The 142,339-nt window shown below is 34.2% G+C and overlaps 5 protein-coding genes and 1 long non-coding RNA gene across 17 annotated transcripts; 4 read left to right on the top strand and 2 right to left on the bottom strand.

Moving 5' to 3' along the window:
• Positions 1 to 15,501: 15,501 nt before the first annotated feature.
• Positions 15,502 to 16,784, top strand: LOC141380921 (uncharacterized). Its single transcript, XR_012400295.1, has 2 exons — positions 15,502 to 15,607; positions 16,585 to 16,784. It is a non-coding gene; the product is annotated as an uncharacterized lncRNA (long non-coding RNA).
• Positions 16,785 to 29,521: 12,737 nt separating this feature from the next.
• septin15 (septin 15) lies at positions 29,522 to 83,679 on the top strand. Of its 8 annotated transcripts, none has more exons than XM_005163084.6 (14): positions 29,522 to 29,796; positions 34,818 to 34,914; positions 56,352 to 56,458; positions 64,437 to 64,537; positions 65,276 to 65,410; positions 69,796 to 69,913; positions 69,997 to 70,089; positions 71,618 to 71,714; positions 72,076 to 72,087; positions 77,298 to 77,349; positions 77,447 to 77,572; positions 78,753 to 78,888; positions 80,113 to 80,258; positions 82,348 to 83,677. In XM_005163084.6, exons 1-14 carry the CDS (start codon positions 29,758 to 29,760, stop codon positions 82,385 to 82,387), a joined length of 1,299 nt encoding a protein of 432 aa, XP_005163141.1. In that variant the 5' UTR covers positions 29,522 to 29,757; the 3' UTR covers positions 82,388 to 83,677.
• A 1,977-nt stretch (positions 83,680 to 85,656) lies between these two features.
• ccl33.2 (chemokine (C-C motif) ligand 33, duplicate 2) lies at positions 85,657 to 87,325 on the bottom strand. Its single transcript, NM_001128278.2, has 3 exons — positions 87,031 to 87,325; positions 85,968 to 86,079; positions 85,657 to 85,793 (listed from the first exon to the last, which is right to left on the bottom strand). The coding sequence occupies exons 1-3, from the start codon at positions 87,224 to 87,226 to the stop codon at positions 85,745 to 85,747; spliced, it is 357 nt and encodes a 118-aa protein (NP_001121750.2). The 5' UTR covers positions 87,227 to 87,325; the 3' UTR covers positions 85,657 to 85,744.
• A 5,462-nt stretch (positions 87,326 to 92,787) lies between these two features.
• ccl33.3 (chemokine (C-C motif) ligand 33, duplicate 3) lies at positions 92,788 to 94,852 on the bottom strand. Its single transcript, NM_001172676.1, has 3 exons — positions 94,722 to 94,852; positions 93,161 to 93,269; positions 92,788 to 93,042 (listed from the first exon to the last, which is right to left on the bottom strand). The coding sequence occupies exons 1-3, from the start codon at positions 94,789 to 94,791 to the stop codon at positions 92,964 to 92,966; spliced, it is 258 nt and encodes an 85-aa protein (NP_001166147.1). The 5' UTR covers positions 94,792 to 94,852; the 3' UTR covers positions 92,788 to 92,963.
• Positions 94,853 to 112,151: 17,299 nt separating this feature from the next.
• On the top strand, positions 112,152 to 125,470 carry uba2 (ubiquitin-like modifier activating enzyme 2). Of its 4 annotated transcripts, none has more exons than XM_068217354.1 (17): positions 112,152 to 112,355; positions 113,579 to 113,662; positions 113,742 to 113,812; positions 113,913 to 113,977; positions 114,058 to 114,158; positions 114,501 to 114,622; positions 116,687 to 116,754; positions 117,329 to 117,450; positions 117,544 to 117,643; positions 117,740 to 117,888; positions 118,049 to 118,142; positions 119,832 to 119,944; positions 120,097 to 120,252; positions 120,355 to 120,451; positions 122,197 to 122,302; positions 122,383 to 122,522; positions 124,772 to 125,470. In XM_068217354.1, the coding sequence occupies exons 1-17, from the start codon at positions 112,215 to 112,217 to the stop codon at positions 124,960 to 124,962; spliced, it is 1,920 nt and encodes a 639-aa protein (XP_068073455.1). In that variant the 5' UTR covers positions 112,152 to 112,214; the 3' UTR covers positions 124,963 to 125,470.
• Positions 125,471 to 127,421: 1,951 nt separating this feature from the next.
• Positions 127,422 to 141,804, top strand: ca5a (carbonic anhydrase Va). 2 transcript variants are annotated; one of them, NM_001111201.1, is given in 7 exon segments: positions 127,422 to 127,974; positions 132,215 to 132,412; positions 132,727 to 132,845; positions 133,462 to 133,557; positions 135,828 to 135,890; positions 136,032 to 136,190; positions 138,138 to 140,191. In NM_001111201.1, coding segments are annotated over 7 exon segments (933 nt in total). In that variant the 5' UTR covers positions 127,422 to 127,829; the 3' UTR covers positions 138,291 to 140,191.
• Positions 141,805 to 142,339: the final 535 nt, after the last annotated feature.

The following is a 142,339-nucleotide window of genomic DNA, read 5'->3' as shown; positions in this document are numbered from 1 at the left end:
ATAACTGTCATACAAATGTTTTTAAATATAATTAAATTAAATAGTTTATTTATAAGTGCTGCTTAAATTACAAGAATTAATAATATTAATATAATAGAAGAGAAGCTGAAATTATTTTATACTTTAAATATACAGTGCTGAGCATAATTGAGTACACCCCATATTGCAAATGTATGTTTTTATCCATTTCTCAGTGAATATAGGCAATTTTGGTTCATTTGAATATATATGAATATGATATTTTTATTAAAATAATATTTTTTTCACCAAACATATTTAGAAATGTAAAGATATATATATATATATATATATATATATATATATATATATATATATATATATATATATATATACATATATATATATATATATATATATATATATATATATATATATATATATATATATATATATATATTTTTTTTTTTTTTTTTTTTTTTTTTTTTTTTTTTTTTTTGCTTCTCTTGAAATTTCCTCTTGTTTAAATTTGAATGTAATAATTTTCTATTACTTATAAATTTGGCTGTACTAGTTTTAGGACCGTTATCGTAAGTTATTTTGTTAGATAATCTCCAGATTTGGCTTCAGCATTGATTAATCTAATGTATATGCAAATATAATAGTGTATAGCTTCCTATTAAAATATGAATTTAAAAAAAGAGATTTATGAGAGGGGTACTTATATATGCTGAGCAATGTATAGCAAATAATATTTCATAACCATTTATAATAATATACCTTCACAGTATAAATTGGGTCTTGGGCCTGTGTGGCATCTAAAAGTTTAAAAGCCCTGTTTGTGTAACAGTGTTCATTACATTTGAGGATCAGTTATAATAATTATTCTGTTAATTGTTAATAAATGATTTTTAAAAAATGATTTATTTGATGAACAGTGTTGTCTGTCACTAGGATAATTTCCTCAAATGCAGCTTTTAGAAATAAATGTTCTTTACATTTTATTCATGAGGTCTATTTTATAAACAGAATCAATCATTTAACATTTCTGTTCTAAAGAAAACCTAATTTCATATTTATTATTATGAAAATGGCACAATATGCTATTCGATTATTCCACTAGATGGCACACGGGCATTGTTATTTGAATCGTCTTAAAATCTGTTCTCCCAATTGAGTAAAGTTTTTAATATATTTCCACCATTTTTTTTCTTTTCTTTTCTTGTTTGATATCACAATGCTGGCATATACTGTTTCTCAGATCTGTTTATGTTGTGTCTAAATTAAATATTAGTTAACAAAACGTCACGTTTAAAGTGACGACGAAACAGTGGATCATCCGGGTAACTTTGGGGAACTCCTAAACTACGATTTGTTTGCACATTTTGGACGCAGCATCGGACATTCTCCTGTGGTTTCTCATAGCTGCAGAATGAAGACTCCATTATTATTGTTAGTGTGTGTGGTGATGTTGTGCTCGCTGCCTGATTCCTCATCTGGTGAGTCTGACTATAGCCCCTTTCACACAGTGATACCGGAAAATATCCGGAAAATTTACGGAACGACTTTACCGGTATGTTCAAAAAAGCGCTGTTCACACAGGCGAGGACGTTACGGAAATTTTCCGGAAAAGAGCATTCACACATCCATTCCAAAATACCGGTAAATTCTGACATCATTCACCACAAATGAGCTTTAAACGGCTGCGCTTGTATTTGTAAACATTTGACTAAATTACAAACTCTTTTGATGATCAATATTGTAAACAACTTTCACAGGATCATATTCGCATGTCGAGATGTTCGTAATATGTGCATGTGCTGCCGCTCACAGGCTGTTTCATGGGCACACGCAAAGCTTGAAGGTAAACAAACAACGGCTTATCATAAGCATCTTATCGATGATTATTTGCACAGTTGGCATTAAGGAGAACATATAAACCTTATCTGACTAACTTCTAGCAGCTAAATGCGTCTGGAAAAATATTCAAAGGCTTTTATTCTCACAAACCGCGCGGACGTAAATGCGTCTGACTGTTGTGATTGGCTAAAGCAGAAGTCTTACGTCAGCACGTTCTAGACGTGCACGCGCTTATTCCGGAAATATTCCTTCTGCGTTCACACAGCGCAGCATTCCGGCAAATTGCCGGTAATGTTACAACTTCTCTTTCCGGAAAATAGCCAGAACGAATTTACCGGTATTTTCAAAAAGGACCTGTTCACACATACAACCTTTCCGGAAAATTGCCGGTAATTTTCCGGAAAGGTCTGTATGTGTGAAAGGGGCTTATATCAAATCTCTTTTATAGGATTAAAAGTTAATGCCAGGGCCCTTGTCTACTGGTAAGATGATTATAAAGTCGAAATCTCGACTGATACACCCCACTGGGTCACCAATGAATAAAAATTACAAACAGCCCTGCTGTTTTCAAATACTAAATTGCTCGCATCAGTTAAGATTGATAATTTGATTGTTTCAAACTGTTTAAAAATATGGCGTCAAATTAAGAAGTGCTGCAAATTACCAGACACTAACTTACTACTTCTGCCCTAATATATCATAATCATGCATTCCCCTCTCTATTTCTGACACGACATTCAATATAGCTCATAGCTGTATGAAATCCAAAAGTTAACTTTCCAAATCACCTGTTTTTAAATGGTCTGTCTTTAAAAGTGAGGGGAATGTTTCCCCCTACGCCCCTGATTCCTGGCAGGCATAAATTATTTCAATTTAAAGAAACGCATAGACTGCACTACTCAAAATCTAAATTACACAGAATTTATTTAACCGTTTCCCCTACATGTGACAGGTTGTAAGTCTGCTGAAGGCTCCCTGACCCACCTCTTTTTTCATGTCACGTGTTCAAAACTTTATGATTTCTGGTGGGACATATTTAAATGGTTTTCTGATATATATGTTTTTACCTTCACACCTGACCCAGAAATTGTTATATTTGGGTACTCTCGTTCTCTGCTGGATTATAATGTGTTCATACAAAATACCATAATTTATAGAACGATTACTGATGAAAGTGTTAAGTTGATTTTACAATACAGTTTAAGTCAGAATTATTAGCCCGCCTGTTTATTTTTTTCCCCAATTTCTGTTTAATGGAGAGAAGATTTTCTTCAACACATTTCTAAACATAATAGTTTTGATAACTGATTTCTAATAACTGATTTATTTCATCCTTGCCATGAAGACAGTAAATAATATTTTACTAGATATTATTCACTTCTATACAGCTTAAAGTTACATTTAAAGGCTTAACAAGGTTAATTAGGTTAACTAGGCAGGCTAGGGTAATTAGACAAGTTATTGTAAATGATGGATTGTTCTGTAGACAGTCAAAAAAAATTAGCTTAAAATTAAAATTGTGTTTAAAAATTAAAAACCACTTTTATTCTTGCCGAAATAAACAAATAAGACTTTCTCTAGAAGAAAAAAATATTATCAGACATTCTGTGAAAATTTCCTGAACCTGTTAAACATCATTTGTTCAAAAAATCAAAAATTTAAAAAAGAAAAATAAATTCTAGCGGGGGCTAATAATTCTGACTTCAACTGTATATGGCAACCATTTCTTGATCATCTGGACCAATACACTGTTAACCCTTACCGTAGATTATGCAGTAAATAACTGTAAAATAGCCAGTTTTTAGCTGTAATGAAAGGAAACAGTATTTTACTGTAAAAGAAGCAGGATTTGTATGAAATTCTGTAGTGCAAAGAATAAATCAAAGTAATTTACTCTATGTACCCATTACAGATATTTACTGTCATAATAAATGGTAAATTACTGATCAACCATTACTGCCCCATCTACTCTGATGCTTTATGTTGCTATTTATATTTATTATATAATTTTATATATTTATATCCATTTACTGTTCAGTTTTGATATGTGAATGGTCAGTATTGAGGGGAGAGTGGGACATTGCATTGATGATAAGCTGAATTCCACTGCAGCCATGTGTTTTCTTTGGTTTCTTTTAAGTTTTAGCATTGAGTATCAGGAGTCAACCAATGCCACAGAGATCATTAAAAGCTAAGCATAAGATATGGATGAAATGCATTTAAAGGCAAAAATATTCACACAGAGCAAAGAAATTGTCATAATAATTCTTATAACTTTGTTTACGTTTCTATAATTAGTCTACTTTGCCTAATTTAACCTATAGTTTAGCTTTTAAATTGCACTTTCAACTGAATATTAGTATTTTGCTAAATGACTAGTAAAAATGTGTTATTTAAAAAAAAATATCTTAAACAGCACGTACATACATGTTTGCAGAGAGAGACTCAATGAATTTGTTTGTAAAACTTCAATTAAAGTAAGCAAAAGTGGCATTAACAGTATAGTATAAAGGCTTACCTAAATAAATGTATAAATCATGTAATTTTTGTGTTTTTTTATTATTACTACAAATTTGGAATGACATGATGATCAGATTATTTATTATCATTTTTTTTTCCTATGGATGAAGTTTGCATATTTTAATTGTTTTTATTAAACAATATGTGCATGATTGTGATAAATGTAGGCAGTTGATTTGAAAATATGCTATGCTCCAGGGGTGTCAAACTACTAGAGGGCCGCAGCCTAGCAGAATTTAGTTCCAGCCCTGCTTCATCACACTACCTTTAGATTTAGTTTGATCAGGTGTGCTTAATTAGGGTTAAAGCTTAACTGCACTCTTACCCTGTAGATTATGCAGTAAATAACTGCAAAATAGTCAGTGTTTTGCTGTAATGAAAGGAAACAGTATTTTACTGTAAAAGGAGTAGAGTTTGTATAAAATTGTGTAATGCAAAGGATAAATTACAGTAATTTACTTTATGTACTGTGACAATAAATGGCAAATTACTGTTCAACCATTACTGTCCCATTTACTCTGATGCTTTGTGGTGCTGTTTATAGAGACGTGCATTTTAAAGGCAGAAAACAATGATTTAGGCCTCACCACACTCCCACAGGCTGTCTTATTCTAAACACAAAGGTATTAGAAAAAGTTTTCAGAAAATGCTGGCTCTTTAAGGGAGTCAGGTGTTTGATTTGTGTACTGCTGAGTGTGCTCTATTCTCTGTCTATCAATTCAGATGTAGAGTCTGATGTTTTAGGCTTTAAATAAGAATCTACAATGAGTAAGTAAAATGTGTTAAAATGTTTTTGAGGGTTTCTAAAATAAGGCTGTGTTTTAAGCTATATTGTTGTTATCTTGAACTGTGTACTTGAAAACTACATTGTTAGCTAGTTAGCCTGTGCTCGCTTTTAAGTATATTCATTTATTGGATATTGCATATTGCAATAATGTACAGATGCTAAAAGTTTATGCACATAAAAACCAATAAATTCCATCACCTCAGTAAGGTAACATGTGCACAGAAATCATCACAGGGAATCACAAAAAATATTATACAAATAATTATCCACACACAAAAGCTCCACTGTCAGGTCCCAGGTTGTGAGTTTGTTGCTAAGTATTTTTCAGAGCTGTGTTTCCACCTATGAATTTATATTAGAAACCATAGAAAAGTTTGTGGTCATGAGATTTTAAAGTAGATAATAATTATAACAATAAAAGATTGGATCCTTTGGATTTTCGGTGTTGCCGACTTAGTTTTTGTTTTTTATAATTATTTTAAACTTTTTATTGAGAATTGACAGTATCTGCCTTTGTTTGACAAACATGTTTCTATATATATATATATATATATATATATATATATATATAGAGAGAGAGAGAGAGAGAGAGAGAGAGAGAGTATGTGTGTGTTCTTTTCATATGCTTATTTTTTAATTATTTGAAACTTCAAAAAATAAAATAATTATTTTTTGTTTTTTGCTGTTTAGTTTTTTTTTTTTTTTTGCATGGTCAGCATTGAAGAGAGAGAATTTTTTTTATTTGATATGTGATTGTGATAAATGTTGGCAGTTGCTTTAAAAATATGCTATATACCATGGGGGTCAAACTCCAAGTTCCTGGAGGACTGCAGCGCAGCAGAGTTTAGTTCACACCCTGCTTCAACATTACCTGTAGATTTCTAACAAGCCTTAATTAGTTTGATCAGGTGTGTTCAATTAGAGTTACAGCTTAAAGTCCCAGTCACACTGCACTTTTCTCCCTTTAGACTTCCATTCAAACGCATGTGAATGCTGCAGACCTGGAATGCTGGCTCATGCGACAAATTTCACTGTTTGCAGCATTGGAAAGTTCAAACTTGGAGATCTCTGACCTGCGAAATCACATCATGTGATTGCTTGAGACCAATCAAAGATCAAAACATGACCTGTCTGAACAAAAATTTAAACTATGGACCAGTCACTTGCTTTTTCAATCTCTAATAATTTTGTTTAATCCCACTTCTTTTCGCAGTGCCGTATGACAGAATTTTGCATGCTCAAACGTTAGTGTGACCGCAGCCTTACTGTGCAGACCTGTAATATGAAAGATGATCAGGTTTTATATCTATATTTATATCTGCTGATTTCTTAATTTTGTTATACATTTTCTGTTGTATATTTGTTTGCTGCCAAAACAATCAAATACATTTGTCTAAATTTTTATGCCTTCTATTTTTAATAACAGGTAAGAATACTAATTAATTTTAGTAAGACTATGACATACTATTAATGTGTATGCAGTATATTGCTGTGAGTTGCAACACTACAGTACAGTAATTAACTGTGCACAGTTTTCAGTTAGTTACCACTACTGCTCTATTACAGTAATTAACTGGCAACACTGTTGCCAGCTACTCACTGTATTGGTACAGTTACAGTAAATAACTGGCAACACTGTTGCCAGCCACTCACTGTAATGGTTCAGTTACAGTAATTAAATGGCAACACTGTTGCCAGTTACTTACTGTAACCAAACTTTTACAGTGAGTAACTGGCAACAGTGTTGCCAGTATTCTACTGTAAAAACGCCCGGTAAGGTCTAACAGTGTATAATGCGAATTCTGAGCAGCAGTGTAATGCTTAATTTACTCACTAACCCTATTGACTGCCTCTTTGTATTTTCATTGAAACGTTTATATGCGCTGCTTATTTTTTAATAATAACTTTATTTTTTCATCTATTTTTCTTTATTTTTATTATTATTATTACCATTGTTTTCTTTGTATTATCATGCTTTTTTTTTTTTTTTTATTGTTGTTGTGTAGTTGCATTGTCTCCTTATAATATTGGTCAGCTGGATAAATAAAATGTGCTGAATTTTACAAGTGAACATTTCACTTTTTAGGTCAGCAATCTATTCGTAAAGGTATCTGCTGCTTTGGTAAAGGCACACTGTTAGACCTTACCAGGGTTTTTTACAGTAGAATACTGGCAACACTGTTGCCAGCTACTCACTGTAAAAGTTTGGTTACAGTAAGTAACTGGCAACAGTGTTGCCAGTTAATTACTGTAACTGAACCATTACAGTGAGTGGCTGGCAACAGCGTTGCCAGTATTCTACTGTAACTAAACCATTACAGTGAGTGGCTGGCAACAGTGTTGCCAGTTATTTACTGTAACTGAACCGATACAGTGAGTAGCTGGCAACAGTGTTGCCAGTTAATTACTGTAATAGAGCAGCAGTGGTAACTAACTGGAAACTGTGCACAGTTAATTACTGTACTGTAGTGTTACAAATCACCGCACTATACTGCATACACATTAATAGTATGTCATATATAGTTATTGTAGTGTTACTAAAATTAATCAGTATTCTTAGCTGTTATTTAAAAATAGAAGGCAGAACATTTTTTCAGACAAATTTATTTTATTGTTTTGGCACCAAACAAATAAATAACAGAAAATGTTTAACAAAATTAAGAAATCAGCAGATATAAATATTGTCTTGCATATTACAGGTCTGTACAGTAAGACTGCGGTCATACTAATGTTTGAGCATGCAAAATTCTGTCATACTGCACTGCGAAGTGGAATTAAACAAAGCGAGGAGTGGAATTAAACAAAATAATTAGAGATTGAAAAAGCAAGCCAGAGAGGTAATGTTTTGATCTTTGATTGGTCTCAAACAATCACATGATGTGATTTCGCATTCAGCGTTCTCCAAGCTTGAACTTTCCAATGCTGCAAATTATGAAATTTGTCGCATGAGCAATCATTCCAGGTCTGCAGTACTCACATGTGTATGAATGGAAGTCTATAGGGAGAAAAGTGCAGTGTGACCGGGACTTTAAGCTGTAACTCTAATTAAACACACCTGATCAAACTAATTAAGGCTTGTTAGAATTCTACAGGTAATGTTGAAGTAGGGTGGGTACTAAACTCTGTTCTGCAGATTTCAGTTGCTACCCATATCAAACACACCTGCCTGTAATTATCACGTGGTGTTCAGGTCCTAATTAATTGGTTCAGGTGTGTTTTATATGGATAGCAACTGAAATCTGCAGGAAGGTAGATCTCCAGGAACAGGATTGAGAACCCCTGGTATTAGCAATACTTTTAAAGCAACTGCCAACATTTATCACAATCACATATCCAATAAACACACACACACACACAAAGTGCTGCAGTGAAATGTGTTACTCTCTCCTCAATGCTGACCATGCAAAAAAAAAAAAAAAAAAAAAAGAACAGCAAAAAACACAAAATAATTATTTTAAATTTTAAAGTTTTAAATAATTAAAAACTGTGTCAACTCTCAAAAAAAGTTTAAAATAATTGTAGAAAACAAAAATAAAGTTGGCAACACTGAAAAACCAAAGGATCCAATCTTTTATTGTTATAATTATCTCATGACAACAAACTTTTTTTTTGTTTTTAATATAAATTCATAGGTGGAAACACTGCTCTGAAAAATACTTAGCAACAAACTCACAACCTGGGACCGGACAGTGGAGCTTTTGTGTGTGGATGGCTATGTGTATCATGTTTTTGTGAATCCCTGTGATGATGTATACATGTTACCTTACAGAGATGATGGAATTTAATTTTGGCTTAGTTGCCAGAAAGATACAAACAACTGTTAGCATCTGTACATTATGGCAGTATGCAATATCCAATAAATACATATACTGTACTTAAACAAAAGTAATGTAAGAAGTTATATGAGGAGAGGCTAACTAGCTAACAGTGTAGCTTTCAAGTACACAGTTCAAGATAACAACAATATAACTTAAAACACAGCCTTATTTTAGAAACCTTCAAAAACATTTGAACACATTTTACTTACTCATTGTAGATTCTTATTTAAAGCCTAAAACATATCAGACTCTACATCTCAATTGATGGACATAGCAGAGAGCACACTCAGCAGTAAACAAATCAAACACCTGGCTCCCTTAAAGGGCCGGCATTTTCTGAAAACTCTTTCTAACACCTTTGTGTTTAGAATTAGACGGACAGCCTGTGGGAGTGTGTGGTGATGCCCAAATCATTGTTTTTTACAGTTATTTACTGCACAATCTACAGAGTAACAGTGCAGTTATACTAATTAAACACACCTGATCAAACTAAATCTATAAAGGTAGTGTGTTGAAGCAGGGCTGGAACTAAATTCTGCTGGGCTGCGGCCCTTCAGGAGTTTGACATCCCTGGTACATAGCATATTTTCAAAGAAACTGCCTACATTTATCACAATCATGCACATATCATTGAATAAAAACAATAAAAATATAAAAACTTCATCCAAAGCAAAAAAATAAATAAATAATAATAATAATAATAAATAATCTGATCCACATGTTGTTCCAAAACTGTAGTAATAAAAATAAATAAATAAATAAAATTACCTGATTAATACATTTATTTAGGAAAGCCTTTATACTATACTGTTAATGCCACTTTTACCTACTTCATTTGAAGTTTTCCAGACAAATTAATTGAGTCTATGCAAAAATGTATGTACGTGCTGTTTAAGATATTTTTTAAATAACACATTTTAACTAGTTATTTAGCAAAATACTAATATTCAGCTTAAAGTGCAATTTAAAAGCTTAACTATAGGCTAAACTAGGCAAATTAGATTAATTATAGAAAAGTAAACAAAGTTATAAAAATGATTGTGATAATTTGGTTGCTCTGTGTGAATATTTTTGCCTTTAAATGCATCTCGTCGATATCTTTACCTTTTAATTAGCTCTGTGACATTGACATTGGTTGACTCCTGATACTCAATGTTAAAACATAAAAGGAACCAAAGAAAACACAAAGATGGCTGCAGAGAAATTTAGCTTATCATTAATGCATTGTCTCACTTTTCTCCTCAATACTGACCATACACATACCAAAACTGAACAGTATATATATATATATATATATATATATATATATATATATATATATATATATATATATATATATATATATATATAGCAACATAAAGCATCAGAGTACATGGGGTAATAATGGTTGAGCAGTAATTTACCATTTATTATCACAGTAACTATCTGTAATGGGTACATAAAGTAAATTACTGTAATTTATTCTTTGCACTACAAAATTTCATACAAATCCTGCTCCTTTTACAGTAAAATACTGTTTCCTTTTATTACAGCAAAACACTGGCTATTTTACAGTTATTTACTGCATAATCTACAGTAAGGGTTAACAGTGCAGTAACAGAAGGCTTTTGGACATATTTAATGCATTATTGCCTGATTTTTATATTTAAGTCAAATGTTATGACCATGTAATTAAACAGTCTTTAATCCTTAATGTAATGTGTTCCTGAATTTGCAATATTTGCTATACCGAGAGAGTCCAGGTATTCATTTATGTTTCCTTATTTAATGGTTTTATTTTAATAACGAACAACAAACAAATTCCATGTTTAAAAACAGGCAGAATGCCATTTTACCTGTGACCCTTTTACATTTTCAGGTCAAGAATCTATTGATGCTGGAAACAGTATCTGCTGCTTTGGTAACAGTAACAGCAGAATTCCTCTGAAACGACTGAAGTATTTTTACTGGACAAGCAGCCACTGCCCCTTCAAACACATTGTGTGAGTATCTCTTCTATATATTACTGCTAACAATATATTCTCACTTCATACTCATGTTTAAAGCTTTATTCGCATCTGCTTTAGGTTTGTTACAATAGCAAAGAGACATATCTGTATGAATCTAGACAATGAATGGGTCCAGAAGGTCATAAGCATGAAATCAGTTTCGGGCTCACCAGTATGAAACTTGGAAGATATTTTCTGCACTTACTTGGATACACACCCCATACATATGACCATTTGTAAAATAAAGCTGCAAAATAGTATCTCAACATTTCAGAGTGTTGTTATTGTAATGTATTGCATGTATTATTATTCTGTATTATTCAAATGTGTTGATCTTGTTTATGTGTCAATAAATGTTCATGATCTCATGCAAATGTTGAGTGTTAATATTATTCCTTATTAAAATATCTCATGTTAGTTGTCAAATACTACTACTGTTTCTTTTTCTGTATAGTTTGGGTCAGCTTTACAAACCGGAGCCTCTGAAATATTTGGAGATTTTTTTTAAATAATTAAAGTATTGCAAAATTATTTAAATAAAATATAATAAAAAATAACAATAAAATCTAAAAATATACCAAAGTTTTTTAAATAGATTCAAATAAATATGCAAACTGTCTATTTTAACAAACAAATAAATACAGGTAAAATAATCAAATAACTATGTTATACAAATGTATTTAAATATAATAAAATTAAATAGTTTATTTATAAGTGCTGCTTCAATTACAATATCTAATAATATTAATATAATAGAAGAAAAGCTGAAATTATTTCATACTTTAAATATACAGTGCTGAGCATAATTGAGTACACCCCATATTGAAAATGTATGTTTTTATCCATTTCTCAGTGAATATAGGCAATTTTGCTTCATTTGAATATATATGAATATGATATTTTTATTAAAATAAAATTTTTGTTACCAAACATATTTAGAAATGTAAAGATATATATATTATTTTTTTTTATTTTTATTTTTTTTTGCTTCTCTTGGAATTTCATCTTGTTTAAATTTGTATGTAATAATTTTCTATTACTTATAAATTTGGCTGTACTAGTTTTAGAACTGTTATCGTAAGTTCTTTTGTTCGATAATCTCCAGATTTGGCTTCAGCACTGATTAATCTAATGTATGTGCAAATATAATAGTGTATAGCTTCCTATTAAAATATGAATTTAAAAAAGAGATTTATGAGAGGGGTACTTATATATGCTGAGCACTGTATAACAAATAATATTTCACAACCATTTATAATAATATACCTTCACAGTATAAATTGGGTCTTGCCATTTACTTTATTGAGATTCCTCACAAAATAATGATCATATTTGGGCCTGTGTGGCATCTAAAAGTTTAAAAGTCGCTTTGGATTAAAGCGTCTGCTAAATGACTAAATGTAAATGTAAAAGCCCTGCTCATGTAACAGTGTTCATTACATTTGAGGATCAGTTATAATAATTATTCTGTTAATTGTTAATAAATGATTTTTAAAAAATGATTCATTTGATGAACAGTGTTGTCTGTCACTATAATTTGCTCAAATGCAGCTTTTAGAAATAAATGTTCTTTACATTTTATTCATGAGGTCTATTTTATAAACAGAATCAATCATTTAACATTTCTGTTCTAAAGAAAACCTAATTTCATATTTATTATTATGAAAATGGCACAATATGCTATTCGATTATTCCACTAGATGCCACACGGGCATTATTATTTGAATCGTCTTAAAATCTGTTCTCCCAAAAGAGTAAAGTTTTAAACATATTTCCACCATTTTTTTCTTTTCTTTTCTTGTTTGATATCACAATGCTGGCATATACTGTTTCTCAGATTTGTTTATGTTGAGTCTAAATTAAATATTAGTTAACACAACGTCACGTTTAAAGTGACGACGAAACAGTGGATCATCCGGGTAACTTTAGGGAACTCCTAAACTACGATTTGTTTGCACATTTTGGACGCAGCATCGGACATTCTCATGTGGTTTCTCATAGCTGCAGAATGAAGACTCCATTATTATTGTTAGTGTGTGTGGTGATGTTGTACTCGCTGCCTGATTCCTCATCTGGTGAGTCTGATTATATCAAATCTCTTTTATAGGATTAAAAGTTAATGCCAGGGCCCTTGTCTACTGGTAAGATGATTATAAAGTCGAAATCTCGACTGATACACCCCACTGGGTCACCATTGAATAAAAATTACAAACAGCCCTGCTGTTTTCAAATACTAAATTGCTCGCATCAGTTAAGATTGATAATTTAATTGTTTCAAACTGTTTAAAAATATGGCGTCAAATTAAGAAGTGCTGCAAATTACCAGACACTAACTTACTACTTCTGCCCTAATATATCATAATCATGCATTCCCCTCTCTATTTCTGACACGACATTCAATATAGCTGTATGAAATCCAAAAGTTAACTTTCCAAATCACCTGTTTTTAAATGGTCTGTCTTTAAAAGTGAGGGGAATGTTTCCCCCTACGCCCCTGATTCCTGGCAGGCATAAATTAATTCAATTTAAAGAAACGCATAGACTGCACTACTCAAAATCTAAATTACACAGAATTTATTTAACCGTTTCCCCTACATGTGACAGGTTGTAAGTCTGCTGAAGGCTCCCTGACCCACCTCTTTTTTTCATGTCACGTGTTCAAAACTTTATGATTTCTGGTGGGACATATTTAAATGGTTTTCTGATATATATGTTTTTACCTTCACACCTGACCCAGAAATTGTTATGTTTGGGTACTCTCGTTCTCTGCTGGATTATAATGTGTTCATACAAAATACCATAATTTATAGAACGATTACTGATGAAAGTGTTAAGTTGATTTTACAATACAGTTTAAGTCAGAATTATTAGCCCGCCTGTTTATTTTTTTCCCCAATTTCTGTTTAATGGAGAGAAGATTTTCTTCAACACATTTCTAAACATAATAGTTTTGATAACTGATTTCTAATAACTGATTTATTTCATCCTTGCCGTGATGACAGTAAATAATATTTTACTAGATTTTATTCACTTCTATACAGCTTAAAGTTACATTTAAAGGCTTAACAAGGTTAATTAGGTTAACTAGGCAGGTTATGCCTAGTTCAGACTGCGTGATTTTAGCCCCGATTTTGGCTCGCCGACAGGTTTTGAGAAATCGCCGACAAATGCCTGAAATCACAGGCAAATCGCTGCTCGTGCAAGTGAGTGACAATCACACAGTATGAACGATCAAAGACGCGATCTGAGAGAATCGCCGATAAGTCGCCGATGCCTGTGAGATATTTGGCGTGCTAAATATCTGGAGCTGTCTGCGATTCAAATCATGCCGTGTGAATTGAGTTTTGACTGAAAATAACATTGGCGATCGCCTACAGCCAATGAGAGAGCAGCATTCACTTGCGTGTGCGTGTGTGTATACCTGCTGCAGGCCAGCGGGAGGCTGGGGGAGAAGTTAAAAGCGCTCTTTTTCGGTTTATTTGGACCCACGAAATGGAGGAAAAACTAGTGGAGGTTTGACAGGACTGAGGACCAACCGTGTCTGTTTGACGTTTCATACAGAAAGAAATTAGTTTATTATCAACGTTGAGGAGAAATGGCTAATTCCCTTTAAAACCAGGTGAGCAAACATGTACACGTTCTACCCCATTAAAGGCTTCTTTCTCAATATGTATTTAATAACAAAAGATATACTACATGTTTTTGGCTGTGAGACGCAGTTTGGACGAAGTTGTCGGCGATTCTCCCTATAGAAAGTCATATAAAGTCCTATAAAGTCATGCAATGTGAATGTCCATGTCGCCGAACCATCTTGCAGTGTAAACAAAGCAGCGACGAAACGCTAGCCCAGATAGTCATGCAGTGTGAAAACATCTGTGACACGACTAGTTGGAAAACCATGCAGTCTGAACTCGGCATTAGGGTAATTAGACAAGTTATTGTATAATGATGGATTGTTCTGTAGACAGTCAAAAAAAATTGCTTAAAGGGGCTAATAATTTTGTCCTTAAAATTGTGTTTAATAAATTAAAAACCGCTTTTATTCTAGCCGAAATAAACAAATAAGACTTTCTCCAGAAGAAAAAAAAAATGATCAGACATTCTGTGAAAATTTCCTGAACCTGTTAAACATCATTTGTTCAAAAAATCAAAAATTTAAAAAAGAAAAAAAAATTCTAGCGGGGGCTAATAATTCTGACTTCAACTGTATATGGCAACCATTTCTTGATCATCTGGACCAATATAATGCGAATTCTGAGCAACAGTGTAATGCTTAATTTACTCACTAACCCTATTGACTGCCTCTTTGTATTTTCATTGAAACGTTTATATGCCCTTATTGTTTTTGTTTAGTTTTTTTTTTACTTTATTTTTTCATCTATTTTTCTTTATTTTAATTATTATTATTACCATTATTTTCTTTGTGTTATCATGCTAATTTATTTATTTATTTATTTTTTATTGTTGTTGTGTAGTTGCATTGTCTCCTTATAATATTGGTCAACTGGATAAATAAAATGTGCTGAATTTTACAAGTGAACATTTCACTTTTCAGGTCAGCAATCTATTCGTAAAGGTATCTGCTGCTTTGGTAAAGGCAGTAACAGAAGAATTAAACTGAATCGACTGAACTCTTACTACTGGACAAGCAACTTCTGCACCCTCAAACGCCTTGTGTGAGTAATCCTCTATATCAGGGGTCGGCAACCCAAAATGTTGAAAGAGCCATATTGGACCAAAAAAACAAAAAACAAATATGTCTGGAGCCGCAAAAAATGTAAAGCCTTATATAACCTTATAATGAAGGAAACGCATGCTGTATGTATCTATATTAGCTATATTAGCCTACTATAAAAATGACTAAGTTGGCTAAAAATACATAATGAGCCTTCATGATTAAATAGCCACTGAAATCAGGTGGTTGGTGTTTATTTACACAGCACAGCCTTTGGTCTTTCAGTGGTATTAATTTGATCATTTCTTCTTGCGGCCCATCGGACATCACATACCTGAGCGTTTAATATCGGTCACATCACAGGCAATTGAGTATGCGGGCACTGAATTAATGTCCTTGGTTTGCTGATCGGTGAGGTTACCTGCCATTTTAATAGCCCTTTCCTTTACTGTCGTAGCGGAGAGAGGTATATCTTTAATTTTTTGTATTATCTTGGTTTTGTTTTTGAAGTCTGCAAATAGGTGTTCTAATATGTTAAATGACTCCTTCATGTAGTCACCATCTGTGAACGGTTTTCCATGCTTTATTATCTCCCGGTTCGTTTACAACAGCCACCTGCCTGGCATCCCACCCTGCTGATAGAAACCTGTGTCGCAGGCTATGACGCAAATCTTCGCTGACAGAAATGTTGAAATTAAATATTAATTCTACACACTTTTACAGCATTTGAAAACGTTAAAATGTTTGTCCTCCTATAGAAATCATATTAAAACAAAAAATATATATTAACCTCCCCCATCTTTTTCCATTTTCAAACATTTTTTAAAAAGCTCCAGGGAGCCACAAGAGCAACGTTAAAGAGCCGCATGCGGCTCTAGAGCCGCGGGTTGCTGACCCCTGCTCTATATAGACATACAGCTATATTATTGCTGACATTGTTATCACTCATCTTTAATGCTTTATCCTCATCTGCTTTAGGTTCGTAACAACAACAAAGAGAAACATCTGTATGAATCCAGAAAATGAGTGGGTTCAGAAGATCATAAAAGAAAAACTCATTTTAGATTTGTCAATATGAAACTTGGAAGATATTTTCTATCTATTCTGCACAAATATATGAATGCATATACTGTATAGGAATAACACTGTAAAATAAAACTATTATCCTGTTTTTTATACTTTGATACTTTTATTTAGACTACTTAGACTTTTATTATTATTTTAAATAATAATAATAGTGTTATTATTAATGTATATTATTAAAATGTGTTGATATCTGTGACTATATTTTACTAATAAACCAATCTCTTAAAAAGTTTCACTAATAAAAATGTTACATAATGTGATACATGAAGACTTTTATTGTCCACCAGTAAAACTTTTTATTTACTAACTTAACAGTAGTTGACGCAGTGGCGCAGTAGTTGGTGTTGTTGCCTCACAGCAAAAAATTTGCTGGTTCGAGCCTCGGCTCAGTTGGCGTTTCTGTGTGGAGTTTGCATGTTCTTCCTGCATTCATGTGGGTTTCCTCCGGGTGCTCCAGTTTCCCCCACAGTCCAAAGACATGTGGGACAGGTGAATTGGGTAGGCTAAATTGTCCGTATAGTGAATGGGTGTGTGTGGATGTTTCCCAGAGATGGGTTGTGGCTGGAAGGGCATCCGCTGCGTAAAAACGTGCTGGATAAGTTGACGGTTCATTCCGCTGTGAAGACCCTGAATTAATAAAGGTACTAAGCCAACAAGAAAACGAATGAATAAACCTAAAAGTAAACATTTTATATTAAATTAAAATATCAAACATTTTTAATAAACAAAAAATGCTAAATCATTAAATAATTTTAACAGGGCATCATAAAATCAAATGTTTTAAGTGATTGCTGCATAAATTAAAATGATTTACAATATTGTAATAGACAAGAATAGAACAATATAGTAATGTTTTATAAACATCAAATAATATTTAACCTCCATTCATAATTTTTGATTACTTTATTGAGGTTCCTGAACTATCATATTTGGGCCTGTGTGGCATAGCAGTTTGCAAGCCCTGTTTATGTAACTGCTTTATAAAATTCCCCCAAGTAGCAGTTATAATAATTATTATATACTACAAATATCTTAATCAATTATTTGCTAATAATTTGCTCTATAAAATGTACAAGTGAACTGTAAAATAATTATTTTAATTGTGTTGTAAAACTGAAGTGCAATTGTACTTGTTAATTACAGTTCTCTTGTAAATTTTACAGTATTAGTGGCAACCAAAATTGCCAATACTGTAAATTTTACAGCAATTTTTAGGGACTAGTTTCTTAAAAACTAAATCATTAATGTTTAACTATAATTAAATATGATATCATCTGCCAATGCCTTGAGTGCTGATGTCACTTAATGCTGTTAAAGTTGTTTCACCTTTGCGAGCAGCATGTTTGACGCCCCTGCTTGCCTATAGATAGATGTATAGGGTATTTCCTAAATGAAAATAGCACTTACATTTTAACACCTAACATCTTCAGGGAGGAGAAAAGCAATAGTGTTCAAGCTAAGGCAGAGTGTTATTTTCTGCACAGAAGAAGGCTGCTACTGGTTTAGAGAATCGGCAAAAAATAGGATTTCTTTTTATCATTTATACTGGCGGTACATAATCATCACATTTTGACCCCTTGAGGTAAATCATACCTGGAGAATAAAAGATTTAATCATTTTTCTCACACTGTGTTGTGCGTACTTCAGCTGACTAGATTAATTAAGACACTTATTTGGTTATACAGTTGAAGTCAGAATTATTAGCCCCCCTGAATTATTAATGCCTTGTTTATTTTTTTCCCCATTTTCTGTTTAATGGAGGGAAGATTGTTTCAGCACATTTCTAAACTTAATAGTTTTAAAACTTACTTTTAACAACTGATTTATTTTATCTTTGCCATGATGACAGTAAATAATATTTGACTTGATATTTTTCAAGACACTTCTATACAGCTTAAAGTGACATTTAAAGGCTTAACTAGGTTAATAAGGTGAACAGGTTAGGGTAATTAGGCAAGTTATTGTAAAGGGATGTTTTGTTCTGTAGATTATTTAAAAAAAAAAAAAAGCTTAAAAGGGCTAATAATTTTGTCCCAAAAATGTTTTTTTTTATTAATAACTGCTTTTTTTTTCTAGCCAAAATAAAACAAATAAGACTTTCTCCAGAAGAAAAAAAAATATTATCAGACTTACTGAAAATTTTCTTGCTCTGTTGAAAATCATTTGGGAAATATTTAAAAAAGAAAATAAAAATCAAAAGGGGGCTAATAATTCTGACTTCAACTGTACATGTTAGTCTACTTGTTTGCAAGACTTTTTCCTTTATTAATACAAATTAAAACTGATTTTTAAATGTATTTCTGAAATTGTTATGCTCTTAAAAATTAAGGTTCCAGGAAGAACAAGCAAGATTTTTTTAACAGTGACGCCACTGTTTTGGTTCCTCAAACAATCTTAAAGTGAAAGATTCTTCAAAGAACCATGATCTAAATAGTCTTTTGTTGAATTAAAAGGTTCCATGAATGTTAAAGTCTCTTGAATCATCAATGCCAATAACAGAACTGCATTTTTAAGAGCGTATTTGAAACTTGGGGAATATACAGCTGAAGTCAGAATTATTAGCAATTCTGTTTAATTATAATGCTTTTATATTTTCCTCAATTTTTGTTAAACAAAAAGGATTTTTCAACGCATTTCTAATCATGAGAGTTTTAACAATTCATTTCTAATAACTCATTTATTTTTATCTTTGTCATGCTGGCCGTATATAATATTTTACTAGATATTTTTTAGCATTCAGATTAAAGAGCAATTTAAAGGCTTAATAGGTTAATTTGGTTAACTAGGCATCAGGGTATCAGGCAAATTAGGGTATCAGGCAAATGTATTGAATAATGATGGTTCTGTAGACTATCGGGGGGAAAATGCTTAAGAAATCTAATAATATTGACATTAAAATGGTTTTAGAAAAATAAAAAAACTGCTTTTATTCTGGCTGAAATAAAACAAATAAAACTTTCTCTAAAAAAAAAAACATTATTGGAAATTCTGTAAAAATGAATGCTCCATTAAATATTACTTATGAAATGTTTGATAAAGAATAAATATTTCACATTTTGCCCTCAACTGTTTGTTTTAAAAATATGATGAAATATATATAAGCACTGTGGCCCAAATGATCCACACAATAAACTGAATATATTGCATGAGATCATGTTACTGAAATGTTTTAAATGTTGAAAGAGGGAAATGTGAATCATTACAAGTATTGGAACTCAAGTTAGTCGGAGTGTATGTTTCACTTTCAGGATGGCGCTCACACTAACTTTAATTAGCTGATGAACGAAGAGAAACAGAGGGCTGGTCAATTTCACAGACAGAGCATCTATATTTAGATAGGTCATTTTTAATTATCTTCCATGATTAGACAGTACTATAGGCTTGGGGTATTTCCTTTGTAGTTTACACTGTGCTGAATAATCTATATTTAGGGACCGAGCACAGAACGGTGCAAGGCCCTATTGGAATTGCTCCGTTTCTTCTTCTTCTTCTTCCGCGGAATGAATCGCGGTTTTGAGGGGTTAAACATGCCCGAATACTCACGCAACTTTGCACACGCCTCAGAAGTGGCGAAAATTTACGGTTGTTATGGGCTTCGGAAGTGGGCGTGGCAAAATGACTCGACAGCGCCACCTAGAAAAATTAAACGGACGAGCCCCCGATATACGAATCACGCACATGCACGAAAATTAGCACACACCTCAAACACACCAAAACATACAAAAAAGTCTCTTGGAGCCGTATCTCAAACCCAACAGGAAGTCGGATATTTTTGACTTCCTGCAGCGAAAAAGTGGCGTTTTTGCCATTTTCAGGCGTTGTATTTTAACGAACTCCTCCTAGGGATTTTATCCGATCGACACCAAAATTGGGTTTTGTCATCTAAAGGCCTTGGCGATGTTAAATTGCCAAGCTTTAGAGTTTTCGTCGATGGGCGTGTCCGTGACGGCCTCGCAAACTTTGATTCGCCACGAAACAGGAAGTCGTTATAACTCAGGCATGCATTATCCGGTCTGCCTCAAAATTCACAGGTTTGATAAGAGCCCTGACCTGACCTGAACATGTTTACATGCCGATATCCAAATACAGTTATAGCGCCACCTGCTGGCCACAGGAAATTACATGTTTTACACTGTAACAAACTCCTCCCACAATTTTTTTCGTATCAGCACCAAAATTGGGTGGTGTCATCTGAAAGCTCTAGAGATGATATATTGTGAAGATTTAGAATTTTCGGAGAGGGGCGGGTCCGTGGCGGCAAGACAAACCTCAACGCTTCGCCATGGAACAGGAAGTCCTTATAACTCAACCACACAATGTCCGATCCGCCTGAAACTTCACATGGTTGATAAAAGTCCTCTCCTGAACACATGCCCATAAAAATATTAAAGTGGGCATGGCAAAATGACTCAACAGCGCCACCTATAAAAATTTAACGGACGAGCCCCTGATCTACGAATCACGCACATGCACAAAAATTGGCACACACCTCAAACATGCCAAAACATAGGAAAAAGTCTATTGGAGCCATATCTCAAACCCAACAGGAAGGAAGATATTTTTAACTTCCTTCGGCGAAAAAGTGGCGTTTTTGCCATTTCCAGGCATTGTATTTTAACAAACTCCTCCTAGGGATTTTATCCGATCAACACCAAAATTGGGTTTTGTCATCTAAAGGCCTTGGCGATGTTAAATTGCGAAGCTTTAGAGTTTTCATTGATGGGAGTGTCCGTGGCGGCCACGCAAACTTTGATGATTCGCCACAAAACAGGAAGTCGTTATAACTCAGGCATGCATTATCCGATCTGCCTCAAAATCCACACGCTTCATAAGAGTCCTGACCTGAACAAGTTTACATGCCAATATCCAGATACAGTTATAGCGCCACCTGCTGGCCACAGGAAATGACATGATTCACAGAGTAACAAACTCCTCCCACAAACTTTATCGTATCAGCACCAAATTTGAGTGGTGTCATCTGAAAGCCCTAGCGATGATATATTGTTAGGGTCTGGAGTTTTTGCAGAGGGGCGTGTCCGTGGCGGCATGACAAATCTCAACGCTTCGCCATGTAACAGGAAGTCCTCATAACTCAACCACACAAAGTCCGATCAGCCTGAAACTTCACATGGTGGATAAAAGTCCTCCCCTGAACACATCCACATAACAATATTGAGTCAGTCATAGCGCCACCTGCTGGCAGAAGGTAGTTTGGCTTATAACTTAGCCACACAATGTCCCATGTGCCTGAAACTTCACATGGTTGATTAAATTCCTCTACTGAAGGCATCTACATGCCAATATTGAGTCACAGTTATAGCGCCACCTGCTGACAGGAGGAAGTTTGGCATAAACCTGTGATTTTCTCAGATTTTTAAAAATATATCGACTGAAATTATTGTTGTTCGCTGTTCTCTGTCATCGTAATGCCACCGGGCGGCGGTGAGCCCGGGTGCGAGGTCCCTATCATCGCTGCTTGCAGCTTTAATTATATATTGAACTTTAAAAATGCAGATGAAAATAGGGGCAGAATTTTTTCCTCAGAAAAGTTTGCATCACCGATCCACAGATTTAGAGCAGGGGAATTCTTTCAGAATTGACATTAACTGATGGTCTCCCTCTATATAATGGAGCTCTGGCAGTTTACCTCATACTCAGACTCTCTTTCTCGAATGGTTCATCAATCATACCTGAAGAATGAAGATCATCATGAAGACCGCTTTACTGTTTGCAGTGCTGTGCTGCGCTCTTCTGCCTCAATCCTCAGATGGTGAGTTAGATTAATTTCTCCTCTCTTGTATGAGACGGAAACAACTTTCAGTTCCAGATTCTCCATTAGAAGGACAGACACGTTAGGCAAAAACAGTTTTTTGTGTAGCCTATCTTTTAATTTTGAGATTTTGGGAATTTGTGGGATTCTTCATTGTGTTTTTTTTTTTTTTGTCTAATAGAAAGAAGACATGCGAAATACACTTTAAAGTATATTATCACATTTTTTTATGTCTATATTTTTTAAATTACAATTTACTGTACATGTTTAATTGTTTTATTAAAAATTAAGAGCTTAGAGATTGCTTCTTTACAGATTCATGTTATTTCACATACATACAGTATACTCTATATATAGCATCAACACAGAGCCACTGGCGTAAAGCATTTCATGCCTCATTTGCATGTTCAAACATGACTACATCAACTTGTAATACAAAAAAAAAAAATTTCAGTTCTTATTTTAATCAATCAACTGGGTTAATAAGGGTGGTAATGTTATACTAGAAATGTTTTTAGTCTTCTCTTTCTGAAAATATCTAACCATAGCCTATTTTTAAAATCCTTGATAATTAAAAACGTGTTCAATTTTACTAGCGAGCATTTTACTTTTCCAGGTCAGCCATATTCTGGTGATGCTTCGACCAGTATCTGCTGCTTTGGTAAAGGCAGTAACAGCAAAATTCCTCCGAATCGCCTAAAGTCTTATTACTGGACAAGCAGCATCTGCCCCTTCAACCACATTGTGTGAGTATCCTCTATATCAGTTTTTCTCAACAACGTTCCTAGAGGACCAGCAACTCTGACTGCACGTTTTGGATGTTTCCCTTGTCTGTCACAAATTACAGATCTATTTAGTCTCTGCTAAAGATGTGATGATCTGAATCAGGTATGTTTGGTTAAGGAGACATGGAAAATGTACAGAGCTGGTGGTTCTCCAGAAGCGTGGTTGAGAAACGCTGCTTTACTTTATATAGACATACAGCTGAAACACTGCTAATAAATTATTTTTGATTCATACACATACTAATGCTTTATTCTCTGGTTTAGGTTTGTAACAGCAAAGAGACATATCTGTATGAATCCAGAAAATAAGTGGGTGCAGAAGACAATGAAAGCCATAGACAAGAAACCAGGTTCAAACTCACCAGTATGAAACTCGGAAGATGTTTACTGCCCCTGCTCAGATACATTCCCCATACATATGAACATTTGTAAAATAAAGTTGCAGAATATTTGTTGTTATTGTAATATATACAATATTTTTTTGTGATAAATTGTCTAAAATGTGTTGTCTCTTTTGTGAAATATCAGAATACTCTTATAACTTGCTTTATACATATATATTTGTTGTTGTACTGTTTTTTTGTGTGAGTTGTTGTACTGTCTCTTTTTTTTTTGTTGTTGGTATGTGTTGTTAAATAATTTATTTTATTGTGAAGTGTATGCTGGCAAATGAGTTCCCTCTCAATGAGATTAATAAAGTTCTTTACTACTATATATCTTATAACTTTATATAGTGAACTGGGTAGGCTAAATTGTCCACAGTGTATGTGTGTGAATGAGTGTGTATGGATGTTTCCCAGTGATGGGTGGCAGCTGGAAGGGCATTCGCTACGTTATAATTTGGCGGTTCATTCCGCTGTGGCGACCCCAGATTAATAAAGGGACTAAGCTGAAAAGAAAATGAATGAATGAATATTATATTATTTAGATGTGTTGATCTAATTTGTATGTGACAATAAATCTTAATGATCTCATGCTGTGAAATTTTTTATTATTGCTTATTAAAACATTGTCATGTCTAATACTTCAAAAAAACTTTTCTTTTATGCATAGGTTGGGTCAGCTTTTCAAACTGAACTTTCTGAAATGTTTAGAGAAAAAATCAAAAAAATAATTATAAAAAGTATTGTATTTGTAAAAGTAGAGAAATAATTGTAAAATGTATTGCGAAAATACGTACGAAAATCTAAAAATAAAATATATAAATATACAGAAAATACTCAAACAGATTAAATAAATAAGCAGTTTATTTTAATAAATTAAATAAAAGTAATCAAAAACTATAGTAAAAAATCTAATTAAATATGATTTTAATAAATAGCTTGTTTAAAATAATCTGTTTTAATTTTTAATAAATGCTGCTTCTAAATATATAACAAATAATATTTTACACCTATTATTCCTTCACATAATATTAATGTTATGAAAAATAGTAAACATTTTTACTACTTTTCTTTTCCTGTTTGATGTCACATTCACAACGTTGGCATAATTTGTTTCTTAGAAATTCAATTTGTGTCTAAGTAGGCTGTTAACTGATTAACGATAAACTAACTAATTGGATTAACTAACCAACTAACACGTTTATAGTGACGACGAAACAGTGGATCATCCGGGTAACTTTGGGAAACTCCTAAACTACGATTTGGGACACAATTACTTTTCGGATAGTGTTTAAAACAGATTGTTTGCAATTTTTGGACGCAGCATCGGGCATTCTCCTGTGGTTTCTCATAGCTGCAGAATGAAGACTCCATAATTATTGTTAGTGTGTGAGGTGATGTCTACGCGCTGCCTGATTCCTCTTCTGGTTGAGTCTGATAACAAATCTCGATTAAAAGCGTTTGCTGCTCCAGATTGTCCAATTTAAACAAACTAAAACACTTTTAATATGTCTCTTCATAAAATTGGCATAGCCTAACTGTATTTTAAAAAGCAGGATAAATAAAACGGGCTGAATTTTACTGGTGAATATTTTACGTTTCAGGTCAGCACGTTGTCTCACACTGCTGCGTTGAAGGCAGTAACAGCAGAATTCCTCTTAATCGACTGGAGTCGTATTATTGGACACACAGCTCCTGCCCCTTTAGATACATTGTGTGAGCTTGTCCTCATGTTAATGTGTATTGTTTTATTCTCATCTGCTTTAGGTTCGTAACAACAACGAAGACACATATCTTTAGGAATCCAGACGATAAGTGGGTCCAGACGGCCATGAACGCCATAGATCAGAAAACAGCTTCAGACTCACCTAAATGAAACTTGGAAGATGTTTTTGTATAAACTCTCCACCTAATATATATATATATACTTTTATAGGGTATCTGTTACTTTTAGACTTCTATTCAGGCTACTTAGACTTTTATAATTTATAGTAATAATAATTAAAATGTGTTGAACTCAATGTCTATATGAAACAATTTCAAAATTTTTCTAAGGAGCTATTACTACTAATAAAAACGTTGCATACAATGTGATCTGTGAAGACTTTCATTGTTTTGATGCCCACCAATAAACATCTTAACAGTTTAGGTCAGGGGCATTTATACAGGAGGTTGAAAAAATAATGACTGATTTTTGAGGAAAAATGTTTTTAAAAAAAATGAAAATACACATAATTAAAAGGGGAAAATAAAGGGTAAACACTGATTTATATTCTAAAATAATGTATTAAAGCAAAATACGATTTATGTTTACAATAAATATAACATTTATTTAAAATGTTTGAATATGATTCAATATGATTCAAGTAAATTCTGTCTAAAATTAGATTTTAATATACAGTTGTAAACTTTTGAAGTAGATCAAAACCTTTCATCAAATTTTTCCTTAAACTACAGAACAACCTTCATTCTTAAAACAATTTTGAAAAATGTTTTTTGATTCACTTTAAATGTTGACTACTACACATCTGAAGTCAGAATTATTTTAGATTTTTATTTTCTTTTAAACATTACCCAAATTATGTTTAACAGAGCAGGGAAATTTTCACAGAATGTCTGATAATATCTTTTCTTCTGGAGAAGGTTTTATCTGTTTTTAATTTTAGCTAAAATAAAATCAGTTTAAAAAAACAAACATTTTAAGGTGAATATTATTAGCCCCTTTAGGCTATATTTCTTTTATAGTCTACAGAACAAACCATCATCATTATACAATAAATTACCTAATTACCCTAACCTGTCTAGTGACCCTAATGAACATATATATTAAGCCTTTAAATGTCACTTTAGCTGTATAGAAGTGTCTTGAAAAATATCTAGTAAAATATTATTTAGTGTCATCATGGCAAAGATAAATCAGTTATTAGAAATGAGCTATTAAAACAATCATGTTTACAAATGTGTCAGTTAAACTAAAATTATAGGGAAAAAATAAACAGGGCTAATAATTCAGGGAGGTTAATAATTCTGACTGCAACTGTAAACAAATTAAATTTATTTATTCATTTTCCTTTGCCTTTGTACCTTTATTCCACAGCGGAATGAACCGCCAACATATCCAGCATATGTTTTATACAGCGATGCCCTTTCAGCTGCAACCCTGTACTGGGAAACACCTATACATTCTTGCATTCACACACCTACACTAATTTAGTTTATTCAATTTACTTATAGCATATGTTTTTAAAGCAACCTTCTTGCTGTAAGGTGATCGTATTACCCACTGTGCCACTGTGAATTAATATTTTAGACCTAATTGTCATTCTTTGAAAGTATAAACAGTGTCTTTATTCAATAATTAGATGCCTTTTAAGTGTTTGGGGTTTCTTGAGCATATTTGGGGGTCTTGTAGTTTCTAAAACTATGAAAGCCCTTTTAGGAAATGTTTTTTTTCACATATAATATAATCAATACTTCAAATAAATTAATACAAATATTCAAAAGAGTATTTGCAGGGCTGTTTTCAAGTAAACCTCCTAAAAAGCATTATGTATAAACATATTTATTAACAAGGTAATTAACTGCTTGCTCTACCAAATGGTTGACCATATTTTAATTGTTTTAAATAGTGATTAGAATATTAATAGAATGTTAAATAGAATGTGAAAGTCATTTTATTTCATAATAGTCAAGAATTACTTTTAAATACTGGTTTGTACTACACAGCGGGTGAGGCAGTGGCACAGTAGGTAGTGCTGTTGCCTCATAGCAAAAAGGTCGCTGGGTCGCTGGTTTGATCCTCAACTCAGTTGGCGTTTCTGTGTGGAGTTTGCATGTTCTCCCTGCCTTCACGTGGGTTTCCTCCGGGTGCTCCGGTTTCCCCCACAGTACAAAGACATGTGGTAGAGGTGAATTGGGTAGGCTAAATTGTCCATAGTGTATGAGTGTGTGTGTGTGTGTGAATGTTTCCCAGAGATGGGTTGCGGCTGGAAGGGCATCCGCTGCGTAAAAACTTGCTTGATAAGTTGGTGATTCATTCCGCTGTGGTGACCCCGGATTAATAAAGGGACTAAGCCGACAAGAAAATTAATGAATGAATGACTACACAGCATTGTTAGTGTACAATAAAATCAAACAAACATAATCCTGTTGCACTACTACACTTAAATTTGGTTTCAAGAAAACACGTTAAATGAGAATCTGAAATATTTTATGGCATAATTTAAAAAATAAAGATGACTTAGTGTTCAAAAATGTTTTATTTTGATTATGTTTTTAAATAAATTAGTCTCACACATCATATATGCAGATTGTCAACAATATATGTGTTTATTCCGGTACTTTTAACATAAACTGACGTATTAACCATTTGGTAGAGGTTGATTTTTAGAGATTATTTGATGTGTTGAAATAAAAATGCATGGATTGTGTTAACTAGTGGCATTAGGAGTTAAGAAACGAATTCCAAAAATAGTTTTCTTGGTGGGGCAGTTAAAAGGGTAATAAACAATTATGTACTCAAAAAAATTGGATAATATTAGGCCTATTATTATTATTATTATAAACAAAATAGCAAAAGTGAAAGATTGGGATAAATTTGGTTTTACATTCACACATTCGTCAGTGACGCTTTGTGACATGCTCCCTATATTGTTTACTATGGTACTTTGAATATGGTACTCTGAAATCCAATGTAAGTATAACTTTAAAACAACATTAGCACTATTTAATTGACTGTAAATATGCATTTTGATATACATTGGCCGATAATGTGATTGCACTTATTAGAATTTGCAAAAAATACTTTTATGAAATAATAATATTGAGGAGAAAGTCACAGTGTGTGAATATAAAACCAACTTTACCTCATCACTGCAAGTGCTATTTGATTATTCCACTTGAGGGCACACGTGGGCTACTTCATAACTGATTAAAGGAATGTGTAATATATCAAATATGTATTAATTCCGGTACTTTTAACTTAAACCGACATATTAACTATTTGGAAGATGTTGATATTTTAGAAATTATGGTATGTGTTAAAACATGTATTGAGTGTGTTTAGCGACATTAGTAGTTAAAATGCAAATATTTGAAATTAAATTAAATGCAAACATTTTTTTTCTTGGTGGTGCAGTTAAAGGGTTAACAAACAATATGTAGTATAATAAAACATAGCCTAATATTATTAGGACTTTGGTATTATTATAAACAAAATAGCAAAAGTTAAAGGTTGGGGTAAAGTTAGTTTTACATTCACACATTTGTTCAGTGACAACTTATAACCAATGATTGTAAAAATGCTTGTGACATTATCCCTATATTGTTTACAATAATACTTTGAATATTCGGCCAGAAATCACATGTAAGAATGACTTCAAAACAACATTAGCAGTGTTTATTTGACTGTGAACATTAGCCTATATTTTGATAGTCGTTGGCTGCTAATATGATGCACTTATTAGAATTTGCAAAGAAAACTTTTATAAAATTATTTCATTAAGGAAAAAGTCTGTGTGAATATTACATTTATTTGTGTGAATATAAATTAACTTTACCTTATCACTGCAAGTAGGCTACTATTTGATTATTCCACTTGAGGGCACATGTAGGCTTATTACAGTTTAAATGATTTATCTTATAATCTGTTATCAAAAATATACTTAAAATATTTTTCTTTTCTATTTTTTTATATCTACATACTGACATGTCTCATTTCTAAAATATTTGTATTATGAGTAGAAATATCTCCATCGCATCCTTTTACTTGTAACTACAAATACCACAATTCATAGTAGTATCCCGTCAGCCAATGAAATGAGTGGGTGGGTGGGATTCCATGACATCACCACAACCATCCATTTGGTGTCCAATAGGAGTAGATCTCTCCCGGAGGAGGACAATCGCCTTTCATGCTCGCAGCGTTGTAACATTTTTCCCCCGGCCGATGCTCGCATGCCTGTTTTCGTCCCCTGCACGTTTACCTTCCCCAAAAAGCCATTAATTTAGTCCAAGCCCGAGTGCGCCGTAAGGGTTCGTCTTCTGCTCTCGACCGCTTTTTATTAGAGTCGACTCATCTTTTTATGCCTGATCTATTGGGATTCAGAGTGGGTGTTGTCACAGGACAATGATCGAGAGACCCGACTCAGCTGTGTCCAGCGTTGCAGTGAGTACAATATTCATTCATTTGTCTAAATCTGGGGAGATAATGCATTTAATACACACCAGGCTTATTGATTCTTGTATTTGCATGGTGGTGGGCGAGATGATTCCAAGTGTGACTGGCCGCTAATCATTCATCTGTTGTGGCAAGCCGCTTTCACATGTACTGCTTAAAAGTATCCAGCTATTATTTATTTACTCTCTTAATTGCGCTGATAGCGATTTATTTGATACATTGAGGTAAAGCTAGTTTTATTTTACCTCATTCAGTATTTTCCCTTGATAATTTCGTTTCAGAAGAGTATTAGAAGAGTTTTTTGCTAATTCTAATATGGGAGATTATATTACCAGCCAGTAACTATCAATGTACAAAATTGTTAACAGACAATTAAAGAGTGCTAATGTTGTTTTGAAATCATAATTGCATTTGATTTTAGACTAAATATTCAAAGTAGCGTGGGAAACACTATGGGGAGCATGTCATGTATTACTGAATGAATGTGCGAATATAAAACCAAATTTACCTCAATATACTTTCCAGTGTTCTGTAGTACTCATATTGAGGTAAAGTTGGTTTTATCATTCAGTGACAACTTGTGACACAGTCCATTTATTGTTTACCAAGCTACTTTGAATATTCGTGACTTAAGTATTAAGAAAAAACTCTGAATGTGTGAATAAAAAAACAACTTTACATATTTCCGTCTCATATTTCCGTTGTTTTTACCTTCAAATTCTGAGTTTGCTGTCCTGATTTTTCCCAATTTATTTGATTTATTTTCTCTAAACCTGGATTTTTTTTTCTCACAGTTATTTTATTGAGAACATAGACATAATTACAATTCTGTCATTTGAAAAGGCAATTTCTTGGAATAGAATATTAGTTGTGAGATGTAAAACTCTGATTTTGGAGATTTAGCCTACACAACTCATGTTACAATACAGCGTGGCATGTTTAACTAAATTAGATACAGTGGTTAAACTCTGGTAAATAGAGCACAAAAGGTTATTATTAAAAATAAAATCATGGTTAATTTTTATAATGCTGTTTTCACACCAAACGCAGAGCACATCGTCACTTGCTCTAGTTTACTCATGGGATGTTTTTCCCCTTCACAGAAGTTTTCACAACTTATTTGAACTCTAAAAAAAAAAGTTGACGCAAATCAAATGCATGTAACCGATCATTCAAAGTACCATGGTAAACAATATAGGGAGAATGTCACAAGTTGTCACTGACTGAATGTGCGAATATAAAAGCAGCTTTACCTTAGTATTTGATAGTAAAGTTAGTTTAATATTCACAAATTTATTCAGTGACAATTTGTAACACGCTCCATACATTGTTTACCATGCAACTTTGAATATTCAGTCTGAAATTACATGTAAAAAATGACTTCAAAACAACATTTGCTTTGTTTAATTGACTGAATAATGTTGTACTTTGTTGGCCATTAATTGCCAATAGGATTTCCACATTTAGGATTTGTAAAGAAAACGTTTCTGTAACTATATTATTAAGGAGAAAGTCTGAATGTGTGACTGTAAAACAGCTTTACATCAATAGTAACAGCTTTACATAATAGATTCTCTTAACTTACCATTTTGTTACTCATAACTCTTTATCTTTTTTTCATTACTATACTAAAAACTGTCCTTTCATTTTTTTGCAATTCAGAGTTTGCATCTCACATTTCCATCTTTTTAGCTTAAAATTCTGTTAGATTTTGTTAGATCTTTCTTCCCACAGTTATTTTAAGGAGAATACAGACACTTAATTGCAATTCTTTAATTTCAGAAGCTTATTTTTTGGAAGAAAACATGAATATTGAAATGTGAAGCACATCAATTTTTTGAGATTTAGGCAACATTACGATACCATGTTACAATATAGCATGGCGGGTTTACCTAATTTAAATACAGTGTTTGAACTATGGTAAGTAGAGTAAGAAAAGATTATTATTAAAATAAAATCATGGTTAATGCTTAGTTCACACCAAATGCAGAGCACTTAATCACTTGCCCTTGTTTACTCATGGGATGTTTTACCCCTCACAGAAATTTTCACAACTTTATTGAATTCGGAAGACAAATATTTGACGCAAATTCCACACGTTCACAGCAAACACACCATGTAATTTGCACTGCACATCAATAATTCGCCTTTAGTCAGGCATTTGCATTGAATTTGTATGAAACTTAGGTCTAGTTTATACTTCTACACCGAGTGATCAGCATGACCCACGGTGCCTGCCTTGGTGTAGTTGTGTGTCTATATTTTTGCACGCTGTTTGTTGATCAGTCTGCAATAACATTACCGAAAGCTGGTTGGCAGTAGGTTTTTATGTTCTTTGTGTCGAGTTTCTTAGTGTGTGTGTTTTTTTTTTCTGAATGCTACAAGTAGCTCAAATTTAATCATTCAGATGCGGGAACCGGCAGACCTGCTACAACTTTAATCATAAGGTAAACACAAAACAAAGTCTCCATCTGAAGCTCCTTGACTCGACACTTGTAAACACTCGCTCCATCGGGCTTATGGCTCTCAGCATCGCCCATGCTCGTCATCACTACCAAGCCGGCCAATCACAGAATTAGCGATATGCGTAGTTGTGACGAGTAGTTACAATATTTGAGTGGTGCGTGTCAGCATTAGCGAGGGCTATGCTATGCTATCAAAAATTCTGTAATTAATAATTCATGGTTGAATTTTAGTGATGTACTAGTCAAATTTAGTCCAATATGAAAACTATTTTCTGAAAATTAGGTAAACGACAGTACCTTTTTAATTAATTTAAATGGTTTTGAATATCATTCAAATATCTATCCATATTGGCCATTTACAAATGTGAATTTTAGCAATGAATGCATTTTAACAATTTATTAAAATGGATATTTTGTGAAAGATTACATATATGCGATGGCCGAGAAAGCTTAACGTGCTGCAATTTAAGAAAACACACGCAATTACAAAAAACGCCATCACATTAAGAAATCTGTTTAACAGGACATGTGCAGAAAAAAATGCATACACATAAAAAACGCACTGCATTTTCCCACAATCCAAACAAATGAATGAAATGCGCAACATTTTCTCACATTGCAAACATTTTACGAAAACACACTGAATTTTTCACGACACAAAAAGAACAGAACACAACGGAAATGTTTCGAGGGGGCCCATAAACGAGACCGATGCCACTGTGTTGTGACTATTGATCAGTGAGGTTGATCATTAAAAGGTGAGTTTTTTTTGTTTATGTATTTTTACATCCGGATTCCATTGGCTTTTATTATTTATTAGTCTAAGTAACCATAGCCTAAATAGCCGAGTGAATCACATTTTTGGGTCTCCTTGAAACGTTTTATGTTGTGTTGTAAGAAAATGCAGTGCATTTTGATAAATTGTTTGCGTTGTGTGAAAATGCAGCGCAATTTTAAAAAATGTGTTGTGAGGATTCGTGAGCTGTCAAACTGATGGAGATCTTTTCTTAATTTGCTGCCGTTTTTTAATTGCACGTTTTCTTAAATTGCAGTAGGTAAAGCTCTCTCGGCCACCGTATATTTAATCATGTTACTAAATTGGTTATTTTGTGGAAAAATGGGTAAAAATGTTAAATGTTTTTAAATATATATATATTTTTAAGTAATTTAAATGTTTATACAACTTTATTGATAATGTCCCAAAAATTATTTTAATGTGTAATTCTTTTAAGAATTTGTTACATTTTAATGTTTGGTATTTAATTTTAATGATTGAATAAAGGTTTTCTGGTTTAATCAGTACAATTTTAGTTTATGTACAAGTTTAAGAAAGCTTAACAATTGGAATAAACAGAAAAAAATGTGTTCAAACCACTCAAAAAATGTGGAAAAAATATTAAAAAGTTAATTCTTTTTAATATTGTTTCCACTTTTTTTTTTTAACTGCCTTAGATGAATTTTTGCTGATGAATCCCTTACCCAAAGAGCACCGACACATTAATTAAGCTACCCCTAAGCCCTTTTTAGTTTGGTTTTGGAGTTTTACAATATGTTTTGATATTTTATGACGCAATGTTATGAAAATGCTGTGAGTTTGTGTTTCCATAATATAATAATTAGCTTGCATTACAAATTACTTAGGTGTACATAAATGTTTTACATTCAGGGTTATACACAGTAAATTCCATTTTTATGACAAGATTTCACAATGTCGTCACATTATCCCAATATGCTACCAATATGGTACCGTTGTAATGGTTTATAATACAAAAACATGATCATGGCCATTCATTCACACACAAAAAGTTATCTAGCCCTCCCCATTCTACATATTCATCTCTCTAAGTGATCAGAATGTCCCCTACTATTTCGTTTTCCATTGGCCCACCATGCATGAGAAGCTCCGCGGAACTAAAGTAAAGCGATCAATTGTGTTTGCCTCGCGTAGCGTGTGCTTCGACTTCCGAGAACATGAGATTACAAGAGACGGAAAACCATGCAGAGAAAGGGATGGAGAAGGACAGCATACAGCTGGACAAAGCACTGACCGTCATCTGGAGCGAAATTCACTGTCTGCATGATGATATAGAGCTCATGATGGAATTGATACAAAATGTAACTGGCTGTTTCTCGCGAAATCCCATGCAATCCTTCCTTTTCCCTATTGACTTTTGGGTTTCCAAAGTCGAGTGCTTTTTCCTCAATTCGGTTTAAGTTTTTGGAAATTATTTTAATCATTTAATTTAATTTTAGTTATTTACTTAGTAGCCAAAATTGGACCTGTAGCAGTTTTCAGTGTGTTGTATGTGCTTTACACTGATCTGCTTGCTTATCCTCAAATTAGTCCAATTGCTTGTTCTCCTTTGTTGTGGAAACCCTGCATGTTAGCTTGACGTTATCCACTGTAATTAATGGTAATATTAGCACAGACCTGCGTCTGAAGTCCTCTTGAGCCCTGTTTTGAGAGGGATAACGGTAATGGGGGTGCTGTTTGTGCTCTTTAATCAGAGGAATGTGGAGTAAGACTGTTTTTTCTTCCAGCAGAGGAATCTGGAGGGTTATGTTGGATTCGCCAACCTCCCCAACCAGGTGTACAGGAAATCTGTGAAGAGGGGCTTCGAGTTCACGCTCATGGTTGTCGGTAAGTTGCTAAATTCTTTTGCTCACCTGCGAGAATGGAATTCTGGGAAATAGACGCTTGTTCCAGGTAGAGAAGATGTCATTGTTGTGGTGGATTTGTGATTTGATGTGCACTCAAACAAATGATTTCGCTGCTCGTTCAAACTACTTATCTAAAATGAGCTGAAGCAGCACGATTCTTGAGGTTTTTTTTGGAGACAGCTTAATTGTTTTATGATTAATCCACTTAAATCTAAGTGAACTTAATTGATTGGTGTTGGGACAACATGAATACATTGAGACGTGGGACCCTGTATTTTTTACAGTGTATTACATTGTAAAAAATGCTGGGTTCTACACATTTTTTTTTCATGTTGTCCCAACACAAATCGATTTAGTTCACTTTATATATATATATATATATATATATATATATATATATATATATATATATATATATATATATATATATATATATATATATATATATATAAAGTGAACTAAATCGATTTGTGTATATATACACATTTTATATATATATATATATATATATATATATATATATATATATATATATACATTATATATATATATATATATATATATATATATATATATATATATAATGTATATATATATATATATATATATATATATATATATATATATATATATATATACATATATATATATATATATATATATATATATATATATACATTATATATATATATATATATATATATATATATATACATTATATATATATATATATATATATATAATGTTTTTTTTTTACTAATTTAGGTGAATTGAAAATGAAATAATTATTGTACCTCCAAAAAACTCAAAAATTGTGTTGTTTCAACTCATTTTAAATGAGTATTTTAAACGAGCAGCAAGGATTTTTTAGTGTAGAGGGAAAAAGATGTTTACATATTTATCAATTGCATTGTGGCCATGATATAGTGCCTTTGTGATACTTATGCACATTTATAGATATTTATTTTATATCAGTGACATTTTTTTCTCAATTGCGTGAGTCCGAAGTCAGAATTGTGAAATAATGAACTGATAAAGTAGATTAAAAGTATATATCTAGTAGAAATGACAATTTTTAGTGAGCTGAAAGAATTTTTTCATAGAAACTATGGATAGAAATTTCTCAAATTATTATTTGCAGAGTCTACAAGTCACATTTTATCAAACATGGAATTTAGTTTTAGTTTTGTTTTCATTCACACTGTAAAAACGTAATTCTGCCTTAATTGTTTTGGTGAATCAAATAAACTTTTTTAGCCGTCTCAACTTACACCATTCAAACTGACTATAAACATAAATGTTTGTTAAAACCTGATTAACTTATTAAAATAAGTTGAAGCAACATAAAAATATTTGTTGTCTTGACTCTTTGTCATTACATTTTTTACAACGTAGCTTCAGTTAGCGAGTATGTGCATTACTTACCCCAAAAAACTGTAGAGATGAACGCGGGAGGTAGAGAAATCGCTTTTATCCATTTTATATAGATCGTTGAAGTGCGCACTTGTATCATCAATAATAATAGAGTTGGTGAAACAGATATAAAATTCACGACAAGGAGAGAGGTATAATTTGCTAAAAAAATAACAACAATATTATTGTGTTAGAGCTTAAATAAACCTTATATAGCAAAAACAACATTATGCACGCATATTATTACAGCTGTTCTGTGTTCAGTTGAAACAGTTCACTCTAAGTCCCCTTTAAGTCATTTCACTTAGCGGTCATCTTTAAAACGCCTTTCGGGCATTCTGTCTGAATGGGGAAACATCAAATTCTCTTAAACTCTTTGCCAAGCTTACGATTACATATTTGGAATCTGCAATAAAATTAAACAACAACTGTCACATAAGTATAATTTCTAAATGTTCAAATCAAACATTTTCAGATTGCCCAAGCTTATGTGCATGTGCACTTGAAAGGAACGACACCAACCTTATTTATGGACGTTCTGCATATTATCATCCTCTAGATAATTTTTGCATTACATATTAAAGTAATTCACAATTTAGTCTTGATGGCGAATCTCCTCCAGAAATGACAGTGACTCTTTAAGTTTGTGGGCGTTTGAGTAGTTGTTGTCATGTGATGTGCGTTTGACAAGACTGACTATACCTCACGGTCGTTTCATACATATTACAATACAAAACCAAAAAGCTTTTTTTCCAAGTTTACTAGTGTTTTATTTAAAAGTAGAGATTTCAAGCTTTATGTGGATATAATTCTTATGTCTGTGAAGAAAGTATTTGCTGAGATTCCAGTGTGTTTGTTGACCACAAAAAGTTGTCGTAAAAGCACACGTCTGGTCCGAGCTTCTGCATCAGTCTATAACGATCGATGATTGGCTCCTGTACTAGTAGGCGGGGCTTCATTCACCATATTGACCAGTACAGTTTTCCCTATTCAAAACTATATGAGGGACAAGTCTTGTGTATTCTATAGTCTTTGGTTGCCTCTTGAAATTCAAAAGGTTAAAAATAACCCACCGAAGCACAAACATTTTTAACTCAACCATTGGGTTAAATGAATAACTTAACTTTTTAGAGTGTAATTATGCCATCAGGAAATACTTGGTTAAAGTTAATCTAACCTAATTAAGCTATCACCTCACATTTTGTAAGTGGTTTCGTTTGAAAGTGTAGAATCCATATTTGCACATATGCACATATGCATCACTTTGGTTTTCATTCTACTGTATAAAAGTTATTTACACTTAAATACACAGTATTTTAGATATCCCAGCTTTTACATTGGCTTATTTTCATATTTTTCATATGACAAATGTACAAGTTATAGCTCAAATAAAAGCTCTTGCCGGTACTATAGCATTCTTTTTACTAAATTATATTCACATATCAAACAGTTGCTGAAAGAATCGAGGTGTTTCCGCAGAAGTGAAAACAATACATTTATGATCAATAAGCAGCCCCAGATAGCACAGACAGCTGTCATCTCTTACCTTATGCTATGTGATTCAGGGCCATTTCACCTCTGTTTTTGAGGTGATGTGCATAAGTATTCCTTTTATATGTCTAACGTGGTCCAAACACAGTGAATTATGTTTGATCAAACCAAAGAATAGTGAAATAAGAAAACAATGATCGGTCCTTGTGGCTTGTATAGCACCTCTCATCAGTTAGAAAACAAAAACTTTCGCATAGATTTATGGTAGAGACATTTTTCTTTTTTCCTATGATTACAGATATGTGCAGGAAACACCAAAATTAATTACAGCACGCTAGACCACACAGAACCTAAAATGTTCTGTTTGGGAAGCTTGTTAAATTTGGGTAGGCAAAATCCAGGCCGAAATCCCAAAATAACAGCAGAGTTAAACTGGTTAAGGTGAAAAACCCCTAAAATTAGTTTTTGAAAAAATGAAAAAATGAAAAAAAAAAAAAGTTTCTATATATATATATATATATATATATATATATATATATATATATATATATATACACACTGAAAAACATCCCACGTGACAAAGGGTTAATTGTGTTAACTTAAATTCTGCATTAAAGGTATGCAAGCGAGAATCTAAAAAAACATCTAAAAAATGCAATTTGCTTCTAGCTTTTACTTCTATTTTTTCATGCAAATGTGCAATTTTGCTGATGTTGTAATGGGAAGCAGAACAAAAACAGGCCTTAAATGCAAATAAAGATGTATATAGAACATGCAAAATAATTAGTCAGTTATATAAATTAATAAAGTCTTATTTTACATAGGCGAGAAACACAAATGATAACCATATTGTAGAAAACACCTAAAATAAGCATGCTGTTTGGCTCCCAGTGAATAATCATGGCTTGGATGGATATTGACATATTTGTTGATGCACGAAGGGGTTTGTTCCCACATTAAAGAGTGTGTTTGAATGATCAATACCATTGTCACCATCACACACAGTCTCTCTGCGGTTCAGATGCTGTGACTAAACTCGAATTGGAAATATAGATTTTGGTGATGTAACCGTCTCGCTATAGTGACGGGTTGTTTCTTTGTTTATTAGCACTTGCGGTTGGGCTGCTTTCTGCTGTGGAATAATCTCTTTATTTTTGTGCTCCTCTGCTCGTCTTCCAAGCTGTATTTTCATCTCTTTCTCGTTCTCGACTTCAGTTTTAAAGGCCAGTTTTCTAGTTTGGGGTTTCCTGTTTGGTAGACCAGCCCGTTGAGATCAATGTGCTGATCTGATGGCAGAACTGTGCAATGCTAGTGTTTTTAGAAAGCTATAGTTGTGGCTGCTTTTGAGGATACAGTTCACCTAAAAAAGACATTTGAGTCATCATTTACTCACATTGGTAGTGTTCTACTTCTGTGTGCCCTTCTTTCTTTTTTAGGATCACAAAGGGAGAGATTCCAAAAAAAAATTGTTCTGCTCAAGGTTGTCCATGTAATGGTAATGACATTGATTGTGTATTTACATACACTCACCGGCCACTTAATTAAGTACACCTCACTAGTGCCTTCAGAACTGCTTTAATCCTTGCTTTATAGAGCAGTTGGACAGTGGGCGGTGATTGTATATTGGAATACTCATTCATTTATTCATTCATTTTCTTTTCGGCTTAGTCCCTGTATTAATCCGGGGTCGCCACAGTGGAATGAGCCGCCAACTTAACCAGCACATTTTTACGCAGAGGATGCCCTTCCAGCCACAACTCATCTCTGGGAAAATATTGAAATACTAAGTAGGGATTTTTGTATTGTGCTTTTGGATACAATTGTAGGATTTTTTGGTGGGGTTAAAGTCTCATCAAGCATTGATTTGATCAAAAAAGCTGAAATATTTGTATGTTTTCAAATAAGTGTTTTCATTCTGTAAAACGTTTTAAATACAATATATTCTTGTCATTGAAAAGCAGAATTTTTGTATGACTTTTCTTATTTTCAGTGTTGTGATCAAGACCACGTTAAATCTTAGAGACTTTGCTAGCAAGCAGTGTTGTGATCACGTGGGCTTTGCACGCTGGCTCTGGATGCTGCTGGATAGAATAGCTGTAATGGAGTTTAGAGAGTATCGGACTGTTTAAATCGGAGATTTTTAACGCAGTCTGATATAGTTTTTTTGGACTGATATCGGACGAATTTCCGATATCAATATCGGATCGGGACATCCCTAGTGATCATTGACAAATCATTACAATATGCTGGTTTAAATGATTGAGTTGATGTAAAGCATTTTTTTTTATTTTGAATTTGAAAAAAGAGTGAAATAGTAATCTTAGGCCACATAACTATATTTTAACAGTCATTGTTTTGATCATATTAATAAGGATTGCATATTCTGTAAATCTTATTGCAATAAACATTGCAATATGAATACAGTTTCCCAAGATAGTTTGAATAGGACTTTTTGACAGTTTTCTGGGCAGTCTAACAGTATTCTGGTTCAGAAATTAAATAATCACAATGCAAAAAATTCTCATCTCATTTCTAATTTAAATATCAAAACATTCTTAGATCAAGTCAAAATATTGTTTTATTTTTAACTTTTGAAGAAAAAAGTCAAAATTAAGAGTCAAAATAGTAAAATGATATACCAGTGGGGTAAGAAAATGTAGTTTTTACTTGAAATGTGGATATTTGGACTAGAAACACGGCAAAAATTGTGAGGAATAAATAAAAATGTATGAGTCATAAATCATAAATAAATTCTATATAAATTACAATACTGTAAATACAATTCTGTGACTCCTGGTCAAGTATAATTCAGAATGAACATTTCTTATCTTGTGCTGTGCACATTGTGATATAGATATCAAAACTATATATTTTGCAGTCCTAAAATGAATACATCCTTGCTTATTTAAAGCATTAATGTTTTACCTCAAGATGACACCTCCACTTAAATTGTCGCCAAACTTTTCCATACATGCTGTGATGACGTCTAGCTATCCCAGTGTACAGTATAATGCATCTAATAGGAGTAAGCTGGGTTTTTATCGGCTTAAAACTGTCCACAAGCATGTCCAGTGGCCATTAAAGGACAGAAGTGAAAACAGTCATCTTGTTCTCTTGTCACTCATCCTGACGGACACCACGCGGCTTTTGGCCATCGACTTCATTTTTCCCTCCAAAATTTCAGGGAGGAAAAAATCTGTTTCCTGTCTTTTCTCTCTGTCTCTCTCTGTCTCCCTTGTGTTTTTTTCCACAAGCATTTCCTTTCTTGAACTTTCCCTCTCAACCCAGCTGGCAAAATGTTTCTAAAGGGAGAGAATGTTAGAAAAAGTTAAGACGTATTTAGACGTTACGAGTTATTTAAGCCGCGATTAAGTCATTAACTCAAGCCACGGTTTCTTTCTAAGAACTTAAAAATGCAGCTTGGAGTGTTCGAAATATGTTTTTTATAGCCATTATTCCAGCCTTTTTTCATTATTCAAGCTGTTGCACCTGTACAAGCAAGCAATAGAAAAAAGGCGGCAAAATTTAATGCGTGCTTTCGCTAATTGCTCTGTTTACATTCCTTTACAATAACAACTGTGCCAGCTGTGTTTGGACAAAATGAGTCATTTCAAGTGATGATTTTTCTAATCGGTAGCTGAAGTCCTCTGACTTGACATATTGCTGAATTCCATGTCATTCGCAGATATTTTCAACAGTAATTTGTCTTGCGTGACTTTGTTAGCATAGCTACCACTTTGCTCGCATGTTAGCCTTGCTGTAGGTTCATTTAAAAGGTCCCAGGCTAAAACATGGACACACACATGGGGAAGAGATTTAATCTCTGGATTATGAAGCCAAAGCTTCCCTTCTCTGGCCTGCCAACAGGTCAACTAACAACTCGGTCATGGAGCTAAGCCTGTCAGACAGTCTTAGACGATACATGCTAATATATCCGCCACACACAACACAAACACTGGAGTAGATCAGGGTTTTCAAAAAAAACTCTCTTTTAAAGTTTCATTTGAGGTGAATGTGGAAATATTTGGCGTTTGTTTGAGTCTTTAACATGTTTTATATATTCTTAACTTTGATTCTGTGACGACTGTGTAAAGTATATATTCAATTTAGCAAATCAATTAGAAGTTTAAATTGAGTTTCTGAAGTAAACAGTGGATTTGGCTTTATTAAGATACATCATATATGAAGGTGGAAATAAAATAGTTGTGATTTTGCAATTGGTTTTATTATGGAAGTCATATTGTTTTTGTCTTTTTTTAAACATATATTCTGATAACTTATTTGATAACAGATGTGATCTTCACTGAAAAAAATGCTGATTTCCACACAATTCCTTCATGTTGTACCAACACAAATTGATTAAGGGTGTTTTCACATCTGTGGTTTGGTTCATTTGGTCTGGAACAAGGGCAAAAAAATGATACATTGTAGCATTTTTCTGCCGTTTGTATTTCCATCCACCTATTTTTATGTGCATTTTGGATGTGCGCATAAAAAATAGTTGATGGAAACCCCAAGATGTGCATTAAATTTGAAAATTTGCATAACTTAATAGGATAAACTTTTTATTCAATAAGAAAAGATGCGCACAAACTACGATGGAAACACTTTTACCACACAAACTCCAGCATGTGCATTAAAAATGTCATGTGATTTTGTTATAATAATCATGTGATGATAAAAATGTGTGTGAATGGACAAACCATCAGGCTAAGCCATTATAAGACATCTGAAATGTTGTTTTGGTCATTCTAAAACGGCGTAACCCTTTCAGTATTAGTATTATTATATTATTAATAACCTACAGAATAGTCAAGAGCGTTTGTGCTCCGCGTCTCATGCCTTCAAACGCCACCACGCGTTCGCTGCGTGTCAGGATTGCCTTCTGAGGTGCAGATCATTAATTAGGTGAAGAAAAGATTGTTACAGCTTCTCCTACTGCAGCAAATTCAGTTTTTACTCCATTGATATTTGGCTCCAGATAATCAGGAAGTGATGATTTTGTTCACTTTGACTCGTTGGATGGAAACGCTGCTAGATTCGCACATCTTTCATGCGACAATCCAGTTTTGCGCATAAAGTTAATTTGCATTTTTGGATGGAAACATAGCTACTGACTGCTTTTGTCCGAACCAGTTGAAAAGAAACTAATTGCAGTTATGTGACAAAATTCACATCAGATGTTATTATGGCCAGATGTTATTGAATGTATCACCTAAACTGCTTTTCGATTGTTCAGAATTAGCCTGCGGGAATATGCCAACGAAACTCCAGCAAGTAAACAAACCGGCAGACACAAAATGTGGCTTTTTACTATGGAGGAACGACCGCGCTGACTGATTGTATCCCTGGTCATAGAATGCTATGTAGTTTTGATACAACACTTTAGAGAAACTATACATTTCAAGAATGAAGCGCAGCTGCAGTTGGAAAACAATGTTTTAATGCATTGCGATGCGCCTTCTCTGTGTGCAAGTCATTTCAGGAGGAGACGTGACCTAATTTAGCTTAACTGTGACATGGTCATCTTATTACCAATGATTCATCAAGTGATGTTTTTCCCTCTCTCTCTCTGTTTAAAATTATTGGTAAAGCTCTATCAGCAAATAATTTTCCTCCACACCCCATAAGATGGGACGGCACATCGTACTATGACAGCGGGATTAGTCTAAAAAGGCAGTTTTCAAAGTAGTTTTCGCAGTTGGGTCTGTTTTAGTGTGGGTCATGTTCTCAGCACAAATGAACCAATCCAGGATTTGTTTAAAAGTGTATTGAGGCCACCTCTTCAAGGAGGTCTAGGTACGCTTTTGGTCTGCTTTTGCTGCGCATTTGAGTGCGATTGCTACATTCTAACCATAGGACGATAACCGTTTTCATATACCGCGGTTTGGAAAAGTCAAGGTTTTAAAACCGTCAAAATTTTCAGCTATACAGTTCCCTAGGTATGTGTACAATTATTATTTTTTTTATTTATTTATTTTTTTAAAGTTTTTTTTTAGGACAACAGCATCTGCAGCAGAAAAAATATCCAAAGATGCCATTTTAAATTCTAAAAAAATCTGTGTTTTTGAAACAAATTAAGATAGCAGAAGTCAATAATTGAGTTTTTTTAGCCTGAGCTGTTTACTGCTTCAAAATATTTTTTTGTATGTTACGCAAAATAAAATGTTGTGTTCAAAAGGGAATAAAGTTGTTGTTTTTTACCCAGACACTTAAAAAGATATATTTTAGAGCAATAATCACTATACCGTGAAACCATGATAATTTTATCCAAGGTTATCATACCATAAGAACCTTATTCCGGCCCATACTACATTCACACCTGCCCAAACGAACCAAGAGGGGAAACGAACTCTAGTGCGATTCTACCGGACTAAATAAGGCAGGTGTGAAAACAAGTTTACTTAATAGTTTTTATAAATTTAAGTGAACATGAAACTATTAAAAGCCTTAAAAGGTCTTAAATTTGACTTGATGAAACCTGCAGATTTAAATTGATTTTTAACCTATAAAGTACGAAGTTTACAAAATAACTTTTTGGAAACCTTATGGTCTGGTGTCACTCAGTCTGACATGACTTAGAGTTTTTATGACAGCTTACGCAATATATTAAAGCCCTGTAATTGATTTTCTGTCTAAATTACAATCGATACACTTCAACTCAATGAGGCTTAACAGTTCTTCTGCACATTAGGAAGTAAAGGGTATAAATAACCGACCACAGGTTTCATATCTATAATCAGAACATATAAATAATGATCATTGAAACTTTTTTTTCCTCTGTTGAAACCTTTAAATCAGTGTTAAAAAATGATTAAACCAATAATAACATGGTAAGTTTACAGTTGAATCAGAACTTTTAGCCCCTTTTTGAATTTTTGTTTTCTCTTTTAAATATTTCCCAATTGATGTTTAACAGAGCAAGGAAATTTTCAAAGTATGTCTGATAATATTTTGTCTTCTGTAGAAAGTCATATTTGTTTTATTTTGGCTAGAGTAAAAGTAGTTTTTAATTTTTTAATAAACATTTTAAGGTCAAAATTATCAACCTTTTAGGCTAATTTTGTTTCTACAGAACAAACCATCATTATACAATAACTTGCCTAATTACACTAACCTGCCTAGTTAACCTTAAATTTGCATAGTTAAGCCTTTAAATGTCACTTTAAGCTGCATAGAAGTGTCTTGAAAATTATCTAGTCAAATATTATTTACTGTCATCATGGCAAAGATAAAATAAATTAGTTATTAAGAATGAGTTGTTAAAGTCATTGTAATATTATTTATTTCCGTTAAACAGAAATTGGGGGAAAAAATAAACAGGGGGGCTAATAATTCTGACTTTAACTTTATTTTACCCTAAGTTCCCTCAGCTGAATTGTTAACCTCAAAGCAGCATTGTTCTAATTTATTTAAAATAAAAATTTAAGATAACTAATACTACAACAGTTGGAAGCATTTGTTACTGCTTCAATACAGCTGTTGTGTATAAGATGACAGATTCAGAACCGAAAACAAGAAATCAATGCACCATGAGAAAACATCGTTCATAGCTTCAGGCAGAAGATGTAATGAGAGCAACCCCAGCTGTTTATGTAAAGGTCTGTCGTTGGGGAATGTTTAACCCACTTTCACAATATCTGTTTATGAGGCTATATGTAAACATTTAGGTCCATTTAATGGCGTTTCAAAACTTTTCATCCGCATGATAGTTCACCCCAAAATGAAAAGCTGTCTTATTAATTTCTCGCCTTCATGTCATTCCAAACCCTTGAGACTTTTGTTCGTCTTCGGAACATGAATTAAGATATTTTGGATGAAATCTGAGAGCTCCCTCAACCTCCACAGGCAGCAATGTTCTTCACACATTCACACAAGTCCAGAAAGGGACCCAAAATGTCATCAAAACAGTGATTCAGTTGGAATATTATCAAGCTACGACAATACTTTTGTTCACACAATAAACAATTATAACAACTTAATTTAACATTTCAATTTTCCCAAGTGTTTCTTTTGAACGTGCGCCCTATACTGACACTGACAATGGAGAAGAAGCCATTGAATGGTTATTTTTGTTTTAGAAAAACGTATTTCGTAGCTTGATAATAGGGGTGTCAAAATTAATTGTTTCTTCGGTGCACCGTGATGCAGACGCGGACAATTCGGTATCAGTTCAGTAATAAACATAACCGGTTATTATGTACTGACGTCATTTATCTCCTATGCGCTCTGTCGCGAGGGAGGTGAGCGCGAGTATTTACAACACTCAGCCAACTAAGGGCCAGCCCGTGGCATAGGCACCGTAGGCAAATGCTAAGGGTGCTGTATTTCCAGAGGGGCGCCAGAAATGAGCGCGGTTCAGTTGGTTTTGTTTTCGATATTCCCGACACATTCAATTATAGACGACAATAACTCAAAAACCTCTTACCCTAAAAAGATCTAAAGTGTGTTTCCTACAAAAAGACAAAGCTGGTTATGTTTCACAGCTGTCTTTCTTTTATTTCGCTCGACATTACAAGCACTGCTCCGTTTGAGCCCTCGCATTATGTGTTTAGCCGGTAGAGCTCGCGCTTAGAGGAGCTCTCAGTAAGGGACTGTCGGAAAAGTGCTTCTTTTTTTTTTTTTTTTTTTTTCTGCTCCGCTCAGCGTGAGCTCTCCCTGTTGCAAGGCCTCAAGTGTGTGTGTGTGTGTTTGTTTATTTTTTTGGTGCTGTCTATGTTTGTGTATGTGTTTGAATGAGAGACAGAGTGGTGCTGTGTGTCTGTGTGTTTATACAGACAGCTTGTTATAGCCTCCCCCCTAAAATATAACCGTGATGCACCTAGATATCGAATTGAACCGAATCGAAGGCATGATAATCGTAACGGAACCGAACCGTGAGACCAGTATAGGTTCACACCTCTACTTGATAGTATTCTGATTGAACCATGGAAGGTATACAGTCTGTTTTGAGGAATTGTTTGTGTGTGTTTTTTTTAGTTTTTTTTTTTTTTTTTTCACTTTTGAACAAGTCGGAAACGAGTTTTCCAGAAGTTCCAAGTTACAATGGGTTGACTCACTTTTTTTTTTTTTTCCCCTATGGTCGAAATAAACTTTGTAAAACACAAAAAGGTTTGAATAGCCCCATAGTACAAGTGTTGTTTTGATTTAATTCCTCATGCATTAATGGAGATGAAATAAAGCCAAATAACAGTTAGGCTTAAGCCTGATTTATACTTCTGCGTCAAGTGACCGGCGTAACCCATGGCGCATGCAACGCGCGTGGCTGTGCATTTATACTTCTGCGCGCTGTCTCTGTTGGTCTGCATTAACACTTCCGAAACGCTAGTTGGCAGTGAGGTGTAAATCTTCCTCTGTGTCGAGTTTCTTCGCTTCTTTTTTGCGTTTCCTGAACACTTCCTGGATGTACAAGTGGCTCAAACTCACTCATTTTGAGGCAGGAACCGGCGGACGTGCAACAACTTTAACTATGAGGTAAACACAAAACAAAACCATCCATTTGGAGCTCCTTAACGGGACTCCACACTTGTAAACAATCACTCGCGCCATTCGCGTGGCTCTCGGTCCCGCCCCGACTCGTCAGCGCTACCAAGCCGACCAATCACAGAGCTTGCACTATGCGTTGTTGCGACGTGTAGTTAAATTTTTTGAGAGGTGCACGCCAGTGACGCCGACGGCCACGGCGAAGGGCTATGCGTCAGCGCCGTAGCATACGCCGGTGTTTGACGCAGAAGTATAAATCAGCCTTTAGAATAGGGTGTACATGTCACCTCGTGTGTGTGTGTGTGTGTGTGTGTGTGTGTGTGTGTGTGTGTGTGTGTGTGTGTGTGTGTGTGTGTGTGTGTGTGTGTGTGTGTGTGTGTGTGTGTGTGTGTGTGTGTGTGTGTGTGTGTGTGTTCTTGGGAGATTTTACAAAGCGTTGCTGATTGTTATCTCAGGCTGTTCGGAGATGAACTCTGACCTTTGTCGCCGAACAATGGATCTTATCACTACAGGAGCCCCTCTCTGCAAGCCAGCTAAACACACACTTACTATCACACTTGCATTCTCACGTCCCTAACGGTCAGCAACTGCAGTAAATACCCCATTCTGAAGCTCTAGTTTGCTCTAACTAGCATAAAGTTCTGTTGTTGGCGCTAGTGTTTATCTGCTAGTTTTAAAGGGCCTCTGTTGCTCTGTCCACTATCTGTGTGTTAAAGGGTTGCGCGACTGTATGGCAGCAATACTAAAGCCCCTTTTATGAGGGGAAAAGAGTGAGCAGAAAAGAAAAAAAGCCAGAGAGGAAGAGAAGGGATAGTTTAGGATTGGACAGGGGGGAGCAGGGCAGTGGAAAAGGGGAGTAGGTGGGGGATTGTCAGGATATCTGAGCCAGTAATGGGCCCTGGGGTGCTTTCTGGCCCATAGCATGATGACAGGAAGAGGTATAAAGATGAAAGTCAAGAAGAATGTGCGGAATCCCCTGGAAAGTTTGTCCATTTGTCCCACTCCTCCCATCTACATGCTGATTCGGAGTAGTGGCAATTAATACAAGTAGAAAATTTGTTTTTAATCAAGTATGTATTGTATTATGAATAATTGAATAATGAATTGTCTGTCATTTTGTAATGCCCATTATAAATGTCGTTATTATTATTATTATTTAATGTATACAACCTAAATACGTAAATACTAAAACCTGAGATTTACTTTTTTATATATAATATAAAAACTTAAAAGAAGATATTGGGATAAATATATAAACAAATATATAAACACTTTAAATATTAAAAATAATAATAATATTAATAATAAAATTGTATGACGTCCTTTCCATTACAGAACATAAAAGATATGAAAAAATATGCCAAGTTTTTCCTAGAGGTTTTGGGTTTTATGCCAAGTAAACCACAGGTTTTTATAGTATGTAGTTGTTTATATGAATAGGGAACAATATGATTAATTGAATAATGGATTGTCTGTCATCTTGTAATGCTCTTTAGAAATATCTTTTTTTTAAATTATTTAATGTATATTAAAATACAAACTTTTAAAAGCCATTTTTTATGCCTAAAAATCCAAACGTTATCATGTGAAATGTGATCAACTTGAAAGAAAATTGGGATAAATATTGAAACCAAAACTTCATTTCTTCATTCATTTTCTTGTCTGCTTAGTCCCTTTATTAATCCGGGGTCGCCACAGCGGAATGAACCGCCAACTTATCCAGCAAGTTTTTACACAGCGGATGCCCTTTCAGCTGCAACCCATCTCTGGGAAAAAAAACAAAACTTGAAAGATTTAAATATTAACAGTGTTTAAGCAAACTAATCTAAAACTTATATTATAAGTTTTATAACATAATAATAATAATAATAATAATAATAATAAAGCAACTGTTCAGGAATTGTATAACATCTTTTACAGAACATAAAATAAGATATTTTGAAAAGTGTCAGTTTTTTTATATTCCTTAAAAACTAGTAGTTGTCCAAAATATCAAGTTTTTTCATATCATTTAAAAAAATATTTTTTTACCTCTAACATTTATGAATTTTTTCAGGTATTTCTGTTGATTAAATAATCTTTATAGAGCCATTCCATGCAAATGTCACCAAAATAATGAAACCTTTTCTGTTTTTTGTGTAGTTTTGTAATTTACAGTACTGTAAAAATACTCAAAAACGCATCTGTCAATGTTTTTAAACAATTATATTTGATGTGCTAAAGTCAAACAAGTGCCAATTTCACATATGTCACATCCACAACGGAGAGAGGTCACATCTATAATGAAGCTTTTTCCTCATAAATGCAAAAATGTCAAATAAAATAAAGTCAGTCATTTTTGTTCTAAAGTGAGCCAACTTTTATTCTTTAGATTAGCAATTTTTCCTGGGGTTGTGCAGTTTAATTCACAGAATTTCTATGAAGTATGTCTTATACTGTAAACTACTGTAAACTTTTTTTGGTCACATCCATAACGCATGTTTATTTTCCTAATTTAAAACCTAAAAGTTGTTTACAGATTGATATTTTTATGATCCTATAGCTCTGTGGTATAGTTTTGAAAAATATAGATTTCAATATTATGTTAACATATAATTTCTCTGTGAATTTATGTTTAGAGTTTTTACTGCAAATATTCACATCATTAGCGCTGGAATTGATCTATAATCATATGCATGAGGGTGTGTAAATGAAAACTTTCCGGGTGAACTATCCTTTTAAATATAGAGCCATTTTCTGGGGCATAACCTATTTGAGGTTTGTCCCAAATTATGCAAATTTTGCACCACTAGCTCTTCCGAACTATCTTATTTAATTATATTTGGGGGTTTTAAATCTGTTATAAAATGGTAAGTATACTAGACATGCTTTATCAACACACTGGCGACACTCTTTTGAATAGCATTTGCCCCACTTTTTTGTTTTAGCCAAATGTTAAACGGGTCAGGAAGTGATGCTAGCATGAGCCTTTTATTCGGAAATGACTGTTCCCCTGGTAGCCTGTCTGGGTCCAGTTCCAGTGGAAATATGGTCTGTTTATCCACACTATGTGGTTGTGCCAGTCTATTAGCACTCCTATAGGCTTTTTCCTGTGTTTGATGGTTTTCCAGTCTCCCTGTTTGTCCCTGCTGGAAAGGCACATGTGCTGTAGCTCTTTTGACTGCAGTAGTGAAAGACAGATGATGAAGGGACCAAAACGAGACTGGGAGGTGAGTTCACTCCATTCATCCATGGGTCTGATAAAGGTCAGCCAACTGTGAACTAGACCTGAATCCTTGCTGTGTGACTGAAGCGTCTCGTTTTCAAAGATCATGCGGACCGATATTTAATTAAAAGAGGGGATGAGGCTAATTGGGTCTGGCTTTTCCCTGAGGGGTGAAAGCTGGGAAGGAGAAGGAAAAAAAAACAGGGCGTTCGAGATAGCTGGAGCTGGAGGAATGAGCAAATTAATTCCCACCAAGTAAAGGGCTTTGTGAACTCATCCTCCTATTTGTGAGTGTACATGTGTTAGTGTGTTTTTTTCTGTACACTGTAAAACCCAAAAAGTAAGGTAAGTCAAACCATTTTAGGAAACCGATTGCAACAAACCATTTAAGTTCAAAGACTAAAACCAATGAGTACTGTGAGCTTAATCCATTTAAGTAAATTAAGCAATTTGAGCACAGTAAAACTCAATAAATAAAGAGAACTCAAGCCAACTGAGTACTGTAAAATCTAATAAGTTACAGCAACCCAAACTGTTTAAGGAAACCGATTGCTGCAAACCATTTGAGTTAAAAATTAATCTATGAGTACTGTGAACTTGCTCCATTTAAGTTGAAGTAATGAGGTATTTAATTAAGTCATTACCTTTAACACTGAGTTCAAAACTCTATTCAAATGAGTGAAATTAACTTTCAGTCAATCTTGAGTTACCTACACTCATTTCATTCGATAAAGTAGTTGGGTTTTATAATGTAGAGTGCAAGCATTTACTCGCCCAAGCTCATCTTTGTGAATGGTTGCAACAGTAGGATTTACACTGATTTTTGAATGTTTTCATAAAAAATTTGTTGATTTATAATAACACTCACTTTATTTATTTAATAAAATAGTGTAGTCAACCAGAGTTGAATAGTTGAAATTTAGAACTTTTTGATTGATTTCAGTGATTTCAGCCGATGGGATACTTTTAGTTTAGCTTAGCATAAAGCATTGAATCAGATTAGACCATTAGCATCTCACAAAAAATTGTTTAGTTTTAAATAAATTTTTTTTTTTTCTTTTAAAGCTTGACTCTTCTGTAGTTACATTGTGTATAAAATATATATTAATATTGAGCTAGGATGTGAGTATAGTTCCTAGCCATATTAGCATAGAAAATAGCAACTTTCATTTGTGTCAGTTGTGAGGCTGGTTTATACTTTTTTGTCAAGTGATCACCGTGACAGATGGCGCTTGCCTTGCGCGTAGTTGTACATTTATACTTCTGTGTGCTGTTTGTGTTCGTCTGCAATAACACATCCGAAACGCTTGCTGGCAGTGAGGTTTTTATGTTCATCTGAACCCTACCTTAATGTACTCGTAGCTAAAACTCGCTCATTCTGAGATGGGAATTGGCGACGTGCAACAACTTAAATCATAAGGTAAACGCAAAACAAAAGTTTCCATCTGGAGCTCCTGTACATGACTCTCCACTTGTAAACACTCGCTCCAGGTTCACAGCACTTAGCTCTCCACCCACACTTATCACAGCTACCAAGCCAACTAATCAATAATACATTACTTGAAATGTGCGCATCAGTGTTGGCGTCAGCCACGGCAAGGGCTGTTCAACCGCGCGAAGGCTGTGTCTGCGCTAAGGCTGCGTCAGACCATAAACGTGCAGTTGGCACAGAACTATTATTTTATAAAATATTTTAAACGAGATGCTAATGGTCTAATCCGATTCAATGATTTATGCTAAGCTAAGGTAAAATTGGTCTTGCCAGACCTAAAAATGGGCTGAACGGTTAAAAAACTCAACTTTTTAACTCAGGGTGACTTGTGAAATGAATTAATTTCCCAAAAATTGTGGAGTGTTCCCCATAGTAGGGCCTGCTGGCCAAAGTTGCCCCATTGTAACCTTTGATTTGGCACATGATCCCATCTTAGAGGAGAAGTGAGTATGATGGATAGGATTGGGGCGAACAGCTTTAACACAGTGATTTTCTAATTTGATGTTATCTTTTTTTGTTTATTTTATTGCCAAGACACAAAAAAGCAAACAGAAATTAAATGTTTTGATTAAGTGTTGTAAATGAATCGTATATTAAAAAAATGTAATGTCACGCGACAGATAGAGGACTATGGCAGACATCGGCAAGCAAAAATCAAGACAAAAACTAGTTAATTCTGTTAGAAATTAGATTGTTTTGTTTTTACTGTAATAAGTTCATTATATTACTGTATTAGTTAATATAAAGCTGTGTTTTCTAGTCATTGTTAAACATTATTAAGTACATTTGAAAATTACCCATGTCAACTATATTTATCTTCGGCTCACTAGCCTCAATCAAGTTTGGTTTTTGGCCCTTCATGAGAATAAGTTTGGGCACCTCTGCTCTAAAGGGACATTTCTCCCAAAAATTCAATAAATACTTTAATTACTCGCTCTTCACTTGTTCCAAACCTAAATGGTTTTCTAACATGTATTGAACAGAAAAGACGATATTTTAAGCAAAGCTGGAAACCTGTAACAATTGACTTCCATAGTTTCTTTCAGCTTTCTTTTCAGCTTTCTTCAGATTGTTTTTTGTTTGACATAAGAAAGAATCTCCTGAAGGTTTGGAACATCTTGAGTTAATAGTGAGTAAATTACCATTAATAAATTATACCTCTAGTAACTAGTAATCTACAACAATTAAAACACTGAAATGTATTCATCCGACATCACCAACTAGGTTAGAGCATGATGTAAACCCTTGCAGGGGAATTTGGTCCTTAAGTGAGGATGCTTTTTTCTCCTCATGGCCTTTATTGTGTGTTGCTACATGGCTTCCATTAAAATGCCAGTGTAAGTGCAGACAGACCAAACAACTCTCTGTCTCTCCGTATCTGTCTCTCCTCCCCCCTTTAATTCTCTTCCACCGGTCGCCTCAGTTTCAGGTTGCTGGCATCCTCCCATCTTCCCCCATCCCACACACATCTCTCTCTCAGAGACACTCGGTGTTGTTTAGGTAAGACCTCATAGCCTGGGGTGAGGAGGAGTAAATTTACTTAGCAGACAGAGGGTGGGTTTGGTGTCTGTGTGTTATCTCTGGCGTAGCATGGAGAATATTTAAGTGTGAGTGCAAATGGTGAACTGCTTTTGGCTCCATAGGTTACACTGGTTAACTCTTATACTTTGAGACATATGGTCAGAGAGATGGTCCAAATAAGATGGTTAGGTCGATATAAAGTGGACACTGGGTAGTCTAACATCTCACAACATCATGTTCTGCTCCATCTCATGCATAGTGATGTCCAAAAGTATACATATCTGCTGAGGAATATGGACATGAGCTTGGTACATGTGCAGTACCAGCTAGTGAACTCTTGAAGTTTGTACATTACTATCCTCATTTTATGTGAATTGCGTTTAAACGAAAATTTGTAATAAGTTCCACAAACAGTTCTGATGACAAAAAGAACCTCAGTAATTTCATGGAGGATAGTATACTGACCATCGTGGACAGTGGATGGCTGTGGTTTACTTATAATATAACAGTCTTAGCTTATTAATTCTATCAAATTTCATACTAAGTAAATTACTTACTACTGAATTTTAGGTATTCTCCAATTGATCAGCTGAAGGTTGGTATTGGCCTATATTCACATTTTATGACTTGCTAAACCTGGCCAATCTTATGAAATGATCACAATGAAACTTTACAAATTTACAAGTAGAGGAAGTCATGTAGGAATCAGGAAATTAGGCTTTATATTAAATTCTCTGCCCGAGCCCAGACATATTCCTGCCACTGTCTTCGGGCCGGGCCGTGATCAAGCTTTTGTGTTTTTTGTTGTTGTTTTTTTTGCTGCGTTTTAAAGCCACGATTCATCAGCGGATTGCTGATTGACGTGACTTTGAAACACTCCAGTGTCGCTATATCTGTGCTTGCACTCAGTAAACAGTCGTGAGTTCAGTGAACTGATGACCTTCACGGCCAATCACAGTCATTTCTGTTGAGCACGTGAACACAACGGCAAATCAACACTGTTTAATAACGTGCTTAGTAGCACTTAAATGTTAGTGGGAAAGGGAGGTTTTTAAAACTTTAGTAACAGTATCTGAAGATTGTCACAGAATTCCAGCATCGTGACGACCCTACTCTAAACTAATTTCTGTAGTTCAAACAACTCAGAATTGTAGTTGAGAACATCTGTTATAACGGCCCTTGTATTAAAAAATAATCTGGTCTAAATCGGGCTCATAATTACAGTTAATGTGTTGGACTGGGTTGGGCTCGGACATAAGGTTGGGTTTAATTTTTTTGGGCTCGATCTAAACTCTACTTTATATGTCAGCAGTGCCTGAACACGTCAGTACATAAATGTTGTCACAGAAGGTAAAAGCTGTCTACAGATGTGGCATGATTTGCAGAGATGGCCTCTTTGTTGCACCTATTGTAGATCCATTGTTTTTAGCTGCTGTGATGTGAGTGGAACAAGCACACCTATTTAGTCTCTCATCCCACCTTATGACCTCTCCTGGCACCTGCGTGTATCTCCTACAGATCCATAGTGGCTCTGCGATGCCCACAAATTAGATAAAATATCCAGGAAATATTTTATTTTAGCCAAGGATTTATGGACTTATAAGATAATATAACTATATTTTAACTTCTTATCCATAAAATATATGCTCCAAAATGTCTTTTTATTGATGCATGTTGAGTTCTTGCACCATTAGTAAGTTTTCTTGCAAATTTCCGTTTCTTAAGCTTCTACTCCACACTATACAATTATAAGGCTGCATCCGAAATCACATACTTTCATACTGTATAGTACGCTAAAAACAGTATGCAAGCAGAGTATTATGACTGAAGTCATAGAATTAGAAAAACAGTACACAAGAATTACCCGAATGACTTACAACTTCCGGCAAGAGATTCTGAAGTGCGCATCCAATGCACGCTATGATATCCCATGATGCACCGCAAGAGAATTCAGGTATGGGAGAAAAGCGACACATCTGATGTGGGTAGGTCCCATGATGATGACAAAATGGTGAATGTAGTACATCCGAGATTCAAATTCCAATGCAGTACCTAATGAGTGGTAGGCAATTTCGGGTGCAACCTACAAGCAGTGTTTCAAATATTGACAGTAGTGTGTTACAGTTTTCGTTTCTCCAGTGCGAGTCCAACTTGTAGTAAATGAATAAATCAAAATTTGGGAGCTCAGAAGCTAAAGACTGTCAGTGGGAAGATTGTTTATTGAGAGAAGGAGATTTCAACACCCCCTCAGGAAGCCTAGGATCAAGCTTGTGTGTGAAACGTGAAGCGAGAACGTGTATTTGAGTGGGTGAGGATGGTTGTACATTGGTGGTCTGTTTTGCCAGATGAACCCAAGCTTTCCCTTCCCCCAACTCAAGAGATGTTCAAAATGATAGAGCCTTGTACTCATCTGATGTGAAGAGAAGTACAGAGTTGGCTAGAGGGAATGGAGCAAGCAATGTTTTATTCTCTAAGAAGAAAAGAGCTTTCTCTCTCTCTCTCACGCTTCTTTTTTTTTGTCCAAAATGTTTTCCCAATATACCCATGAATCTACTGTCGTTCGATTGCTGTCCTCAAGAAGAAACTATTGAAGTTCTGGCAAGGGTCCATTGATTGGCTCAAAAACAACAAACTAATTGTGTGTGCCTGTGTGGGTGGATGGATGGCTGTGAGAAAGCTTGTGAGGATCTGTGGAGAATCTCATATTCATCACCTCCTTTTTTTTAAGCATGGGTGTCTGTGACATTTCGTTCTGGCACTTGTTAAGCATGGCCACTTAACTTTTTATCTTTTGCTTGCTTTCCTGTTTAAGGTGAGTCTGGACTGGGCAAATCAACGCTCATCAATTCCCTCTTCCTGACAGACCTGTATTCCAAAGACTACCCTGGACCATCTCAGAGGATCAAGAAGACTGTTCAGGTATGTCCCCTTTTGCCGACCTCTGACCCCTGATACCGATCCACTGGTCTTGCCTTTTATCTACCATTATCTTTACATTAGTATTGCACTCCCTTTCTTCCCTTACCTTTGACCCTTTATCTCCTGCCACCATTATCCTCCATTGCTCTGCAGCTATAGAGAAGCCATAAGGGAAGTTTTTGTGGTCTGATTCCTTGTCCTTTGGGACAAGATTGCCACTGGCAACCATTTCGTAATATTCAAAGTGGATCTTTTGGGTTGCAAGACTATCTGGATGGCACAGAATACAGATCTTTTTTTTTTCAGGTGTTTCACCATCCAATTTTTGTGTCTGAGAAGATCTTGTTGTCTAAAAATGGGACTTGAACTTGGGTCGTAGCCCTGCCCACAAAACTATTGGCTCTGGGAGTACTTATCTTATACAACTCATTAGACAAGCTGCATCACAATGAGAAAGGATGCCCTGCCTCAAAGCATTAATTGCACTCACACACGGAAGGTTGATTTTTGCTTACCAAGTTCAAGTCATCCAACACACAAGTGCATTAAGACAGCTGGTGTGCAGAGCACCAATTGGGCTCAACCGATCACAAACAGATTTCTGCCTTTTGATAGTTCCAGGCCAGAGCAAATGCTCCCAGATTCACCAGAGGAAAAAGACAGCAGAGTTTTAACCTTATATGGATTTGATAAACAGCACAAGAACAGATGCTGAGGCTGGAACATCAGAAATGGGGGAGGATACACTGCGAGGAGTCTGCTGTATGATGGAGTGACTCAATTGGAGTGTTTTTTAAAGAGAATGGGAGGGGCAATATGAAGGGTCCCAGATTCCTCTGGAGTCTTCTTGGGTTCAGTAGAAGGTCAAGAATTTTCCCACGAAACCCAACACCCGGCAATGACTTTCCCACCACCGTAGATATGGGGCATGTTCTGAGGCGGCCAAGCCCTTTCTGGTATTTTAGTGCAACCACACTTGGTCCTCTTTTATCATGATAAACAAACATTCTCAGTGTCTTTGCTGTACTCAAGACTAGGTTCACGATTGAATCTCAGATCTAAGTTGATTTGGATTTTGTTCAAACTTCAGTGTCGCAAGTTATTTCAGAAACAAATCTGTTCATCAAAATTGAGCAAAGAGCTGAAGCAGAATTCCCATCTTCTTGAATTTGGAAAGATCGCAATATTGACAACTTGTTTACTCTACATAATTTGCAATAGTACATGGATATGGCTCACTAGCCTGCAGAGTTTTGCTTTTTAATTAAACACACCTGAACCTAATTAAGACCTTCAGGATTACTGAAAAAAACTTCCTAGCAAATGTGCTGGACATAACTCTGCAGCACATCAGAACTGGCCTACAGGAGCAGGAGAGGACACCCCTGCTATAAATAGCATGTAAAGTGACATAAATGGTATCATGATTTTTTTTTGTTTCGGTTTAGATTAGGGTGGTTCTGCTTATGCTTGTGTGCCCTACAGCCACCATGTCAAACTTTTTTCCCAGTGACACCTTAAGCTGGGGGGTTTCCAATCCTACTCTTGAGAGCTACTGTCATCCAGATTGTAGCTCCTACCAGCTTAAACACATTTGTAAGGAAGTACTGTATTATGGTGTGTCTAAAATTGCATACTTCCCTAGTATGTGAAAAACAATACATAAACAAAGTAGTATATCAGAATTCACATTATTCAAAAACAGTTGGCGAAAAGTACCCAGTTGACCTACTACCTCTGTCTGGCAAGTGTGCATTCAATAGATGATTTACTATTCCACGAGGCCATGGCGTTGCCACAGGCATTTATGTATAAAAGTGAAGCAATGCAACTGACATGGGTAGGTCCTGTGGTAATGACAAAAGGACGGATATAGTACCTACAAATTCAATTCATACTACCCACAATCATTTGATATAGCACATAGCTTATTTAATGTTTAAGAAGTGTTTTCATAATTCAAATGAAGTACCTACTCTAATAGAATGCTATCACATTTGTCACTATAATCATTTTCAGACCTTGTTTAGCTGATTTGTCTTAAAGACTATAGAACACAAGACATGTCACTTGTATGCTTTAAATGGGGAAAAGTTTAGTGATCAATATGGTGAATGAAGCCCCGCCTACTAGTACAAGAGCCAATTATCAATCACTATAGACTGACGTTTCTCAGGGAAAGAAGCACGGACCAGACGTGTGCTATCACGACAGTTTGGTGGTCAACAAACACACTCGAATCTCAGCAAATACTTGATTCACAGACATAGGAAATATATCCACATAAAGCTTAAAATTTCTTCTTTTCAATTAACCAACTATACCTGAAAACAAAAAGTTTTGGTTTTATAATCTGTATGAAAAGAACACAAGGTACAGTCCGTCTTGTCAAACGCATATCACTTAATAGCATCTACTCAAACGCCTACAAAAATTTCAATTTTGTAATTTCTGGAGGAGATTCGCTTGGCAAACAGTTTTTGGAGAATTTGATGTTTCCCCATTCAGACAGAATACCTAAGCATACTGCCCGAGAGGTGTTTCGAAAATGGCCGCCAAGTGAAATAACTTGCGTTAAAGGGACTTTGGCTTGATTTCAGGTGTTTTTATTTATGGTTGAAACTAAACTCTGCAGGCCAGTGTCTCTCCACCAACCAATCTTCTTTTATTTGCTTTTCTCGGATTTGTGAACATACTGACCAAACACAGCCTTCACATCATCTTGAGGTCTGAATCAAGCAACTGTGGCATCTGTCACCAAACATCTAAACAAATCCATTCACATTTGTAGAGATGATGTAAAACCAAGGGCCACTCATTGCTGGCACCATCTTAGGCAACACCTCTTTGTGTAGTTTGTCCTTTTACTTGATATAAATTTGGCTCGTTTCCAAACGCAAAAACACGCGCAATATAGCCCACAGTCAGCGCAAACCTCTCATCTGTGTCTGTAATCTTCACCAGCACATGTAAGCTCTCTTAGAGAGTAGTTTTGTCATTCCCAGTTCATAATAGTCCAAAAGGCAAAGATAAACATGGCAGTTTGTTCACGATTCAGGTTGTTAAACACTTTTGCTCCTGTGTTTTGCCGGGTTTCTCCTTTTTTCCGCGCTTTACTCTCGCGCTTGTCCTTTTCTTTCTGAATGGATCAGATGACGGAAATGCTTCAACAATCAAGTACACGTTATTATCATCAGCTCAAGAAGTTTGTTAAATCAAATATAGACGTGATCGCACGCTCCCGGAAGAAAGCGAATACCGCTCACACTTTTAGCTGGCCTGTAAAGCAACAACAGGGCACAGCAGATTTTTTTTGTTCTTCTTTGCATTGTGTCTGTTCATCAAGACGACGACATGGTTTGTTTGAGCTCCAGTCATCCATGGCTCTTTATTTTATGCATATAGTATATCCATGTAATCTCTCGGCTGTGTATTAGAACATGGGGGATCCTTTGTTTACATTGTGTCTTACTCTACGAGCTCGTGACATATCTCTGTAACCAATCAGCGTTCGGATACGCGTGCAGCTCCACCTTTTCGTACCCTTTCTCGTTTTTGGTACCCTTTTGAAAGGGTACTGAAAAAGCTGAAAAAGTATTACGGAACGGTTTGGTTCGGTATGCTTATTGACATGAAAACGGCCATAAAAGCGTAGCAAACCGAACCATACCATACCACTCAGTGGAAACAAGCCATTAGACTTCTCTACATATCAACTTGCACTAAACAAATCATCTCTTGTCCAAGCTTCTCCTTGAGACCCCATTTAACCTTCTTGTGCTTTCCTAGGTGGCAGAATGCACAATGCCCTTTGCCCTTAGCTATTCCACTACGAATGCCCTTGATATAAATTTATCAATCTGGCTAAAGGCCTAGTTGTAATGTGCGGCTGTCTAGTCCTCTGTGGTGAATTCAAGCAGGACATGGAGACAGCGGCAGGGGTATTTATATTCCAAAACTATCTGCAGTGTTTGTTATAGTAGCCACACAAGAGCCAATTCGGTTGAAAGTCTTGACATTTTTGTGGCTTTGTGATTCTACGTTTTAATTTATTTCTTTTTCTGTGTCGTTGCAGACTAAAGTGGCCCGATGTGCCTCATAAACATCTCAGAATGTGTGAGAATGGAGGATTTTTTATCTTTCCTCCGTTTCCCTCACACTTTCTTCTCCTTAAGTCTTTCTCGCCCTGTCTTTCCTCTTTTTGAGGAACCAAGAAAGGCTGTGGTTGTTTTTGTTAGCGAGAAAGTTGTGCATGTGTGAGTGAGAGTGCAGTTTTAGAAAAAGAGGGTCAGCCAAAAATAACCAGGCCTGTGAGAATAAGCCGCTCTTTACTGAAAGCAGCTGAAATAACTTGAGGAGATGATGACGGTAAATCATAGTGACATTCCAGATGACTATTTTAATGTCTCATCTCAGCTCGGTGTCTTACTCATGGCCTACCTTAGAATGCATCTAATGCAAATGGATGTTAATGGGTAGGAGATTATGCAGAATCTTGCAAGAACGCTAAATTAGGGAAGTCTTATAATTAGGCATGTGCAAACTTACATTTAAAAAAAATAATTGGGATTACTGAATAACTTGTTTACTAATTGTAAATGTGGCAAACACATCTTTTTCAGTATTAACTCACTTCGTTTTCAAATTGAACTTGTAACTGCCCATTACTCTTAATTTTTATAGGACATGTTTTTGGGCTTTTCTACGCTCTATTGGAAATGATGGTACAGTGATAAGACAGAAAATCTCAGGATGGAGAAAGGGATCAGTGAAGGACCTTGTGCAGGGAATCATACATGGGTCGCTGGGCAGCTATTGCACTATGCATTGGAGTCAGTTCAGAAATTGATGCTTATTTTCTAATGGTATCTTTTGTATTACCAATAAGCAGGGCTAGGGCTGTGCGATTAATCAAAATCGAATCGCAATCGTGATTTGAAACGTTGCGATTAGCTAATCACAAGAGGCTGCAATATGAAATATAATATTATGGAATTATGGAATATATTACTTAATTTCCCCCGCCCAGAGCAAATGCATGACTGCTGTCTGTTTGTGACAGATTTGCTAGCCAATTGAGGGAGCACACTTTCGTTCTGCCCAATCAAAATTGCACAACCAAACGATGTGGAATGCTCACTATAAAACAAACAAACAGGAAAGTGTGAACAAGTAGGATGGTGGCGTCTGTCTCTTCAGAAGCATTAATCGACAAATTAATATCAAAGAAAAACATTACGTCTATATCAATATTTCAGGTGTAACTGGAATTGGTTTTAAAATAATTGAGGAGATTATTGTGATTACGTTTTGCCAGAAAATCTTCACCACCCTTTATGTTTTATTTACGTATATCTAGGATGTTTGGGTTAAACATGTTTAGTTTTTCAGGTGTGATATAAGTACGCATTGATTGGATTATTTTAAACCTAGTATTAATTGACAAGTTCTTGGCTTTAAATATTGAAAAACTTTATCAGAAATAATAGTTCAATAATAGTATTAGGGCTGTGCAATTAATCGAAAATCCGATTTCGATTACGATTATGGCTTCTAACGATTATGAAAAACCATTAATCGAGATAAACGATTATTGCATCATATACCAAAAGCGCGAGAGACAGAATGCTTATGTGTGTGTGCAACACGCGCACACACATAAGCACGTGGTCAACATTCGCTTTAATGGTCAAATAGGTGTCAAAACGCGGTGATTAGTGAATATTCATATTAACCCTCATTTGCGTAATAAACAAACGAGTTGAGAATCAAAAGACACGTGAAAGAGAAACCATTAAAGTGCCAGTGCGAAATGCTGGCGCCTGTTTTATCATTATTCAAACGACGAGAACATCCCTCTCTGCTCTTGACTGAAGGTTTTGTTGCTAAAGTGTTTTTCTTAGGGTGAAGATGCTTAAATCACAGTTTGTTTCATATTTTTATTCTATTGTATTTATTTCTCTTTCCTTTGCAGGGTGGAAAATAACTGTATATATAAAGTTGAAGTCAGAATTATTAGCCCTCCTGAATATTAGCAACCCTTTCCCTCCAATTTAATGGAAAGAAGGTTTTTTTACTTATTTCTGAACATAATAGTTTTGATATATCATGTCTAATTACTGATTTGTTTTATCTTTGCTATGATGACAGTACATAACATTTTACTAGATGCTTTTCAAAATACAAGCATTTAGATTAAAGTGCAATTCAAAGGCTTAATTAGAGTAATTAGACAAGTCATTGTATAACAGTAGTTTCTTCTGCAGACAATCAAAAATATATTGCTTAAGGGGGCTAATAATATTGACCTCAAAATGGGTTTCAAAATAGTATAAAATAGCCCTAAATAGTATATGCAAAATCCATATCACAGAGAAGTGCAGAAAGTGAATTTTTTTTCCTGAAACTCAATGCACATGCAGGCTGATACTGTAGGTTCACCAATTCTGCTTCTGTGTCATTAATTACATGGCACAGGAGATTTTGCTGTCACCATGGCAGCCAATAAGCTTGCACCTCATCAATTTAAATGCTCCCCGTCATTCTACGCTGTTTAAGCTGCGGCGTCTTTTCAGAGATCCTCCTCCACCCCAACTCCACTTGTGTTTAGATCTGCTACGAGGGTTACATATGTATAATGTTTGCAGCAGCAGCGTGTTATGTTCTCAGATGGCATGTCTGTGTATTTACTGGTAGTAGCAGGTCTCTGTACTTGCTCTGCCATAATAATCAAAGCAGCAACAGCAGCGTAGCAGATCTATACCACCAAGACACATCAATATACATCAATATACATCAACATTGCCATATACATATTTGTATCTTACTAAATCCTAAGAGTGTTCATGACAGAAATTTAATTAGTTTTATGTGGCAAGCATTTGTGTGCTGCTTGCATTGGTTGTTTATCCAAATGTGACCAATCAGATTATTGTCATTACCACCTTTCCAGTAGGTAAACCTGAAAATAAATACTACAAAGAATAAATACAAAGAATCAAAAGTGATCAGTTATTATTAGTGGTTTTCAGTTATTCTTTGTGTTTTATTAAGACTAAATGTTTGCAACTTGATCGTATTAAAAAAAAAAATCAATTAGCTCAGAAAAATACCTCTTAATTTATATGATCATAACATAAATATTTTTGTAATTGCTGATAAAATAGCATTTTGCAAGTTAGTTATATCATAAGAAATATTGTTATCGCAACACTCAACAATGATATCGCATGTTACAAATTTTCCCAGTATTGTGCAGCCCTTATAAAAACTATGAAAGTGGAGCAAAGTAGTGATTATATTAATTTTTATTTAGTTTGTTTATATAGTTAAAATGTCTGATCTGTTTTATGCCACTGTTAAAAGAAATGTGGCTGTTTGCTTTCAGAAGTTGTAGTGATGCTTTCTTTTTAATAAAATAATACAAAGCATATCAAGGGTTGCAAAATCTGGTAGCACGAAGTCTTGTGGCTGTTGGTTTTTCAATTAAGCTTCTATCTGCACCATGCCTGGCGCGCTATCTAGATTTTGGTAGCACGACTGAAAAAAAAAATTTCAGGACTTCGGGCTACCAGATTTTGGGAGCCCTGAATATGTTGGTTAAAATGTCTTTTTGCTTTTGTTTTTTCAAAATATTGTATTTAATATAATATTTTTTATTGTTTAGCATGCTAAAACAGTTATAGCTACACAGCTCTAGTTTGTGGTTGGTCAGCATGATCAATCAAAAGGGAAATATCATGCTTATTTGTCAGTAAAGACAGTTCTGTAATCAGTAGTAAATCTCCAGCACGTGCTTTAAGATGAAGCAACATTTACTACAGTAGTTGTAGTAGCATTGTCATTTCATATGTCATATTTAATTGAATCAAAATGATTACATAATAATTGTAACTGAACTTTGATAAACTGCACGCAAGATTGCTTTTTCACTTCTAGTCACATATCCCATGCTGACAATTTGTGTTCCTACTTTCAGGTTGAACAGTCCAAAGTGCTGATAAAGGAGGGGGGCGTCCAGCTCACACTCACCATCGTCGACACACCAGGATTTGGAGATGCGGTGGACAACAGCAACTGGTGAGTTTTTGAGGCACTTCTGATTCATGGATGGAGACATAATGGAGATTATAGGCAGAATTTAAACAGATTTGATGTGTTGGTTTTAAATATTATGGTTATAAATCTATGATGCAATGATTTCCTCAAGGAACACTCCAAATTTTTGGGAAATCTATGCTCATTTTACAAGTAACCTAGAGTTGAACGACTGAGTTTTGTCATTTTTAAATGCATTCAACCAAGGATGGGTCTGGTGGAAGCTCTTTTTGCTTAGCTTAGCATAAATAATTTAATCAGATTAGACCATTAGCATCTCACTCTATTTTTTTTTTAAGATTCAATGTATTTCCTGTTTAAAGCAGTACTAGTTACAGCTGGATATTAAATTATACTATTTTCAGGTGTTGCGCAATATTATTGGCGCTACTTCAGCCATAAATGGCCAGAAAGTTTGGTTATTACTGCACAAGAGTAAAGTTCCTGGCCGTATTAAACTGGAAAATAGCAGATCTAAGCTTATTTAAAGAGTTTTTTGTATGAGATGCTAATGGTCTAATCCAATTCAATGATTTATGCTAAGCTAAACTAAAAATGATCCCACCAGACCCAGAGATCATCTAAATGGCTTCAAAAATGTTAAAACTCTACAGTGGACCTATAAAATGAGCCCATTTCCAAGAAAAAGTAGAATGTTTCTTTAATCTTTGCATGTGACTGGCTTTCATGTCTCCTCATTCTCCTTTTTTTTTTTCTCAGCTGGCAGCCTGTCATCAACTACATCGACAGTAAGTTTGAAGACTTCCTGAATGCTGAATCCCGTGTAAACAGGAGGCAGATGCCTGACAACAGGGTGCACTGCTGCTTGTACTTCATCGCCCCCTCTGGTCACGGGTAGGTACTGCGCCCTTTTACCAGTGAAGCCTGGCATGAATCAACCGGCTTAAAATAGAAACACCACACACACATGTCCTGATTTACACACTTTGCACTTTGTTCAGGAGTGGGTTGATGCTGGAATTCTGTGCAAGAGTACTGTACGACTGTGGTATGATGAAGGCAGCTGGACATGTGATTGTGCATTGATTTAAATGCATTAACGGGTGAAACGGAAAGACAGGGCACAGATGGAGAGGCACACTACCCACACCCAGATCCACAAGCCTTACATAATGCCCGCTAAACTGGGCTTGACGTACGATAGGCAGCGACATGTTTATTTTAGAAAATGATTCACTTATTTGGCTCATTTTAGTAAAGAATGAGCTTGTTTTTTTTTTTTGTAAATGTCATTAGTGAAAATTCTGAAACAGGGTTAGGCATTATATCTTTCTTCATGTAATTGTATTCAATGTCATTATTTTTGTTTTGTTTTTTGGTATATTAGATGTTTATTTAGTGTTGTTTGGTTTGATATTGCTAAAGATAAACTATATATTATATTTTACTTCATTTCTGAAAGTGATTCACCTCTTTGTCTCCTTTGTGCTAAAAAAAGGCTGAGACTATTACAATTTTAAATGTCAAAAATACAATTTTTGACATATGGCGCATTTCATATTTTGCTTCACTTTTTCAGGCTGATATTTATTTTATCGCAAGTTATTTTTTGTATTAGATTTTGTGTCTTTTCAATACATTTGTAATTTTTTTTGTGGTATATTGACTATTTGCTCAATTTTGCTGAATTAGGAACATTTTTAAATGTTAAAAACAATTTAGGATAAAAAATGAAGTGTATAATATTTCTTATTTGACTCCTTTGTGAAAGAGGGCTGAGATTATGAAAACATTTTTGATGGTCAAAACACCTTCGAGTACTTTTTTGAAATGTTAACAGATTTGTGTGTTGAGCATCAGTTGATACTGGATAATTTTGAGCTTTTGTTTGCTAATTTTATCTTCTGAGTTTAAAATATTTTTTGGGGGTGGAATCAAAATCGGTGACGTATCGCGATTCTGCTTGTAGAGTGATGACGCATAGTTTTCTCATTATTATTCATAGCGATCTAGATATTATTTATATAGAGTTTTCTTATCTCATGGGAAGACCCTGCTTCTTAATTATTTATGAGAGCACATGCTTTCCGAAGGCAAGGCAGACCTGCTGAGCTTTAAGACCTATGACTGGTTGAGACCGCGTCCTGCAAGCAGTATTAAGTCGTTCATTAAGGGTCGTTTGTGTTTGTTTCTGTTTCGATGATGTGTTTGCATGTTTTTCCCCTCGATGTTGTCAGGGCTGATATAGCAAAGCTGTGTGTGTGCAGCAAGCATTTTTGTCAGGAAAGCTGTATGAGAATTGGAGAATGGTGTACTTTGTCTTTTATCAGTTGAGTTTGTTACCTTTCAGACACATCTCCATGCTGCTGTGTTCACCTATTTTTAAAATCATCAGGATTACTAGCAGGGTTAATGGTTGAAATAAACAGGGTAAGAGACCTGCTGTGTCATAGACTACCGTGTCAGACCCCGGGATTGAGGAGGAGAGAGTTCCTCATTTATAGTGTTTATATATAACGATTATCTTTATAATGATATAACAAATTGTGGTTACCTGTATATGAAATTACGAAATTAATAAATGTTTTTTTGCATTTTAACTTTGTAAACCATAAAATCATACGTCTCTTCACAGTTTGTGTCTCATTCTGTGAGCCGACGGACAGTTGTTCGCTCCCCTCTTTTTCCCCTGCTGTACCGGCCAGGCCCACTATTTCCTCTGCTCGCAGCGCTCCAGGCCCATCATAAGGAAATTTTTTTTTTTTTTTTTGAAAAAATTCTTAAGTAGACTTGAACCAAAACGAGGGGTTTCATGGCCCTTTTAATGCTGAATGTATTGCATGGTTGTTCTTTTTATTTTTGTTGACGTTTTGGATCCCTAAACTGCAAACTCAAAGTAGTATCACATCCCTGTTCAGTTCATCGTTCACTCCAAGCTCCACCCACCCAATCTCTAGCCAATCAGAACTGCCTCAAAAGCTTTATTAATGGCACCTGTGCCCACAGTATATATTATATACAGAATGTGATGTATTAAATGTATGGCCCAATTTTTTTTCTACAGAAAGATAAAAGATTAGGATTTTTTTTAAATAACAAACATTTAATTAGGGGCGGTACGGTGGCTCAGTGGTTACCATTGTCGCTTTACAGCAAGAAGGTCACTAGTTCGAGTGCCGACTGGGCCATTTAGTATTTCTGTTTGGAGTTTGCATGTTCTCCCCGTATTCATGTGGGTTTTCTCTGGGTGCTCCGATTTGCCCCACAGTCCAAAGATATGCATTTTAAGTGAATTGGGTGAGCTAAATTGTCTGTAGTGTATGTGTGTGTGATTGAGTGTGTATGGGTGTTACCCAGTACTGGGTTGCAGCTGTAGGTCCATCCGCTGCGTAAAACATATGCTGGAATAGTTGGTGGTTCATTCTGCTGTGACGACCTCTGAAATGGAGACTAAGCCGAAGCAAATTGAGTGAATAATAATTTATTTAGTGATAAAATATTTATGATATAATCTTTAAATTCATTTTTTAGATAAATAAAAAGGATAAGATTAAGTAATATTACATCAAAACAAAAATGTATAATTAACTTATGAAGCATTTCATATTTTTCTGGGAGATTTTTTCCTAAAGAAAGATGCAAGATTAGGAACTTTTCTTGCATAATAAAAATAAAATAAGTGATAAAATTTGAATTAAATAACATTTTTTGATCAATTAGCCTCATTTACACACCAAGAAGGATAATATTAATTTAGGGATAAGACAAAACAAACATTTGTGATAAAAAAAATGAAGGTTTTAATATTATTTTTCTGGTAGATGTTTTCTTTTATAACAATGAATGTTTTTATGTAATGTTGCTTTGTTATTTTTTCAGAAAATTGACTGTAACTGCAGTGCTGTACAGTTCATGCATATGCAGTCATTGTTTACTCCTATATTTGCATTCACTATTGTGACCCAGTGTGTTCAGTCTGCCCGGCACATTTCCCAGCATGCCCTTTTTTGAGATGCAACATTCATATCTCTGTGACCTTTGTGTTGCATCTTCAGTCTTGGCATTCCTGAAATGTACAAACAGCCCCTCCGCTGGTCCCCAAACACACTAACACACACACACAATCCCAGCTGAGAGACTGAAGAACAGCCTCTTTGTCTTAAATCCCCAATGAAAGTGATAGGAAGAGAAGCCCTTCACTCTCTCCATGACATCATTTGTGTGGTTTGCGAGGAAACCATGAGAAAGCGCTCTGTTTATTCATACCCGCTTAATGCCTGCTGCTGGATTTGTTTCAGTTTAGTTGCATCACTTCAAAGCATGCATTTGTACTGTATGTGGTTAATGTGTGAGCTTTGAAGACGTGAAGACCACTGATTTATTTAACCTTATGTTAATACTTTTTTATATACAGTTTAAGTCAGGATTATTAGCCCCCTGTTTATTTTTTCCCTAATTTCTGTTTGGGAAATATTTAAAAAAGAAAAAAAAATCTTAGAGGGGTTAATAATTCCGACTTCAACTGTATGTATGTTTTACTGTACACTGTATTTATATCTATTTATTTATCCGTTATTTATTTACTGTATGTATTGTCGCTTTATTTTAACAATTTATTTATTTGGATTTAACCTAGTTAAGTTTTCATTTTTTACATGATTACGCAACAATTAAAAGGAAATAAAAAATAACACTTTAAACTTATTCATTACAAATATTTAATGTATTTTTTTAATTCATCCATTTTTCTACTGCAGTTTTGCGCAGTAATTTATTAATTATAAATAATTTATAGTATATATTAAAATATTTATAATTATAAATGTATTAATTAGTCATATATTATTTTTTTAGATTATTATTTACAACTCACCTTTCCGTAATTGTTTTTTTTTTATTTATTTTATACAATTTTAGGGCAATTTATTTATTTGCTTAATTATTTATTTATTTTTCTGTATATTATTATATTATTATTTATTTTATATTTTTTACAAATGTACTTTTCTTTTATCTAATTATATTTTATCCTAAATTTGTAACTTTTTTTTGCCTAATTTATTTATTTATTTTTTTTAATTATTTGTTTAATCTTAACATATTTTTGTACATTTTTTATTGTTCATAAATTGATTTAATAAATTTTATTATATTTTATTAAATTTTTCTGATTTATTCATTTATTAAATTAGTATTTCATCTCTATAATTACATTTTCGTAACATGAGCAGCTTCACACGAGAGCTTGACATATACTCTGCATTCTTTTTTCTTCCCAGACTGAAGCCTCTTGATATCGAGTTCATGAAGCGTCTGCATGATAAAGTCAATGTGATTCCTCTGATCGCCAAGGCAGATACACTGACGCCAGAAGAGTGTCAGCTCTTCAAGAAACAGGTGTGTGTGTGTGTGAGCTCACACAATGAACTCAACATGAGTAATATTTGACTGTATTTCTTATTTCTTACTCTGCTCATTAGATTATGAAGGAGATCCAGGAACACAAAATCAAGATCTACGAGTTTCCAGACACGGAGGACGACGAGGACAGCAAACTGATCCGCAAGATAAAGGTGAAGAGTCACCTTTAAATATTTCCCAAATGATGTTTAACAGAGCAAGGAAATTTTCACAGTGTGTCTGATAATATGTTTTGTCTTATTTGTTTTATTTTGGCTAGAATAAAAGCAGTTTTTTAATTTTTTAAAAACCATTGTAAGGTCAAAATGGTTAGCACCTTTAAGCTATTTTTCAATAGTCTAAAGAACAAACTATTGTTATACAATAACTTCTCTAAGTACCCTAACCCGCCTAGTTAACCTAATTAACCTAGTTAAGCCTTTAAATGTCACTTTAAGCTGTATAGAAGTGTCTTGAAAAAGATCTAGTCAAATATTATTTACAGTCATCATGGCAATGATAAAATAAATCAGTTATTAGTGATGAGTTATTAAAACTATTATGTTTAGAAATGTGTTGGAAAAATCTGCTCTTGTTTAACAGAAATTAGGGGAAAAAAATAAACAGGGGCAAATAATTCTTTAAAGACTTCAACTGTATACATATATATATATATATATATATATATATATATATATATATATATATATATATATATATATATATATATATATATATATATGTATGTGTGTGTGTTATTATATTATATTGAATCAATCAGATTTTGAGTTAAGCATGTTGTTTTTTCTCATTATATGTTTCCTATAATTATTAAACAATGAGTTATATTATCACACGTTAATAATAAAAAAAATATGTTTTTTTTATCAAATCATAGCAAATAGATCATTTTTATTGCATTAAGAAATGAAAAATAATATTGTTTTCTATATACGTACAAGTTGTTTTTGTATGTAAAGGTGATTTTTGTCTGTATGTGTGCTCGTGAGAGTGAATATGCGCTTGTGAGTGTATGTTCGTGTGTGTGGTTATCATAATTGTAGGCCCTGGAAAAGTTTTAATTTTTTAATCTGTTTAATTTGCTATAGTTAGTATCATTTTAAACGTTCTATTTAATTATTGCTGTAAAAAAAAAAGGGGTTGTACAAGACATTTTTTTTTTAACTTAACCCACTTAAAATGATATTTAGTGAAGTTTTGGCAGAATTTTTATTTTATTATATGTGCAAATCTCATGTACCGTAGTGTATCTTATGTTTGTTTAATTGTTCTTGAATTGTTTTGTTTTCACATTTTTTATATATCTGTTCCATTCTGAATTGTTTCGCAATTAAGATGACATGTCATTTAATAAAACATATGATGCAATACGATACGATCTTAATTGTGTTGACTAAGTTCATAATTAATTATGTTTTAACTAAAATTAGCATTATACCACTGTTGCCTACATTTTATAACCACAACAGTATCCAGTGTTATTTGTTTCTGTTGGTGATTATTGACCGCTAGCTGACAACTAGAAAACTCATTTCCTCGTCTGATCATTCACGCTCAGTGAGATTGTGTGTGTGTGTGTGTGTGTGTGTGTGTGTGTGTGTGTGTGTGTGTGTGTGTGTGTGTGTGTGTGTGTTGGCTCAATACGGGCTGTCAGTAATGTCCCGTCCTCTGTCCTGGCAGGAGAAGATGCCTCTGGCTGTGGTGGGCAGTAATGTGGTGATTGAAGTCAATGGCAGGAAGGTCAGAGGACGTCAGTACCCCTGGGGTGTGGCAGAAGGTATGACCCGAATCAGCAACACCCATTTGATTTATCATGAGGAACGTACCACTTCTGAAGCAGTAGGGGTGTTCCAGTGTGAACAAAACAAATGCATGAAATTTCCCTCTTGGGTCAAACTTCTGGAGAAGTGAGAGCGACGAGGTGTTTTTTTTCCCAGGAAAAATTGTCACCCCCTCTTTTCATTGTGGTTTTACTCCCGCCATATTTCTACTTCCCTCCCTGCGCAAACGTATTCATTTGGTAGTGTTGTTGTTGTGTGGTTTGAGCGAGTGTGTCGTTTTTTTCCTGGGTTGTTTACGTGTCATTCTTTCTTTTCTCTTGTTTTTTCTTTCTGTCTGCTCTTTTCCATGACTGACAGAGGGCATTGTTGGTAAACAAAACCATTTTTTTGTTCATTTTGTTAAGGCCGTTCTCCCCAATCCTCCTCCTCCTCCTCCTCCTCCTCCTCCTCCTCCTCCTCCTCTTTCACCTTGCGCTGCTCTGAATCTGTGCTGTTTGTCAGATTTGTGCTCTGCAATAGTGACGGAGAGACCTGTGAGCTTCAGTCCCTGTAGGAAACTGAGCAGAGCTGCTCTATAACATCTGCATAGGGTCTTCATTTACTTCTGGGTAGGACTGGATGATATATATATATATATATATATATATATATATATATATATATATATATATATATATATATATATATATATATATATATATATATATATATATATATATATATATATATATATGGTAGATCTATATATTATCATTATGGATGATGTATAAAGCTTTTGTTTGAATATCACTACCAATCAAAAGTTTGGGGTCAGTAGAATTTTTAAATGTTTTAGAATAAGCTTCTCCTGCACACCCAGGCTGCATTTATTTAATCAAAAAGACAGTACAAATTGTAAAATTGTGAAATGTTTTCGCACTATAAAAGAACTGTTCAAAAGTAGTTTATAATTAAATTGAATAATTTATTCCAGTGATTTAAAGATGAGTTTTCAGCTTCATTACTCTAGTCTTCAGAGTCACATGATCATTTAAAAAATCACTGTAATATTAATTACTATTTTTATCAATGGTAATAGTAATAAAAGCTGTAATGACTGAAGTAATAATTTTATTTAAAACTACATACAATAAGAAAGCAGTTATTTAAAATGTAAATAAATACTTAAAAAATGTATCTTTTTTTACATTTAATAAATTATATTCTTGATAAACAGAATATGTTTCTTTAAAAAATAAACGAATGAAAAAAAATACTGACCCTAAACTTTTGACTTTTGGGATAAAAAAAAGATAATAATTTATTATAATTTTCTATATTTAAATATGTAAATAATTATTTAAATATTCACAGCACTAGAATTTCATTAGAATAATACAATTTGTAATGTAATTTAATTTTTAATTTAATTTTGTAAAAGTGTTATGAAATATTATCAAATGTAATATTTCAGAATAAAATTAAGCAACGCTTAAAATAAGATATGAAGATATGACCGTTCAAAAACTTTTCGATGTTTTATTATGTTTGTCAAATGATACTAAAAATCACTCACACCCACACACACGCACACAATTTATATTTATTTATTTGTATTATCATTTATTTTATCCTATAAGAATAATACAAATTGTTATATATATATATATATTGAACTGCATTATACCCATATTAAACTACATATTACCACAATGCAAAGCTACAAATTTAGTCACGCCCCATAAAGAGGTAAAAATAAAATTTAATAAATAATAAATAAATTTATTAATATAAACAAATAAATTAATTAATTAATACAATTAGGGGTAAACTTTCACTTAGGCTATAGTAACCCTAAGCATTCAGTGTAGAATAGAAAAGGCTGCCAAACCTCTTAATGTTTTTGTAAAGTCTCGGATGGTGTATTTAGGGTGCTTGATTTCATATATTTTTAAAGCTCATATATTTCATATAAAATAAGACATTTTTACTTTTATTTATTATTATTTATGCATTATTTAGAAATGATACCTTGAAATGACCTGAATATTTATGATATTGTTTACTTTGCTATCATCATAAATATTCTAATGATCACCCAGCCCTACTCTTACGTTTAAACACAACCTTGCATCCAGACATGCATGCCTCCCATTACTGATATCCAACCGCCAATGTGAAATTAAATGCATAGAGGAGGTCAAAGCATTTCTCCACTTTACATTATTATTATTATTTTATTTTAGTACTTTGGCGTTGTCATTTACAAGCTTTTTCGCTTCATTTTTGTCAATCAGAACTCTGATGCAGGATGACTGAGCGCTAATGTTTCCGTGCTAACCTCTGATCAACACTTATCTAACATAAATCCAACATGCCATTTTAAAGGCGCCATTCATACCTGTTGGCATCAGGAGTTTGTCAGTCAGAAGGAACTACAACTCCCATGATTCCTTTAGACATTTGACTCCACCCCTTCTCCCTCCCTAAAGCCTGGTTTATACTTCTGCGTCAAGTGACCGGCGCAACTCACGGCGCAGGCAACGTGCGTGGCTGTGCATTTATACTTCTTCGCGCTGTCTCCGTTGGTCTGCATTAACACTTCCGAAACGCTAGTGGGCAGTGAGGTGTAAATGTTCCTCTGTGTCGAGTTTCTTCGCTTCTGTTTTGCTATTCTGATCACTTCCTGGATGTACAAGTGACTCAAACTCGCTCATTTTGAGGCAGGAACCGGCGGACGTGCAACAACTTTAACCATGAGGTAAACACAAAACAAAACTTTCCATCCGGAGCTCCTTCACGGGACTCCACACTTGTAAACAATCGCTCACGCCATTCGCGCGGCTTTCGGTCCCGCCCAGACTCGTCAGCGCTACCAAGCCGACCAATCACAGAGCTTGCGCTACGCGTTGTTGCGACGTGTAGTTACAATTTTTGAGAGGTGCACGTCAGTGACGGCGATGGCCACGGCGAAGGGCTATGCGTCAGCGCCGTAGCCTACGCCGGTGTTTGACGCAGAAGTATAAATCAGCCTTAAGGCTCCATTTGGCTGCTTGTCATCGCTATGTCATGTAACCCCTCCCACAATGCATTATTTAGAGTCTTAGTAGCCTGTCAGTCACAGGTTGAGTGGGCGTGTCCACAGGAAGGGACTTTAGCCCTGCGCCTACAGCTTCTCGCTCACAGGTAGGTGGTTGTAGCAGATGATTGAAACATAGGCCAGCCAATCAGCATGAGTTCTTCATTTAGGTAAGAAGCATCGTAGGGTTGTGTTATAACGAACTCGCAGAAACCGTTTCATCTTTTAACCATCTGTCAGAAAACTGTCTCTGGTTCCCTTTCCGGATTTTCATGTGACAACAGCGATGTTTGACCATATATAATCTGTGTGTGATCATTGAACTGCTAACGCTTATTTCATTACTGTTTTCAGTTTTTGGCTAATCACTAAATCATGTTTTGTTTGTAATTTACAAACACCTGACCTGTATGTTTTATTTTATTTTATTTTTATTTAAAGTTTTATTTACTTTAATTCAATTTTATTTTATTATCTTTAAACTTGTCCTTTTAAAATTTTTAGTTTCATTTTAAATTAACTGATTTTATTTATATATTAATTTTATTTAATGTATTTTTTTATTACTTTTTAGTTATTTTTTATTAAAATTTATAAATTTATTTTGTTAAATAATTTGTATTCATTTATTTATTCATTAATTTTATTAATTTGTTAATTTGTCTGATGTGTTTTTGTTTTGTTTCTTCAACAACCTCAGTGTCTAATCCTTTGCTTTATTTTATTATTTTTAATATTTTTGATTTTAAATAATATTTTTAGTAATGTTAGTTTTTTTATTTTTATTTAAATGCTTATTTTTATATACATTTTAAATGTTTTTAAATTAAATTATTTATTTGTTTATTTTATTTGTCTGAAGTGTTTTAGTTTTGTTTCAACAACCTTAGTGTCTGATCCTGTGGTTTATTTTTTTATTTTTTATTGTATTTATTTATATTTATTTAATGTCTTTTTATTTGATTTGATTATTTTTTATCATTTTGTTTTTTGAATGTTTAATTATTATTTTTTATTTTTTTAGTTAAATTATTATTTATTTATTTTATTTATTTAATTTGTCTGTTGTGTTTTAGTTTTGTGTTTTGTCAAAAACCTCAGCATCTGGTCCTGGCTTTTAGATGTATGATTTGTCACTATATTATTTTTAAATGGATTTATACAATATTAGCGATGCATTAGTGTTAAAATTGACCGTTAATTATTTCCATTTATGCCAGATTATTGATGAACAAATAATAGTATCCTATTTCTAATGCTTCTATCCTTTTCCTTTTTCAAATGCTTGAGTTTTTTAGGACAATTTTCTATTTTATTATTATGTATATAACTATATAATTACGTGTGTGTGTGTGTGTGTGTGTGTGTGTGTGTGTGTGTGTGTGCGCGTGCGTGCGTGCGTGCGTGCGTGCGTGCGTGCGTGCGTGCGTGCGTGCGTGTGCGTGTGCGTGCGTGTGTGTGCGTGTGTGTGTATATGTGTGTGTGTGCTGATCATTGATCAATAACTAATGGGAGAAATCTATCTATTTCAATATGTTAAGTAAATGAGGATAAAAGTTAATATATTTTATAACTTATATATTAATAATTTTTTTATTAATAAATTGTATTTAAGCATCACAGCATTAATGTGCAGTATTAATTGTAATTTTAAATATAAATTTTAAATAAAAACTAATTAATTTCTTGTTATTTCTTTGACAAACACTTTATACTAAAGTTTCATACTATTTGGTTTGTAAAAAAATCTTTTTCAAGTTATGGACAGCATTATTATGTCCACTGTTTATTCATTTCATTTTAATTTATAAATGTCTAGTAGTAGAATTCTGTAGTATTTAATTTAAATTAAAAAAAGACAAAACCGCTTTAAAAGAATAGCTTTAAGTGAATTTAGGCATCACAAATGTCAAATTATATTTGTATTAATTACTTTCATGGCATAGTAATGCATGACTTTAGTGATACGGTACGATTTAAACAAATAAAAATAAAAATGTCAGTTGTTTAAATGACTACAGGTGAACTTAGTTATTTTAATAAATTAATAATAAGCAATTTATGAAAAAGAAAATAAAATAAAAAATGCAACAAAACAAATATGCTAAAATGTAAGCCTCATACCATTTTGTAGTAAACGTTTTGAGATCTTAAAAGTTAAGGAAGGAAAGTGAATGAGAAATGAGCATACACAATTAATCACCCAATACTGACTTCCAACATGTAAATATATTAGAATATCTATTGTGCATCCCTATTGAAAACAGATTACTACCTTTTATTTAGTTGAATAGAGATCCAGTTTCTTATTAAGTGTCTTATCATAACTGCATACATCATACCAGTTACCAAAATAATGCATTTTCATGTCAAACCCTTATTGATACACTTACCAATTTACTCCTTTGTATGTCATAGTTCTGCACATGTATATGCTTTCTTTCTTATGTGTTAAACATTGCAACATAGTCATTCTGATGATGCTAAATCATACTAAAATCTAAATTTTTTCCTGTTTCAGTGGAGAACGGTGAGCACTGTGACTTCACAGTCCTAAGGAATATGCTCATCAGGTGAGGAAAAAGCAGCATCATTTCCAACATCAACCTGTTAAATGATTAATAATCTTGTGAAAAAACCTGTGGTCTAATTATTGATTTGCTGTTCCAGGACTCACATGCAGGACCTGAAGGACGTGACCAATAATGTTCACTACGAAAACTACCGCAGTAAGAAACTAGCAGCCGTCACCTGCAACGGGGTCGATGCCACCAAGAACAAAGGCCAGCTTACAAAGTACGAAAAAAACAGGTTGACGTCAACGTGTATGTGACTGAGAGCATGGATTTCTGGGGGATCAAACATAAAAGCTTTGTAGTGCATCATAGGACTGTAATATAGCTGTTCAAAATGTTTAAAAAGTACATTTTAATGATTAAAGGGAAAAGACTCTTTTTACAACTCCCCTAGAGTTAAATGGTTGAGTTTTACCATTTTCTGATCAATCAGCTGATCTTTGGGTCTGGCGGGAGCACTTTTAGCTTAGCATAAATCATTGAATCCGATTAGACTGTTAGCATCTTGCTCCAAAAAAAGCTTTGGATAATTCTCCTATGTAAAGGTTGATCTCAGAAGGCACAATTTTATTACGCAGTGCTTTTACCTAGCTGGGGAGTATTTTTAGGTGCTACGTAATACAATTGCTTCAGCTGCAGCCATCATACGACATTAAAGTTTCCTGATTATTACGCCAAAATAAGAGTAAAGTTTCTAGCCATATCCGTTTGTTAAGTCATGACGTATTGGTGACATATGGAATACAGTTTCCGGGTCCAAGCCGCTACTCATTTGAATTGAGAAAATATTAATTTATAGCTCCTTTTTACTTAGTCATATCACACTTTGAAGTGAATCTTATATTTTTTATATTTATCATAGTGTACACATAAGTATTTGCACTTGCTGCATCAACGACACCAAAATTTTAACCATTTATAAAAAAAAAGTCACTTTCTGGCCATCAGATATTAGGTATGCATGTATATATATAAACATATTGCGATCGTGATTTTCAAAAGTATTACATCGTTTTGTAAACGTGTATTATTACCATTTAATGAGTTTCCCCATACAGTTTGATAGAGCACTTGGATCCGGAAGTCACTTTGTGTGACTTCACTCATAACAAGCGGATTGACCTAAAAAATGGCAACTTTTTATTTTCCGTTAGTCTTCATACACAAAGTAACTACAGAATTATTAAGGATCAAGCTTTAAATAGTACAATTAACTAAACTTTTTTTGAGTGAGATGCTAATGGTCTTATACGATTCAATGATTAATGCTAAGCTAAAAGTGCTCCTGCAAGACTGAGATCTTCTGAATGCTTCCAAAATAAAGTAAAATAAGAATTTTTCCAAGAAAGTGAAGTATTTATTTAAAAACATTATATCTTGTAATGTGATGACTCCCGTAGGAGTCCACTGGCCCAGATGGAGGAGGAGAGGAGGGAGCATGTGATGAAGATGAAGAAGATGGAGACTGAGATGGAGCAGGTCTTTGAGATGAAGGTCAAAGAAAAGAAGCAAAAACTGAAGGACTCTGAGGCAGAGGTGTGTATGCGAGGAAGCTGACGTGCCAGTTAGGATTAATACCACAACATTCTGATGATTTTACGGATATTAGCTGTAATGCAATGTGTATTTTAAATGTTCACGTATGCTTAAATGTATGTTTCAAGTTTTCTTTGATGCTCCGGTTGAATCTCAAGCCTTTTTATCATACAGTTGTAAAGTTTTTTTTTTTTTTCGAAAGTAAATACAGTTCAGCATATATAGGTACACCCCTCACAAAACCTCATAATTTTAAAAGGAAGCTATACAATACTATATTTGTGCATATACCGTACATTAGGTTAGTCAGTACTGAAGCCAAATATGTAGATTATTTAACTAAATAACTTACAATAACTAGGACAACCACATTTGTATGTTATAGAAAAAAATATATTTTTTGAATTTATGTAGGTTGTTTTTTTTTTTTGCAATATTTTGCTTGAATTTAATTGTATTATCTTTGAATTTCTAAATGTTTGGTGACTAAAAAATTATTTCAATAACATCTGTTTAATGAATCCCAAAGTCACAGGATGACGTAACTATTTTATGAAATTGGGATTTGTTTTGAAATTGTTTGATTAGTGCTCTATGACAGAGGTAGGGGGAACCTATGGCTCGGAAGCCACATGTGGCTCTTTGACCAAAAATATGTTACATTGTTTACCTGCATAGTATTTGCTAGCTGCCATCTGTTACAAAAAGTGTTTACGAAGAATTATCTTCTGTTCTTAAAAGCACTCCTAAATTAAACTTTGGAGTGGAGGGGATCAATTGAAAACGTACAAAAGAAATTGTACAAACTTATATGAATTATTTACTAATTTGATTAAAAAATAGGTGTTGGAATGTTTAAAGACTGTATACCATCACTCAGCCTTTTCAAACTTCTTTTTTGGCTTCAAACGAAATTGAACTTTGTTTAAGTATACCGGGGCCTTTGAACAAACCTCTGATACAAACTGTAAACAGTTGGCCAATCACAATAGTATGACCAATCAGAGCAGAGTAGGCTTTGAGAAAGGCGGAGTTTAGAATGAATTAATTATTAAACAAACCATTTCAGCCACTGTGAAAAAAAAGAGCTGATCCAGCAATGTTTCTAATGAGGAGAATTAAACCGTTTTTGATCCTAGATGGATGGGAAGTTATTTTAGGAGACCTACAAAAGTCATTTCAGAGCCTGTAAGCTGAGCTCATCCCTGTGCTTGTTTGATGCAGTTGGAACGGCGTCACGAACAGATGAAGAAGAATCTGGAAGCTCAGTATAAAGAGCTCGAGGAAAAGAGACGCCAGTTTGAGGATGAGAAAGCCAACTGGGAGGCGCAGCAGCGCATCCTGGAGCAGCAGAAGCTTGATGCATCAAAGTGAGTCTTTTTTTTTCTCAGTTCTTCTGTCGTTCTTTTTCTCTTTTTAAAGAGTCTTTTATTACTTTCTGTCACTAAATAATGCAGCTATTTTGGGGGGAAAGGACAGCAAAAGGATGACCATCATATTTGTGTCTTTCCATCAAAAAAAGTTTAATGCTGTGAATTTTAATTGATTATTTGGTCATATTTTTATTTTTACATAATTTAACAATAGAATATGCTGTGTTACTATTACATACACTCATCAGCCACTTTATTAGGTACACCTGTCCAACTGCTTGTTAATGCACATTTCTATTCAGCCAATCAAATGGCAGCAACTCAATACATATAGGCATGCAAACATGGTCAAGACGATCTGCTGCAGTTCAAACTGAGCATCAGAATGAAGAAGAAAGTTGATTTAAGTGACTCTGAAAGGGGCAGGGTTGTTGATGTCAGATGAGCTGGTCTGAGTATTTCAGAAACTGCTGATCTTTTGGGATTTTCATGCACATCCATCTCTAGGGTTTACAGAGAATGGTCTAAAAAAAATATCCAGTGAGCGGCAGTTCTGTGAGTGCAAATGCCAGAGGTCAGAGGAGAATGGCTAGACTGGTTCGAACTAATAAAAGGGCAACAGTAACTCAAATAACCACTCATTACAATCGAGGTTTGCAGGAGAGCATCTCTGAACGCACAACACCTCCAACCTTGAGGCAGATGTGCTACAGCAGCAGAAGACCACACCGGGTGCCTCTCCTGTCAGCGAAGAACAGTAAACGGAGGCTACAATTTGCACAGGCTCACCAAAATTGGACAATAGACGATTGAAAAAACATTGTCTGGTCTGATGAGTCTCGATTTTTTGCTGCGACATTCAGATGACAGGGTCAGAATTTGTCGTCAACAACATGAATCCAGCTTGCCTTGTATCAACGGTTTAGGCTGATAGTGGTGGTGTAAAGGTAAAAGGGATCATTTTTTGGCACCCTTTGGGCCCATTAGTACCAATTGAGCTTCGTTTCAACACCACAGCCTACCTGAGTATTGTTGATGACCATGTTCATCCCGTTATGACCACAGTGTACTCATCTTCTTATGGCTACTTCCAGCAGAATAACGCCCTATGTCATGAAGTGCCAATCATTTCAGACTGGTTTCTTGAACATGACAATGAGTTCACTGTAGTCAAATGTACTCCACAGTCACCAGATCTCAATCCAATAGAGCAGCTTTGGAATGTGGTGGAACGGGAGATTCACATCATGGATGTGCAGCCGACAAATCTGCTGCAACTGTGTAAAGCTATCGTGTTAAAATGGACCAGAATCTCTGAGGAATAGTTCCAGTAACTTGATGAATCTTTGCAACGAAGGATTACGGCAGTTCTGAAGGCAAAAGGGGGTCCAACGTAGTACTAGTTAGGTGTACCTAATAAAGTGGCCAGTGAGTGTACATTCTGTCAAACATTACAAAAACATTTTAGAAGTTAGATTTGAGCTCAAATTGCTTTTCTTAATATTCATTTTGAAAGCAGATCTACTCGTTAATAGGTTTTTAAACAGATTTTTTTTTTCAAAAATCTGAGTATTTAATGAATAAAAACATTTAAAAATATTTTTTAAATGTGAAAAATGTCACTTTGTTCAATTTAATGTGACATTGCTGATTATAAGTATTGATTTCTTGTAATATCTAGTGTAATTAAAAAGATGTAATAATTATATCATAATTAATTACTTTTTAAAATCATTATTTATTTATTATTTTTTTAAATCATTGTATATATTATTATTAATAATATACTTAATCATATAATTACTTGCAATCATATTTATTTATTATATTTATAAATAAACATTTGTATGCATTTATAAATATAAAAAAATAAATATGATTTTAAGTAATTATATAATTATATATATATATATATATATATATATATATATATATTCATTTTTTTATTAAATTTCTTAAATTAAAACATTAATTTATTCATAAACTACAACATTAACTACTATAACTAAACATTCATGTCATATTTCCTTAAAATGGTTTCTAATCTCTTCCTAATATTCTTGTTTTTCTCTGTCTTTCTTTTCAGGACAATGGAAAAGAACAAGAAAAAAGGAAAAATCTTTTAAAGTCGTCATAAAGTTCCATTCCTCTTAAAACCACAAACTCCTTGCATCTGTTTTGATGCTCAGATGTTTTATGACCCCAGAAGAAACGCATGCACGAGTGCTACTGTACAGTTTAAATATAATAAAACCTTTACAGTCACAACCACACAACTTCATCGCCCTCTTCTGGTTTACCATAATATTACAGCACATTCCCCGTATGAGCATATTGACCAACACTCCATCAAAACATAGTATTTGTAATAATTTATGACTGTTTCTGGATGTTTGAAGGAGTCACGGTAGGTTTGGATGTGTGTGTGAGGGAGAATAAGAAAGTGAAAGCGAGCATGTACATGGTTAGGCACGTATGCATTGACGAGCAAAGCTACCGAGTGATGTATTTACGGACTGTGTGTGTTTCCTTGGGGTCATAAACATCCGTTTTAACAATATTGCACAGCTAAATTATAACAATAACAGTTTTCCATGTTTTTTAAACCCATTCTCTGGCTGTGTACGTAGATAATTGTGTCCCTACCATAGATGGTGTTCTATAAAAACGGCATGATTTTCAACATTAATAGTGGATTTTTTTTATTTGTATTAATACGGATGAGTATGAAATAATTACGATAATATTTTAGGATGTTGCTCGAACACTCTGCCTTAAATTTGCGGACTGTTTCGGCATTTGTCTGCTCATGTTTTTATTATTACTTTAAAAATTGTGAACCGATGTTCCTCAATCTGTTCCTAAACTGATCCGAGACCAGTTTGTTTCGACTTAATATACGTTTTAGGGCTGGTCCAGGATCAGGACTTCAGTATGTATATGAACAGATGTTAATTTTAGCCATACCCCAACTGGTTTTACTTTGCAGGTGTAAATGAGAAGCGCTCCTTTATTTTTTTTATGGATGGTTTAGATTGAAACTCGTGCACAAAACTCTCAATCTAAAGGGCAATAAACAGCCTTTACGCCTCATGTGATGGTATAATATGATATAATTTGCTGGTGTGTCTTTATGCAAGTTTGAACACTCAGTTCTTCCTGTCGTGGATGGTCAAACCACACAGAGGGATTTTAGATTCTGAATAAAAAGGATTTTTTTGTTAAACCACTCTACTTTTTTTAAATAGCAGACTTGAACATGACTCTAGACATGTTTGTTTTATTGTTATTATTATGCTTTTTTTGTATATGTATACGGTTTTTGAATTCCGAAGTTTCTTTTGTTTCCTTCACGTTATCTTCATCTGTTATTCTTTCTGTCTAACTGTACATTATTAAACATGAAATGCTGATAATGGTTGCGTTGTCTGTTCTTATCAGTGTTTATGAAACCACATTGAGAGATTCGAGACAGACACTAGATTATCTTTGTGCATTTGAATTTATTTTAGCTTTGACTGTGAAATTAGATTTTAACATTTGAGTTGTTTGTGAGAATATAGGGAGAAAAAAAATGTAATAAGAAAATACATTTGTTTAAAGCAGTGACTTTTATATTTGTGCTGCGTTTTCATTTCTGGAGTTTTCTCTCCATTATGGGCCTTATCCAGTCTTTATCTGGTTTCACACAAAATTGAGTTTTAGGGGTTTTAACCTTGAGGGGAACTTTAGGAATGATGTATGCTCAAATTCTTTTATATTGTAGTTCTACCTTTTAAAAGAAGCTTATGACAAGGTCTCAGCATATGTATATCTTTTAGGGGAAATACTCACATGATGCCATTTAAAGCGCAATTTGAACTTTTTTTCACGGCACTCAATATTTTGTTGACTGGGATTTGAAAGTCAAGGAAATTTGAACAGATTTCAGTTTAAAATATTTAAAATATTGTTTTTTTATTGTTTTTTTTCCCACAACTTCTTTTCTTTTAATTTCATTAAATAGTTTGTTATTTGTAGGTTTATATCAATAAACATTTCAAGATCAAACAGTACAGACAATTTTTCAGGTAAAGTAGGCTGACACTAATTTATTATTTAATAATGTGTTATTTGCAGGGTTTATACCCATAAATATTTCAAGATTGAGCAGTACAAATTTACTTTCAGGTAAAGTAGCCCGTCACTAATTTATCATTAAATAATGTGCTATTTACAGGTTTTATACCAATAAACCTTTCACGATCAAGCAGAACAGACAAATTTCTATTTTTTTTTTTTTTGATAGAGTGGAACACTACTATTTATCATTAAGTACGGTGTTATTTGCAGGTACCAATAAACATTTCAAGATTGAGCAGTACAGACAAATTTCTTCATTAAGATAAAGTGGGCCAACACTAATTTATGTTTAAATAATGTGCTATTTGCAGGGTTTATATCAATAAGCATTTAAAGAATAAACACTACAGACACATTTATTTTCAGGTAAAGTAGGCCGTCACTAATTTCTTATTAAATTACGTGGCATTTGCAGGGTTTATACCAATTAACATTTAAAGGCAGAGCACTATGGACATTTCTTTTTGAGGTAAAGTGTCATCACTAATTTATCATTAAATAATGTGCTGTTTTCGGGGTTTATGCCAATAACATTTCAAGATCATGCTCTACAGACAAATTTCTTATCAGGTAAAGTGGGCCACCATTAATTTACCATCAAAGAATGTGTTATTTACTGGATTTATAGCAATAAACATTTCAAGAGGGAGCTCTACAGACTTTTTTTTTTTTTCTTTTCATGTCATGTGGGTCTGTATTTTCCAGAAACACTGTTCACAGCCAAAAGACTCATCATTAAAAAAATGTAATATGGTTGTATAATGTTAATACATGAACATGACATGAACAGTACATTTATTACATTTATTCTTTGTTAATTAATGGAAATAAAGTTGTTCATTGTTAGTTCATGTTAACTTACATTCACACATCGCGATCACAATGCAATTAATGTTAATGAATTTTGTATTTTAATGATGCATTAGTAAATGTTGAACTATGATTAATAATAAATCCTGTACAAGTATCGTTCATGTTAGTAAATACATAAAGCCTTATTCAACTAAAATATCAAAAACAGTCCCCTTTACCTAGAAGCTGCACGTTGAATCTGTCTGATATTACATTTCTTACTCTTATTTCTGCTTTATAAAATAATAAACCACACTGATAAGTCTGATTACTGCACTATACTATATTAATATGAACACATTTAAATGACATAATCTGTACATGTTTTTTTGTTTATTTGCATTAATTGAGCACAAAATCAAAACACTCTGTAAAGTTTAGGAGAATTTGAAAAAATACATTTTGAAGAAATAAGAGGACAGTTGCATTAAGCAGTAACAGTATTATATTGTGCACAGTATTGTGTTGCGGTTTCATTTCTGAAGCTGTTTTTCCATTACAATGTTTATTCATACTTCATTTGGTTTCACACAAAACTGGGTTCTAGGAGTCGTAACCCTGAGGGGGGAAAGTGCAGACTTTGTTCATGAAAATCATACACAAACTATTTTAAAAATTTGCCATTTTAAAGAATAAAATTAAAAGAATGTTTTTTGTTTTTAGGGAAACACTTACACAATGCCATCTTTAAAACAAGTTCTCAACATACATCTTGTTGAGTGAAATACTTACACAATGGCTTTAGTAGCACAGCGGGGACTTGTCCTCAAAGCACTTACAATTTTGTTGTATGGTATTGGAAAGTCAATGAAGGCAAAGCAACAGGTTATAGGAACTGCTGCAGCTGTTGGTGACATAATACAGTGTCATTTATTAATGTGTAATATAGTGTAATAAAATATTTTTTTGCAATAAATTAATTTTTTTGCAATAAATTTGTATATATTTAGATTTGTTTAATATATTATCCATTCATTCCCTCCCATCCATCCATCCATACATCTGTCATGTCCATCTATCCGTCATTTCCATCAATCTAATCCATCATTTTTATCGATCCAACCTTCAATTTCCTCCATTAGTCATTTTTCTCCATCCATCTGTCATTTACATTCATCCATCCATCCATTGTCCATTAATCCAACGCTATCTCACTGCAATTCATAACTTTTTGTTATTTAGTGTCTAAATCGCACAGTCTCATTTGTACATTTTACGCTGTACAGTTTGTCCCACAATGAAGGTAGGGTTCAGGAGTGGGGGTTGTTGTCACACCTTTTTTAAAAATCGTACATTTTTTTTTTATATGACTAAATTTGTAATTAGCCAATAAACTGACAAATTGTAAAATATTTACGTTTCCATGTGAGATCAGGCTGGAATTTTCATCTATGCATCTTGTCCATTCATCCGTCCATCTGTCTTTTTCATCCATCCATCCAACATTTACATCCATCCATCTGTCTTTTTCATCCATCCATCCATTGGTCATTTCCATCCTGTCATTTACATTCATCCATCCCTTATTTATATCCATCCATCCATTGATCATTTAAATTTATCTGTCATTTACATCCTGTCATGTACATCCATCCATCCATCCATCCATCCATCATTTACATCCAGTCATTTACATTCATCTATTCCTTATTTAAATCCATCCATCCATTCATCATTTACATTTATCTGTCATTTACATCCATTCCGCATTTACATCCATCCATCTGTCATTTTCATCCATCTGTGAGATCAGGCTCAATTTTCTTAACTATAATTATATGACAGCAGAACTTACGGCCAGGAATGGAACTTCTGTCAATTTGTCGTTTAGGTTTTGGCAAGGTGGTGGTTTTGGCTCTCGTGGTGATGGCGGTGGTGGCAGGGGCAAGGGTAGTTGTGGTGGACATCCATGGGCAGGGCGGACTGCTCATTTTCTGGCTCACAGATAAGGCTGGTGTGGTTGATGAGGGGAGGGTTGCTGATTCAGTCATGTTATCTCTATTAATGAGCAGGCAGATTAAAAACAAAATTAGTTAGAAAGAAAGATGTAAAATGTGTGCTTCAATTTCATTGACCTTCTACGTTTTGTTGTTTTTCCAAGCCACGTCTGTTTTCACACAAAAAGTGCTCAAAGTTGTTAAACCCCTACAAAAATGTATTTAACATGTTTGTTTAATCACTGTAAAAATGATGTAGTGTAGAATGTGGAAATCTATAATATTAAAACCATACCTTTTTGAGCCCGGAGAAAATTGAGCTGTTGGGGAATGAGGAAAATGGGGATTATCTGAAACAAAACAAAGAAATGTGTGAACTTTTATAAATAAACTATTTAGTACTTTGAACCTTAGAAATAAACACACCGTCCTCAAAGTTTGTCAGTTTTTGCAGAACTCTGTATGAACTGAAGTCACATTTGGCTTTCTGTTTTAACTGTTCTAGCATGAGGTTACACAGAAACTCAGACCTGAGATTTGATAAATACTGATATTCGTTGATGCTCACTAAAAGTTTGCCAGCACATTAAATCCCACACAAATCTTCTGGCTGATTTAGTGCAAAAGTTGCTAATATTTAAGATATGTTTGTTTGTAACTAAGGCTGATTCTAGATCAGGGCTTGGTGGTCGGATTTAAGATAGGGTGACTTCAGGTAAAGTGGGTGACTTTTTAAAAGATGTGTCAGCCTAGATGTATTTCTGTTATTTTGTAAAATTTTAGGTCGAGCTGGAGTATTTCAATTTGAATATAGTTTATATAATGTGTTCTTTTGCAGGGTTTAAACCAACAAACATTTTAAGATTGAGCTCTACAGACAAATTTCTCTTCAGGTAAAGTGGGCCATCACTAAATTATCAAAATAAAATGTGGTATTTGCAGTTTATACCTATAAACATTTTAAGATGGAGCACAACAAACACATTTCTATTCAGGTAAAGAGAGCCATCACTAATTTATCATTAAATAACGTGCTATTTGAATGGTTACCTATAAAGATTTTAAGATCGAGCACCACAGACAAATTTCTCTTCAGGTAAAAAGGGCCACCATTAATTTTTTTTTTTTTTAAAGTGTTATTTGCAGTTTATACCTAAGATTTAGCACAACAGACAAATTTCTATTCAGGTAAAGTGTGCCGTTATTAATTTATCATTATATAAAGTGCTATTTGAATGGTTTATACCTAGAAAAACATTTTACGATCGAGCCCTACAGACAATTTTTTTTTAGGTAAAGTGAGCCATCACTAATTTTTAAATAAATAATGTGTTATTTGTATGGTTTATACCTATAAACATTTAAAGATCGAGCAGTACGGACAAACTTATTTTCAGGTAAAGTAGGCCATCACTTATTTATCCTGTTATAACTTTTTTAAAATTTTAGGTCGAGCTGTAGTATTTCAATTTAAATTTGAAGTCAGATTTATTAGCCCCACTTTGAATTGTTTTCCGTTTTTTTTATTTTTATTTTTTTTTATTTCCCAACTGATGTTTAACAGAGCAATCAAATTTTCACAGTATGTCTGATAATGTTTGTTCTTCTGAAGAAAGTCTTATTTGTTATAATTTAATTAAATTAATAATAAATAATAATTTAAATAATTACAAATCAAGTCATAATCATACTTATTTTGGTAAAATAAGCGTAATCTTGAGGCCTTTGCCTTTCATATTAGAAACTTCTGATACCAAATGATCAACTAGAAGTCAACTTATTATTTGTTGTTCCTAAAACTTGGATAGGCAACAACACTTTTGTCAGGTAGTGTACTTACACTTGGAAATGCCCTGCGTGATTTGTGAATAGGCCACCAAATAATAGTAATAATCAGGAACTTTATTTTTTGTATACGATTATTATTATTATTATTATTATTATTATTATTATTATTATTATTAAAGCATATATACATAGAAAATATTAATTTCTTCAGGCTCCACTTTAAGTCTGAGTTGGATGTAGATCAAAACTGTGCTGTCAAGATCTTGTACAAGTCTCATTATGATCGTGTGAGAGCGCCAGAGTATTTCACTCCAGACCACTAGGTGGTGGAAATTTACCTTTTGGTTTGCCAGTCCACCAAAAAGCACAAGAAGAAGTAACCTCTTTTTTAAAATAACATTTACCTAACATTTACCTACTTTACAGGCAGAGGAGGACAGGCAAGGTTGCTTTTTTGCTATTGTATAAGTATAGAGTTTTAGTATTTTAATGCTTAGGTTTTATATGTAAACTTTTTTATTTGCATGTTTTATTGGTTATTTAAGTAAAAAAGAAAAAAAAACTAGGCAATTACCATTTATTAGGCAAATAACAAACTGGCCAGCACATTCATCTTTCCTCAGTCACAAAGAAGCAACAGTCAAAACAGGATTCCACTTGGTCTTATAGTCCCCAAGAAATCAAACTAATCAAATGATTTTGTTAGCTCACATTGCGGTGAACAAATCATCTGTGTATCTTTAAGAGAAAAATAGTTGGCTCTTCTAATCTTTAATTGAAATCTGAAAATGAACTTCCTGTTTATTTTCAGTTAATTTATCAGATTAAGTGGTTTTGAGGTAATGGGCGTGGCTTACGCTCCTGCAACTGTCAGTTTTGACAACAGGCAGAAATGGTGAGGAGGAGGTGTCTGTATAGGTTATAATAAAGCTGCTGTCACACTGGACTTTTCTCCCTGTTGACTTCCATTTACATGCACTCAAATGCGTCAAACCGGAAACGCGGTCATGCGTCAAGTTTCGCAGGTCGATGCAGTGCAAAGTTCAAGCTTGGTGAACTCTGACCTGCAAAATCGCATAACTTGTCTGCTTGAGCCCAATCGAGGATTTAAACATGACCTCTCTGGACAAAAGTTTAAAACAGAGCAATCGCTTGCTTTTTTTAATGTCTAATTATCTTGTTTAATCCTGCCCCTTTTCGCAGCACCGCATGACAGAATTTTACATTTTCAAACTCTAGTGTGACCGCAGCTTTACTCTTCTAAAACCCATTAACCAATCTTTCTGAATGCCTACTTTACAACATCCAATCAGCCCTCGGTAGAAAAAACAAGCCACGCCCACTGTTTGCTCATTTAAAATGTATTTTCTTTAGGAACGGCATTACATTAGAAAAGAAAAACAGATCTCAGCTTCCAGTTCACGGGGACTTTAAAACCTTTATTAATGGGTTATTTTCACTATCTATGATGGCATAGTGGTCAAAATAGGACAAATGAGCTCATGTATGGGACAAATTCTGGACGCTTGTCAGTGAGCGGTGAGTCTTTCAAACCATCCAAACCCCCTCCCCCACCCTTGTTTTAAGAACCTTAACTAACTGCCTATTATAAAGGTATGAACTAGGCTGTTTTATATACATGTTTAGGCCTGGATTAATCAGAGACACATATTAACATACAAATGATATGTTTAGACGTGCACGAACCGTGCAGAAAAGACATGTGATTCACGGCCAAATGACGTGCAATAAGTCGATTGGATTTTTTTTTGGAACTATTTTTCAACCATAACAGGATGTGAAGGAGGGACTTCTTTACAACAGTAATCAGACATCCAAATGTTTTCTGGGGTTATACATAAACCAGACCAGATTAGCAGCCAAAACACAGATTGAGATATTGCTCTGGGATCGTTAATATGCACACTTCAGGCTGTAATTGACAAGCCACACTGTTTTGAAAAAACAAAGATCATTTTCCTCCCTTATTATTAAAGTTTAAGTTTAACTTGAATATATAGGACTTTTATTTTGAAAACGATAGGCTAAGATCATTTACTATGCAATACTGAGGAATGACTGAGACATGTTCAAACTCGTGTCAGGATGCAAAATGCAGGATTTACAGATTATACATTTTTTCAGCTCCACCGCGAAGAGGAATAAGGTATGTTTAATAGTATCTTTGGTTTTTTATTTATCTTATTTATCAGAAATATGATACATAGTTTATTGCATATTATTCAACAAACATGTGTAGATTGCTGAATTGTGTCAAACCACTCAGCTCAACTGTCATCTGTTTATGCAGAGGTTTATATTAATTCCTGGCTTTGTTTTATTTGACATTGTAGCTAAAAAATACAACGCAAAACGTCTATATTTGTCTCGGTTGTCAAGTTTGATTATAATTTAGCCTTTATCCACAACAGATCTTGTGGGCAAAATAGATTAATGTTACTCTATTGGGCCGATATTAGAGAGCTTACTCACTCCTTGTAGGTAAAAAACCTTTACTTATTAATTTTAAAATATTTAAGTAGGCATCTATTTTGCTTGTAGAATAGTTTAATAATAGCTTGTTATTATAGTACTTACTTTGACCCTCGGAAGTCCAAGCCATGATCAGAAAATAATTATGTTAGCATGATGCTAGCAACTCGATTAGCATGTTGTTGCTCTTGACCAGTACGGGGATGCATTTTAACCCATCGATTTGCCACACAAACCCAATTCACATTTCCTTTAGAAGGTCCTCAAGGTTTGTCAGTTTTTGCAGAACTCTATATGAACTGAAGTCACATTTGGCTTTCTGTTTTAACTGTTCTAGCATGAGGTTACACAGAAACTCAGACTTGAGGTTTGATAAACACCGATATTCATCGACACTCACTAAAAGTTTGCCAGCACATTAAACCCCACACAAATCTTCTGGCTGATTTAGTGCAAAGAAGATATCTCTAAATTAATTTCTAATATTTGATACTTGTTTGTTTGTGGTTGATTTTAGATCAGGGCCTGGTTCAGATTTAACATGGGGTGAATTCAGGAAAAGTGGACACATTTTTGTAAAAATAGGTAATTTAGATACTTATTTCTGTTTGCTACTTTGGTAACTTTTAGGCGTAGCTGTAATATTTGAATATAGTTTACATAATGTGTTACTTGATGGAGCATTACAGACACATTTTTTTTCAGGTAAAGTAGGCCACCACTAATTTATCATTGAATAATGTGTTATTTTCTGGGTTTATGCTAATAAATATTTCAAGATGGAGCACTATGGACAAATTTCTTTTCACATAAAGTGGGCCATGACTAATAATTAAAATGCATCTGTATTTTCCAGAAACATTGTTCACAGCTGAAAGAATCATCAGTAATAATTTTAAATATGCTTGTATTCATGTTAAAACATTTACTAACATGAACAGTAGATTTATTACAGTATTTATTCTTTGTTTAAGTTAATTAATGGAAATAAAGTTGTTCATTGTTAGTTCATGTTAACTCTCATTCACACATCACGATCACAATGCACCTAATGTTAATGACTTTTGATTTTAATGATGCATTAGTAAATGTTTAACTATCATTAATAATAAATCCTGTACAAGTGTTGTTCATGTTAGTTAAGCCATGAAACCTTATTCAACTAAAATATCAAAATCAGTACCCTTGACCTAGAAGCACACGTTGAATATCTCTGATCTTACATTTCTGACTGTACACTTATTTCTGCTTTATAAATTAGTAAGTTACACTGATAAGTCTGATTGATTAAGACTGTACTATTAATATTAATATGCACACATTCAAATGACATCAGGTATAATCTTTTTATTGTTTATTTGCACGTATTGAGCACAAAATGAAAAAAACTCTGTTATATTAAGGAACAAATACTTGAAAAAATAAGATAAGAAAAATGAGAAGAAATAATAAAGGACAGTTGCATTAAGCAGAAACAGTATTATATATGCACATTATTGTGTTGTGGTTTTTATTGCTGTTTTTCCATTATGGGCTTTATCCAGTCTTCATCTGGTTTCACACAAAACTGGGTTCTAGGTGTCGTAACCCTGAGGGGGAAAGTGCAAACTTTGTTCATGAAAAAGCATACACAAAATCATATTTATATATTTATAAACCTTTTTTTTTAAAAGAACAAAAAATTATTATTTTCAGTGAAACACTTACACAATGCCTTTAACAGCACAGCGTGAAACTGTTCTCACGGCACTCACTACTTTGTTGGCTGGGATTGGAAAGTCAATGAAATTGAAGCAACAGGGTTCGGGAATTGCAGCTGTTGGTTAGAAAATATAATACCTTTTAATATTGATTGAATGTAATAATGTTTTATTATATTATATAATGTCTAATTTGAATCAACTGCATAGTTGGTAATAAAAATACACTTTTAAAATGCAATGTGACCAAATTATATATATATACACTTTTTTATATATATTTACAAATATTTCTTCATATTTATTATTTCATCACTTTAATGGTCATAATAAATTTATGTATAAAATATTAGGGTTTTTCAATATATTTTTATGTCAATTTGTTTATATAAGTTTATATTTATACATAAATACATTATTATATTATTAAATAAATGATATGTATTATATTACATAAATACATAATAATATTAAATATTATTATTATTAGAAATATCTGATATATATATATATATATATATATATATATATATACATATATATATATATATATATATATATATATATATATATATATATATATATATATATATAAWTTTTTTTTTTTTTTTTTTTTTTTTACTGGAGAAAGACTTATTTGTTTTTATTTTTTAGCTTTTAATTTTTTAAACACCATTTTAAGGACAAAATTATTAGCCCCTTTAAGAATTTTTTTTTATCAATAGTCTACAAAACAAACCATCGTTATACAATAACTTGCCTAATTACCCTAACCTGCCTAGTTAACCTAATTAACCTAGTTAAACTTTTAAATGTCACTTTAGGCTGCATAGAAGTGTCTTGAAAATATCTAGTCAAATATTATTTACTGTCATCATGACAAAGATAAAATAAATCAGTTTAGACATCAGTTGTAGAAACTATTATGTTTAGAAATGTGCTGAATGTTTTTTCTCTTCGTATTACAGAAATTGGGGCAAAAAATAAACAGGGGGTGTAATAACTCAGGGGGTCTAATAACTCTGACTTCAACTCTACATATGTAATAAGATAAACAAAATGATCAAATTAACAATAATTATATTCTTTTTTTTCATGAACTAATGTCAATTTTATTGTATTTTATCCTTTATGTAATATTAACCGACAGCTAATAAATACAGTTAAACCGGAGGAATTGAACATCCGAAAGTTCAGTACGATTCAGTGAATTTTTTTATGAAGCAAAATGCATATTTTTGCAGACTTTTTTACAAGCACCATTTTAATTTATTCCTAATTTAAGTAACGTGTAAATATTCTGCAAGATTTGACTGTAAAAGTCTTTTGTTTTTAACATTTTTTACACCAAAAATCAGCAACTAAATTTGGTCTGTTTCCATTTTAAAAATATGAACGTTCATCTGCAAAAACAGTAAAAATACTTTCTATTATAACTTATAATTTTTAATGCATCTTAAAAAGTTCACTTGCAAAAAACAAACAAACATGATTTAAAAAAAAAATACTGAGTCATCAGTTTTTTTGCAAATAATAATGCAGATAACAACAGTAATACAGTGACTTACGCTGAGCCTCAGAGGTCCAGGCCATAAGGACCGTCAGTCCAAGCAGCAGAAACACAGATGAAGCCCTCATGATTTGTGATCTCTTGCAGATGTAAAAGTGAGATAACTGTAGATGACTGTTGATGTCTGAGACAGTCGGAGACTGCAAAGCATCTTTAAATGCTTTCAGACGAGATCTGTGGTTTGATAAGGAGTGTATTCTGCAGTCCCCCACCTCTTCATTAGGCCCACACACTCATATTCTACTTTGGGTTTATTTCCTCTTGCAAACTGAGATGGTGAAGTGATAAAATGCAGATGCAGTTTACAGCTCGTACAGTGCAGAGTCATGCTTTTTTACATGTTCAACAGAAATCAATTCAGCATAGCGTCTTCCCACATGGAAAAATATAGTCATTTGCAATATATATTACATACTGTATTGCAAACCTATAAAAATGCTGTAATATATGTTTGTTTCTATTACAGTATTGTGGTGTATTGTAGTATGATTTAGATGATTTAGAAAAATTACCACAGTATTTGGTTATATCATTACTACAATTGTTGCATTACAATGGCAACAACCCCATATTGAAACATGATAAATTGGTGAATATGAAAACACACAGTGGTGTGAAAAAGTGTTACTTCTTGTTTTTTCATGTTTGTCACACTTTAATGTTTCAGACCGTCAAACTAATTTAAATATTAGTCAAAGATAACACAAGTACACACATCATGCAGTTTTGAAATGAAGCTTTTGACTATTAAGGGAAAATAATATACAAAACTTTATAGCCCTGTGTGAAAAAGTGTTTAACCCCTGTATCTAATAACTGTTTGGGCTACACTTAGCAGTAACAACTGCAATCAAGTGTTTTAAACAACTTGCAATTGTAATTCAGTCACATTTAAGGGTTTTCAAAGCAAGAGATCTCAATTGGATTCGGGTCAGGACTTTGACTAGGCCACTCCAAAGTCTTCATTTTGTTTTGTTTTTTCAGCAATTCATAGGTTGCTGCTGTGCTTTGGATAATTGCCATGCTCAGAGATGGGGAGTATTTATGTTACATGTATTTTAAATATTTTTTAAATACAAAACAGTATTTTGCAATTTGTATGTGACAAGGTTGATGAAAATGGCTTAATATTTTGTATCAAAATACTTAAGAGTCTTGTATTTTTGTATTTTTAAAGTACTGTAAAAAACTTTGAAAGTCTATATCAGGGGTTCTCAATCTCGGTCCTAGAGGTCTGGTGTCCTGCAGACTTTAGCTTTAACCCCTGTCAGACGCACATGGGCTAGCTAATCAAGCTCTTATTCTAGAAACATCCTTGCAGGTGTGTTGAGGCAAGTTGGAGCTAAAACCTGCAGGACACCAGACCTCCAGAACCGAGTTTGAGAACCCCTGGTCTGCATGATGCCATAATAAAAAAAGCACCCTCTGATTGGTGCTTTGGATGTTATTAACTCTTCCATTTAAAGAAGAAATGAAAACAAATCATGGAAGAAAGAGTATTCTGTACAAGTTTTAGTAGTTTTGGATGGATTGCTGATGCCAAATATTTGTCACTTAAACAAACTAAGTCCTACATACAGTGCATCCGGAAAGTATTCATAGCACTTCACTTTTTTCCACTTTTATTATGTTACAGCCTTATTACAAAATGGATTAAATTCATTTATTTCCTCAACTTTCTACACAACAATACCCCATAATGACAATGTGGAAATGTTTGAAACTGTTGCAAATGTATTAAAAATAAAAAATCACATGTACATAAGTATTCACAGCCTTTGCTCAATACTTTGCTGATGCTCCTTTGGCAGCAATTACAGCCTCAAGTCTTTTTCAATATGATGCCACAAGCTTGGCTCACCTGTCTTTGAGAATTTCTGCCCATTCATCTTTGCAGTACCTCTCAAGCACTATCAGGTTGGATGGGAAGTGACGGTGTACAGCCATTTTCAGATCTCTCCAGAGATGTTCAATAAGATTTAGTTCTGGGCTCTGGCTGGGCCACTCAAGGTCATTCACAGAGTTATTGTGAAGCCACTCCATTGATATTTTGGTGGGTTTTTGTCCTTCTGGAAGATGAATCGTCGCCCCAGTCTGAGGTCAAGAGCACTCTGAAGCAGGTTTTCATTAAGGATGTCTCTGTACATTGCTGTACATTGCTGCATTCATCTTTCCCTCTATCCTGACTAGTCTTCCAGTTCTTGCTGCTGAAAAACATCCCCACAGTATGATGCTGACACCACCATGCTTCACTGTAGGGATGCTACTAGCCTGGTGATAAATGGTGCTTGGTTTTCTCCAAATTTAACCCCTGGCACTCTAAAGAGTTTAATATTAATTTCATTAGACCAGAGAATTTTGTTTTTTTATGGTCTGAAAGTCCTCCAGATGCCTTTTGGCAAATTCAAGGTGGTGAGTTGCTTCTAACTGGCCACTCTACCACACAGGCCTGATTGGTGGATTCCTGCACAGATGGTTGTCCTTCTGTAAGGTTCTCCTCTCTCCACAGACGAACGCTGGAGCTCAGACAGAGTGACCATCGAGTTATTGAACACCTCCCTCACTATAGGCCTTCTTCTCCGACTACTCAGCTTAGATGACCGGCCAGCTCTAGGAGGAGTCCTGGTGGTTCCAAACATCTTTCACTTACAGATAATAGAGGCCGCTGTGCTCATTGGAACTTTCAGAGCAGCAAAAATGTTTCTGTAACCTTCCCCAGCCTTGTGCCTCGAGACAATCCTGTCTCGGAGGTCTACAGACAATTCCTTTGTCCTCATGCTTGGTTTGTGCTTTGATACGCACTGTCAACCCTGGTACCTTATATAGACAGGTGTATGCCTTTTCAAATCATGTCCAATCAACTGAATCTACCACAGGTGAACTCCAATTAAGCTGCTAAAACATCTCAGGAATGATCTGTGGAATGTACCTGAATGTACCTAAGCTCAATTTAGATCTTCACAACAAAGGCTGTAAATACTTATGTACACATGATTTTTCAGGGTTTTTTATTTGTAATAAATTTGCAACAATTTCACAACAGCTTTATCCATATTGTCATTATGGGGAATTTTATGTAGAATTGTGAGGAAGTAAATTAATTTGATCCATTTTGGAAAAAAAGCTGTAACATAAAAAAATGTGGAAAAAGTGAAGCGCTTTGAATACTTTCCGGAAGCACTGCTGTTCTACATGGGCAATTTCTACAATACTATACTTGCAATACTATAGTTAACAAATAGGAAAGAAGTATGCCTTAAGATGACACAACATATGAAAGACAAATATTTAATAATCAAAAATTCCCGACAGATTATACAGCAGGAGCAGTTTATATATAAAGAGTTTACTTGTAAGAACATAAATCATGTTTTCATCAGAAATCATGTTTTCACATTGAGTATTGAAGAGTTTAGTTTCAAAATACAAGATTTATGAAAAATTCTGTGAACAAAAAATAATATGAACATAAAACTGATATAGCACATATTTGCATCACTAGCGCACTTCATGGAATATAACCTATAAATGAACCTTTAAGTCACATGAAAATCATTCATTCAAAGTCAATTCTTTTCATTTTGACACCGATAATACCTCAAGTGTATGAAAATCCACCTGAATCCTCCTGAACTCTATTTACCTCTACCAGTCCAGCCATCTAAAATTCCCATAATTCCAATAATCCAGTCGCTCATCTTTTGAGAACCATTCACACATATGCCCCATTCTGATATGTCATGCTATTCTGTAGTATTTTTTAAATGCAAAATACAGTATTTTATTTTGATACATGTTGTGGCTGTTGTATTTTGTTCTTCATTTTGATACATTTAAATTTAAGCTATTTGGTATTTTGTTTTAAAATACATTTCAATGTATTTTGGCCCAACCCTGGTCATGCTGCAGAACCCAAGTTCGCTTCAGCTCGAGGTCACTAACAGATTGCCGGACATTCTCCTTCAGGATATTTTGGTAAACAGCAGAATTCATGGCTCCATTTATCACAGCAAGTTGTCCAGGTCCTAAAGCAACTATACAGCTGCAGACCGTCACACAACCACCACCACATTTTACTGTTGGTATGATGTTCTATTTCTGAAATTTGGTGTTACACCACACATAATAAGAAACACGCCTTCCGAAAGTTACACTTCAGTCTCAACAATTTTTCCCCAAAAGTCTTGATCATCAAGATGTTTTGGTTGACCTGACCTGACCTGTTTTTTTTTTTACAAGCCTTTATTTTGTTTTTATTTTACCTTTTTATCTATTTTTTCAAGCCTTATATTTAAAAATGCATGATGTGCTTACCTGCATTATCTTTAATAAACTGTGTATTTTTAATGGTTAAATAAATATGTGTAAATGGACATTTGTGCAATGTTTTGAAATATATTTTGCATATGGTTTGTGAAATCCAAACATGAACTTGTATGCCATTTTATATGCATATGCTCACATTAATCCATGCACTTTACTATGCTATGGTTTCGTTCCATTTACTGTAGAATGAAAGTTTCTGCTTCATCCGTCCCAATGACTGTAAATCATATTTTCCATATACGGTAAACTGATGAGGTGACAATTTCCGCCTGACTCAGCATTTGAAAATGAAAAGTTTATTAAGTTTATTTGTAAATGTATTTGTAGCGATGTATTGTTTAGTCTACAAGAAGCTCAATGCTGCATTCATTTATTGGCACTTGGTAAATTCTAAACACAGGACGTGCGGGAAAATGAAACAGCAGGATGCGCGCGCTCTAAAACTATGAAGTCTTATAGAAATGCACAACATTTCACAAAAGCATCACCTGAGCATTCGTGTGATAAAATAAAGCAGCGCATTAATCATGACGCGCGCGCACGCTCTCTGAAGCATAACGTTGGCACTTTTGAATATAACAAGCCTTAGATTCTTTTAAAGTATATGAAAAAATATATGACATATAAACATTATAACCTAACAAGCCATCGTGTATCTCGGCAACTTAACATCATATCGTGACTTGTACTGGAAAATTAAGCTGCAGGACGCGCGCGCACTGAAAAGCGCGCAGTGAAAACGGAAAAGAAAAGAAAAAGAAAGAGCGATTTAAGCCAACTCTCTAAAGACAATAAGCCCAATATTTATAATTGTCAATATTTTCAATATTATTATCCAGTAAATAAGCAATTTATTAAAACGATCACGTTGGGTTTGAATGAAAAGGGGTAGGAACAGATACAAAAAACAGGATGAGCAGCACTTCTACACTGATTGATTATTTTGCACACGGCAAATGACAACGTCCACTAACCAATAGAGACAATATATATACATTTAAACTAATAAAATCGATGTAGTTTCTCTACAAACAATCACATTTTTAAAATAATATATAAAAGCTACAACCCATTTTAAAGCAACTTGTAAAGCAGACTTAAAGTGGGTAGGACAGAGGTGTGCAAAACCCCTTAAATCAGGCCACTGAACGTGGAATCTCAAACCACTTTCCAATGGTACACCTGCTGCATGCAAATACTTAACCAGATTGGAAATTTGCAGTCCACAATGGTACACTGCCAAAGATAAAAGTACAAAAGAGGTCACTGGGGCAGTACCTTTTCGAAAAGTACACTTTTAGGGTGGGTCTGTCTGTCTGTCTGTCTGTCTGTCTGTCTATCTCTAGTATTCAGACCCCCTTACATTTTTCACTTTTTATTATAATGCATTTAATGCATTATAAGCCATTTGCTTAAATCACTTATTTAAATATTTGTTCATATAATTTCTTTCCTCATTAATGTACCCCAGCACCCCAAGACATTTTGCTAATTTATTAAAATAGAAAAACTAAAATATCACATGGTCTTAAGTATTCAGACCCTGAGTATTTAGACTCTCATATATTTTGCTCAGGTGCTGTCCATTTCTTCGGATCATCCTTGGGATGGTTCTACGGCTTCATTTGAGATGTTTGATTAAACTGATTTGACTTGATTAGGAAAGCCACACACTTGTCTATATAAGACATTACAGCTTACAATGTAGGTCAGAGCAAATTAGAATCATGAGGTCAAAAGAACTGCCGTAAGAGCTCAGAGACAGACTTGTGGCAATGTTACAAAAGAATTGTGGCCAAGGTTACAAAAAGCAATCTGCTGAACTTAAGGTTCCTAAAAGCACAGTGCAGACAACACACATTTTTTTCTATTTTTCAGGTAAAATGGGGCATCATTCATTCATTTTCTTGTCGGCTTAGTACCTTTATTAATCTGGGGTCGCCACAGTGGAATGAACCGCCAACTTATCCAGCAAGTTTTTACACAGCGGATGCCCTTCCAGCCGCAACCCATCTCTGGGAAACACACATGTTCACACAGAGACACTCATACACTACAGACAATTTAGCCTACCCAATTCACCTGTACCACATGTCTTTGGACTGTGGGGGAAACCGGAGCACCCAGAGGAAACCCACTCGAATGCAGGGAGAACATGCAAACTCCACACAGAAACGCCAACTGAGCCGAGGGTCGAACCAGCGACCTTCTTGCTGTGAGGCGACAGCACTACCTACTGCACCACTGCTTCGTCAAAGTAGAGCATCACTAATTTATTATTAAATAATGTGTTATTTGCAGGGTTTATACCTATAAGCATTTACAGATCGAGCACTACAGACAAATATCTATTCAGATAAAATAAGCCATCACTAATTTATAGATAAAAAAATATTATTTGCAAGTTTTATAAAATTTCAAGATCGAGTAGTACAGACATTTTATTGTCAGGTAAAGTGGGCCATCACTAATTTATCATTAAATAATGTGCTATTTTTGGGGTTTATACCAATAAACATTTCAAGATCATGCACTATAGACAAAATTCTTATCAGGTAAAGTGGGCCATTAATAAGTTCCTAAGAGCACAGTGGCCTCAATAAATCTTAAATGGAAGACATTTGGGATGACCTAAACCCTTCCTAGAGCTGGCCGTCCAGCCAAACTGAGATATCTGGGGAGAAGATCCTTAGAGAGGTAAAGGAAGAGAGAGGTGAAGAAGAACCCAAAGATCACTGTGTCTGAGCTCCAGAGATGCAGTCGGGAGATGGGAGAAAGTTGTAAAAAGTCAATCATCACTGCAGTCCACTAGTCAGGGCTTTATGGCAGAGTGGCCCTACAGAAGCCTCTCCTCGTTGCAAGACAAATGAAAGTCTGCATGGAGTTTGCTAAAAAAAACACCTGAAGGAGTCTCTGGTCTGAGACCAAGATATAACTTTTAAGCCTTAAAATTAAGTGGTGTGTGTGGAAAAAAAACAGGCACTGCTCATCACCCGTCCAATACAGTCCCAACGGTGAAGCATGGTATAGTGGCTGCATCAGGCTGTGGGGGTGTTTTTAAGCTGCAGAGACAGGACAACTGGTTGCAATCAAGAGAAAGTTGAATGTGGCCAAGTGCAGGAATATCCTGGACAAAAATCTTCTTCAGAGTGCTCAGGACCTCAGACTGAGCTGAAGGTTTACCTTCCAACAAGACAATGACCCTAAGCACATTAAATAAGCTAAAATAATGGAGTGGCTTCACAACAACTTTGTGACTGGTGTTCTTGAATGGCCCAGCAAGAGCGCCGATTTAGACCCAATTGAGCATCTCTGGACCTAAAAATGGCTGTCCACCAACATTTACCATCCAACCTGACAGAAATGGAGAGGATCCCCAAATCCAGGTGTGAAAAACTTGCTGCTTTCTACTAAAGACTTCTGGCTGTATTAGATCAAGAGGGTGCTTCTACTTAATACTGAGCAAAGGGTCTGAAAACTTAGGACCATGTGACATTTCAGTTTTTCAGTTTCAGTTTTTCTTTTTAAGAAATCAGAAATGTCACTGGGGCAGTACACTCAAAAATTATTATTACTGCTTGTTAAAACTACTTGATTAAAGCAAGCTGAACTTATGAGTTTTTTTTTTTTTTTTTTTTTTGGGGGGGGGCAGCTTTATAATTTATAGTATACATTTATAGTATACATTTAATCTACTTAAATTTGTAAAAACAATTAAGTTAGCTTAATTTGTGTTGGGACAACACAAAGAAAATTTGTGGAACCCAGCATTTTTTACAGTCTGACTCTACCTTTTCCAAAAGTACACTTTTAGAGTCCGTCCATCCATCTGTCTGTCTGCACTATAAACAATGTAGAGTTCCACACAATTCATTTACGCTGTCCCAATACAAATCTATTAAGTTAAGTTAACTTAACAAACTGAAGTAGACTGAACATAAAACAAATAAGTTGTTTCTAAAATATCTCAAGAATTGTGTTTCAGCTGATTTTGAATAAGAAATTTTAACTAGCAGCAAAATAATTAACTTTTTGAGTGTCTGTCTGTCTGTCTATCTATCTATCTATCTATTTATCTATCTATCTATCTATCTATCTATCTATCTATCTATCTATCTATCTATCTATCTATCTATCTATCTATCTATCTATCTATCTATCTATCTATCTATCTATCTATCTATCTATCTATCTATCTATCTATCTATCTATCTATCTATCTATCTATCCATCCATCCACCCACCCACCGATCTATCTATCTATCTATCTATCTATCTATCTATCTATCTATCTATCTATCTATCTATCTATCTATCTATCTATCTATCTATCTATCTATCTATCTATCTATCTATCTATCTATCTTTTCTATCTGTCTGTCCGTCTCTTTACAGCAGATTTATGGAAAGCTCTTTGCTAATTTGATGGCTCTTCTCGAAACAATGGAAATTCTGTTTAAGATGTAAGATGAAGGTGATGCAACGGAGCAAATTTGCACAATCAGATAATGATCTAGATCTGTTAGTTTAGCAGTTTTGGTGTGTGGTTTGTTATACACTGTGTACCCTCATCCTTATCTTCAGTAAATGGCATGCAAGAAATTTTCAGGTGCACATGTATGTCACATAAAGAGGTCACAGACAATCTATTTGTTTTAGCAATAATCATGATTAACTAAAGCGAAACACCAGATTGATTCTGAAAAGCCCAATGCTATAATTTAATAGTGTAATGAAAATCAGATATAACATCCCACACAGAAATCTGATGAAAATATATATGAGTTAATATCTGGATTTAAAATGTAATATTTATGTCATAGATGCAATATATATTTGAAATGTTGCTAAAATGGCTGTTTCATTTTTTTAATTATTGGAATTTGAAATATATATATATATACACAGTTGAGAGCAAAACTATTAACCCTCGTGTGATTTTATTTCAAATATTTCCCAAACAATGATTAACACAGCAAGGATTTTATTACAGTATTTTCCATAATGTTTTTTCTTCTAGAGAAACTCATATTGGCTTTATTTCAGCTAGAATAAAAGTAGTTTACATTTTTTAAAAACCATTTTAAGGTCAGTATTATTAGCAATATAATTTAACCTTAAATGTTTTTTAAACAATTTAAAAACTAGCCAAAATTCCAGCAGAAATAAAACAAATATGACTTTCTCAAGAAGAAAAAAAATAGTATAGGAAATACTGTGAAATGTTCCTTGCTCTTTTATACATAATTTGGGAAAAGATAAACAATCATTTTGCTATATTTAAAAAATATATGACATATTTTATATATGCAAAAAATGTTTGTTCAAATATGAACTTGTCATTAATGTAATTTGCATATTTTGTCATAAATTAGATTTCTATGCGAGGTAAAAAACCCTCAGATACTGTGTGAAATGTTGACTTGGTTTCTAAGTGTAAGGTGTGATTCATTTAGCTTTTGAAGTGCTTAGTAATCAATGTACTATGTGACCTTCATTTGACTCACTTTGTCTGCCTTCCAGGTTTTTCAGCTTTAGGCATCTAATGCACTATTAAAATTGCAAATAAAATCAAAGTATATAGTATAGAATAGAAGAATTAGCTTAAGTCAAGACACTTCAGGCAAAACCTGTTTTTATAGACCTGTCAATTTTGAGATTTTGGGCTTTTTTGTTATACATAATGCTTTTATAAAAGTGTTTTTGTCAGATTTAAAGAGAACATCTGTAACACGCATTTGTTTCTTTTGGTGCACTTTATCAATTAAGCTGTGTCTACACACCCCAGCCACTTTATTAGGTAGATCTGTCCAACTGCTCGTTAACCCAAATTTCCAATCAGCCAATCACATGGCAGCAACTCAATGCATTTTGGCACGTAGACATGGTCAAGACAATCTGCTGCAGTTTAAGCCGAGGATCAGAATGAGGATGAAAGGTGATTTAAGATCTCACTGCTGCTTTTGATACTGTGGATCATGTCATTCTCACTGATCGGCTTAGAGAACACGCTGGTATCCAGGGTCTGGCCTTAGATTGGTTCTCCTCATATCTAAAGGATAGAACTATATCAGTCAGTTTGGGCAACTCCTCTTCATCTGTCATGCAATTAATGTGTGGGGTTCCGCAAGGCTCAATACTGGGTCCTGTTTTGTTCTCCCTTTACTTACTTCCGTTAGGAAATTTTTTTGGAAAGCATGGCATAAATTACCATCTATATGCTGATGACCCTCAAATCTACTTCCCTATAAAATCTAGGGATCAATCCTCCCTTCAGGCTTTGCTTAATTGTTTGGCTGATGTGAAGTGTTGGTTGGCAAATAACTTTCGCCAACTGAATGACGACAAGTGCGAATTCATTGTTTTTGGCCAAAAGGTTCGGATTCTAATGGAAATCTGTCATTGCTTCCTACGAAAATACATTCCTCTGTAAAGAGTCTTGGTGTCATCTTTGACTCTGAGCTAAAATTTAATCAGCAAATTAATGTGGTTGTCAAAAATAGTTTTCCTATTTTAGATATGTTGCAAAGCTGAAGTCTGTCCTCTCTTTCAGTGATTTGGAGAAGGTTGTTCATGCTTTTATCTCTTCTCGTCTAGACTATTGCAACACATTGTATCTGGGTGTGAGTCAGGCCTCTCTCTCGCGACTGCAGCTAGTCCAGAACGCAGCTGCCAGGCTTTTAACAGGCACAAAAAAACGAGAACACAATACACCTGTACTAGTTTCTCTACACTGGCTGCCAATCCAGTTTAGAATTCAGTACGAAGTTCTGTTGTATGTTTTTAAATCCCTCCATGGCCTGGCCCCTGAGTATATTTCTAAGCTAATTATTATGCACCAACCTGTGAGATCTCTTCGCTCTATGGATCGTCTCTATTTGCAAGTTCCTAGATCACGCTTAAAATGTCGAGGTAATAGAGCTTTCTCGGTAGCAGCTCCAAGACTCTGGAGCGATCTTCCAATTTCTTTAAGAACAGCTCAATCTTTTGAGTCTTTTCAGAGGTCACTGAAAACACACTTATTTTCTTTAGCTTTTAGTCATGTGATGTGAGTTCATGTGTTTTGGTTTTATGTATATTTTACATGCGTTTTATGTGTTTTATATACAGCACTTTGGTAATCAATGTGATTTGTGAAAGTGCTTTAGAAATAAAGTGAGTTGAGTTGAGTTGACTTTGTACATGGCATGATTGTTGGTGCCAGACGGGCTGGTCTGAGTATTTCAGAACCTGCTAATCTATTGGGATTTTCACGCTCAACCCTCAAATAACCACTTGTTACAACTGAGGTATGCAGAAGAGCATCTCTGAACACACAAAACGATCAACCTTGAGGCAGATGGACAACAGCAGCAGAAGACCACACTGCATGCCATCTCCTATCAGCTAAGTACAGGAATTCACACAAGCTCACCAAAATTTTAAAATAGAAGATTGAAAAAACTTTGCCTTGTCTGATGAGTCTCGATTGCTGCTGTGACATTCAGATGGTCAGGTCAGAATTTGGCGTCAATAACATGAAAGCATGGATCCATCCTGCCCTGTATCAATAGTTCCGGCTGCTGCTGGTGGTGTAATGGTGTAGGGGATATTTTCTTGGCACACTTTGGGCCCATTAGTACTAATTGAGCAGCACTGTGTCAACGCCACAGCCTGAGTATTGTTACTTACCATGTTTATCCCTTTATGTCTACAGTGTACCATGTCATCATGTCAATGTGCGCATGATGTGCGCCATGTCATAATTAATCATCTCAGACTGGTTTCTTGAACATGACAATGCATTCACTGTACTCAAATGGCCTCCACAGTAACCAGATCTGAATCTAATAGAGCAGCTTTGGGTGGGATGTGGTGGAACAGGAGATTCACATCCTGGATGTGCAGCAAAATCTGCAGCAGCTGTGTGATGCTATCATGTCAATATGGACCAAAATCTCTAAGGAGTATTTCCAGTACCTTGTTGAATCTATGCCATGAAGGATTAAGGCTGTTCTAAAGGGAAAAGTGGGTCCAACCTGGTACTAGTAAGGTGTATCTAATAAAGTGGCCGGTGAGTGTATATTTCATTTACAACACATATTTTTTAAAGGGATTTTTTTTAAATGAGCCTATGAGCAATAAATCTCCATTTCTGCTTTCTAAGGGGGTTTACAGAGGGATTTGTTCATACATAATTTGTCTATATAAATTTATTCTACAAAATGTAAAAATTGATTTATTAATGTCTGATTGCAGTAATTTTCCGAATGATTAAAAAAGGATTTCCAAAACCCCTTTTGTAAAACCTTTCACTCTAACACTGTCTGTAAGACATGACTTCATCCAATGTTCAAGTTGCAAATGAGCTCATACTTAAATTTTGATATGAAATAATGCCTCATTTGCATATTTATATGTAACATTTTAGATTTATTTTTTGCAATTAACATAATATATTCAATCAACTGAGAATGCTCATAACTATTCCGTAACCTAAATACGATTTTCTCGTGTCAGCATTATTGAGTTCGATCTCAGCACGTTTGTTTCCTGGAAGAGACGCATAAAGACCCTTGTAATTCTGAGAAACCCGTCCTTCTGAAACTCTCGCCTTTATTTCACATTTATTTTGCGGTGGTTATTTCTTGCACAGCAATTTAACTCTTCAATTTTGCATTTCCCTTATTTTCAGCATGATTCATTCAGACATCAAACCACAACACATATAGGCTTATTACCATTTGTATCTTTAGTTTAGCACCATTTCAGTTTAATTCGAAAAGTCCAGCACATCACATTAAAGCAGAACTAAGAGGACTGAATGCACACCGCACAAGGCTATTTAGGTGATGATTTTTTAGTGCGTTGGTGTTTAATATTTATTTATATGTTGCATCCGGCTCATTTAAACCATTTCTGTTCATGCAGCAGTAAGCTTTGTTAATTGCTTATAATGGTTTGAGCTGATTATTATGTGCATTGTTATTGCTATATTATTTGTTATATTGCTAAATGTAAGTGTGGTTTGCACATGACCCCCACACAGTATCTCTTTTCTCTTTACTGCTCAGATGGAGCTTGTTATTTTATTTTATTTTATTTTATTTTATTTTATTTTATTTTATTTTATTTTATTTTATTTATTTTATTTTATTTTATTTATTTTATTTTATTTTATTTTTATTTTATTTATTCATTAATTTTCTTTTCGGCTTAATACCTTTATTAATCAGGGGTCACCACAGCGGAATGAACCACCAACTTATCCAGCATATGTTTTGCACAGTAAATGCCCTTCTAGCTGCAACCCACCACTGGGAAACATCCATACACATTATTATTATTATTATTATTATTATTATTATTATTTAATTATACATTTTTTGAGCAATTACAAGTAATACAATATTGGAATGCAACTCATTTTATAACCTGATACAATGTTATATATTTATTTACTGTATGTGTCTATTTATTTTTACAGTTCATTTTGGGAATTATAAGGGTTTTAGTTCAAATGAATAAACCTAATAATGTAAATAAATAGGTCAATACTTTCATTCAGCTATTAAAATTAGTGCTACGTTTCCATTTTAATTACTACTGAACTATTCTTAAATCATTTCAAATTATATTTATTTGTTATTTGCTCATTTATTTTTATGTATACACATAGCAAATCCAATGCAAGATTTACTATAGAATAATATTATTCATTCTGCTAATTAATAAACACATTGATAATAAAACTTTAAATATAATATAATGAATAATGTATAAACTGACCTGCCGATGTTTATTAATTGCAAAACCATTGATCCATCGTGTCTCTAATAGTTATTTAATTCCATTCATTTAAAAGTTAATAATAAATAGAATTCTGCTAAAAATATATAATTTCTATTATAATTATAATTAAACATTTTAATTATAATTTAATAAAAATGTTAATGTTTGAATATAAATATTTTGTTTTGTTATCTAAAAGAATAGTTCATCTAAAAATGAATATTCTGTCACTATTTACTCATCATCTCCAACACATATTATCAACACAATTTAATATTTAGCAGAATGTGTAAGAAATGAACAAGTGAAGGGTGAGTAAATAATGAAAAAGTCACAGAATCTCCACTTAAAGAGATAGTACAATTAAAAACAAAAACCTACTCAAAAATACTCACTACAAGCAAGTCTTTTTTTGTTTTTTTTGCAGTTATTTCCCCTTACTTTCTATTTAATTATGAGGTTTAAATACTGCACATCAGCAATATTTAAGCACTAAGCTTTGCTGGATTCGCTTATCGGACGGTGGCCACACTTTTTGATGTACCAAAAATATTTCCCACAGTTTTGTCAAAGTGCTTACAATAGGCCTACTATTTTACTATGAAGTATAGGTTATTACAGTTTTTAAAAATAATGCTATGAGAGCATTTAAAAATAATAATTAAATATTATCCATTGTTTAATAAAAAAAGAACAATTAGGAATCTGTTAAAATTTGTTTTTTACTATCAACTGCTACTGTTCCTTCATCTTTAAAAATGGCCTCTATCACTCCAATACTCAAAAAGACCGGGGCTGATACTAATGACCTAAACAATTTTAGGCCAATTGCCAACCTTCCGTTTGTTTCAAAAATACTGGAAAGAACAGTAGCAGCTCAACTTCACTCACATCTGCTTACTAATAACATCTATGAGCACTTTCAATCTGGGTTTCGCCCTAAACACAGCACAGAAACAGCCCTCACTAAGGTTGTAAATGATCTTCTTTTAGCTGCTGATTCTGGTTACCTGTCTATACTTATTCTTTTAGATATTACTGCGGCTTTTGATACTATTAGTCATTCACTATTATTGGAAAGACTGGCTTCTATAGGAATAGCTGACAACGCACTCTGCTGGTTCTCTTCCTATTTAAGTGACAGAAAACAGTTTGTGCAGATAAAGAATAGACGCTCTGATCCTGTTTCAGTCCTTCATGGTGTTCCTCAAGGGTCAGTATTGGGGCCACTTTTATTTATTATTTATATCCTACCTTTAGGTCATATATTTCGTTCTTTTGGCATACATTTTCATTTTTATGCAGACGATACACAAGTTTATATCTCCACAAAACCTACAACATCGCACCCCCCTTCTGACCTTACCAAATGTCTAAATGAGATTAATACATGGATGACTAATAATTTCTTAAAGTTAAATGCCAGTAAAACCGAAGCCCTCTTGGTTGGCTCAAAATCTGTTTTATCCAAAGCTCAATCTTTTACCCTGTTTGTTGATAACTCCCCAGTCAATTTCTCAACCCAAGTGAAAAGTCTTGGGGTTATACTGGATGGCATGCTCTCATTTAGTTCTCAAATTAGTAATATCTCACGTTCTGCCTTTTTTCATTTGCGTAACATTGCAAGACTTCGCCCTTCACTATCTCAACAAAGTACTGAAGTGCTTGTTCATGCTTTGGTTACATCACGGATTGATTACTGTAACTCGCTTCTCTCTGGTATTCCTGATAAACAAATTCATAAACTACAGTTGATTCAGAATTCAGCGGCTAGGATAGTTACCTGCTCGCGTACTTCTGATCACATAACTCCAATTCTCTTTCACCTGCACTGGCTTCCTGTTCACTATCGTATACAATACAAAATCCTCCTCTTAACATACAAAGCTCTTCATAACCTGGCCCCTCACTATCTTTCTGATCTTCTTCAATTGTACACTCCTTCACGCTCACTGAGATCATCTTCTGCTGAACTGTTATCTGTCCCACACTTTAGGATGAAGTCATTTGGAGGCAGGGCTTTTAGTTGTACAGCACCAAAGTTATGGAATTCCCTGCCTTTGCACATTCGCCAGATGGACTCTATTTCCAATTTTAAATCTCAGATAAAGACGTTTTTGTTTAGGATAGCTTTTAATGATTTGCTGGTTTAAATATGCTGATTGTCATTTTTACTGCTTGCATTTTTATGATGTGCTTGTAATCTGCTGTAAGGTGTCCTTGAGTGCTTTGAAAGGCGCCTAAAAATAAAAGGTATTATTATTATTATTATTAAAAACAGTAGCCTATAGGCAAATAAAAACTGGCCAGCTCCTTCAGCTTTCCTCTGTTAGAATTTGTCCGTTTGAATAATAAAAAATTGTGTTTGTTTTAAAGGCCTTCTTCTAACGGTTATTTTTACAATTAATGAGTCAAAAATGGGACAACTGAGCTCACGTATAGGAGCCAAACTCTGGACTTTGTCAGTCAGTACCTGTAACCAATGACTTCTAGGAAAAAAAGCAAATACTATGGAAGCCAATGTTTACAAGTTTCCAGCTTTCTTCAGAATATCGTCTTATGTGTATAAAAGGAATAAAGAAACTCATACAGATTTTAAAGAAGTAAATGTGTGTGAATGATAACAGAATCAAAGTCTCCACTTTAGAAATAGTCCAACCAAAATCGAAAATTTACTCAATATTTACTTTCACCCTCTTGTGGTTTCAAACCTTTATGGGTTTCCTTATTCTGTTGAACACAAAGGAAGACATTTTCCTAAATATTAAAAAACCTGTAACTACTGACTTCCATAGTAGGATAAAATACTGTGGAAGTCAATGTTTACAAGCTTTAGCTCTATTCAGATTATCTTCTTAGGTGCATGTATAAAAAAAAGAATAAAGAAACTTGTAGAGGTTTGGAACAAGTAAAGTTCGTGTAAATGATCAGAATCTCCACTTAAAGAGGTTAGTTCACCCAAAAACGGAAAATGACTCATTATTTACTCTCCCTCGTCTGGTTTCAACCCTATGAGTAAATTCTTTATTCCAGTGAACACAAAAGAAGATATTTGCTAGATATTAAATAAAACTGTAACATAGTACAAATGCTGTGGAAGTCAATGTTTACAAGTTTCCAGCTTTCTTCAGAATATCTTCTTATTTGTTCAAAAGAAACACGTAGAGGTTTGCAACAAGTACAATGTGAGTAAATGATGACAGTTTTCCGTTTTGGGTGAACTATCCCTTTAAACAACACATTTCTGCAGCTCAGCCGAGCCAACAGAGGTCGCCAGTTAAAACCTTATACGACCCTCGCGCTTTTTAGCAGTCTCTGCGCATGCGCACCCACTTCCCTCCCCGCAGGATCAAACCGCTGCTCGTCCGCGCGCCGCCGAAACGCTGAGCCGACAATGGCAGAACTAGTCGGTCCTCTCCGAAAACAGCTCGCTGACTCCCTCTCCTCCTGCCGGGTGCTGGTGGTCGGGGCGGGAGGCATCGGCTGCGAGCTCCTGAAAAACCTGGTGCTCACCGGCTTTAAGAATATTGAGGTGGTAAGTTGGAGGAAGGCGGACTCTCTTTGTGCTGGAGGAATCAGGCCCATCATCGCCGAGTATCAATTATAATAACCTGCAATGAAAACCACAGACTTGGAATGTGTTTATTAATGCATTACACGTTACTTTAAAATTCTTAAAAGCGTAATGCTGTTCATTATCTCATAGTGAACACAGAAATCATGTATTTGTTTGATTTCGCGCCATGTTTTTTCTGTGCTGTAAACATTGAGCACGGTGGCCACACTTCACGCCAAACTGTTGAAGGAAATGTTCCCGGGCCAGTCAAAGATTAAAAACATAACCTCTTTAAGATTTTTTCTTTCCAGTAGATAAATATAACATTTAGTCCTAATAAACAGCGTTTTTTAGTCTCTATTAAAGGTAAAGGCTGACGTGATTAATAGGATTGAGGTAAAGTTGGTTTTATATTCAGACTTTCTTTTTAATAAAGTAACTTTAGTTACAGAAAGTTTTTCTTTGCTAATTTTAAATGGGGAAATAATATTGGCAGTTAATGGCCATCAAAATACAACATTATTCATAGTCAGTTAAATAGTGCTTTGTTTGGAAGTTATTTTCACATGTGATTTTAGACTGAATATTCAAAGTAGCGTGGTAAACAATATATGGACTGTGTCGCAAGTTGTCAATGTGCGATTATAAAACTAACCCAATATTAATAGGGTTGATTTTTAAAGTAGCTTATTTTGAAAATATTATGCTAATTAAACTACTAGGTGCTTAATAAAGTAAAAATGAGGTCCCCTAATAAAATCCTAAAGCAGAAAGTCTTAAATTCAAAGTTATGGTATAATTTTGCTTGCTCATACAAAAAACTGTTCCTCAATTTTCCTGTTTAAAAATCTGAAATCTGTTAGACGATACATTTTTAAAAAAAGATGTGACGTAAAGATGAAGGAAGTTTATGATTTAAACAATATCAACCGTGGCCAAAAAACTATAGTTGCATTGTATATTTTTCAAGACCTCTAGCGAAGGTACAGTCAATCCGATGCAAAGCATTCAAGCATTTTTAAAATGACAATGTGAAAATGTGACAATGGGAAAAGTTTATTAAATTTCAATGTCACACATCCTGTGTGTTTTGGGTAGTCATTAAAAAAACGCATAGTAATATTATTGATTGGCTAGTATGTTTAAACGGTGTCTACTAATGTCTCATAGCGTCTTGGTTTTCTATTTATCCTCTTTTGCAGATTGACCTGGATACCATTGATGTCAGCAACCTCAACAGACAATTTCTGTTTCAGAAGAAACATGTTGGAAAGTCTAAAGCTCAGGTGAATGATACAAACTAACTTCGGCTCATTTGTAATATTCAGAAATGTGCAACAGACCTTTGACGACTGTGCATTTCAGGTTGCCAAGGAGAGCGTGCTTCGGTTTTGTCCATCTGCAAACATCACTGCCTATCACGACAGCATCATGAAGTAAGTGCAGTAACGTTATTGCCAAAAAAAACTTTGTAAATTTGTTTGTTTACTGTGTGAAGCAATAATTTAATAACCTTGATGTTTTTTCTTCTTGCAGCCCAGATTACAATGTGGAGTTCTTCAGGAATTTCCAGCTTGTAATGAATGCTTTGGACAACAGAGGTGTGAATTAGTTTCTGCAAATATTAACGTGAAGGATCATCTTGCTTCAGTATTAAAAGTCTTTTGTCTTATATTTGCAGCGGCCAGAAATCATGTGAACCGAATGTGTCTGGCAGCTGACATTCCCCTTATTGAGAGCGGCACGGCTGGCTATCTGGGACAAGTCACGGTTATCAAGAAGGCAAGGCTCTTTTATTAAAGGGATAGTTTACCTAAAATCAATTTTTACTCACCCACATTTTCTGCTAAACACAGAACATATTTCGAGGAATTTTGGCAATCAAATAGTATCATTTTCATTGTAGAAAAAAAAATGACTATGGAAGTCGATTGGGACCAACAATAGTTTGGTTAATGGTATTAAACTTTTCTTTTTTTTCTATTATAATAAGAAAAAGGTTGGATCAAAGTGAAGAGTGAGTAAATGATGATGTTTTTAATTTTTAGGTAAACTGTCGCTTGGGTGAATTGATCTCAATGTCATTCTCTTGGCTTTAATATTTTGTGCATTTCCCAACTTCAGGGTCAGACAGAATGCTACGAGTGCCAGCCTAAACCAACACAGAAAACCTTCCCAGGTTGCACCATTCGCAACACGCCCTCAGAACCCATCCACTGCATTGTGTGGGCTAAATATCTCTTCAAGTAAGTTCACAATCACATCTGTCTTGTCTCGGCATAAAACTAAACTAATATTGTTCTTGAAGTACAATGTTTCTGAATCCCATTTGTAAAATTAGTTATTAGATGAGCCAGACAGAATCTGCGGATGTTTTTTTTTTTTTTTTTTTTTTTTTTTTTTTTTTTTTGTGATTTCTGTGCAAAATGTTGTAACAAAATCTGTATTTATGCTGAATTATTTTGGGAATATCATAACCAAAAACATAATACAATGGTCCCTCATTATTTATGGGAGGTACATTCTAAAAATAATGTGCAATAGGTGAAATCCGCAAAGTAGTCTGCTTTATTTGTTACAATTAGTATAGGTGTTTTACGGCTGTAAAACCCCTTTACTAGACACTTTATACACTTTTCTCAAACAGGCGTTAACATGTTAACACTTTTTTTCTCTTGATTTAACTCTCTCAAATTCAAACTTTAGTAGAAAATTAAGTGCAGTATTATAGAATGAAACCAAAGTTCAAAACCATTTTATCTTCATTTATTTATTACGTAATGGCGCCCTACAGCCGTGAAACTTCTACATTACTTTAGCATGTCTACAAGTTAAACCTTTTTGTGCGATTATTACCATTTTTCTTTGCCTTTTGGGTGCTACCGCAGGTGCCTATGACTGCAGAATGTTTCGTCAAAATTGTGGGGAGAAAACTTGCAAATGTACCTTACAGCACTTCAGAATCACACTGCTAGCCATCAAAGATTCATGTAAATTTGGCAAGCAGAACACATTCTGCACTGTACAGGAGACACGGCATGAGGAGATTGATTGACAATGGTGTACAGCCAGTCAGGATACAGAACACAATGCGCTAATCAGGACACAGAAAACAATGCTCTCTAGAAATAAAGCATGTCAAATTGCTTGAAATAAATCTGCAAAACTGCGAGGTGAAGTGAACCATCTTATATGAAATGAAAAATAACACATTTTAACTTATTTAATGGTAACAATGCAAATCCAATTAGATCCACTCATTTGGCAAACAAAGCAAGTCTCTCATAGAATATATATCTACTAAAAGACAAATAATAAATAATATTACTTTACAAATTGTATTGTAAATAAATCAGCTAATCATTTGCATATTAGTCAATAATATTACTGAAATTAAAAACTGAAGAATATAAATTTACATAAGAAAATAAATAGACTTAATGTTTGACTAAAAATCTGTGCATTTCTGCGCGCACTTATTGCGTGTGGGACTAGTTATTAGTAATAAAAAAGCATGATAAATATGATTGACTTTGATAGTTTAATGTGTACGCCATCATGTGCGCTCGTTATATTCATTATAAATTTACTGCTCAAACTGATTAGAATCTTACATTAACAACACATGGCAACGACACTCAAACATATTTACAATGATAAGGAACATAGCTACTTACTGAGTCATTAACGTACAGCAATACCACACAAGAAAAGGATGGACCTTGAAGGAACAAACATTGTTGGGAAAGATCCATTATGATAGACTTAACAGTCTGAACAAGTTTGAATTACGCATGCGCGTTTCAGGCAGTTCTGTAAAGTTACGTTGTGTATCGGCTTAAAGATATCGGCCTAATTTTGATATTGGGCTAAATGTTATGGTCGCCAATATATTGTGCAGCTAGATTAATTAAAGCTATAAATTCATAATGCAATTACTAATTAATATTTGACATTTAATTAAGTTTAATTGAAAAGCCACTAAAACAAATGATATTTGGAACATTCATTTTTCTGGCAAAATAAAGATTTATGGTTTAATGTAAAGCATGGATGAACAATTTTATTAAACTGTTAATTTTTATTTGAGAAGTAAATTCTAGTTTGCATCAATAATATCTTTCATGTTAAACCAAACTTGTTGAGACTTGTAGTTAAGACTCTGTTTGTATCTGGTGATGGTTTTAATAAATTAATTGGTGTATAAATATCAGTTTTGTGGAATTTTAGCTAATTTTGCTATTGTCTTCTTTTTCTTGTCTATTGTCCTCTTTTTTTATCTTTTTCATGTCATTCAATTGCCAATATAGTCAGCTGTTTGGTGAGGAGGATGCAGATCAGGAAGTATCGCCTGACACTGCTGACCCTGAAGCCGCCTGTAAGTAGCCAGACATTTACAACAAACTTTGTGATAATTTAGGTGTTTTCTTTTTTTACAAGTAAATGTAGTATTGCATAAACAATTAGCAAATATATGCATCTAGGTGTTTCCATCCAGCATTTGTGATATCTTTTGTGACAATCATAATTATATACATTGTGTCTGCAGTGTCTTTAATTTCAAAAACAATTTTAGGCCTTAAAGTCTTAAATTTGCTGAAATATTGTGTTGTAGGTCCTAAATAATTTTAAACGGGTCTTAACTTTTTTCTGTCCATGTAAATTTACCCACTCGGGCCAACACACATCCAATCACCAACAATCCATGTCCTATTTACCAATATGGTTTAATTATCTTCCTCACAATAACGTTTGTTTATAATGTTTTTTAATGTTAAAAATCCTTAGTGTTTAGCCCTTTGTATATCTGAAATTTCATTCATATTTAAAAAGCTTTTATATTGGACTTGATGTGACCTGCAGAAACCCTGTATATTCCAAACATGCAACTTACATTGGTTTTTAATGGGCCTGTTTGATTAAAGGATGTTTTTTTTTTTTTATTACCTTAGGGAATCCTGCAGATGCAGCAGCTCGAGCCACAGCATCCGATCAGGATGGAGACATCAAACGAGTGTCCACTAAAGAGTGGGCTCGTTCCACAGGCTACGACCCTATCAAACTCTTCAACAAGGTGTCAGCTTTGTCACAAACCTCACCTTACGTTAGTCTTTACTTGTTTTTTTTTTTTTTTTTGTCTGAAAGTAATTTATATATTTCCTTGCAGCTTTTTAAAGATGACATAATGTATCTGCTGACCATGGATAAGCTTTGGAAAAAAAGAAAAGCCCCGTTACCACTAGAATGGGAAGAAATCAACCAGCTTGGTGGGTATTTTGTTCTTACATGGCTATCAACAGTTATTTAAACAAATGTAATTGTATGTTAAAAAATGCATATTAAGTAAGTCTTTTTAAAAGCAGGTTCTCAGGAGCAGGTAATTGGCTCAGGGCTGAAGGACCAGCAGGTTTTGGGAGTTCAGGGTTATGCTCAACTCTTCCAGCATAGTGTAGAAACTCTACGATCTCAGCTGAAAGAGAAGGGTGACGGTGCAGAGCTCGTCTGGGACAAGGTGAGATTTAAACAGCTTTTTTTCATAAGCTAACAGTATATACCAGTTTGGCTATCAGTCAAAATGTCTATATACCTAACCAAAATATGAGAGGTGCAGTTGTCGTTTTTAATGTGAATAAAACATTTAGATGTTTTTTTATGTGTGCTGCTGTTTTCAGGACGATCCTCCAGCCATGGACTTTGTTACAGCAGCTTCAAACTTGCGTATGAATGTATTCAGCATGAACATGAAAAGCCGCTTTGATGTCAAATGTAGGTGTATGGTTGATTTACATTTTTTAAAAACGCTTTAATAACTCGAGCTTAAGTAAGTGCGTTATTGCTTTATCGAAGGAGACACTGACTTTTGACTATGAAATTAATACCAGTACATAGGGATGGGTACCGAAACTCTGTACTTTATCGGTATTGGTGCTACATTATAAAAGACTGAAGTATTGATGAGCTCTGACGTTAACGGTTCTGCTATCTGTACCGTAGAATTATTGCTGAATAAACATTACTTAAAGTAGCATAATTTAACTGACCAACTTTTTTCTAATTTGCGATATTTGATATTTGTCTGCACAGTTGGCAATCTCTCATGAGAAATGCTTGTGTTTCCGGCGAGTGCATTAAGTATAAAAAATGCACAGTTCTCCGCTTAGCACAAACCTCCACCGAGTGCACACACACAACTTGTAAGCTTGCGGAGTGAACCAAACGGGTTGTATTTCCCAAGTGGACAGCAACAATGGCCATTGAAACAAACGCAACAAGTTTTTTTTATTGTATTAGTGAAAACGCAAGCAATCTGGCAAAGTAAAAGTATCTTTTAAAAGTGCATTAACTGCAGAAAGACAAATGAAACATTTTTGATTGCCTAGCTAATAACGGTAACATTACATCATCCACATCATTATGCCAGCAGTCAATCACTTAAATGAGGATAATATTAATAGTTAAATAAATGCACACATTCAGTTACAATGAAAGTGATTTTTATCTGCAGTAGCCTAAATAAATCTTAAAACATTAAAAATGCTTTTAAATTACTGTATTTACAAATATAGCCTAATAATAAACTGCTTAAGAATTTTTAAACTTATTTTTTACATGGAAAGATGCAACAAAACTGTTAAAGACAGATAATTCACAAAACACATATATATATATATGTGAATGCGTTAATGACAAATCATTAACATGATCTCATTTACCTGCATTTTGCAATTCAAAGAGGGTATTTTTAACTGCAGGGAGCACAATAAACTAAAAAGTCCCGACTTCTGCCAGAAAAGGCAAACATGTTGATTTTTCTCCAGAAGAATGTTTAAAAATTTAGTCATTTTCCCCCAAACCATTGTACATTCTTTTACAGGAAAAAATTTATTATATACAGAATAAATTTATTTGTTTTACAATTATTGCTTTCGTTTTGTTATACATTAAAAACGTAGTAATAAAATAGTGTTGTTAATTCTGTTAAAAAAATCTTCCTTAAAAAAACACTACAAGAAGTGATAAGAAAACCGTAAAGTGATAAAGTACCTAACTGATAAGTAGTGTCGATAAAAGTAGTAATACAGTTAAAACCTTAATGATACCCATTCCTACCAGTATATTATTGAAAAATGGTGAATGTATAAACAACAAATTGTCTTAAGTGAATCCATTTCTAAATGAAAGAAATAATTACCATTTTGAAAATGAACATGACCAGTTTGTACATACAAGAATATACATACACCACATACAATGTAGAATTGGCCACTCAAGACTTATACATTCATATTAAGTAAAAGTGGAAGAAAAACACATTTGTAGCTTGTGTAAGAATCTATTGTGGCATTAAAACAAATTATAGTGGCATTAAAACAAATTAATAACAATTGAATGCTTCAACTAAAATAATTTTGTGATTTTTAATGTGGCTTTAACCCATGCTGTTTTCTCATCTAGCCATGGCAGGCAACATCATTCCAGCTATAGCCACCACTAACGCCGTCATTGCCGGTCTCATTGTTCTGGAAGCACTGAAGATTCTCAACTCAGACTTTGAACAGTGTCGCACGGTGAGCTTGATCTTCTGCTTCTACAGTTCATGATCAAAACTGAATTGCATCATGTGCTCTCTAATCTAACACATCTTCAATTTTCTTTTTCTAGCTTGGTTATCAGTGGCTTTGGTCATTCTGACCTTTGAATAATTTGTGTTTTTCTTTAGATCTTCCTAAACAAACAGCCAAACCCCAGGAAAAAGCTGCTCGTCCCGTGTGCGCTGGACCCTCCAAATGCCAGCTGTTATGTTTGTGCCAGCAAACCCGAGGTCACAGTAAAGCTTAACGTGCACAAGACCATGGTGCAAGCTCTTCAGGACAAGGTACCAACAATTGCGTCAATCCCATGTTTAAAGAGGGTGACCTATATTTGGTTTGGATTGGGAGGTTGAAATGTTTATTTGTGGTGGGATTTTTTTTTCCAGATACTGAAGGAGAAGTTTGGCATGGTGGCACCAGATGTGCAGATTGAGGACGGAAAGGGAACGATCCTCATCTCTTCAGAGGAAGGAGAGACTGAAGGTGTGAACTGAGTCAGCCTCTAGAGGGCATCTTTCTATACCGTAACACAGTGCTTCTCAAACTATTTACCACCTCAGGAAATATTTGTCTCTCCAGGTACTTTCATAATGACCAGCAGTAAAATAAAGTAGCGTAGTAGGCCTAATTATTCAGCTACTGCACAGTTCAAAAACTAGACTTAACCTTTTCAACCTCCGTGAGTTGTAAATACTCCAGCTGACCCTCCTGTGGGAGGTTTTTTACTTGGAATCCATTGCATTCTAAAGTTCTCATGGTGATGTGTCGAGATTATCACGTGACCCACCAGCCCCAGGGATCTATGTTTATATGGTATTTTGTTTCGTTTTGCCCTTTTCTGTAAATATTGACAAATGTTCTAATTATATTGTGAAATTTCTGATACTCAGATTCTTAAATATGTAATAGAACATATATTTTGTCTTTTAAACAGCTTAATAATGATTGTAATATTTGTTATATGACGGGTAATGGGTGCTGCCTTTTGTTGCTAAAAAGGGATACAGCTGCGATTGCAAGTTAATGAAGCAATTATATTATTTAATTTTTATTTTATTCGCGTCTAACCCTACCTCAACCCTAAACTCAACCCTCAGGGTAATGTAAAAATATTTGTTGTAGTGTCACAAAAATTAAACTACATAACCGTATCCCATTTAGAGTTTACCTGCAGCGGTACTCATGAATCATCTGTGTGATTGTATGCATGGAAAGGTTAATACAGATATTTATTGTCAGCCACTGCTGTAGCAAATCCGCAAAGCTTGTTTTTTTTTTTTTATGTTTTATTTATGATACATTATTTTGTTGTTTTGTACCAAATACATTCGACAATTTAGTTTGTATAGGGTACTAATCAATGCAAGTGCCTGCTTTCATTTCGAATACCTTTTGTGAAATTTTTTTTTTTTACTATTAAAAAATGTGACTTTTCTTTCAGTTTTACACAATTGAGGAAAATAAAAAAAAAACATATTGTGACCTGTATTTAGCCCTGTCATGATATCTTATATATATATATCAATAAATGATTTTAAGACCATTTTGATATTTTATTCTTAAGAATATTTCATTTATAGTCCTTTAATAATTAGGCATTGGAATCAGAATGTGAAAATGGATGTCCTAAACAAATAAATATTAATATTAAATTTTCACAGTAACGTCCAAGGTAAAAAAAAAATTTAAAAATTAGAAAAAAAGTATCTATTTTCAGTCATCAGACACATGAAAATATACTATAGTAATTTATAGTAAATACTATAGTGTTTTTTTATCCATACTGACTCTGTTGCAAAGTCAGCTAAAATGTGGTTAGAACTGTTTTTTTATGTACAGGTGACGTATGTTGCATCACCAAACATTATTGAGGACATGTCTACGTGTTGTACGAAAAATTGGTATATTGATTGTGACAGACCAACCTGTACTTAATAAAACATGAGATTGAATGATCATACTAAATTTTATGATGTTTAAAATGATTTAAAGCTTCCTAGTTTCCCTTGTAGTTTAAGTTATAATGGCGAAACAACATTTTAAATAACATAATTTGCTATTATTGTATGTTGAAGCAGCATTACAATATTACTGACAAGATACTTTGTTTTTAAAACTATTCTTGCACTAAATAATAACTAAAATTAGATGCAACAATGTTATAATATTATTAGTTTGTAAAATTTTTCATTTGATGCTAACACTCTTTTCGTCTTTGACCCTTATAGCAAACAATAACAAGTTTTTGTCTGACTTTGGGATTCGGAATGGGAGCCGTCTTCAAGCTGACGACTTCCTACAGGATTACACTCTTCTGGTCAATGTAATTCACAGGTTGGTGTGTGTTTTTATTCAGCTAATGGATAATATACATTGCCTTTTCACACTTAAAATGAACCTGGCATTAATTACAGTGAGGAGTTGGAAAAGGATGTTGAGTTTGAAGTAGTCGGTGATGCCCCGGATAAAGCGCCTGCTCCAAGTGCCCCAGAAGAAGGGAAAAACATTGCCAATGGGAATAAAGATTCTGCCCAGCCATCTACCTCATCAAAAGGTAAGAACAAAATATTGCTTGTTAAAAGGAATAGTTTACACACAAAAGAAATAAAATGTTAGTCCAAACCTGCATGTTAAATTGTTAAAAGTCAGTCTATAAACGATTATGATGTAATGTAGTTTTTAGTCTTACATGAACATGATTCTCATGTAAGCGTCATCTATTTTAGAATTTAAAAGGTTTCTATAGATTTTATTAAATTAATATATAAAAAAAATAAGTACACAGTACTCATGGACTGCTTTTTAAATCCTCATTTTGGATTACATTGAAAATAGCATATAAACTACATTCTTAGAATGACGTACTTTTTTTTTTTTTTTTTTTTAAGTTTGCACAAATTATATATATATATATATATAATATAAATATATAAATAAAACAACAGTTCAGAGCACAACTACACTCTCTGGCCACTTTATTAGGTACATCTTACTATTACTGGGTTGGACCCCTTTTGCCTACAGAACTGCCTTAATGGTGTAGATTCAACAAGGTACTAGAAATAGCCCTCAAAGATTTTGGTCCATATTGGTACATGATAGCATTCCACAGTTGCTGCAGATTTGTCAGCTGCACATCCATGATGCGAATCTCCTGTTCCACCACATCCCAAAGTAGAGCTACACGATTCTGGCTAAAATGAGAATCACATTTTTTTTTTTTTTTTCCCTAAAAAGATCATAATTTTCTAACAATTCTGTATATGTAAAATTAGGGTTAATATGAGTGGGCTAATATTATTGTTATTTCTCAAGCATATTGTAAAACAAAAATAATATTATGTGTAGGTCTGCTGTTGGTTAAAAATACTACATTTTGTATAGACTTTAAATTTGTCCTGGTCATTAACAGTAAAGTGATGACATTAGAATACAACTATTCATAATTCTGATGTTGAATTATTATGTTTGAGACATATGCTTGTTATTTGTCATTGACATTATTAGACCAATTCTTTCACTGGTAAAATAAAACATTTATCAATATCAGATTCCCTCTTGCATTATGTTCAACATTATATAGGCTAGAGTACACATACTGACACTCATTTCGACCCAGTCTGTCTATTCTCCTCTATCCTCTGGCATCAACAAGGCATTTGTGCCCACAGAACAGCCGCTTACTGAATATTTTCTCTTTTTTCAGACAATTGTCTGTAAAATCTAGAAAAGGTTGTTCATGAAAATACCAGTAGATCAACAGTTTCAGAAATACTCTGACCAGCCCGTCTTGCACCAACAACCATGCCACCTTCAAAGTCGCTTAAATCACCTTTTTTCCCCATTTTGATGCTCTGTTTGAACTGCAGCAAATCGACTTGACCATGTTTACATGCCTAAATGCATTAAAAAACTGCTGCTGCCATGTGGTTAACTGATTAGAAATTTGCAATAATAAGCTGTTGGACTGGTGTACCTAATAAAGTGGCGCCTACCTAATCAAGTTTTTCTACAAAGATGTAGAAAAAACATTATCATAGGGATCAGTTTAAAATTTATTTGTATTTTATTCTCAGACAATAAACAATAAAACACTGACAGCCTGTCATAATCCATCGAAATATAAAAAGGCCTTGTACAATTTAAATCTACAGACAACATTTTGGAGAATTTCTGTTTAAGCTATTTTTTTAAAGGTTATTTAAAGATGACGTTTTGTAAAAGGTTATACCATGGAAAATGATTATTAAAAAATACATAGACGTTATAAAAGCCAGGCTAGCGAATTAAAGTTTAAAAATTAAGTAGCTCAAGCTGCTGGTGCTTGTTTTAGCCCTCTGTGAAGAAAGGCAAAAGCATATGCAAGCAATCATACAGTAATAGTGTTACTGTAAAATGATTTGACTTTTAAATATTACTGAGGTTGCAAACAAAAACAACCTGTAATAAATATGGAATGATTTTTTTTTCCAAGATGAAAATGCTGTGAAAATACCATCAGCACTTTTTGCCTCTTAAAAATGCTGAGGTGAAAATCATTTGTTTTTATTCCACCACTACACTGATTGTGATAGCTAAATTAACTGTTTTAGATTACACAAGTTGGATTCACTTAACGTATGTGCTAGTAACACACTGAGAATATCTGTTAGTTACAAGGGAGGTAATGCTAAATGAAAAGCTTAACTACAAAATAAACTGATCGTTATGTTTCCTAAATGTGGATGCAAGTGTATTGTTTTATCTATTGCTCTTGGTGTAAACAGGCCTTAACACACTTTATTTTTTCCCCATTTCCAGCAGCTGTAGAGGACGACGATGTCCTTCTCGTAGACTCTGATGAAGAGCCGTCATCAAGCACCATGGACACAGAGTCCAGTAACCGCAAGAGGAAACATCATGATGCTGAAACAGACGATGCTTCATCTAAGCGCAAACGCCTGGACCAGCAGCCGGCCGATGATGATGATGAAGACATCATCGCTCTAGACTAGTCTTTGACAAGATTTCACCTGCCTACAATACAGGATTTTCCTCCAGTTCAATTTTTTGTACGGTTTCTCTTACCAAACATGTAAATATATCTGTACAATATGGTTCAAGCTCAATGGATGTCGTCTTTTCCTTTCTATATTTTTTTTGGGAACAGAAAACAGCTGAGATATGAACTTACCTCGGTTAGCTTTTCCTCGGATGGACAAAACAGCTTTTCAACTCAGTATTTTTTACAATGTATGTCCTCGTATTTTGCAGTGTTTTAGAAAATCTGACAAAAGTGCTGATGGTATTTTCAATGCATTTTCATCTTGGAAAAACCATATTCCATATTTATTACAGGTTGTTTTTGTTGCCAACCTCAGTAACATTTCAAAGTAAAATCATTTTACGGTAACACTATTACTGTATGATGGATTGCTTATCTTGTTGCATTGCTTCAGCATCACAATGAAAAATATTGTGACCATTTTCTTTTTTTTTTTTTAAATACACAAGACAACCGTTTATGCCGTTGTTTCATTATTTAAGTGCAGTATAAATCAGCTCATGCCTCATTTACTGAGCAAACTGAGCAGCAGAGCGAATACCACTTAATCTGTATTTACCACAGAAACGTGTTCATGTAAGTACAACGTCCTAATTACATGTTGTTTACATTAGAATGCTTGACGTAAGAACATTCTGTTTTCACTTGTTATTACTCACGTACATTTCAGAGTCCACCGTTCACGTGGTTTCTGTCGTCAGCGGAGTTCATCCAAGATGCGTCGTGACACGTTTACCTTTTCCCTAGTTGGCAGGATTTACGTTTTCACAGGCAGTTTTTGAGGCGATGGTCAACTGATTGTTTGCTTTGGTCTAGACATTTCTTTGCTGCTTGACGTAACTATAAAGTGTTTTTCTATAGAAAATGTAAATAACACGATAAACTGTCTGCAGTACGTTACGAGTTGTAATTTTGTAATATTCGTTATGCCAACAAATTCCTTCGACGCGACCGTTTAATGCGCATTATTACTGAGTATTAATAGCAATCGATATTGTCATGGTCTTGGATGCCAGTGCTAACGTGTCTGTCATTTTGCAGCGAGGATGCGAGGTAATTTCAACGAATATGCCAGAATTAACTTTTCATGTAGTGTCTAGGTAAATAACTAGTGCAGTGAATAGTAAAGCTACCTGTCTGGCTACATCAATACTTAAAAATGGCATATAAGAAATGCATTTTATAGTACAGAAACAGTAAGTCACTTGACATTTTTAAAGGTTGACATTAAAAGTAAAGGTAAATAGTTTTGAAAAACAATGGCTTTTGTTTTCTCAGAAAAAAAACTTACATTATTAATTAAAACCCTGCTGAAAAAAAACAGCTTAAATCAGTCTATGCTGGTTTTACCTGGTCGAATATGCCAGGAATATGACCAGCTAAATCCAGATTGACCAGGATGGTCTTAACTCACTATTGGTATAATTTTAGAAAGTGTTAGTTTAAAAACGACTATGCTGTTTGAGTGATTAAAAGCAGTTTCACAAAACATGTAATGCTATGAATATTAAATCTGCAAGAAACTTTGTAGATTAAAATTAATTTATGTAGATGACACCAGAAGTCACCCTCATTAGTTTAAAGGCATTTGGTGTATTTTTTTAATTAAATATAGACACCCTCCTGTAATTTACACCCTGAATATATTTAAAATAAGATTAATAAACTGAGTGATGTGATTAAACAGGAGCAACTCCATGCAAATGTCAATCCTGCCAAGAAAATAATTAAGTTTTCACCAAAATATCGAAACTCTAGGTTTTTAGACTAGGCTTGTATTAAAGTGCTGTAAAATACTCAAAAATATATCTGTCAATGTTTTCAAACTATTATATTTGATTTACCAAAAACACAAGTGCAAATTTCACATCTGTCACATCCATAACAAAGATTTTTTTTTTTTTTTTACATAAATGCAAAAATATAGGCTAAATCAATCTTCTACAGAGAGCCAACTCTTATTCTTTCGATTAGTATTGTTTCTTTTGGGTTGTGCAGTTTAATTCATTGTATACTGTAAACTCGCAGACTTTTTTGGTCACATCCTATATGGCATGTTTATTTCCCTCATTTAAAATATAAACATTGATATTTTTCTGATCCCATAACTCTGGTTAGCTGTTTGGGGAAATATAAACAGATGTTTGAATATTATGTTAACATATACTTTCGTTTTTAATTTATGTTTTAAGTTTTTACTGCAAATGTCACATCTGTAACGCTGGAATTGCTCATAGCTAAACCAGATCATAGCTATAATTTCTGTTTGCTATATTAAACACCAAAATGATAATTATATATTCCAATTAAAATACAATCCACTAAAAATAGCCCTTTAGTGTAACAATCACCACCTTCATTCCTGCTCCTCCTCCGCATATATTTAAAACCCAACGCCCCTCTTGCGATGAAGCTGATTGGACTAAAACCTCGACTCCCGACCCCCAACTGGACCTAGTCCACCATTTTCTCCAGGAATATTTAAACCTGTCCGACACACTCATGCGCGTCATTTTCATCCTGCTGTCATAACAACATACAAAACGCTCTTTGTGTTTCGTAAGACCGAGACAATAGGAAACGTCTAGAAATTGTGGTGGGTGTTGTTAACCAGCCCTTTTTTTTGTATTCATCCACCAATCAGCAGGACCGAGAGCAGGTTGAGTTGTTGTTGGTACAAGTTCAGTACGAGGGCGCACGCAAAAAGGACTTTTTTCCGCATGGCAAGGCGTGACCGAAACTATTAATCAAGCTTTATATGGTTTAATTCGAGACTTGAGGTAGTTATTTGTTATTTTTAAGTAAACTAAACGCATCATGGTCACACTGACAGCCATCGTAGCGCCTCTCGGACGTCAAATCCACAGGCATCTGGTCAAACATGTTAGAAGCCAGCGCTGGATTCCTGCTCGGGCGTGTAATTTGACTGCATGTTCCAGCAAACTATCAATCCTCAGTCAAGGTTGGTGCATTTTTTCTTTCTTGTATCTTTTTTTTATGCGTCAAGGTAAACAAACACCACATTGTCTGAGTTGGTGACGTCAGTTTGATAGGCTATCGTTTCATTAATTAAGCCACTACGCTTTTATTACATATGTTGTGTCATTTATGGCACGGTTGTTTATTATGCACATACAATTTGTGTGTTTACTTTATATTTTCTGTAAAAACGGCTTCTTGCATGACTTCCGGGTTTTGAATGGCTTGGAATGTTTACATTAACACATGTGGTTATATCAGAATGTATTATGTTGAAGCTGTTGCAGTAATGAGTTATGTAATAACACACATTTCAATGGATGTATGTGATAATAACATCCGTTAAAATCGTGTTTGACAAGCGTCGACTGTTTTTTTTCCACAAGCCCCGCCCATGAGAGGTATATAGGGGTCATGTTTATGGTGTCAGCTGAACATTCATTCATTGAAAAGCCCACTGAAGATACAATAAACGTCACATGGGACTGGCTGTTTGAACCTTGAACGTCCATAAACTTTTTAATGAACAAAATGTTTTTTACATAGTTAAAAGAGTTATTAAAATTATAATAATTGATATAATAACAATATATATGAGCAATTCCATGCAAATGTCAACCTTTCCATGAAAAAAATTTAAATTTTCACCAAAATACGAAAACTGTTTCTGGGTTTTTTGGGGTAAGAAGGTATTTTATAGTCCTTTAGAAATACTCAAAAATGCATCTGTCAATGTTTTCAAACTATTCTATTTGATTTACCAAAGTCTCACAAGTGGCAATTTCACATCTGTCACATCCATAACGGAGAGACGTCACATCCATAAGGACACTTTTTCCTCCTAAATTTGAAAATAATAAATAAAATAAAATCAATAATTTTTGTTCTATAGAGAGCCATCTCTTATCCTTTTGATTATTATTGTTTCTTTTTGGTTGTGCAGTTTAATTGACATAATTTCTACAAAGTATGTTGTATACTTTAAACCCTCAGACTTTTTTTGTCACATAGATAACACATGTTTATTTCCCACATTTAAAGTACAAAACATGTTTACAGTTTGATATTCTTCTGGTCCCGTAAGTCTGTTGGTATGTATGTTTTAAGTTTTTACTGCAAATGTCACATCCAAAGTGCTGGAATTGCTTTTATATATATATTTATACAACAGTTCTGTCTGGTTCTCGAATCTGATTGGCTGATAGCCGTGATATATTTAAGTAATATCAGCACCCGTACAGCCTCTTTACCCTTTGTGTATTACTCCATATACAGCGAGCAAAAAGCAGAGACTACAGATCTAAAGTTTAAAAGATACTTGCTCAGGTGTTTAACTTTGACTGTTTAACAATTATGATTTGAATCCAGCGCGGAAGAAAGTAGTTCTTCCGCCTGCGGCCTCGTGCCAATGCACGACTCACCAGTGCTGATATACAGCCATTTTGCACTGCTACGAGTGTGATATTGCAATTATACAACAGTTTGACGGCATAATTGTTTATATAAAACTTTTGTTAGGATGATCGTCTAGTTCAGGGGTGCCCAAACTTTACGCATAAAGGGCCATGTGCCGAAGGTAAATATATCAAGATATAGTTTACATTAAAGTTGCCTTGGCTAATTTCCTTATTTATTTCATAAGAATTAAAAGTAAATAGAAAAACATTACTTAAAATCATATGAAAAAATTCACTATAATATTTAAAATGATAACTTATTTGCAATAATAACATAAACATTGAAATTTATAAAACAGTGGATTTCAGTGATAAATACGCTAGCTAGTCAAGCAGAATCTGCCTATGCCTTGATTTGTTGTCTGTCGGGTGATAGTATGTACATATGAATTAAATCTGATCAATTTACACCATCATTTATTAAAACATTTTATTTCAGTGCGATTTCAACAGTAAAAACAACAAACAAAAGGTTACATTATATTTGAAATGGCAACCTCTAAACCAGGGGTCACCAAACTTATTCATTGAGGGCTGGCGTCATGCTGAATTTAGCTCCAACCCTAATCAAACACACCTGGAACAAGCTAACCTGGATCTTACAGAAACCTAACTAAAAACCTAAGAAACCTAACCTAACTTAACCTGGATATCCAGAAAGTTCTAGGCAGTTGTGTTGTGGAGAGATAGCGCTAAACACTGCAGGGACACCGGCCCAGGGACACTAAGATTGGTGACCCCTGCTCTAAACCATGCCCATCATTCTTTCACTCTGCTCAGATGGGGTGACGACCAAATCTAAGGTTACGCGGTCCAATTTTGGCCCAGGGGCCCAAGTTTGGGCATCCCTAGTCTAGTTTGAGCTGTTCTTGATAGTTACTAAACCAAATAAAGAACTTTACTAAGAGTTCAAAATGGGGGTTGACATTTGTTTAGTTAGGAAAAATAGTAACTGTGTAACAACTTTACATGTATAATACTATATATAAACTTACATTTTTTTAAAATTAAACTATGTAGTTTGCTTGCAAAAATACATCATACCTATATCTATTATTATTTTTAAACCGAAGTAGTACGACTGCATGTTTGTATTCATATCTTTACCACACAATTAGCAACTTATCTTATCTAAACCAGATTGGTTTATCACCATAGAGGCGGTCTTTTCCGATTTTAATTATTTAATGCTCACATTGAAGCCACATGAATGCAAAATCGGTGTAATAAATAGGTTTTTCACAACCCTTATTTAAATTAGGCATGCTTTATTATAGTAAAAATTTAGTAAAAAATGCTTTTGGTGCCTTGATTACCATTTGTAAAACAGTTTTATTACAATGGTCAAGGTTGTTTGATTTGCAAGATCTTATTTTGGTTTTAGTTGTAGTAAAAACCATAGTTAATTTTCCTCAGGGAACAATGTTTTTTCTGTATATGTGCTACATGGTTTCGGTAAAGTAAATAACAGATTAAACATACCACGTTTTTTACAAAAGTGCATTTTAATCTACATTTAATCACAGACTAAGCTTAAATGAGTATGTTTTTTGATATTTTATAATTCAAGTAAAGATAGAACTGGCGTTTGCTCTCCACAAAATGGGTCAGCCCAGTTGTAATCACCTTTCACTAGACCACTTAAATGGCTGACAGGAATTATAGTAAAGGCCATTTTAATCTCATGAAAGGCCAAATTCTCTGGCAGCTTTAATTCCTTTTGTAGAAACTAGAGCATGTGACTACAATCTGGGCAGCAATTGTGTAAGAAGAGCTCTGATGGCAAAGCTTCTTCCTGTATGAAAGAGCTCATACGTGTTTGCTCAAGGATCGCCTGTAACCTCCTAAGGGAATTTCTTTTCATGAATGTGGCATTAAACTCTGCTGACTGTCGTCCTGTTAAGTCAGTTTTCCCCTCTCACATTCCAGAATTCTTTTTTTTTTTTTTTTCCTTCTTTTTCTTTGAATCATCGAATCACGAGAGGAAGCATATTTTCTTTTCTACTTTGACTTCTGTAACGCATTCCAAAAGGACAGCTCGTCGACTGTTCGTGCCGCTTTGACTTGGAGTTTTTTGCCACCTTTTTCCTGTCAGGATTTAACACATTGGATTTTTGCACAAATGTGTAACGCAACGCACAAGGCTTCACTCTGTGGTATAAAATGTAGGTTTAAAATATGTCTGTCTATCTATTTATCTGTGCTATGCAGCTTGTTCTTTGTGTCATTTGTTTTAAAACCTACAAGCATTGTCTGAAATATCTTGTGCCAATGTTAGATTTGCTATACAACAGTGTGGGTAATGTTGACTCAGTGCTGCTTTGAGCTGGATTTTTTTGCCGCCTTTTTCCTGACAGGATTTAACATATTTGATTTTAGCACAAATGTCTGTCTGTCTGTCTGTCTGTCTATCTCAGCTTGTTCTTTGTGTTATGTGCTGTAAAACCTACAAGCATTTTATGAAATATTTTCTGCTTATGTTAGAATTGCTTTACAACATAGTGTGCTGCCTACTTAGACAGCATTTTGGGTGATTTTGTAGGAAAATTAACCATGGTCCTTCTATAAATATGGTATTTTTAAGTAAATAAAGATGGTAATCACAAAACAGCTTTGGTTTAGCTAAGTCCTATAGCTTAACCATGGTATTTGTAGTAAAACTGCGGTTCTAGAAATGATAACCAATGCACCAAAACTGTAGCTACTACACTTTTACTGCATTAAAAACCACAGTTCAAATAGATGTTTATGTCATTCTCTTTACAGTGCATCCAATGTGGCAGGAGCCGCTTGCCATCCCTGGGGGAGATCGACAGTCACCTATTGACATTGAAGTGCGTAAAAGCATCTTTAATCCGCAGCTCAGACCTCTGAAGGTACAATATGACCCAAGGACCTGCCAGCAAATTTGGAACAACGGTTACTCGTTTCTGGTGGAGTACGACGACACTACTGACAAATCAAGTAAGTCATTTTTAATACTCTTAATCAGTTTTTTTTTTTTTTTTTTTTTTGATAACTATAGTTTCTGATTCAAAAGCTATAGTCCTACAGTAGAACTTGAGCTTGGATTTATTAGCTATTCTCATTAGAAAAATTAAAGTATGGTTTTAAAGCAGTAACTTTGGTGGTAATTTCATTTTCTCCAACTAGAGATTTTCTTGTGTTATTGAATGAAGGGAAAATGTTTTAACTGTATGTAAAACTGTAGCTAAAACCAACAATTTAGCTGTTCTGTGGTTTGAGAAAACTGTAACGTCAAACTGAATCTCTTTTAGCTGTGAAAGGAGGACCACTGGAGAATCAGTACAGACTCTGCCAGTTTCATTTTCATTGGGGAGAAAACAACAACTGGGGATCTGAGCACTCTATAGACCGCCGGCTTTACGCTGCTGAGGTAACCTTTATGATTTATATTAATGTACACTGGAGAATGCGAAATGGCTCTAGTCTAGCCATCTGGATGTCATTTATTACTATGATGAATTACTTCTCTCTTGCAACACGTGTATTTCTCTGAAAAAGAGGGCGGGGTCTTTAAAGTTAAGAACAACCCACTTTTTCTATTGTAAAGTCACTTGAATGAATATGTGGTGCTAGCCCAGGACAAACTGTACTACTTTAACCGGTTACATAAGAAGCCATGTGTGAGTGACTTTACTGTGCCAGAAAGCCAAGTTTGGCTTTGTTAGTGCTGATGAGAATGTGACTGGGTTATGGCTTTCGACACTCTTTGAGCTCCACTGATTTGTGTGTGTGTGTGTGTGTTAGACGAGGTTCAGATTTCAGCCTTGTGTAAACGTATCTTCTATTGCATAAGGTGCTTTTATTCCCCCCTCCTTGGTTGAATACCAGAATGAATTAAATTCTGTCCTTTTGTACAGATTGTGCTGCGAGATAGAAGACTGTAGTAACATGAACTAAAGCAAAGTGGCTAGGGGTTATGGGGAATGTGCATATTTTCATAATTGGTGTGTATTGGTATAATGGGTGTGTGTCTTTTATTTTCACAGCTCCATATTGTTCACTGGAACTCCGACAAGTACAGTTTGTTTGAGGAGGCTGTTATGGAGGAAAACGGACTGGCTGTTATTGGAGTGTTTTTAAAGGTACAGATCTTTACAGTTATTGAGCATTTCCCTTTCTTTTTCCTGGGTGGCCGCGGGGTCTTAAAACGTCTAAAATCTCAAAAACTAAATTTTAGGCCTTTAAATAGTCTTAAATATACTGAAATATTGTGTTGTAGGTCTTAAATCCTTTTTAACAGGCCCTAATTTTCCTTTGACCATGTTATCTACTCAATCTAGCAATTAACACCCATACAATCATTAACAATTTATCTTAAAAAAACTTAACTTTTTGTTTAATAATGTTATTTTTGCCTCTATTTACCTTCATTTTAAAATTATTTTCCTCATAATCTTATTTGTTTAAAAGTTTCACATCTATTTACACTGGGGACACTGGCCTGGACAGACCGTCATGTATACATTTAGTTTATTATAGTTTTTCAAACATTTAAAACATTTGTCCCTTATTTTAGAAGGTTTATGTTGAAAAAAAAAAAGGTATGTTTACAACTAGAGCTTGCTTGTTTTGACACAATATTTCAAATATTTAAATTTGTTATTAAATTATTGTATTATTAAATGTATTAAATTATAATACTGTTTTTGATAGGGCAAATTTCAATATTTTCCATCTGGGCCATTTGAAAAACTCCTCAGTGTTTAGCTCTTTATGAGTCAAATTGATTCATAATGGTCTTAATAATGTCTTAAAGTCTTAACTTTAACTTGATGAATCCTGCAGAAACCTTTTTTTATTAAACTGGAATGATCTAGAACAACCACGATCTAGAACACATGCATAATTTACAGTCAACTGAATCCACTGTTGAAGTAATATAATGCAAAATGCTCAAATGTGATGGCGAACATTTACTAATTGTTGTAAAACATTTGAAAACAAAACAAGGTTGACACAACAGAGTTGACATTTTCCACTACTTTTATCTCTAGCTAACTTTAAATTAAATACCACATGGCATGTCTAAAATGGAATTGTATGTATTTTTGTCTTGTTTTTCTTATATTATTGTTTTGAAAAATTGAATCGCAAAATGACTGAAATATCACCATATGTAAGTGACATATAATCTACTATTGATGTATCCTAAACATTTTGAACTATTGAGAGAATAATGCTGACATTCCTCAGTTCTTTGTTATGGTTTATTTCTTTATAGTCACATTACTTTAAGCAGATCACATGCTTTTTATAACTTGATAGATTTTGTCTTTTAACTAGTTGACCAGACTGTTGGGACAGACAAAAAAGGGTTTGTTTTTTACTTACATTATTAATACATTATTGTGTAAATTAGTAGAGTAAACACACAAAAATAATAATATTAGACTTAATCATTTCATGATAATTGAAGGTAAATTTATGGTTCAGTAGGCAGAGGTAAAAAAATTGGTATTGTGGATTTCTTTTTAAATTAATATTTTCAAGAGTTCTCTAAAAATACTGTAACATTCACCCTTACTTCAGCAATTTACATAAAAATAACCATTCGTAATCCAGCATAGTACTGATCTAATTGTATAAGAAACTGTAACGACCGGATACATGTACACCCACCATTATATTTGATTACCATGACCCCAAACAGTAAATGCCAATATACATACTAAACATTTACAAATTAAACCAAATCACTACGTACAACTGTGGGTATGTGTATGTGTATGTGAGTGTGCGCGTGTGTATGTGTCTCTAAATGTGTATATGGATGGCCTCACCAGCATTAAATACATCACTGGGAGTTCGTTATTATTGTCCTGGGGCTCTTTCCTGATGGCAATCGAATAGTCTGATAACTCTGATAAAGTCCAATGAGTAAACCCCAGGCGAAAACAGCGATGTACGGACGACCGTGATCTGTTCACCTCTTTCACCCTCCTTTCTTTTACAAAGCAAACCGTCCTACCGTTACAGGTAAACAGGGAGTTTTATAAACAACACATCTCCTTTTATTTCATATACGTTAAAAGACACATACAAAAACATTTTTTGAGATGCTTTGATTTAATTTGCGTTATTATTTTAACCAGTTTCATTAAAGTATTTGAGAAATACTTTGAATAGGGTTATCTAGGACAGTGTTTCCCAACCCTGTTCCTGAAGGCACACTGGCAGCACACTTTTTTGTAAACCTCTCCATAATCAAACACACCTGACTCAACTCATCAGAACATTAAAGGAGGCTCCAAAACCTGACCAAAACGCAGTTCTAGAATCACCCAAATCAGATATTAAAGCTTACCAATCAATTATAATGTCTAAAAGTACATTTGTTTTGTTCTTTTAACAGGTTGGAAAGAGACATGAGGGTTTGCAGAAACTAGTGGACGCCTTGCCTGCAGTCAGACACAAGGTACTACATGTCAAACATTGTTTTGTAGGCATTGCGCTTGGCTTTGCTTTGAGGATGAAATGAGATTAAGTGCCTCAGGGAATGATGTTTTGGAAACAGATGGAGAATTTGATATTTATTAATGTTCTCATTCTTTTCCAGGATAGTGTGGTGGAGTTCAACAAGTTTGACCCATCGTGCCTCCTCCCGGAGAACATCAGTGACTATTGGACGTACCCTGGTTCCCTGACCACACCTCCTCTTACTGAGGCTGTGACATGGATTGTGATGAAGCAGCACATTGAAGTCAGTCACGATCAGGTAAGAGGCCGATTTTTCTAAATTATGCAGAATAAAAACACACACAATTTTTTAAGTAATTTTTTGAGTAAGTGTTGATGGAGCAGTAAGTCCTATAAGTACTGACAATTATAGACCTAATTATATTTTTGTATATTTTTTTCCTTTTTGTATCTTTAAGAAACACCCTTTTTGAAATAAAATTAGCATTAGGTCAGTGTGTTTCCAGTTTCTGCTCCGAATTCAGCTTTAGTACCTGTCCTTTTGTGTTTTATTGCTTCATAGTTTAATAACATCCTCACTTAAACAGCACTACTTACAAAAAAAAAAAGATTTATGGTCAGATTGAAATTACCAAGGATATTAACCACTGATTCCTATCTGTGGTATTATTTCCCTGTACACATTGCAGTACTTTCCCTGCTGAACCACCAGGGGGCCTCCTTGCTCCTAAAGATGAATTAAAGCATTGGTGTCAAACTCAATTCCTGGAGGGCCGCAGCTCAGTACTTTTGCTTCAACCCCAATCAAACATAGCTGATGCAACTAAACAAGGTGTTCAAGATTCTTTTGAACACCTCAGTTTTTTGGATTAGCTGTGCAGAGCCGCGGCCCTCCATGAATTGAGTTTGACACCTATGATTTAAAGGGATAGTTTACCCAAATTGAAAACATTTCCCCTTGATTGGCACAAACCTGTTTGAGTTTTTTTTTTTTTTCGGCTAAAAACAAAAGCAAATATACAAATACAATGGAAGTCAATGTTTACTGGTTTATAACATTATTGAGAATAACTTATTCTCAATAATGTTATAAACCAGTAAACATTGACTTCCATTGTATTTGTTTTTCTTATTATGGAAGTCCACGGTTACCAGTTTCTTACATTATTCTAAATATCTTCTTTTGTGTTAAACGCTTGGAAGCACTTAAGAGTGAATACATTGTAAGTAAATGTTCAGTTTTTAACTGATCACTTTAATAGAGCTGTGCAATTGATTTTAATCAGGTTGTAATTTTGTATTCCAATGGTTATGAAATCACAATGAAAATAACACAATGTCGCCTTTCCCATGTAACCTCTAAATCTTGCTATACTGTTATATTTCAGTGCTATACTAAAAAATAAATCGCATTTTTGTGATTTGCGAAGGAACAAAATAGACACGTATAGGCTACTCCGTACTTAATATGTGTGCTGAAACAGACAGATCAATGTGTTTCCATTTAAAATGAGTTAGCTATGTCTTAAATTAACATTGACCATCACAAATGTAATCAAATGCAAAAAAGGAATATAATCCAGTCACTTTCACTGAATAATTACAGTATGAATGTTTATTTACTCTGTGTACTACTTCTACTACTACTTCTAGTTTGTGTATAGTAGGCTAAATGAATTACATTTACATCAGTTTTATTTGTTCTTACTTTCTTATTTATTATTTTTATTGTATTATTGCCTGTTTCTACTCAGAGTTGTTTGTCAAAAGTAAAACCGCTCTGAAAATCGAACAGATTATTGGGGTATTTTGGAGTATATAGTCATACACAACCAGGAACAGTGGAGGGGTTGATGGGTATTTGCGTTTTTATTAACATCAGATCTTTTTAGTGCAAATTGTAAGAGAATGCTTATTCTAGAATGCTTATTAGAATTAGAAGTCTTATTAGAATGCTTATTAAGAGAACGCTTAATAAATAGGACTATCAAAAATGAGACTCTTCATGATATAAAACAGCCATAAATGTAGGCTCACACAAGCTGCTTTGACTCTGCTGGAAGTCTGTTTGTTATTCTGACTTCATGTTCCACCGCTCCATGGTAACCTGGCCGATGGAGTGGAAAAGCTCATCTGGCGGACAGCAAGACATCTGTTTTTTTCTGTTTGTTTTTTTTTACGTAAAAATTTCCTCTTTGAATGTGTTCCCCATTTAACATATACTTTTTTTGGTCTGTATTTTCAGTTGGCAGTGTTTCGGAGTTTGCTGTTCACATCGGCAGAGGAGCAAGTGCAGAGAAGTATGGTCAACAACTTCCGCGTTCAGCAAGACCTAAAGGGACGGGCTGTCCATTCTTCTTTTTCACCTTTTCTCAAAGAAACCCCCTCTAAGGAATAAGCGCAAATCTTAGTGACCTTCAAACAAAGCACAGACTAATCAGTCACTATTAACTATGGGATGTGTATCCACAAGGTGAAGGTCTTAACTGGACTTTTAAACCATTTCTAACCAGATGTTTGGGTGTAAATTGGAGATATTCTGTTGAAAGGGATATAGTTCAATTATTGTAAGGGCCAGTTTGTTCCTCTTTGTCAAAAGCTTTATGCATTCAACATTTCACTTTATTATAACAAGTCTCGAAATAATAATAATACTAGAATTTAAGATAATCTAATTTCAGATATGCAGATTTCCTCAATATTGTAGCAGGACAGTTGGCGCCCTCTGGTGGATCACTGACAGAATACACATCATTATGCCTCATGTTGGAGCCGTTCAAAGTTTTATTGTGTGTATTCTGTCCTTTTTATTATGTGTGTAGTCTGTGGTACATCTTTCCTTGTTTGTTTCGAGGGGATTACTTTTATGCATGAAGCTGCACAATGCCTTTAACTTCGGATTGTTTTTTAGATTTTCAATAGACCTAAAACACACAAATAGAAAATATCTGAAATATTTTAAGGCTACGTTTAAATATCGCTGTATAATATAGTTTTTTATGAAAAGTGCACTAGACACGTAGAGATGTTAGGAGAAGATTAATGCGCACAGTTGTTTAGTGAAGATTAATTGCTGTGTTTATGTACTTCATAGGGTATTCTCATCCGTAGTGCCTTTTGCATTGGATACGATCACTGATTATTAGTCAGTAATCTGATCAACTGCATCAACCATGTGGTCGGCCATATTTAGCTATTGTGCAAAACATGTGCCTCCATCACAAATCACTTATTGTCTTTGCTGATAGAGTTTTTTGTATGTTAATCTGTGGATCTTTAAAGTGTATTCAGTGATGGGGATTTGTTAGTAGTCTCTAGATGAGAATGTGTTATAATATAGATGTATATGGTAGAACTTGATTGATGTTTTTGTCGCCGTTTTATGAAAAAAGCTTTTAGAAACGGGACCTTCATTTTTCAAGTGTCTTCAATTTCTCCAATAGAGGCGCATGTGAGACCATGCGGACACATTTTGTTAATGAGATCTACAGTAAGACCAACTGATTGTTGTATTTTAACTTTGGTGCATTCCATTTTACGTAACCAATACATGCAGTAGACGTCTGTAAGAATGAATCCATCAATAAGACCAGTACTTATAAATCCAGGGGTGCGTTTCCCAAACGGCGTATCTCGCAGCTGAATTATCGTGCATTGTTTGGGAAAAGAACGTTGTGGTGAGGAGCGTTTCCCAAAACCGTAGTTTCTCTGTCACAGATCCATCGTTTGAACCACGCTATATCGTAAAACGTTAATAATGGCGCTCTAAATGGGGTGGAGTAACTACTTCTTTAGAGTAAAACCCTATAATGTTTTGTACAAATTATATTATTTTACACACACGCGCATTTTATTAAAATAATCCAATTTAAGTTTAGGTAAAAACATGCACTCGTTTTTTATCTCAATTGAAATAGGGCCTGTGTTTCCTTTACAAAAATTATTGAGAATGTTCTGTATTTTATTCTAAAACATAAAACCACTTAGCTAACACGTATTTAATCTCATATAAATCAAATAAATCGTTATTGGTTGTAATTTAAAGTAGGCTACTTATTAAGAAATTAAAATCCTACTTAGAATAATAATTATTATGATTTTATTCTTAATATTAAGTAGGATCTTGTTTATTTTTTATTTTATTTATTAAAGTCTACTTTTACAATTTGACACATTCAAACCACTGCAGAAATGTTCTAACCAACAAGCTCATGTCAAATACAGTACAGATACATTTCTTAATAAATAACCTAATATAAATTTAAAAGCATTAACGTATGCTGTTTTTGTTTTCACAAGCTTTGGAGACGTAACATAAATTCTGCTTTTAAATAATAGGTCACCTATAGCTTTTGTCATGAGCCTCAACGGCGTTCAATTGACATACTTGTTTTCAAAGTGCACTAAGAAGGAAGTGCAATTGTCAATCTAAAGATTGCTAAAAGTGAACTGTAAAAACTTGGAAAGCAAATTACACCTAACAGAGATGACTTTAATGTTTAAATTATTCCAAGTTTAAATGCTGGTAGGTTTGAAAGGAATGGTACATGGGGGGGATAACTAGAAACAAAACGCAACCAGGAACTATGCTTCTAACTACAGCTCTATAGGTGTAGTTGCAAGCATACAAGTTTGTGGCTCAGTTTGCGAGTGTTCATTGAAACGATGAATTTGGGAAATGCCAAATCAACAAACTATGTTTGCAACAATGCTACTTGCGACTTTAGTTGGCTAAAAATGGTTTTCGAAACCACCCCTGTACAATAAGTTGATAGTATTATTTATGCACAAATGAATTGTATATTAAGATTATTGACAGCTAAAGGTTATTAGATTGAAGATGATAATATGTTGAAGATGGTAACATCAATGTTGAGGTTTTTTTTTTTCAGGCAGATGCAGAAACCACAGTTCAACATACAGCTTTGTAATTTCCAAGAGACTGTGGTTTCTTTGTGATGGCTGAGTAACAATGTTCTTGTATAAACTCTCCCCAAAGTGGCCTCACTTCTGAATGGGCCACCTGGTTTTCTCCCTATTGTGGGTCCATGGTTGATATTCAGGGTGATACTAACTAGAGTGGAAAACTGGATTTGTACTGTATAAGCGCTAAGTTTCCTCCACCTGAGTCTTGGGCTACTCTGAGAGTAGTGAACATTCTTTCACATCAGGAGGCCTTGGAACAATATTTTCCCATTGAAGCAGTGTTGAATGGTGTGTAAAGACACCTTTTGTCGGTTGAATTTGGATTATGCAGTGGGTGGATTATGGATTGAAAACATTATGGCATTTTATTTTGCTGTTATGGGATGGCATGATGTGTTTTTCTTTTTTCTTCACACTCTTTGGTCTTTCTTTTAAAGAAGCAAGGCCTTTTTTAAGGGAAATATTCATCTCTGTTTTACACTAAAACTACTTTTGGTTTATGGACTGTCCCTTCACTGAAGTCATAGTCGAAACTGTCATTTTTGCTGCCTGTTTTAAATTGTATAAATCATATGTGTGCTAGAGATTGTAAAAGTATGATTTCATTCTCGTTTGCAAATGCTGTATTTTATTCATTATTAGCTTAGTGAGATTTTTTAAGAAAGTAAGAAGTTTTGGTGGTTATTCGTTTTGTTTAACTTCTGGGCGGATGCAAGCAATATGCCCTGGGGATCTGAGCAGGAAGCGGGTGGTGCCGGAGGTTTATGGAGGCCCCATCCCAGCAAGCGCTGTTGCACCAGGTGCTGGTGAGGTCCGGATCAGCTGCGCAAAAAAACTACGTTTAGCAAAAGGGGTGCCTATAGACCCAAAAGTGAACATCAACACTTGCACAAAGAAACCTCTCATTAATGCTGTACAAATGTTGTGTATTAACATTTTTATGTGTAAACCCCACATCCTAAAGAAATAAAACGATCTTAAACCAACTCTTCTTGAGTGGGCTGTGTGTTAATCATGGAAAGCAATAATTTTGTAATTACTATAAACTATCTTTCAAAATGCATTTGGTACTCCTTTTCCTGAAATTGACCAGCTACTATACGCTTAGCTAGAAGTTAGATTTGGATCCACTTTGACCTTCAGAACCACCTTCATTATTTGTAGCACAGATTCAAGAAGGTGGGAACACTCCTCAAAGAATTTTTTCCATATTGGCATGATAGCATCAAGGAATCTCTGCAGATTTGTCAGCGACATATCTCCCCTTACACCATATCCAAAGGTGCTCTACTGGACAGATCTGGTAACTTGGGTACATTTTGGTAGTATACTTACTCTCATGAAATAAGTTTTAAAAAAATGTTTAAGCTTTGAAAAATGGTCCATCACAATGCTTGAAAGTAGCCATCAGAAGTTGGTTCACTGTGGTCATAAATGGATAGACAGAAACACTTAGGTAGGCTGTAGTGTTTAATGTGGGAATAGAGGCCCAACATTGATCAAGAAATGCCATTACACAAT

Source organism: Danio rerio, chromosome 25, assembly GCF_049306965.1.
Source record: "Danio rerio strain Tuebingen ecotype United States chromosome 25, GRCz12tu, whole genome shotgun sequence".
In the NCBI taxonomy this organism is placed as follows: domain Eukaryota; kingdom Metazoa; phylum Chordata; class Actinopteri; order Cypriniformes; family Danionidae; genus Danio; species Danio rerio.
The sequence above is the reverse complement of the archived record's forward strand: the minus strand, read 5'-3'. Positions and strand labels throughout refer to the sequence as shown.

Coding starts and splice junctions, on each gene's coding strand:
- ccl33.3 (NM_001172676.1), bottom strand. CDS start 94,791: ATGAGGGCTTCATCTGTGTTTCTGCTGCTTGGACTGACGGTCCTTATG. Junction 93,270..94,721: donor CTGGACCTCTGAGGCTCAGC/GTAAGTCACTGT, acceptor TCTAACCAACAG/CTGCAATTCCCGAACCCTGT. Junction 93,043..93,160: donor TGTGCTGTTAAAGGCATTGT/GTAAGTGTTTCA, acceptor TTTCCCCCTCAG/GGTTACGACACCTAGAACCC.
- septin15 (XM_021470539.3), top strand. CDS start 34,245: ATGAGATTACAAGAGACGGAAAACCATGCAGAGAAAGGGATGGAGAAG. Junction 65,411..69,795: donor ATCGCCCCCTCTGGTCACGG/GTAGGTACTGCG, acceptor TTTTCTTCCCAG/ACTGAAGCCTCTTGATATCG. Junction 78,889..80,112: donor TGAAGGACTCTGAGGCAGAG/GTGTGTATGCGA, acceptor TGTTTGATGCAG/TTGGAACGGCGTCACGAACA.
- ccl33.2 (NM_001128278.2), bottom strand. CDS start 87,226: ATGACTGAATCAGCAACCCTCCCCTCATCAACCACACCAGCCTTATCT. Junction 86,080..87,030: donor CAGAAGTTCCATTCCTGGCC/GTAAGTTCTGCT, acceptor TGTCACCAACAG/CTGCAGCAGTTCCTATAACC. Junction 85,794..85,967: donor TGTGCTACTAAAGCCATTGT/GTAAGTATTTCA, acceptor TTCCCCCCTCAG/GGTTACGACTCCTAGAACCC.
- uba2 (XM_009297857.4), top strand. CDS start 112,215: ATGGCAGAACTAGTCGGTCCTCTCCGAAAACAGCTCGCTGACTCCCTC. Junction 113,663..113,741: donor TTGGAAAGTCTAAAGCTCAG/GTGAATGATACA, acceptor TGTGCATTTCAG/GTTGCCAAGGAGAGCGTGCT. Junction 122,303..122,382: donor CTGGTCAATGTAATTCACAG/GTTGGTGTGTGT, acceptor CATTAATTACAG/TGAGGAGTTGGAAAAGGATG.
- ca5a (XM_005163076.6), top strand. CDS start 131,571: ATGTGTAACGCAACGCACAAGGCTTCACTCTGTGGTATAAAAT. Junction 132,846..133,461: donor GCCGGCTTTACGCTGCTGAG/GTAACCTTTATG, acceptor TTATTTTCACAG/CTCCATATTGTTCACTGGAA. Junction 135,891..136,031: donor TGCCTGCAGTCAGACACAAG/GTACTACATGTC, acceptor ATTCTTTTCCAG/GATAGTGTGGTGGAGTTCAA.